A 144179-nucleotide genomic window follows, 5' to 3' on the forward strand; every position below is an offset into this window, starting at 1 on the left:
CATCTCTTTCTTCACAGTTCAGTCACTCATCAAGAAATGCATCTTTATGGATTTGGAAAGAACTGAGACACATTATTACCAATGGTCCTATTATTATGTGAAGGATTCTTCCCTGAGATTCTTCCCCTATTTCAACTGACACTGAAACACTGTGAACTCTTTGGAAGACAAATGTCCAGGAAATAAATGTTATATGCATTGCTAATTTTAAATGCACTTGCAATATGGTGTCTATTATAATAGAAGTATTTTTATCTGATTTTTGCTATTTATCATCCTTTCCTGCTTTCAGATTGAGGAGGCGTTATACGTGCTCATAAGTGTTTTTCTTTCCTTCTGATATAAAATTCTTACTTTGTTCCCATCGAAGGAACTCTTTAAGAATAAGGCAAAAATTGGGATCCCTGGGTGGCGCCACGGTTTGGCGCCTGCCTTTGGCCCAGGGCGTGATCCTGGAGACCCGGGATCGAATCCCACGTTGGGCTCCCGGTGCATGGAGCCTGCTTCTCCCTCTGCCTGTGTCTCTGCGCCTCTCTCTCTCTCTCTGTGACTATCATAAATAAATAAAAATTAAAAAAAATATTTTAAAAAAAAGAATAAGGCAAAAATTAATTAATCTATTCTTAAAATGTCTCCACACTTGGAGCCTGATTCATTTATGTCAATTTTCAAAATAAATCTTATTGATTAGAAAAAAAAAACAAAGATTTATAGGGAAATTGAGAAGATAGTACAGAGAATTCTCATGCACTCGCAGTCAATTTCTCCAATTATCGATATCTTATGTTAGTACGGTACAAATATTAGCTAATGAATCAATATTAAAATATTCGCATTAACCAAAGACCATACTTTATTCAGATTTCCTTAGTTTTTGCTAAGTTACCATCCCTCATATCACATTACACTTGACATCATGTTTTCTTAGGCTCCTCTGGATTTTGACAGTTTTTCAGCCTTCTCTTTTAGTTGTTGAACTGGAACACTTTGAGAAGCAGAGTAGTTTATAAAATTTCTCTCAGGTGGGACATGTCTGTTGTTTATATCATGATTGATCTGTGATTGTGGATCATATACAGAGATATACTGCCATTTTTATTATATCATATAAAGGATAGATACTATCAACATGATTTATCAGTCTCGGGAGGCAGATGTCTGCTACCCACTCGTACATAGGAGTTAGAACCCAGTGACACTGATTGAAGAAGGCCGTTGGAAATTGCTGTATTCAACTCTGATAACGTGAGTGCAGGCCCGACGCATCCGCATGCTTTTCTCACAACTTCTCCCAGAACCTACAAAAGGATGTTAGCAGCTACGTCTACAGGCAGTCAGGATGCTGGCGGGTCCTGACTTGAGCTCACTCTCAAAAGGAAGCATGCCTCGAAGGCACCTTTCCACTAGGAGCATTCTTATGGCCATGAGAACTTTGCTACATTGTAAGTCAGGAGGTTCTATGTACACTGCTCTACTGCACCTGGAGACACAAGCATTGAAGCCTGCAGCTAGGCCCTTGTGTCCAAAGAGCATCTGACAAACATGTCTAGTGAAGATGTTCGAAATTCCATCTGAAGGCCGTGTGGAACTGTGAGGCACTGGGGGTGAGCTCAAGTCTCAGAAGCAAGTACCCTTTGGACACTGCGTTCAACTAGCTTTTCATGTATGGAACTTAGTATGTAGCACCAAACTGAGAAAGCAGTTCCTCACATATCTCTGGATTGGGATTTGAGACACGAGTTGTGTTGGCCAGCACCTTCCACTAACCTCTCACAACCTTTCTGTCACGCATCGAGCCTAGGCCTGATAGGAGTGAAGTGTACCTTCAGTCAGCATGTGGGAAGTACAGGGGATAAGTTCAACTCTAGAAGTGTGTATGCATTGCAGGCAGATGTCTGCTAGACACTTATTGATGGGAGCTAGAACTGAGCTACACTCTAATTGAACAAGGATGTTGGCAATCACTGTATTAAACTCAGATGCCCGTGAGTACAAGCCTGTCACTTCAACATGCCTCTATCAGCACCTAACATTAGGATGCAAGGACCTATGTCTACAGGCAGTCAGATGCGGGAGGGTCCTTCCCTGACCTCAGCTCTCACAGGGAAGCAGGCCTAGAAGCCAGCTTTCAACTCCCTTATTTCTTACGGCAGTGAGAATGTAGCAGTATTCTAAGTCAGGAGGTTCCAAGATTACCACTCTACTGCACATTGAGACACCTCCCAGGTCTGCATTATTCCACTTGAGTCTCAGAAGCCTCTGAAAAACGTCCACGGTGAAGATGTTCGAAACTCATTCTGATGGCATTGTGGAACTATGAGGTACTGGGTGTTAGCTCAAATCTCAGAAGTACGTTGCCTTGGAACAAGGCGTTCAGCTAGCTTCTCTCCTATGGAACTTAGTATGTAGCACCAGTCTAACACAGGAATTACTAGGAAACCGCTGGATTGATCTTGGAGGCACTAGTCTTGTGTGCCGGGACATTCTACTTACCTCTCACAACACTTCCGTCACGCATCGAGCCTAGGACTGTTAAAAGCGAAGGGTACCTGCAGGCAGGATGTGGGAAGTACAGGCCATAAGCTCAACTCTCAGAAGTGTGTATGCCTGGGAGGCAGATGTCTGCTACCCACTCGAATATGGCAGTTAGAACCTAGCTACACTCTGATTGAAGAAGACCTTTGGAAATCGCTGTATTCAACTCGGATACACGTGAGTTCAGGCCCGACGCTTCCACATGCTTTTCTCACCACCTCTCTCAGCACCTAACATAAGGATGTTAGCAGTTACGTCTACAGTCAGGCAGGATGCGGGAGGGTCCTGCCCTGAGCTCAGCTCTCAAAAGGAAGCATGCCTCGAAGCCAGCTTTCTACTAGCTGCGTTGTTATGGCCCTGAGAATGTAGCAGCATTCTTAGGACGTTCCATCAATTCTGCTCTACCGCACCTGGAGACACAACCATTGAAGCTGCAGCTTGCCTCTTGGGTCCCATGAGCTTCTGACAAACATATCTAGGGAGGATGTTCATAACTCCATGTACAGGCAGTGTGGAGCTGGGAAGGACCACGTGTCAGCTCACCTCACAGTGGGAAGTTCCCCGGAGAGACAGCTTTCAACTAGGTACTCAGGTTTGGAAGTAAATATGTATCTCCCTCTGAGGGAGGAATTCCTCAGAAGTCGCTGGATGGAGCTAAGAGCCACTTGCCTCTCGCAAAACTTTTGTCCCATTTTGAACGAAATCCTTTGGAATTGAAGCGTACAGGCCATCAGCATGTGGGAGGTACAAGCCATAAGCTCAATCCAAAGGAGTGTGCATGCCTTGCAGGCAGCTGTCCACTAGGCACGAAAGTGACAAGACAGACACTTGGTTCTCACTCCGCTACTGTCCTGCATAGAACGAAATGCTGTGGAAGCGAACCGCACAGACAGTCAGGATGAGGGAGGTACAGGCCATAAGCTCAACTCTCAGAAGTGTGTATGTCTGGGAAGCAGATGTCTGCTACCCACTCATACATGGGAGTTAGAACCTAGCTACACTGTGATTGCAGAAGGCCGTTGAAAATCGCTGTATTCAACTCAGATAACGTGAGTGCAATCCCGTCACTTCCACATGCTTTTCTCTCAACGTCTCCCAGCACCTAATATAAGGATGTTAGCAGCTACGTCTACGGGCAGGCAGGATGCGGGAGGGTCCTGCCCTGAGCTCAGCTCTCAAAAGGAATCACGCCTCGAATGCAGCTTTCTACAAGCTGCGTTCTTAAGGCCGTGAGAACGTAGCAGCATTTTAAGTCAGGACGTTCCCTGAATACTGCTCTATTGCAGCTGGAGACACAACCATTGAAGCCTGCAGTTTGCCCGTTGTGTCCCATGAGCTTTTAAGAAACATGTCTAGTGAGGATGTTCGTAACTGCATCTGCAGACAGTGTGGAGCTGGGAAGGACCCCGTGTCAGCTCGTCTCACAAAAGGAACTTCCCCAGTGAGAGAGATTTCAACTAGTTACTCAGGTTTGGAAGTTAGTATGTAGCTCCCATCTGAGGGAGAAATACCTCAGAAGTAGCGTGATTGAACTAAGAGACACCTGCCTCTCACAAAACTTGTGTCCCATCTCGAACGAAATCCTTTGTAATTGAAGCGTACAGGCCGTCAGCATGTGGGAGGTACGAGTCATAAGTTCAATTCAAAGAGGTGTGCATGCCTTGGAGGCAGCCGTCTGCTAGGCGGGAAACTGACAGGGCAGACACTTGGTTCTCACTCCGCTACAGTCCCGCATAGAAGGAAGTGCTGTGGAAGTGAACCGCACAGGCAGTCAGGATGGGGGAAGTAGAGGCCATAAGCTCACCTCTCAGAAGTGTGTATGCTTTGCAGGCAGATGTCTGCTAGACACTTATTGAAGGAAGCTAGAATCGAGCTACACTCTAATTGAACAAGGACGTTGGCAATCGCTGTATTGAACTCAGATACACGAGAGTGCAGGCCTGTCACTTCCACATGCTTGTCACACAACCTCTTCCAGCACCTAACATAAAGGTGCTAGGACCTATGTCTACAGGCAGTCAGGATGCGGGAGGGTCCTGCCCTGACCTCAGCTCTCACAAGGAAGCATGCCTAGAAACCAGCTTTCAACTGCTGCGTTCTTATGGCAGTGAGAACGCAGCAGTATTCTGAGTCAGGAGGTTCCAAGATTACCACTCTCCTGCACCTGGAGATACCGTCCAGGTCTGCATTGTTCCACTTGAGTCTCAGAAGCCTCTGACAAACGTCTCTGGTGAAGACGTGTGAAACTCACTCTGCAGGCAGTGTGGAACTGTGAGGGACTGAGGGTCAGCTCAACTCTCAGAACTAAGATGCTTTTGGACAAGGTGTTCTGCTACCTTCTCACGTATGGAACTTAGTATTTACCACCAGTCTTACACAGGAATTACTTGGAAATCGCTGGATTGAGCTTGGAGGCACTAGTCTTGTGTGCCAGGAGTTTCCACATACCAGAAACAACACTTCAGTCACGCATCGAGCCTAGGCCTGTTAGGAGCGACGTGTACCTGCAGGCAGGATGTGGGAGATATGACCATAAGCTCAACTCTCAGAAGTGTGTTTGCCTGGGAGGCAGATGTCTGCTACCCACTCGTACATGTTAGAATCTAGCCACCCTCTAATTGAAGAAGCAGTTGGATATCGCTATATTCAACTCAGATACACGTTAGTTCAGGCCCGACGCTTCCACCTGCTTCTCACAACCTCTCCCAGCACCTAACATAAGGATGTTAGCAGCTACGTCTACAGGCAGTCAGGATGCCGGAGGGTCCTGTCTTGAGCTCATCTCTCAAATGGAAGCATGCCTCGAAGGCACCTTTCCACTAGCTATGTTCTTATGGCCGTGAGAACGTAGCTACATTGTAAGTCAGGAGGTTCCATGAATACCGCTCTACTGCACCTGGAAACACAAGCATTGAAGCCTGCAGCTAGCCCCTTGCGTCCCATGAGCTTCTGGCCAACATCTCTAGTGATGATGTTCGAAACTCCATCTGCAGCAGTGTGGAACTGTGAAGGAATGGGTGTGAGTTCACTCTCAGAAGCAAGTTCCCTTTGGACACTGCGTTCAAATAGCTTCTCACGTATGGAACTTAATATGTAGCACCAATCTATGACAGAAATTCCTCGGAAATTGGTGGATTGAGCTTGGAGAGACTAGTCTTTTGGGCCTGCACCTTCCACTTACCTCTCACAACACTTCTGTCACTCATCGAACCTAGGCCTGTTAGGAGGGAAGTGTACCTGCAGGCAGTATGTGGGAGGTACAGGCCATAAGCTCAACTCTCAGAAATGTGTATGCCTTGCAGGCAGATGTCTGCTTGCCACTCGTTCATGAGAGTTAAAACGTAGCATGACTCTAATTGAACAAGGCTGTTGGAAATCCCTGTATTGAACTCAGATACACATGAGTACAGGCCTGACACTTCCACATGCTTTTCATGCAACCTCTTCCAGCACCTCACTTAAGGATGATAGGAGCTATGTCTACAGGCAGTCAGGATGCGGGAGGGTCCTGCCCTGAGCTCAGCTCTCACTAGAAAGCATCCCTAGAAGCCAGGTTTCAACTAGCTGCGTTTTTATGACTGTGGTGTCCTTCTAACCTAACCTATACTTGGTCACTCCAGTCCCCAACTGGGCCTCAGCTGGACCTGGTGCCTCTGGTACTTAGTTTGGCCTCACCTGGACCTGGTGACTGTGTTCCCACCTGGGCCTCAACTGGTCTTATGACATATGTCCCCACCTGGGCCTCACCCAGACCAGGTGACTGAGTTCCACCTGGGCCTTACCTGGACCTGGTGAATCTGGTCCCCTCCTGGGTATCACCAGGACCTGGTGACTCTGGTCCTCACGTGCGTCTCACCTGCACCTGGTGACTCTTGTACCCACCTGGGCATCATCGGGATATGTTTAGTCTGTTTTCCAAGTGAGACTCTGGAACATTTAACTTTGGTCCTCACCTGGGCCTCACCTGGACCTGGTGACTCTGTTTCCCACATGAACCTCACCTGGACCTGGTGTCTCTGCTGTTCTTCTAGCCTCACCTGTACCTGGTGACTCCAGTCCCGCTCCCCCCAGGCCTCACCTGGATTTGGTGATTCTGGTCCTCAGCTTGGTTTCATCTGGACCTGGTGACTGTGGTCCCCACCTTGGCCTCACCCGGACCTGCTGACTCTGGTTCCCACCTGGGCCTCACCTGTACCTGGTGATCTGGTTCTCACATGGATCACACCTAGACCTGGTACCCGTGCTGTCCTTCTAGACTGACCTTTAACTGGTAACTCTGGTCTCCACCTGGGCCTCACCTGGACCTGGTGAATCTGGTCCCCACTTGGTCCTCAAGTGGACCTGGTGACCCTGGTCCTGAGGTGGATATCTTTGGGACATTGTTATTGTGTTCCCCACCTGGGACTCACCTCAACCTGGTAACTCTGGTCCTTACCTGGGCCTCACCTGGACCTGGTGATTCTGGTCTGCACCTGAGACTACCCTGGATCTGGTGACTGTGGTCCCCACCTGCGCCTCACTTGGACCTGGTGACTCTGATCCCCATCTGGGCCTCACCTGGCCCTGTTGACCATGGTCATCTACTGGGCATAATTGGGACCCGGTGACTGTGTTCCACAACTGGACCTCACCTGGACCAGGTGACTCTGGTCCCCCTCTGGGTCTCACCTGGTGACTATGAACCCCACTTTGGCCTGACTTGGACCTGCTGACTCTGGTTGCCACCTGTGCCTCACCTCGAACTGTTGACTCTGGTTCTTTCAAGGGCCTCCCCTGTACCTGGTGATTCTGGTCCCCACCTGGGCCTCACCGGGACCTGGTGAGTGTGGTTGCCACCTGCACCTCACCTGGACCTGATGATTCTGGTCCCCACCGGAGCCTCACCCATACCTGGCGACATAAGTCCCCACGTGGACCTCACTTGGACCTGGTGAATCTGGTCCTTGTCTGGCCCTCACCCGGACCTGGCCACTCTGTCCGGGTGTTGGGCTCCGTTTCAGTGAGACGTTTCTGAAGCTCACAGGCCTCAGCTGGAGCCTGGAAGGAGGCAGGTGTGGCCCCAGGGACGGGGACGCCGCCTCCTGCATGGCCTCCTGCAGTGCGTAAGTGTCACGCAGATGGCGCCCGAATCCAGGCCCCGCCCAAGGAGCGTGCATGCGCAGTAAGCCTCCTCCGCCTGCACTAACAGGAGCCCGCCTGTGCTTGTGAGGCCTGAGGAGGACGTGGGGTCGCGTCCACGCTGATGAGCCCCAGCCTCCTCAGGACCCGCGGTGAGGCTTCAGGAAGCTGTGGGCCCGCATCCACGCTGACAGGAGCCCCTGGGTCTCCTCAGGATCTGCGGTAAGGCTTCAGGAAGATGTGGGCCCGCATCCACGCTGACAGGAGCCCCTGGGCCTCCTCAGAACCCACGGGGAGGCTTCAGGAAGATGTGGCGCCACGTCCACTCTAGCAGGAGCTCCCGGGCTCATCAGGACCCAAGTTGAGGCTTCTGGAAGATGGGGGCCACATCCATGTTGACAGGAGCCCCGGCCTCCTCAGAACCCACGGTGAGGCTTCGGGAGGATGTGGGGCCACGTCCACACTGACAGGACGCTGACCTCCTCAGGACCCCCGGTGTAGACTTTGGGAAATATGGGGATGTGTCCATGTGGACAGAAGACCCCAGCCTTGTCAGGGCCCGTGGTGAGGCCTAAGAAAGATGTGGGGACCTCATCCAACTCAGGACCCACTCTGAAGTTTTGGGAAGATTTGGGGCCACATCCATGCTGACAGGAGCCCCCAACCTCCTCAGGTCTTATGGTGAGGCTTGAGGAAAATGTGGGGCCACGTCAACACTGACAGGACCCCCGTCCTCCTCAGGACATGCAATTGGCTTCGGGACATATGGGGCTGCGTCTATGCTGACAGGAGCCCACAGCCTCCTCACGACCCGCAGTGAGTTTTCGGGGGGATGTGGGGCCATTTCCAGGCTGACAGGAGCCCCCGGCCTCCTGAGGACCTGCTGTGAGGCTTCCAGAGGATGTGAGGCATAGTCCACAGTGACAGGAGCCCCGTCGTCCTCAGGACCCGCTGACTATGACTCAGGAACACATGGGGCCACGTCGCACTCACAGGAGCCTGGCTTCCTCAGGACCCCCTGGAGGACTCTGGAGGCGCCGTTGGGGGCCACGTCCACATCAGAAGGGACTCCTCAGAACCACAGGGTAAGTGAATGGGTAGGATGAATGGTAGGGTCAGGGGAGGGGAGGCAGTTAGTGGTTAGGGTTAAGTTAGATGTTAGGGGTTAGTGATTAGGCTTATGGTTACAGATTAGAGGTTAGGGTGAAGGATAAGGGTAAGGGTCAGTGGTTAGGAGTTAGGATGGGGATTAGGGATTAGGGAAAGGGGTTAGGGTTAGGGACAGGATTTAGAGTTAAGGTTAGGGTTTAGGCTTTAAGGATTAGGGCAGGAGGTTAGGAGTTGGGGTTAGGGTTATGGTTACAGTTAGGGTTGGGCTTAAGTTTGCAGTTAGGGTTAGGGAAGGGCAGGCTCCACAAAGGGAGGGCGATGTGGGACTCGATCCTGGGATCCCAGAATCACACCCTGAGCTGAAGGCAGATGCTCAACCACTGAGCCAACAGGTGTCCCCCAGGGTTTGGTTTCAAATCTAGTTTGTCTGATATAAGTACGGGTCCTCCAGCTTTCTTTTGCTGTCTATTAGCGTGATAGATGATTTTCCATCCCCTGGCTTTCAATCTGCTGGTGTCTATAGGTCTAAGGTGAGCATCTTGTAGCAGCATACAGATGGATCTTGTTGTTTTGATAAAGATTTTATTTAAGAGAGAGAGAGAGAGGCAGAAAATTAGGCAGAGAGAGAAGCAGACTCCCCACCAGGAGCCCAATATGGGACTCAATCCCAGACTCCAGGATCACACCCTGAGTCAAAGGCAGAGGCTCAACCCCTGAGCCACCCAGGCATCCCGGATCATGTTTTTTAAGCCACTCTGATACTCTTTATCTTTTGATTGGAGCATTTAGTCTATCAGCATTCAGAGTGATTATTGAAAGATATGAACTTAGTGCCTTTGTGTTACCTGTAGAGTTGGTGTTGCTGGTGATGTTCTCTGGTCCTTTCTAGTTTTTTGCTTTTGGTCTCTTTTTTTCCCCCACTAGAAGAGTCCCTCTTAAAATTCCTTACTGGACTGGTTTAGTGGTCATGAACTCCTTTATTTTTTGCCTGTCTGAGAAACTCTTTATCTCTCCTTCTATGCTGAATGACAGCCTTGCTGAAGAAAGAATTCTTACAAATTGAACTCCAATAAAAAAAATTAAAAACATAAAAAAAAATTTTGCTATTATGATTGAGGAAAATGGCATTTTATGTTCAGAAAATTTTAATTTCTTCCTAGGGAGATTAAATAAATTTTGATGATTATTCTTAAAAAAAACAAAAGAAAGAATTCTTGGCTGCATACTTTTCCCATTCAGCATATTGAATATTTCCTTCCACTTCCTTCTGGCTTGCCAAGTTTGTGGACAGATCTGCTGCAAACTGATTCATCTTCACTTGTAGGTTAAGGACTACCTCCCCCATGCCCCACCTCCACTGCTTTCAGGATTCTTTTCTTGTCTGTGTATTTTGTGACTTTGACTCTGAGGTGCCTGGGTGATGGTCAGCTTCTGTTGAATTTATTGGGAGTTCTCTGTCTCTCGATTTCAGTGTCTGTGTCCTTCCTCAGGTTATAGAAGTTTACATAATAATTCATATAAAACTTCTACCCCCTTTTCTCTCTCTTCATCTTCTGAGTCTCCTATGATATGAATGTTATTGTTTTAATAAGTGGCTGAGTTCCCTCAGTCTGCCTCTGTGGTCCATAACCTTTCTTGTTTTTAAGGCTTCCACTTGGGACTGCATCTCAGTTATAGCACTTTTAACGTTGGCCTGACTAGATTTTAGTTCTTTTAGTTCTACAGTAAGGGATTCTCTAGTTTTCTTCTGTGCTCTTTTTCCAGCCCAGCTGCTATCTTTCTAATCATTGTTTTAAACTGTAGTTAGACATCATATATGTGTATTGATGAACTTCCTGGCTGTGAGTACTACCTCATGTTATTTTTTGGAGGTGAATTTCTCCATCTCATTATTTTTTCCAGAAAAGAAAGAAGGAAGAAAAAGAAAAACCAAGAAAAACAATAACAACTGCCCTCCCCCAAAAAACACCAGATTATATTGGCCTGGTTGTTAAAAGATTCTAAATCCCAAAATAAGAAACACAATTAAAGTACCATGTAAGTAAAAATAAGAAATATATAAGGTACATACATAAAAATTAAAATAAAGCAATTAATAAAAAAGAATCAAAGTAAATAAATGAAAAAGCACAAAGTACAAAGGAAGCTAGACCCTACTTTCCAGGCAGAGCTGAAGCTCTGCAGCCTCTGTGATCCGACAACTTGGTGGCAGCGAGTGGTCTGTGCGGGGTCTGGGGATGGGCCTTGGCGCTGATTCTCAGGTGCACATCTGCGGGGTCAGAGGCGGGGTGGGCATCAGCGCCTCTGGCCTCCAGCGGGCGGCGCTGTGCTGCTCCCTGAGACTCGGCGCTGATGGGCGGGATGCGGGTGGGGACGCTGGGTCCTCTGGCTCTGGGGCTGAGCATCCCGCCCCCCCAGTCTGCAGGGGCCTCCACAGAAGAGCCCCCAAGCCCCCGGGTCTCCGCCGCTTCTCTCAGAACCCTGCGTTCACTCTGCCTGCGTCCGAGCTTCTTTTGGTTTTGTTTTTTTTTATCTCAGACTGTTGTGCCCAAGATTGCAAATCCGAGAAACCACCGAGAAGCTGACACCAATGCAAACGCACCAGGGTTTGTTTACAAGCTCGAGCTTGCGTCCAAGTACACCTGACACAGCGGAGCAGGGACTTGGACCCCGAGGTGGGTTTTAGCTGAGTTTTAAGGGCTGGTCTCAGGGACCTCCAGAAGGGCTGGAGCAATTCCTCAAGTTCTGTTTACATTTTGATATGGGGCCTTCAAGGGCATTGAGCTCTGTTCTCATTATAATAGGGGCTTCATGCCCTAGGCCTGGGCTCAGTTCCTATGCTAATGTGGGGCTTTCAAAGACATTAAGCTGTAAACTTTTGGTTTTTTGCTGTAACTGAAGTAATGGAAATTTCAGCTCTTCTTTGCAGGGGCGTGGAATGGCTGGACGTGTGCTAACACTGGACTTAAAGTGGAATGACCTTAATTTTCTGGGCCTCCACACATCCCGTCTTCCTATCTAGCTCCTTCCCCCTTCCCTGGAGCTCCTAAGAGAGCAATTGCAAATGACCTCTGGTGGCAGCCTGTTTTGGGGGACAGGGCCAGGGATTTGGGATCAGGAAGACCTGGAGCGCAGGCGTCCTGGCTGTGCAGCCAGATTCCATGCTGCAGACTCTTACTCCCTAAGGCTATCTTGACAACTGACTTTGTACATAGAAAAGCTCTCCTTTGTTTTTAAAAGATGAAGAGCAAGTCAAAGCGGTTTTTCTCTGCCCATCTGATTGCTCAGATTCCAAACTGAGACATATTTCCTGTTAATAAGGATAATTTACTATCCGTAGTATATGGTTAAAATATTCTGACACACGTAATTCAGAGGGATGAGGGTTTCTCATCTCTTCACAGCTCAGTCACTCCTCAGGAAATGCATCTTTATGGATTTGGAAAGAACCGAGAGACATTAGTACCAATGGTCATATTATTAATTTAAGGATTCTTCCCTGAGGTCCCAAGAAGGCAGTTTTTCCTCGGGCTTGAGGAGGCCTCTTGGAGTGAGGTTAAAATCAGAAATTGTGAGTTTGGGTTTCAGATAATGAACTGGTTAGCTACATAAACACGGACAGGCACTTAGGTTCTTTTTGAATTTCAATTCCCTTAAAAGCTATAGAATAATTTCTAAACACCTCATTGGACTGTTGTAGGATTTCTTTATTGTTAATATAAGTTAACATTCATATGGCACATATTATGTGCCAAGAATTGTGTCATGCTTCACATAAAAGAACTCATGGGATCCTCCAACAACCCTATGGGCAGATACTGTTATCTTGATGGGCCAACTAAAGGATTCGAACTCAGGAAGCCTGGCTCCAGGCCGTTATGGCCACCAGAAAATATTTATTAAGTACTTACTAACGTCCTAGATATTGTACAAATAAAGTCCAACTCTTTACTCATTAGAGCTCTGTGGCACAGGCATTATTACTGTCACAGTTTTGCAGAGAAAGAAGTAGGTTCAGAGCCTAAGCTCAAGGGATTTGTCCAGAGCCCTACAATTCAGAGGCAGAAACCTTCCTTTTCCTCATAATATTCTCCTTCCACCACTTACCTTCTCCTTTCTCTAAGTCTTAAGATAAATGTTGCTTCTTCTGGTCATCTTCTCTGAGGCCCCAGTTAGACTAAGCCTTCTTATATATGTACTTGTAGTAAGCTGTATATTTACCTTTATATTGGCTACTATATTCTTGTTTAGTTATCTTTCTGTCACTTTTTGGTTAGTATCCGTCTCTCCCACCAGCATGGCCTGGAGGGAGGTAGGGACTGCATCTATGTCTGGTTAACTTGGTATTCCTAGCACCTTGCACATAGTAGCTATGCACCAAATACTTAATTAATTAATGGATCCCTAAACTTCTTGAGTTGATGTTGATAAACATTAGAACATGAAATGGACAAAGATAAGAATGAAATTGCTGAATGAAATGATAAAAAGCAATTTTATCCATTCACTCATTCAGTATTTTATCAGGGGCCTACTGTGTGCCATATCTGAGCGAAGGAAAATGATACGTGATTCCATTAGGGTATTATAATAGCAACTTAAAAATTGGCCTTCTAAGGCATTTGCTATAGTTGAAAGCTCTAACTAAAAGGCTCAGTGACTAGGAAGGAACTCAATAAAATCAAAATAAAGTATTATCTGGGCAGTAATTTCCCAGTAAATTTGGTTTAATAAAAATTTCACATGAATCATTTCTTAACTGACACTGAAGCACTGTGAACTCTTTGGAAGACAAATGTCAAGGAAATAAATGTTATATGCATTGCTAATTTTAAATGCATTGCAATATGGTGTCTAATATAAAAGAAGTATTTTTATCTGATTTTTGCTATTTATCATCCTTTCCTGCTTTTCAGGTTGAGGAGGCATTATACGTGTTCCTAAGTGTTTTTCTTTTCTTCTGATATAAAATTCTTACTTTGTTCTCATCGAAGGAACTCTTTAAGAATGAGGCAAAAATTAATTAAACTATCCTCAAAATGTTTTCACACTTGGAGCCTGATTCATTTAAGTCAATTTTCAAAATAAATCTTGTTTATTAGAAAAAAAAACCAAAGATTTATAGGGAAATTGAGAAGATAGTACAGAGAATTCTCATGGACTCGCACTCAATTTCTCCAATTATCAATATCTGATATTAGTACGGTACAAATATTAGCTAATGAATCAATATCAAAATATTCGCATTAACCAAAGACCATACTTTATTCAGATTTCCTTAGTTTTTGCTAAGTTACCATCCCTCACATCACATTACACTTATCCTCATGTTTTCTTAGGCTCCTCTGGATTGTGACAGTTTTTCAGCCTTTTCTTTTTGTTGTTGAACTGGAACACTTTGAGAAGTAGAGTATTTTGTAAAATTTCCCTCAGTTGGGACATGTCTGTTTATCTCATGATTGAACTGTGATTGTGGATCATATACAGAGATATACTGCCATTTTTTTTTTATTTATTATTTATGATAGTCACAGAGAGAGAGAGAGAGAGGCAGAGACATAGGCAGAGGGAGAAGCAGGCTCCATGCACCGGGAGCCCGACGTGGGATTCGATCCTGGGTCTCCAGGATCGCGCCCTGGGCCAAAGGCAGGCGCCAAACCGCTGCGCCACCCAGGGATCCCTATACTGCCATTTTTATTTATTTTTAAATTTAATTTTATTTTTTTAAATTTTTATTTATTCATGATAGGCACACAGTGAGAGAGAGAGAGGCAGAGACACAGGCAGAGGGAGAAGCAGGCTCCATGCACCGGGAGCCTGACGTGGGATTCGATCCCGGATCTCCAGGATCATGCCCCGGGCCAAAGGCAGGCGCCAAACCGCTGCGCCATCCAGGGATCCCCCATTTTTATTATATCATATAAAGGATAGATACTATCAACATGATTTATCAGTCTTGGTATGGATCTGATCATCTTGCTGAGGTAGTGTTTGTCAGCTTTCTCCCTAGTAAAGTGATTCTTTATTATTATTATTATTGTTGTTGTTATTGTTATTGTTATTATTATTATTTTAAACTTTTCATAATATATTTTGTAGAAGGAAGTTACTATGTGTATCCCACACATCAGAGTGGGAAGCTATGCTCATCAACTTGAGGGTGGAATGTCTGCACAAATTGTTTGAAATTCTTCTACATGGGAGATTTCTCTTTCTTCTGTGTTTGTTTGTTTGTTTTTCAAAGATGTTATTTATTTATTTGAGAGAGAGAGGAGAGAAAAAGCATGAGCGAGAGGGGCAGAGGGAGAGGGAGAAGCAGGTTCCCTGCTGAACAGGGAGCCTGTCTTGGGACCTGGATCACGATCTAAGGCAGAAGCTTAACTGACTGAGCCACCCAGGTGCCCCTCTTTCTTTCTTTTACAATTTTTAATATTAGTATAGATTCATGGATATTTATTTTACACTTTGGGTTATAATCCAACACTACTTATTTTGTTGCTTATATTGTCTCCGCTCTGGCCACGGGAGCTCTTTCAATTGACACCTGTGTCCCTTTAACATATTTCCATCAGTATGGAGTCTTTTGTGCGTTCATAAATTTTTGAAAGACAAAGTTTATGTAAATCTCATTTTTGATTGGCACTTTGTTTCTGTTTGCCTCCTTCCCTCTCCCTTCGCTGTTTCATTTCTTTATTTATTATGAACCGAAAATAGGAAGGGACATAGGATTTCAAATTTTGCTATTTTAAGGTAAATCAATTCTTCTTGGTGCCTAGCCAGTGGTTCTTAAATGTTAGTGTGCAAAAGAATAACCTGGAGAGCTTGTTAATATGGCCAGCCAACATTTTAATTTTTTTTAGGTTAAAGGAAGGGGCAGGTTAGGATTCTACATGTTAACCGGTACCCTCAGAAAATAATAATGGAGTTCTTTGAGGGCTTTGCTTTGAAAAGCAGCGAGCATGAGGGTAGATGGCTGTTCTGACACATATTTATTATTTCTAGTGGCTTGGACCCATATACCCACCGCCTGTGATAAAAAGGGATATAGATTTGGGGATTTTCTATCGCCATAGGAGAGAACCCTTAAATACTCAGGATCTATGCTCAGAGTTAGTTTTATATTTTAGCATTTGAGTATATAAGATCCCCCGTCTTTTTGTGTTCAGTATAGAGTGTTTAGGACCCCACAGCAGCATTTTAGGTCTGAGAGGGAATTGAGGGATCATCAGCTCTGGTCCTCTCTTCTGAGGCACAGGAAAGAAACTGAGAGTTCCGGAGGATTGGATTGTCCAAGTTCACATGCTTATTGGTCGTGGAGCTAGGTCTGAAAAAGGTCTTCCTAGAGATTGTTGCTTCAAGACAGACACCATTGAAATAACTAGTTTAGATAGGCTTTTGTGAAATAGACAATTTTGGGTTACTCTTTCTGCTTTTATACTTTCCCTCTCCCTCGTTTTTTGCATTTTTCCATTCTGGAACTTTGATTTGCTTTTCAGAATACTTATTTATTTGAACTGGGAAAGAATTTCAGGTCATTTTCCATTCACATTCGTAACTTTTTTATGATCTACTGAAGGCCATTTCATAAATGAATTGCTGAGGACGGCTGAGCCTTCCAGTACATTTTTTTAAATTTTAATTTAAATTTAAAAAATTTTTTATTTAAATTCAATTTGTCAACAAGTAGTATAATATCACATCACATGCCCTCCTTAATGGCCGTCCCCCAGTTACACTATTCTCCCACCCACCTCCCCTTCCGCAATCCTTTGTTTCCCTGAGTTAGGAGTCTCTCATAGTTTATCTTCTGTGAGACCCAGGAAATTTAACAAAAATCCCCTACCCCTGGACAAGCAGAGCAGGACTGATTCCATTTTTTGTTACACCTGCCACCTCCTGTATGACCCCCACATAACCTGCTTATTGCTTAAGGCGCTCCCCCACCCTAGTGAAGCTGCTGGGCACACCTTAATCGGAAACACTTGCCACCTCCTGTATGACCCCCACATAACCTGCTTATTGATTAAGGCACTGCCCCACCCTAGTCAAGTCGCTGGGCACACCCTTATCGGACAGCACTTAGCCCTTCACCCTGAAGGCCAAGGGTCCCGGGGGATGGTCCTGTCCCCACGCCAGGTGGAAAGGAGATGCAGGCACCCTCCCACATCCTCAGTTCCCATCCTTGGGCCCTGCAGGCCTCTCACCATTCTAGGCAGACTGGGGGTCACAGATGTCCCCCCGACCCCCAGAGTTCACAGCATGGGGTTGCACTTAACATTTGAGGGGCTCCTGGGTGGTTCAGTCCATTCCACGTCGACTCTTTAGTTTGGCTCAGGTCAGGATCTCGAGGTTGTGGCATGGAGCCTCGCGTTGGGCTCGGGCTCCGTTGGGTGAGGAGTCCGCTCCAGGTTCCCCCTCTCCCTCTGCCCCTCCCTACCGCACCCTCTCTCAAGTAAATCTTCTAAAAATTAACATGAAGACATGTGAGCATCTTTATCCCCTCTGCAGAGGTGCCTTCGTGTGTGTAACGACCGTGTAAATGCCTTTCACGGACCCACCGGGAGTCCTACCAGAAACCCCTTTTCCTTGATATTTACTGAAGTACAGTCAACACACAATGTGACAGTAGTTTCAGGGCTACAACTAGTGACTTGACAATTCTGTGCCTTACTTAGCTCCCCCCACGAGAAGCGGCGTCACCGTCTGTCCCCGTACAAAGTTGTCACAACAGTACTGACTCTATTCCCTAGGCTGTATTTTCTAAATTCCTGTGACTTATTTTATTTACGAACCAGATGCTTATACCTGTTACTATTGTTCATCTATGTCGCCCGTGTCCTACCCACGGCCCCTCTGTCCATCAGTCAGCAGGATCCATCACATTAACCAGAGAAAGGACATGGGGCAGCCCCGGGTGGTTCAGCGGTTTAGAGCCTGCCTTCAGCCCAGGGCATGATCCTGGAGTCCCGGGATCAAGTCCCACGTCGGGTTCCCACAATGGAGCCGCCTTTTCCCTCTGCCTGTGTCTCTGCCTTTCTCTCTCTGCCTCTCTCTCTGTGTCTCTCAAGGATATATAAATAAAATCTTAAAAAAAAGAAAAACGAGAGAAAGGACAAAAAGCATACGATCCTCTCAAGAGTTGCAGAAAAAGCATTTGACAAAATACAACATCAAAAGCATAGTGGGTTTTGAGGAAATGTCTATCAACAGAATAAAGGCCTCTAGGAAGGTCCGCAGCTGACATCATCTTCAAGGGTGAAAACCTGAAATCGTCTCCCCTAAGAGCAGGAAGAAGCCAAGGAGGTCCCCTCTCAGCACTGGAAGTCCTAATGTAGTCAACAGACAGGAAACAGCAAAGGTTCCACACCTGGAAGGGGAACGTCACACTGTCCCTATTTGCTGGAGACGCGGTACTAGAAACAGGGAACCCGAGAGCCCACACCAAAACCTGTTAGAACTAATGATTGAATTCAGTAAATTCACGGGACACCAACTGAACCTACAGAGCTCAGTAGCCTTGCTGTGTCCCGACAATGAGCACTCAGGAAGGAAATGAAGGACGTGACTCCCTTCTCAGGAGCATCACAGAGAATAAATAATGAGACTGAACCAAAGGAGCACAAGACTTGTGCACTGAGCCATACCAGGCTCTGGGAGGTCGTCCTTGGGTCGTGGGGTGGAAGCCTCATCTTGTGAAAGTGTCTGCAGTTCCTGAAGCCACCCTCGGTTTCAATGTCATTCCTATCAAAATCATGGTGGTAGATCCTAGAAATAGGAAAAAAAAAAAAACCCTAACATCCGTCAGCCCCCACCAATGACCCCGGACAGCAAATCAGTATTGGAAAAGCAGGACAGAGCGGGACGCAGCACTTTCCTATTTCAAACGACGTCACAGAGACACAGGATAAAGCAGTGTGGTTCTCGGACCCCCGGCTGGCTCTGTCGGTTAAGCATCCGACTCCTGACCTCACCTCTGGTCCTGATCTCGGGGTCGTGAGTTCTAGCCCTGGGCTGGGCCATGGACGAGGTGTGGCGCCTACTTAGACCCACAGGGGGTGGTTCCAAGCTGAAGGAGCAGAACAGAGAGTCCAGAAGGAAATGTGCTCTGATACAACTGATTTTTTTTAACTTAATTTAATTTAAACCCAATTAATTAACGTATAGCGTATTATACTTTCAGAGGTAGAATTCAGGGATTCACCTGTTGGAGAGAAAAGCAGTGCTCGTGACATCACCTGCCCTCCTTCGTGCCCGTCCCCCCTTTACCCCTCCCCCCCTCCCCTCCAGCGATCTTCAGTTTGTTTCCTATGATTAAGAGTCTGGGGCAGCCCCGGTGGCGCGGCGGTTTAGCGCCGCCTGCAGCCCAGGGCGTGATCCTGAAGACCCTGGATCGAGTCCCACGTCAGGCTCTCTGTATGATGCCTGCTCCTCCCTCTGCCTGTGTCTCTGACTCTCTCTCTCTGTCTCTATGAATACATAAATAAAATCTTTAAAAAAAAAAGAGTCTGTATTTCCTGCATCTGTTTTCATCTTATTTGTTTTTCCTTCCCTTCACAGTAGTTCATCTGCTTTGCTTCTTTAATTCCACCTATGAATGACACCACACGGTCATTCTCTTTCCCGACTGACTTATTTCACTTAACATGATCCCTCTAGTTCTATCCGCGTCATTGCAAATGGCAAGATTTCCTTCTCTTTGATAGCTGAGTTCCATTCCTCTCTCTATGACCATCATCTATCTCCCATCCTCTTTATCCATCATCTGTCTGAAGGCACCGAGGCTCCTCCCACAGTGTGGCTACTGTGGACCCGGCTGCTGTGGACATTGGGGCGCAGGTGTCCTGGCGTTTCATTGCATCTGTATCTTCGGAGTGAGCTCCAGGCCGTGCACCTGCCGGTCGCAGGGCAGGTCTATCGGTAACTTCCTGAGGAGCCTCCACACTGTTTCCAGGGCGGCTGCACCAGCCCACGGTCCCGCCCACAGTGGAAGAGGGTTGAGTGAGTCTTGGCGGACGTGGTAAAAGTTTGGTCCACATTTCATTCGCATCCTGTGGGTTCCAATTCATCGTCCTTAAGTATTTCTGGGGAAGCCCGGTGTTGGGCTCCATTTCAGCGCGACGTTTCTGAAGCTCCTAGGTCTCAGCTGGAGCCTGGAAGGAGGCAGGTCCGGCCCTGGGCGCGGGGACGCCGCCTCCTGCAGGGCCTCCTTCAGCTCCTGAGCATCCCGCAGGGGGCGCCCGAACCCAGGCCCCGGTCAAGGGCGCACATGCGCAGTAGGCCTCGTCCGCCAACAGTAACAGGAGCCCCTCTGCGCTCTGGAGGCCTGAGGAGGACGTGGGGCCGCGTCCACGCTGACAGGAGCCCCGGCCTCCTCAGTACCCGCGGGTAGGCTTCAGGACCATGTGGGGCTGCCTCCACGGTGACAGGAGCCTGGTCTCCTCAGGACCCGCGGTGAGACTTCAGGAAGATGTGGGGCCGCGTCCTCGCTGACAGGAGCCCCGGCCTCCTTAGGACCCACGGTGAGTTTTCGGGATGACGTGGGGCTGTGTCCGCGGGGACAGGAGCCCCAGCCTCCTCAAGACCCGTGGTGAGTCTTCGGGATGACGTGGGGCCGCGTCTACGCTGACAGGAGCCCCGGCCTTCTCAGGACCCGCGGGTAGGCTTCAGTCCCATGTGGGGCCCCATGCATGGTGACAGGAGCCTGGCCTCCTCAGAACCCGCGGGGAGGCTTCTGGAGGATGTGAGGCATAATCCACAGTGACAGGACCCCTCTCGTCCTCAGGACCCGCTGTCTATGACTCAGGAAGACATGGGGCCACGTCCGCCAAGACAGGAGTCCGGCTTCCTCAGGACCCGCTGGAGGACCCTGGAGGCGCTGTTCAGAGTCACATCCACCTCAGCAGGGCTACTCAGAACGACAAGGTAAGTGAATGGGGAGAATTGAGATAGGTTAGGGTTTAGGGTGAGCAATAGGTGGTTAAGGTTAGCTTAGATGATATGGATTAGTGATCATGGTTATGCGTACGAGTTACTTGTGAGGGTGAGGGATGGGGTAAGGGTCAAGAGGTAGGAGTTAAAGTAAGGTATTAGGGATTAGGAAATTGAGTTAGGGTCTGGATTAGGGTAATGTTACAGGTAGGTTATAGGGTTTAGGGTTAGGGAATAGGGGGAGGGAATACGGTTAGAGATAGAGTGGGGGATGGGGTTAGAGTTTAGGGTAAGGGGTGAAGGCAGGGTTAGGGTTGTGGGTTAGGGTTTGGGCTAGGGGTTTGGGTTAGGGTACGGGTTAGGTGTTAGGGTACGGGTTAGGTGTTAGGGTACGGGTTAGGGATTAGGGTACGGTTAGGTGTTAGGGTATGGGTTAGGGATTAGGGTACAGGGTAGGGTTAGGGTACGGGTTATGGTACGGATTAGGGTACGGGTTAGGGTATGGGTTAGGGTTAGGGTTAGGGTATGTGTTAGGGTACCGGTTAGGGTACAGGTTAGGGTACGGGTTAGGATTAGGGTACGGGTTAGGGTACGGGTTAGGGGTTAGAGTTAGGGGTTAGGGTTAGGGTACGGGTTAGGGTTAGGGTATGGGTTAGGGTATGGATTAGGGTTAGGGTTAGGGTACGGGTTAGGGTTAGGGGTTACGGTTAGGGTACGGGTTAGGGTTAGGGTACGGGTTAGGGTATGGGTTAGGGTTAGGGTTAGGGTACGGGTTAGGGTTAGGGTACGGGTTAGGGTTAGGATACGGGTTAGGGGTTAGGGTTAGGGTACGGGTTCGGGTTAGGGGTTAGGGATTAGGGTTAGGGGTTAGGGTTAGGGTGCGGGTTAGGGTACGGGTTAGGGTTAGGGTACAGGTTAGGATTAGGGTTAGGGTTAGGGTACGGGTTAGGGTTAGGGTTAGGGTTAGGGTATGGGTTAGGTTTAGGGTACGGGTTAGGGTTAGGGTTAGGGTACGGGTTAAGGTTAGGGTTAGGGTTAGGGTACTAGTTAGGGTTAGAGTACGGGTTAGGGTTAGGTTTAGGGTACGGGTTTGGGTTAGGGTTAGTTTATGGGTTAGGGGTAGGGTTAGGGTTAGTTTACGTGTGAGGGATACGTTTAGGGTGAGTTTTAGGGTTAGGTTAGGGTGAGGGTTTGGGTTAGGTTTAGAGACAGCGTTAGGTTTATGATTAGAGTTAGGGTTAGGTTTAGGGGTTGTTTTAGTGTTAGGGGACAGGTTAGGGTTAGGGTAGGGTACGGTATAGGGTGAGGGTTAGGGTTAGGGTTAGTTTTGGGTTAGGATTAGGGTTCGGGTTAGGGTTAGTGTTAGGGTACCACTTATCTTTAGTGTTCGGGTTAGCGTTCGGGTTGGGGTTAGCGTATGGGTTAGGGCACGGGTTAGGATTTGGGTACGGGTTACGGTTAGGGTTTGGTTAGGGTTAGGGTACGGGTTAGGGTAAGGGTTAGGGTTAGGTTTAGGGTTAAGTGTTGAGGTTAAGGGTTATGGATAGCATTAGGGTTTCAGGGTTAGGGGTTAAGGGTAGTGTTAGGGTTAGGGTTAGGGTTAGGGTTAGGGGTTTGGGTTAGGGTTAGGGGTTAGGTTTTGGGTTAGGTATAGGGTTAGTGTTAAGGGTTCGGGTTAAGGGTCAGGGTTAGGGTCAGGTTTAGGGGTTATGGTTTAGGGGTTAGGTTTAGGGTTAGGGGTTAGGGGTTAGGGTTAGGGTTGCGGTTAGGGTTAGGAATTATGTTTAGGGTTTGGGTTACGGTTAGGGTTAGTGTTAAGGGTTAGGGTTAAGGTTTAGGGTTAGGGTAGGGGTTTGGATTAGGGTTAGGGGTTAGGTTTTGGGTTAGGGTTAGGGTTAGGGTTAGGGTTAGGGTTAAGGGTTTGGGTTAAGGGTCAGGGTTAGGGTCAGGTTTAGGGTTTATGGGTTAGGGGTTAGGTTTAGGGTTAGGGGTTAGGGTTACGGTTAGGGTTAGGAATTAGGTTTAGGGTTAGGGTTAGGGTTAGTGTTAAGGGTTAGGGTTAAGGTTTAGGGTTAGGGTTAGGGGTTTGGGTTAGGGATAGGGTTAAGGTTAGGGGTTAGGGGTAAGGGTTAGGTTTAGGGTTGGGGTTGGGTTTGGTGTTGTGTTGGTTTTAGGATTAGGGTTAGGTTTAGAGTTAGGGGTTAGGGTTAGGTTTAGGGATAGGGGTTTGGGTTAGGGTTAGGGTTAGGGGTTAAGGGTTAGGGTTATGGTTAGGGTACTGTTTAGGGTTAGGGTAGGATACGGGTTATTGTACAGTTAGGATACGGTTTAGGGTTAGGGTATGATACGGGATAGTGTACGGTTAGGATACGGTTTAGGGTTAGGGTACGGTTTCAGGTTAGGTTAAGGGTTAGGGTTAGGGTACGGGTTACAGTACAGGTTAGGGTTAGTGTTAGGTTTAGGGTATGGGTTAGGGTTAGGGTTAGGGTACAGGATAGGGTTAGGGTTAGGGTACGGGTTATGGTTAGGGTTAGGGTTAGGGTATGGGTTAGGGTTAGGTTATGGGTTAGGGTTAGGGATAGGGTTAGGTTACGGGTTAGTGTATGGGTTAGGGTTCGGGTTAGGTTTAGGGTTAGGTTTAGGGTTAAGGTTAGGGTTAGTGTTAGGGTTAGGGTTAGGGTTAGGGTTAGGGTTAGGGTCCGGGTTAGTGTAAGTGTTAGGATTAGGTTTACTGTACGGGATAGGGTTAGGGTTAGGGTATGGGTTAGGGTTAGGTTTAGGGTACGGGTTAGAGTTAGGGTACAGGTTAGTGTTCGGTTTAGGTTATGGGTGAGTGTTAGGGTTAGGGTAGGGTTAGTGTATGGGTTAGGTTTCAGGTTAGGTTTAGGGTTAGGGGTTAGGGTTAGTGTTAGGGTTAGGGTTAGGGTGAGGGGTAGGGTTAGGGTTAGGGTTAGGGGTTAGGGTTAGGTTTAGGGTAGGTTTAGGGTTAAGTGTTAGGTTTAAGGGTTAGGGGGATCCCTGGGTGGCGCAGCAGTTTGGCGCCTGCCTTTGGCCCAGGGCGCGATCCTGGAGACCCGGGATCGAATCCCACGTCGGGCTCCCGGTGCATGGAGCCTGCTTCTCCCTCTGCCTGTGTCTCAGCCTCTCTCTCTCTCTGTGACTATGATAAATAAATAAAAATAAAAAATTTATTAAAAAAAAGAGAAAAAAAAAGAAGGGTTAGGGATAGGATGTGGGTTAGGGGTTGGGGTAGGGTTTGGGTTAAGGGTTAGTGTTAAGGGTTAGGGTTAGGGGTTAGGGCTAGGGTTAGGGCTTAGGTTTAGGGTTAGTGTTAATGTTAGGGTTAAGGTTAGGGGTTAAGGTTAGGGTTAGGGGATAGGTTTAGGGTTTGGGTTAGTGTTAGGATTAGGGTTAGGGTACGGGTTAGGGTATGGGTTAGGGTACCGGTTAAGGTTGGGGTACAGGTTAGTGTTAGGGTACCTGTTAGGGTTAGGGTACGGGTTAGGGTTAGGGTACGGATTAAGTTTAGGGTTAGTGTTTGGGTTAGGGTTAGGGATTAGGGTTTGGGTTAGGGTTAGGCTTAGGGTTAGGGTTAAGGGTTAGGGTTAAGGGTTAGGGTTAGGATAGGTTTAGTGTTAGGGGTTAAGCGTTAGGGTTTAGGGTTAGGGATTTGATTCGAATCGATTCTTTTCGATTCGATTTGTTTCGATTCAATTCTTTTCAATTCGAATCAATTCGATTCAATTGTTTCAATTCGATTCTTATCGATTCGATTGTTTTCGATTCAATAGATTCTTTTCTATTCGATTCAATTTGATTCGATTCAATTTGATTCGATTCGATTCTTTTCGATTCGATTCAAGTCTTTTTGATTCGATTTGTTTCAATCAATTCTTTTCAGTTTGATTCGATTCAAATCTTTTCAATGCGATTCAATTCGATTCTTTACGATTCGATTCTATTCTTTTCAATTCGACTCGATTTTTTCGATTCGATTCGATTCTTTTCCATTCGATTTCATTCGATTCTGTTCGATATGATTCGATTCTATTCTTTTCTATTCGATTCTCTTTGATTCGATTCGATTCTATTCTTTTCGATTCGATTCGATTTTTTCGATTCGATTCAATTCCTTTTGATTCGATTGAATTCAATTCAAATCTTTTGTTTCGATTCTATTTTCGATTCGATTCGAGTTTTTCGATTCGATTCGATTCTTTTCGATTTGATTCAATTCGATTCGAATCTTTTCAAATCGATTCTATTCTTTTCGATTCGATTTGATTCTTTCCAATTCGATTCAATTCTTTTTGATTCGATTCTTTTCGATTCGATTCGGTTCAATTCTGTTCGATTCGATTCGATTCAATTCGATACTTTTTGATTCGATTCTATTCGATTCGATTCTTTTCGATTTGATCGATTCTTTTCGATTCGATTCAATTTGATCTTTTCTTTTTTTTTTCAATTTTTTTTCAATTTGATCTTTTCGATTCGATTCGATTATTTTTGATTCGACTCAATTCGATGGTTTGATTCGTTTATTTTCAATTCGATTTGATTCTATTCTTTTCGATTAGATTATTTTCGATTCAATTTGATACGATTCGATTCTTTTCGATTCGATTCAAGTCTTTTTGATTCGATTCGTTTCAATCCATTCTTTTCAGTTCGATTTGATTCAAATCTTTTCAATGCGATTCAATTCGATTCTTTACGATTCGATTCGATTCTTTTCAATTCGACTCGATTTTTTCGATTCGATTCGATTCGATTCTTTTCCATTCGTTTTGATTCGATTCTGTTCGATATGATTCGATTCTATTCTTTTTGATTCGATTCGATTTTTTTCGATTAGATTCGATTCTTTTCGATTTGATTCAATTCGATTCGAATCTTTTCGAATCGATTCTATTCTTTTCGATTCGATTCGATTCTTTTCAATTCAATTCGATTCTTTTTGATTCGATTATTTTCGATTCGATTCAGTTCAATTCTGTTCGATTCGATTCAATTCAATTCGATTTGATTCGATTCTTTTCGATTCGGTTAGATTCTTTTCGATTTGATCGATTCTTTTCAATTCGATTCGATTCAATTCGATTCAATTTGATCTTTTCGATTCGATTCGATTATTTTTGATTCGACTCAATTCGATGGTTTGATTCAATTATTTTCGATTCGATTTGATTCGATTCTTTTCGATTCGATTCTTTTCGATTCAATTTGATTCTATTCGAATATTTTCGATTCGATTCGATTGCATTAGGTTCGATTATTTTTGATTCAATTCAATTCGATTTTTTTATTTGATTCGATTCATTTCAGTTTGATCCGATTATTTTTTATTTGAATCGATTCGATTATTTTCAATTCGATTCTTTTTGATTCAATTCGATTATTTTCGATTCAATTCGACTGTTTTCGATTCATTTCAATTCTATTATTTTCGATTCGATTCGATTCGATGCGAATCGATTATTTTCGATCGATACGATTCGATTATTTTCGATTCTATTTGATTTGATTCGATTCTTTTCGATTTGATTTGATTATTTTCAATTGGATTATTTTCGATTCGATTCGATTATTTTGATTCAATTCGATTCGATGCAATTATTTTCGTTTCAATTCAAATCAATTTGCTTATCTTTGATTCAATTTGATTGGATTCGATTCCATTATTTTCGATTCGATTCAATTATTTTTTATTCGATTCGATTCTTTTCGATTCGATTATTTTTGATTCAATTCGGTTCGATTTGAATCGATTATTTTCGATTCAATTTGATTTGATTCGGTTCGATTATTTTCGATTCGATTAAAATATTTTTGATTCGATTTGATTTGATTATTTTCGAATCAATTCGGTTCAATTTGATTCGATTATTTTAGATTCAATTCGGTTCGATTCGATTCGATTATTTTAGATTCAATTCGGTTCGATTCGTTTCGATTATTTTCGATTTGATTTGATTCGATTCGATTATTTTAGATTTGATTCAATTGGATTAGTTTAGATTATTTTCGATTCGTTTCGATTCTTTTCAATTCAATTCAATTATTTCCGATTCGATTCGATGCGAATTGATTATTTTCGATTCGATTACAATCGATTCAATTCGATTATTTTTGATTCGATTCGATTCGATTCTTTTCAATTCGATTCAATTCTTTTCAATTCGATTCGTTTCTTTTCAATTCGATTCAATATTTATGATTCGAATCGACTCAATTCTTTTCGATTCGATTATTTTAGATTCGATTCGATTATTTTAGATTCGATTCGATTATTTTCGATTCGATTCAATTCGATTATTTTCGATTCGATTCAATGTGAATCGATTATTTTCGAATCGATTCATTTTAATTCGATTCGATTCGATTCAATTCGATTTTATTATTTTCAATTCGATTCGATTATTTTTTATTTGATTCGATTCGATTATTTTCGATTCGATTCGGTTTGATTATTTTTGATTCAATTCGATTTATTCGATTATTTTCTATTCGATTCGATTCTTTTCGATTTGATTCGATTGTTTTCGTTTCCATTCTATTTAATTGTTTTCGATTTGATTGATTCGAATCAATTATTTTCGATTCGATTCGATTCTCATCAATTCCATTCTTTTTTTAAATTCCATTCTTTTCCATTCGATTCGATTCGATTCTTTTCGATTCGATTTGATTATTCGATTATTATCGATTCAATTTGATTCGATTCTTTTTGATTCAATTCGATGATTCGATTCGATTATTATCGATTCGATATGATTCGATTCTTTTCGATTCGATTTGATTATTTTCGATTCGATTCGATTATTTTCGATTCAATTTGATTCAATTATTTTCTATTTGATTCGATTCGATGCATATCGATTATTTTCGATTCGATTCGATTATTTTCGATTCAATTAAATACGATTCTATTCTTTTCGATTCGATTCTTTTTGATTTGATATGATTCGATTTGATTCTTTTCTATTTGATTCGATTCAATTAGATTCTTTTCAATTCGATCGATTCGATTCGATATTTTCGAATCGATTCGATTCTTTTTGATTCGATCTATTCGATTCTTTTCGATTCAGTTCGATTCGATTCGATTCTTTTCGATTTGATTCGATTCTTTTCCACTCGATCTGATTTGATTCGTTTGATTTTTTCCGATTCATTTCTATTCGAATCTATTCGATTCCTTTCGATTCAATTCGATTCGATTTGATTCTTTTTGATTCAAATAGATTCGATTCAATTCCATTCAATTCGATTCTTTTCAATTCGATTCGGTTCGATTCTTTTCGATTAGATACGATTCGATTCTTTTCAATTCGATTCAACTCAACTCGATTCTTTTCGATTTGATTTTTTCGATTCGATTCTTTTCGTTTCGATTCGATTCTTTTCGTTTCGATTAGATTCTTTTCGATTTTATTTGATTCGATTCTTTTCAATTCGATTCGGTACTTTTCGATTCGATTCTTTTCGATTCAATTCATTTGGAATCTATTCTATTCAGTTCAATTTGATTCGATTCGATACGATTCTTTTCGATTGTATTCGATTCGATTCTTTTCGGTTCTATTCGATTCGATTCTTTTTGATTCAATTCGATATGATTCGATTCTTTTCGATTCCATTAGATACGATTCGATTCTTTTCGATGCTATTCAATTCGATTCTTTTCGATTTGATTCGATTCTTTTCGATTTGATTCGATACTTTTCATTTCGATTCGATTCTTTTCGATTCGTTTTGATTCTTTTCGATGTATTCAATTCTATTATTTTCGATATGATTCGATTCTTTTCGTTTCGATTCGATTCTTTTCTATTCGATTCTTTTCGATTTGATTCGATTCGATCATTTGGATTCGATTTGTTACATTTCAATTTGATTCTTTTCGATTCAGTTCAATTCGATTCTTTTCGATTTGATTGGATTCTTTTCTATTCGATATGATTCGATTCGTTTCGATTTTTTTCGATTCGTTTCGATTCGAATCTATTCGAATCTTTTCGATTCAATTCGATTCGATTGATTCTTTTCGATTCAATTCGATTATTTTTGATTTGATACGATTCGATTTGATTCTTTTTGATTCGATTCAACTCAACTCGATTCTTTTCTATTCGATTTTTTCGATTCGATTCTTTTCAATTTGATTCTTTTTGTTTCAATTCGATTCGATTCTTTTCAATTCGATTCGATTCGATTCGATTCTTTTCGTTTCAATTATATTCTTTTCGATTTTATTTGGTTCGATTCTTTTCAATTCGATTCGGTACTGTTTGATTTGATTCTTTTCGATTCAATTTGATTGGAATCGATTCTTTTCGATTCAATTCGATTAGATTCGATACGATTCTTTTCGATTGGATTCGATTTGATTCTTTTCGGTTCTATTCGAGTCGATTCTTTTCAATTCAATTCGATATGATTCGATTCTTTTCGATTCAATTCGATTCAATTCTTTTCATTTTGATTCGATTCATTTAGATGTTATTGAATTCGATTCTTTTTGATTCAATTTGATTCGTTTCGATGCTATTCAATTTGATTCTTTTCGATTTGATTCGATTCTTTTCTATTCGATTCGATTCAATTCTTTTCGATTCGATTCGATTCGATTCTTTTCGATTCATTTCCATTCTTTTCGATGTATTCGATTCTATTCTTTTCGATTCGATACGATTCGATTCTTTTCGATTCGATTCGATTCAATTCGATTCTTTTCAATTTGATCTTTTCGATTCGGTTTGATTCTTTCCGTTTCGATTTGATTCTTTTCGATTCGTTGCTTTTCGATTCGATTCAATTCGATTCTTTTCAATTCAATTCGATTCGATCCTTTTCATTTCGATTTGATTCTTTTCTATTTTATTTGATTCAATTCATTTCAATTAGATTCGATACTGTTCGATTCGATTCTTTTCGATTCATGTCGATTGGAATCTATTCGATTCTTTTCAATTTGATTCGATTCGACTCATTTTGATTCCTTTTGATTCTCTTTGACTTTTTTGATTCGATCTTTTCAATCGATTTGATTCGATTAGATTCTTTTCGATTCAATTCTTTCCAATCGATTTGATTCTTTTCGATTCGATTCGATTTGATTCTTTTCGTTTAGATTCGATTCTTTTAGATTCGATTCGATTCGATTCGAATCTTTTCATTTCAATTAGATTCTCTACAATTCGATTCTTTGGATTCGATTATTTTTGATTCGATTCGATTTGATTCTTTTCGATTCGATTCGATTCTTTTCATTTCGAATCAATTCAATACGATTCGATTTGATTACTTTTGATTCGATGCAATTTGATTCGATTTTTTTGAATTGATTTGTTTCGATTGGATTATTTTCGATTTGACTCGATTTGATTCGATTCGATTATCGATTCAATTCAATTCCAATTATTCTCGATTCGATTCGATTCGATGATTTTTTATTCAATTCGATTCAATTCTTTTCGATTCGATGCGATTCGATTTGATTCGATTCTTTTCGATTCTATCAATTCGACTTGATTCTTTTCAGTTCGATTAGATTCTTTTCGATTTGATTGCATTCGATTCAATTCTTTTCGATTCGATTTGATTCAATTCTTTTCATTACGATTCAATTTGATTCGATTCTTTTCAATTCGATTTTATTCTTTTTGGTTCAATTCAATTCTTTTCGATTTGATTTGAATCTTTTCTATTCTTTTCAATTCGATTCGATTCGATTCTTTTCGATTCGATTCTATTCAATTCGATTCGTTTTTTTCGAATCGATTCGATTCTTTTCGATTCCACTCCTTTCGACTCAATTTATTTGGATTCGATTCTTTTCGATTCGATTCTATTCAATTCGATTCGTTTTTTTCGAATCGATCCGATTCTTTTCGATCCCACTCCTTTCGACTCAATTTATTTGGATTCGATTCTTTTCGATTCGATTCGATTCTATTCTTTTTGATTCGATTCAATTCGATTCTTTTTGATTCGTTTCTTTTCAATTCTATTCGAAACTTTTCTATTCAATTAGATTGTTTTGACCCAATTCGATTCGATTCGAAACTCTTCGATTCAATTCTTTTTGATTCGATTCGATTCGATTGTTTTCGATTCGATTCAATTCTTTTCGATTTGATTCGATTCTTTTCAATTCTTTTCGATTTTTTCCATTCAATTATTTTTATTTGATTTGTTTCGATTATTTTCAATTCGATTTGATTCGATTCTTTTCGATTCGATTCGATTCTTTTCTATTTGACTTGATTCTTTTCTATTCGATACGATTCGATTCGATATTTTTTTATTCGATTTGATTCTTTTCGATTCAATTCGATTCGATTTTTTTCATTTCGATTCGATAGCTTTTGATTCGTTTCTTTTTGATTCGATTCGATTCGAATCTTACGATTCGAGTCTTTTTGATTCAAATTCCTTTCTTTACCAAACGAGTCAATTCGATTCGATTCTTTTCCATTCGATTTGATTCTTTTCCATTCGATTCGATATTTTCGATTCAATTAGATTCTTTTTTGTTAGATTTTTTCGATTCTTTTCGATTCGATTCGATTCTTTTCGATTTGATTTGATTCTTTTCTATTCGATACAATTTGATTTGATCCTTTTCGATTCGATTCGATTCTTTTCAATTTGATTGGATTCGATTCTTATATTCAATTCGATTTGATCTTTTTCGATTCGATTCGATTCTCTTAGATTCGTTTCGATTCGATTTTTTTCGTTTCCATTCTATAGTTTTCTAATCGTTTCTTTTCTATTCGATTCAATTCGATTCTTTTCTATTCGATTTGATTGAATCTTTCTATTCGAGTGTTTTTTATTTGAATTCCTTTATTTTAGAATCGATTCGATTCGATTCTTTTAGATTTGATTCGATTCAATTCTTTTCGATTTGATTCTATTCTTTTTGATTCGATTTGATTCAATTCGATTATTTTCACTTCCATTCGATTCGATTCTTTTGATTCGGTGCGATTCGATTCAATTTTTTTTGTTTCCATTCTATTCGATTTTTTTGATTCGAATCTATTTGATTCTTTTGATTCGATTAGATTCTTTTCCATTCGATTCTTTTCGATTCGATTCGATTCTTTTCCATTCAATCTGATTTGATTCTATTCGATTCGATTCGAATCTTTTGGATTCAATTCGATTCTATTCGATTTGATTCTTTTTGATTCGATTCAGTTAGATTATTTCATTTCGATTTGATTCTTTTCGATTCAATTCTTTTCCATTGAATCTGATTCGATTCGTTTCGATTCTTTTCTATTCGATTCTTTTCGATTCAATTCTATTCGATTCTATTTGATTCTTTTCGATTCGATTCGATTCTTTTCGATTCGATTCTTTTCCATTCGATTCGATTCTTTTCAATTCGATCTGAATCGATTCATTTCGATTCTTTTTGATTCGTTTCTTTTCGATTCAATTCGCTTCGATTCTTTTCTATTCGATTCGATTCGATTCTTTTCAATTTGATTCAATTCGATTCTTTTCGATCGATTCATTTTGATTCTTTTCGATTCTATTTGATTTGATTCTTTTTGATTCGATTTGACCGATTCGATTCTTTTCGATTCGATTCAATTCGATTCTTTTCATTTAGATTCGATTAGATTCAATTCAATTCTTTTCGATTCGATTTTTTTCGTTTCGAATCGATTCATTTCGATTCGATTTGATTCTTTTTGGTGCGATCAATTCGAATCTTCAATTCTATTCTATTCGATTCTTTTCTACTCGATTCGATTCTTTTTGATTCGATTCAATTCGATTCTTTTCGATTCGATTCATTTTGATTCTTTTCGATTCTATTTGATTTGATTCTTTTTGATTCGATTTGATTAGATTCTTTTCGTTTAGATTCGATTCTTTTCGATTCGATTCGTTTTGATTTTTTTCATTTCGATTCGATTCTTTTCGATTTGATTTGATTCTTTTCGATTCGATTGATTTGATTCTTTTCAATTCTATTCTATTCGATTCGATTCTTTTCAATTCGATTCGATTCTTTTTGATTCGATTCGTTACGATTCTTTTCGATTCTATTCGATTCTTTTTGATTCGAATATTTTCGATTCTTTGATTTGTATCTATTCGATTCTTTTGATTTGAATCGATTCTTTTCTATTCGATTCCATTTGATTCTTTTTGATTCGATTCGATTCAATTCTTTTAGATTTGATCTGATTCGATTCTTTTTGAATCGATTAGATTTTTTCGATTTGATTCTTTTAGATTCGATTCGATTCTTTTCATTTCGATTCGATTTATTTATATTCAATTCTTTTCGATTCGATTCGATTCTTTTCATTTTGATTCGATTCTTTTCGATTCGATTCTTTTCTATTCTATTCATTTCAATTCTTTTTGATTCGATTCGATACGATTGGATTCTTTTCGATTCTATTCGATACGATTCGATTCTTTTCGATTCGATTCGATTCGATTCTTTTTGATTTGATTCGATACAATTCTTTTCATTTCAATTCTAATCGATTCTTTTCGATTCGATTCAATTCGATTCTTTTCAATTCTATTTGATTTTTTCGATTTGATTCTTTTTGTTTCAATTCTATTCTTTTCGATTCGATTCTTTTTTATTCAATTCAATACGATTCTTTTAATTTGATTCCATTCGATTCTCTTTTACTCAATTCGATTCTATTCGACAATTTTAGATTCGATTCTTTTTGATTTGATTTGATTCGATTCTTTTCACTTAGATTCGATTCTTTCAATTCGATTCTTTTCAATTCTATTAATCGATTCGATTCTTTAGGATTAGATTTGTTTTCTATTCAATTCGATTTGATTCTTTTCGATTCGATTCGAAATGATTCTTTTCAATTTGATTCGATTCGATTCTTTTTTCATTTCTATTCGATTCAGTTTGATTCTTTTCGATTCAATTATTTTCTATTCGATTCGGTTCGATTTATTTCGATTCGATTCGATACGATTCTTTTTGTTTCGATTCGATTCTTTTCGATTCGATTCTTTTCGATTCGATTTTTTATTCGATTCTATTCGATTTTTTCGATTCGATTCTTTTCGATTCGATTAGATTCGAATTGATTCTTTTCGATTCGATTTGATTCTTTCGTTTCAATTCGATTCTTTTCGATTCAATTCGATTCTATTCTTTTCAATTCTATTTGATTTGATTCTTTTCTTTTTTTTTTGGGGGGGGAGATTTGATTCTTTTCGATTCGATTCTTTTAGTTTAGATTTGATTCTTTGCGATTCGTTTCTTTTTGATTGGATTCTATTCTTTTCGTTTCGATTCTTTTCAATTCGATTCAATTCGATTATTTTCGATTCGGTTAGAAACTTTTCAATTCTATTCGATTCTTTTCGATTCGATTCGATTCTTTTCGATTCGATTTGATAATTTTCGATTCCATTCGATTCTTTTCCATTCGATCTGATTCGATTCGATTCGATTCTTTTTGTTTCAATTCGATTCTATTCTATTCGATTCGATTCTTTTCGATTCGATTTTTTTCCATTCGATTCTTTTCCATTCGATCTTATTCGATTCGTTTTGATTCTTTTCTATTCGATTCTTTTTGATTCAATTCTATTCGATTCTTTTGATTCGATTCGATTCTTTTCGATTCGATTCAATTCTTTTCCATTCGATCTGATTCGATTCATTTCGATTCTTTTCTATTCGATTCGATTCGATTCTTTTCTATTCGATTCGATTCGATTCTTTTCGATACGATTCAATTCGATTCATTTCGATTCGATTCGATTTGATTATTTTTGATTCGATTTGACCGATTCGATTCTTTTTGATTCGATTCGATTCGATTTTTCTGTTTAGATTCGATTCTTTTCGATTCGATTCTTTTCGATTCATTTCGATTCAATTCGATTCTTTTCAATTCGATTCATTTTGATTTTTTTCATTTCGATTCGATTCTTTTCGATTTGATAGATTTGATTCTTTTCAATTCTATTCTATTCGATTCGATTCTTTTCTATTCGATTCGATTCTTTTTTATTCGATTCGTTATGATTATTTTTAATTCGATTCGATTCGATTATTTTTGATTCAAATCTATTCAATTCTTTTTGATTTGTATATATTCGATTCTTTTGATTTGAATCGATTCTTTTCAATTCGATTCGATTCGATTCTTTTGGATTCGATCGATTCAATTATTTTCAATTTTATTCTATTCAATTCGATTCTTTTCTATTCGATTCGATTCTTTTTGATTCGAATCAATTCGATTCTTTTCAATTCGATTCATTTCGATTCTTTTCGATTTGATTTGATTTGATTCTTTTTGATTCGATTTCACCAATTCGATTCTTTTCGTTTAGATTCGATTCTTTTCGATTCGATTCAATTCGATTCTTTTCGATTCGATTCGTTTCGATTTTTTTCGTTTCGATTCGATTCGATTCTTTTCGATTCGATAGATTCGATTCTTTTGAATTCTATTCTATTCGATTCGATTCGATTTGATTCTTTTTGATTCGATTCGTTACGATTCTTTTCAATTCGATTCGATTCGATTCTTTTTGATTCGAATCTATTCAATTCTTTTTGATTCGTATCTATTCGATTCTTTTGATTTGAATCGATTCTTTTCAATTCGATTCGATTCAATTCTTTTCGATTCAATTCGATTCGATTCTTTTCGATTCGATGCTTTTCGATTCAATTCGATTCTTTTCGATTCGATTAGATTCTTTTCGTTTAAATTCGATTCGATTCATTTTGATTCGATTTGATTCGATTCTTTTCATTTCGATTTGATTCGATTCTTCTCAATTTGATTCGATTCTTTTCGATTCCATTCTTTTCAATTCGATTGGATTCAATTCCCTTCGGTTCGATTCATTTCAATACGATTCGATTCGAATCGATTTTGTTCGATTCGATTCGATTCTTTTCGATTCGGTTCTTTTCGATTCTATTTGAATCTTTTCGATTTGATTCGATTTGATTCCTTTGGATTCGATTCGATTCGATTTGATTCTATTCAATTCAATTGTTTTCGATTCGATTCGATTCTCTTCGATTCGATTTGATTCTATTCGATTCTTTTCTATGCAATTTGATTTGATTCAAAACTATTTGATTCAATTCTTTTCGATTCGATTCTTTTCGATTCGATTGTTTTCGATTCGATTTGATTCTTTTCAATTTGATCGATTCTATTGTTTTTTATTCGATTTGATTGGATTCGATTCTTTTCGATTCAATTCAATTAGATTCAAAACTATTCGATTCAATTCTTTCGATTCGAATATTTTCAATTCGATTCAATTAGATTCGATTTGATTCTTTTCGTTTCCATTCGATTCGGTTCTTTTCTATTCGATTCGATTCTTTTCTATTCGATCCGATTATATACGAATCTATTCGTTTCGATTCTTTTCGATTCAATTCTTTTGATTCGATTTGATTTGTTTCGATTCAATTATTTTTTATTCGATTAGATTCGATTCGAATTCCGATTCAATTCGATTCCTTTTTATTCAATTTGTTTCGATTCTTTCCGATTCGATTCGATTCTTTTCGATTCATTTCGATTCGATTATTTTTGATTCGATTCGTTTTGATTTGATTCGATTGGATTATTTTCGATTCGATTCTATTCGATTCGATTCCTTTCGTTTCGATTCTTTTCGATTCGTTGATTCGATTCTTTTGTATTCGATTCTTTTCGATTCGATTCTTTTCATTTGATTCGATTCAATTTGAATCGATTCTATTCAATTCTTTTGGATTCGATTATTTCTATTCAATTAGATTCGATTCGATTCTTTTTGATTCGATTCTTTTCGATTCAATTCGATTCAATTTGATTTTTTTCGATTCGATTCTTTATTTGATTCATTTCGATTCTATTCGATTCAATTTGATTCGATTCGATTTGATTCTTTTCTATTCGATTCGTTTCGATTCAATTCTTTTCTTTTCTATTCAATTTGATTCTTTTTGATTCTTTTCTATTCTATTCGATTCGATTTGATTCGATTCAAATCTTTTCAATATGATTTTATTCTTTTCGATTCCATTCAATTCAATTCGTTTCGATTCTTTTCTATTGGATAATATTCGATTCGATTTGATTGTTTTCTATTGTATTCGATTCAATTAGATTCTTTGCTATTCTATTCAAATCGATTCAATTTGATCCGATTCGATTTGATTCTTTTCTATTCGATTTGATTCGATTCAAATCAATTCAATTTGATTCTATTCTTTTCGATTCGATTGTTTTCTATTCGTTTCGATTCTATTCTTTTCTATTCTATTCTTTTCTATTCTATTCGATTTGATTCTACGATTCCATTCCATTCTATTCTATTCTATTCTATTCTATTCTATTCTATTCTATTCTATTCTATTCTATTCTATTCTTTTCTCTTCGATTCGATTGGATTCTATTCCATTCGATTCTTTTCTATTCTATTCGATTCGACTCAACTCGATTCGATTATTTTCTATTCTATTTGATTCGATTCCACTCTTTGCTATTCTATTTGATTTGATTCAATTTGATTCGTTTCGATTCAATTCTTTTCAATTCAATTCCTTTCTATTCGATTTGATTTGATTCAATTCAATTCGATTTGATTCTATTCTTTTCGATTCAATTTGTTTCGATTCGATTCGATTCTTTTCTATTCTATACGATTTGATTCTTTTCCATTCTATTCTATTCGATTCGATTATTTTATATTCTGTTTGATTCGATTCATTTCGATTCCTTCGATTCGATACTTTTCTATTCGATTCAATTCGATTCTTTTCGATTTGATTCGATTCGATTCTTTTCTATTCGATTAATTTGATTCTTTTCTATTCAATTTGATTTGATTCTTTTCTATTCTATTCGATTTGATACTATTCGATTCGATTCAATTTGATTCTTTTCTATTCGATTCGATTCTTTTGTATACGATTCGATTCAATTCAATTCTATTTTTTCTATTCGATTCATTCGATTCTATTTGATTCTTTACGATTTGATTCGATTCGATTCGATTCGATTTTTTTCTATTCTGTTCGATTGGATTCGATTCTTTTCTATTTGATTCGATTATATTCAATTCAATTCAATTCAATTCTATTCTATTCGACTCGATTTGATTCTTTTCTATTCTATTTTTGATTCGATTCGTTTTGATTCTTCTCTATTCTATTCTATTCTTTTCTATTCTATTCCATTCGATTCATTTCGATTCGATTCGATTCTTTTCTTTTTGATTTGATTCGGTTCCATTCGATTATTTTCCATTCGATTTGATTCTTTTCGATTCTTTTGTATTTGATTCGATTCGATTCTTTTTTATTAGATTAGATTCGATTCGAATCGATTCTTTTCTATTCGATTGTATTCGATTCGATTCAATTCTTTTTTATTCTACTCTATTCTATTCGTTTCTATTCAATTCGTTTCGAGTCGATTCGATTCGATTCTTTTCTATTCGATTTGATTCTATTCTCTTCTTTTCGATTCTTTTCTATTCTAGTCACTTCGATTCGATTCATTTCGTTTCGATTCCTTTCTATTCGATTCGATTCGATTCGATTCTTTTCAATTCTACTGTATTCCATTCTATTCTATTCTATTCTTTTCGATTCGATTCGATATATTTCTATGCGATTCTCTTCGATTCTATTCGATTCGATTTTTCTCATATCGGTTCGATTCTATTCGATTCGATTTTGTTCTATTCGATTCAATTCGATTCTTTTCTATTCTACTCGATTCGATTCGATTCTTTTCTATTCGATTTGATTCCATTCAATTCTTTTCTATTCTATTCGATTCTTTTTTATTCTATTCGATTCGATTCGTTTCAATTCGATTTGTTTCTTTTCTATTCGATTCGATTTGATTCGATTCTTTTCTATTCTATTCTATTCTATTCTATTTAGTTCGACTCAATTCTTTTCTTTTTGATTTGATTCGATTCAATTCCATTCTTTTCTATTCATTTCATTCGATTTGATTCTTTTCTATTCGATTCGATTCGATTTTTAATTCGAATTGATTTGATTCGAATCGATTCTTTTCTATTCGATTGTATTCGATTCGATTTGATTTGATTCTTTTTTATTCTACTCTATTCTATTCTATTCGTTTCTACTCAATTCGATTCGATTCGATTCTTTTCTATTCGATTCAATTTGATTCTTTTCTATTCTATTTGATTTGATTCAATTCTTTTCGACACTTTTCTATTTGATTCAATTCGATTCTTTTCAATTCTACTCTATTCTATTCTTTTCTATTCGATTCGATTCTCTATTTTTCTATGCGATTCTCTTCGATTCTATTCGATTGGATTCTTCTCATATCGATACGATTCGATTCGATTTTTTTCTTTTCTATTCGATTCAATTCTATTCTTTTCTATTCTATTCAATTTGATTCCACTCGATTCGGTTCTTTTCTATTGTATTCGATTTGATTCTTTTTTACTCTATTCTATTCGATTCTATTCGATTAGTTTCTTTACTATTTGATTCGATTTGATTCTTTTCAATTCTATTCTTTTCTATTCGATTTGATTCTTTTCTATTCTATTCTATATGATTCGATTCGATTCTTTTCAATTCTACTCTATTCTTTTCTACTCTATTTGATTCGGTTCTTTTCTATTCGATTCGATTCGATATTTTTCTATGCAATTCTATTCGATTCTAATCTATTCGATTCTTCTCGTATCGATTTGATTCGATTCGATTCGATTTTTTTCTATTCTATTCGATTCAATTCGATTCTTTTCTATTCTTTTCAATTCGATTCAATTCTTTTCTATTCAATTCAATTCGATTCGACTCGATCGATTCTTTTCTATTCTATTCGATTCGATTCGATTTTTTCTATTTAATTCGATTCGATTCAATTCTATTCTATTCTATTCTATTCGATTCGATTCGATTCTTTTCTATTCAATTTGATTTGATTCTTTTCTATTCTTTTCTATTCGATTTGATTCAATTCTTTTCTATTCGATTCGATTCGAATCTTTTCTTTGATTCAATTCGATTCTTTTAATTTTATTCGATTCGATTAGATTCGATTCTTTACTATTCTATTCGGTTCTATTCGATTCTTTTTATCCTACTCTATTCTATTCGTTTCTATTCTATTCTATTCGTTTCTATTCATTTCGATTTGATTTGATTCTTTGTATTCGATTTGATTCGATTCAATTCGATTCGATTCTTTTCTATTCGATTTGATTCAATTCGACTTGATTCGATTCTTCTCTATTTGATTCTATACTATTCTATTCATTTCGATTCTTTTCGATTTGATTCGATTCGATTTTTTTCTATTCTATTTTATTCGATTCGATTCTTTTCTATTTGATTCGATTTGATTCATTTCAATTCTTTTCTGTTGAATTCGATTTGATTATTTTGTATTCTATTCGATTCGATTAGATAGGATTCGATTCTTTTCTATTCTATTCAATTCGATTCTATTTCTTTCTATTCTATTCTAATTGATTCGATTCTTTTCTATTCTATTCTATTCAATTCGATTCTTTTCTTCTTGATTCGATTCTTTTCTATTCGATTCGGTACGATTCGATTGTATTCTATTCGATTCTATTCAATTCATTTCGATTCAATTTGATTCTTTTCTATTCGATTCGATTCAATTCTTTTCTATTCAATTCGATTTGATTCAATTCTATTCTATTCGATTCGATTCTTTTCTATTTGATTCGATTCTATTCGAATCGATTCTTTTCTGTTTGATTCTATTCTTTTCGATTCGATTCGATTCTTTCATATTCTATTCGATTCGATTTGATAGATTCGATTCTTTTCTATTCTATTCTATTCTATTCGATTCGATTCGATTCCTTTCTATTCTATTCTAATTGATTCTTTTCTATTCGATTCGATTCGATTGTTTTCTATTTGATTCGATACGATTCGATTCAATTCGATTCAATTCGTTTCGATTCAATTCGATTCGATTCGATTCAATTCTTTTCTTTTTTTAATTTTTATTTATTTATGATAGTCACACACACAGAGAGAGAGAGAGAGAGGCAGAGACACAGGCAGAGGGAGAAGCAGGCTCCATGCACCAGGAGCCTGACGTGGGATTCCATCCCGGGTCTCCAGGATCGGGCCCTGGGCCAAAGGCAGGCGCTAAACCGCTGCGCCACCCAGGGATCCAGATTCAATTCTTTTCTATTTGATTCGATTCTATTCTTTTCTATTCTGTTTGATTCGATTTGATTCGATTCTTTTTTATTCCATTCGATTAGATTTGATTTGATTCTTTTCAATTCAATTCCATTCCATTCTTTTCTATTCGATTTGATTCTATTCGATTCGATTCTTTTCTATGCGAATCAATTCAGTTCGATTCTGTTTTTTTCTATTCTATTTTATTCTATTCGATTCGATTCTTTTCAATTCGATTAGATTCTATTCGATTTTATTCGATTTTTTTCAATTCTATTTGATTGGATTCGATTCTTTTCTATTTGATTTGATTCTATTCAATTCGATTCTATTCTATTGAATTCTATTCTACTCGATTCAATTCTTTTCTATTCTATTTTCGATTCAATTCGATTCAATTCAATTTGATTCTTTTCTATTCTACTCAATTCGATTAGACTCGATTCTATAATTTTCTATTCTATTCGATTGTTCTCTATTCTATTCGATTCTTTTCTATTCTATTCTATTCGATTCAATTCTTTTCAATTCGATCCTTTTCTATTCGCTTCAAATCGATTCGATTCGATCCTCTTCCATTCGATTCGATTCGATTCGATTCGATTCCTTTCTATTCGATTCTTTTCTTTTTTTAATAAAATAATTTTTTATTGGTGTTCAATTTACCATCATACAGAATAACACGCAGTGCTCATCCCGTTACGCGTCCTCTTCAGTGCCCGTCACTCTCTCACCCCCACCCGCCGCCCTCCTCCCCTTCCACTACCCCTATTTCGTTTCTCAGAGTTAGGAGTGTTTATGTTCTTCCTCCCTTTCTGATATTTCCCACACATTTCTTCTCCCTTCCCTAATATTCCCTTTCACTATTATTTATATACCCCAAATAAATGAGAACAGACACTGTTTGTCCTTCTCTCATTGACTTACTTCACTCAGCATAATACCCTCCAGTTCCATCCACGTTGAAGCAAATGGTGGGTGTTTGTCGTTTCTGATGGCCGAGTAATATTCCATTGTATACATACACCACATTTTCTTTATCCATTCATCTTTCAATGGACACCGAGGCTCCTTCCACAGTTTGGCTATTGTGGACATTGCGGCTAGAAACATCGGGGTGCAGGTGTCCAGGTGTTTCATTGCATCTGAATCTTTGGGGTAAATCCCCAACAGTGCAATTGCTGGGTCGTAGGGCAGGTCTATTTTTAACTCTTTGAGCAACCTCCACACAGTTTTCCAGAGTGGCTGCACCAGTTCACATTCCCACCAACAGTGTAAGAGGGTTCCCTTTTCTCCGCATCCTCTCCAACATTTGTTGTTTCCTGCCTTGTTAATTTTCCCCATTCTCACTGGTGTGAGGTGGTATCTCATTGTAGTTTTGATTTGTATTTCCCTGATGGCAAGTGATGCAGAGCATTTTCTCATGTGCGTGTTGGCCATGTCTACGTCTTCCTCTGTGAGATTTCTCTTCATGTCTTTTGCCCATTTCATGATTGGATTGTTTGTTTCTTTGGTGTTGAGTTTAATAAGTTCTTTATAGATCTTGGAAACTAGCCCTTTATCTGATAGGTCATTTGCAAATATCTTCTCCCATTCTGTAGGTTGTCTTTGAGTTTTGTTGACTGTATCCTTTTCTGTGCAAAAGCTTCTTATCTTGATGAAGTCCCAATAGTTTATTTTTGCTTTTGTTTCTTTTCCCTTCGTGGCTGTATCTTGCAAGAAGTTACTGTGACCGAGTCAAAAAGGGTGTTGTCTGTGTTCTCCTCTAGGATTTTGATGGAATCTTGTCTCACATTTAGATCTTTCATCCATTTTGAGTTTATCTTTATGTATGGTGCAAGCTAGTGGTCTAGTTTCATTCTTCTGCATGTGGATGTCCAATTTTCCCAGCACCATTTATTGAAGAGACTGTCTTTCTTCCAATGGATAGTCTTTCCTCCTTTATCAAATATGAGTTGACCATAAAGTTCAGGGTCCACTTCTGGGTTCTCTATTCTGTTCCATTGATCTATGTGTCTGTTTTTGTGCCAGTACCACACTGTCTTGATGACCACAGCTTTGTAGTACAACCTGAAATCCGGCATTGTGATGCCCCCAGATATGGTTTTCTTTTTTAAAATTCCCCTGGCTATTCGGGGTCTTTTCTGATTCCACACAAATCTTAAAATAATTTGTTCTAACTCTCTGAAGAAAGTCCATGGTATTTTGATAAGGATTGCATTAAACGTGTATATTGCCCTGGGTAACATTGACATTTTCACAATATTAATTCTGCCAATCCATGAGCATGGAATATTTTTCCATCTCTTTGTGTCTTCCTCAATTTCTTTCAGAAGTGTACTATAGTTTTTAGAGTATAGATCCTTTACCTGTTTGGTTAGGTTTATTCCTAGGGATCTGATGCTTTTGGGTGCAAATGTCAATGGGATTGACTCCTTAATTTCTCTTTCGTCAGTCTCATTGTTAGTGTATAGAAATGCCATTGATTTCTGGGCATTGATTTTGTATCCTGCCACGCTACCAAATTGCTGTATGAGTTCCAGCAATCTTGGTGTGGAGGCTATTGGGTTTTCTATGTAGAGTATCATGTCATCGATGAAGAGGGAGAGTTTGACTTCTTTGCCAATTTGAATGCCTTTTATTTCTTTAGGTTGTCTGATTGCTGAGGCTAGGACTTCCAGTACTATGTTGAATAGCAGTGGTGAGAGTGGACATCCCTGTCTTGTTCCTGATCTTAGGGGAAAGGCTCCCAGTGCTTCCCCATTGAGAATGATATTTGCTGTGGGCTTTTCGTAGATGGCTTTTAAGATGTCGAGGAATGTTCCCTCTATCCCTACGCTCTGAAGAGTTTTGATCAGGAATGGATGCTGTATTTTGTCAAATGCTTTCTCTGCATATAATGAGAGGATCATATGGTTCTTGGTTTTTCTCTTGCTGATATGTTGAATCACATTGATTGTTTTATGAGTGTTGAACCAGCCTTGTGTCCCAGGGATAAATCCTACTTGGTCATGGTGAATAGTTTTCTTAATGTACTGTTGGATCCTATTGGCTAGCATCTTGTTGAATTTTTGCATCCATGTTCATCAGGGATATTGGTCTGTAATTCTCCTTTTTGGTGGGGTCTTTGTCTGGTTTTGGAATTAAGGTGATGCTGGCCTCATAGAATGAATTTGGAAGTACTCCATCTCTTTCTATCTTTCCAAACAGCTTTAGTAGAATAGGTATGGTTTCTTCTTTAAACGTTTGATAGAATTCCCCTGGGAAGCCATCTCACCCTGGACTTTTGTGTCTTGGGAGGTTTTTGTCCATCTCAAATTTAAATTTTAGTTTTCTGAGGCAGAAACTCTATCTACAGCTCAGTATTTAGTCAACACTGTGCTTTTCTGAAAATGTAGCTTCCTCTGACATTTTTTTAAAATATGAGATTGATTCCTTTATTTCCAGGTCCACTTCAGTATCATAACTTTTCATACTGTCTTGTAAGTTATATTAGCTGAACTAATTAATTAATTCTTTTTTATTTTTTTATTTTTATTTTTAAAAATTATTTATTTATTTATTTATCTATTTATTTATTTATTTATGATAGTCACAGAGACAGAGAGAGAGAGAGAGAGGCAGAGACACAGGCAGAGGGAGAAGCAGGCTCCATGCACGGGGAGCCCGATGTGGGATTCGATCCCGGGTCTCCAGGATCGCGCCCTGGGCCAAAGGCAGGCGCCAAACCGTTGCGCCACCCAAGGATCCCAATTAACTCTATTTAACTTGTGGGTTTTTTTTTAAGTAACATAAAATTTACCATCTTCGTTGTTTTAAAGTGTGCAGTTTGCAGTATTAAGTATATTTACAGTGTTGTACAACAGATCTCCACAGCCTTTTCATCTTGCAAAACTGAAATTCTGTAACCCATTAAATAGCAGCTCCCCATCTCTTTCTCCCTAAGGTCCTGGCAGCCACCTTCCTACTTTCTATTCCTATGAATTTGACTACTTTAGATAGCTCGTATAAGTGGCATTTTAAACACAATCTGATCTATATTTTTATTGCATATACAGTCACAAAAGCCATGGCAATATGATTTTATATGTTAGTATATTAGCACGTTAATTGTTTCAAAGAGCTTGCATGATATTAAGTCCCCCTTTATTCAGTACTTTCTCTCCTGTCACCCTCTTTCTCAGACTTCCCACTCTTCACACCCTTTTCATCATGGCCTTCAAAACTCAATCCCACTGTAAGCAAGCATTCTGTACCCTTATTCTTAACTGAAACCCCACTTTCCCTGGAGAATCTTTTCTCTCTCCAAACCTTTAAGGAAGGCTCTTTGTTCTCTTATAACTCACACAGTCCAAGGCCATGGTGATAAGGTATAGGAAGGAGTATATTAGTTAATAGTTAATAGTCTTTTTGTTAGTAGTAATAGAGACTCAGACTAATGTCTAGCATAATCTTAAAAAATTATGGACCTATATAACTGAAGAGAGGTATTCTCAAAGATGCAAACAAATATCAGAAATATTATTCCAACTTTCAGCCATTATTTCTACTTGTCTCTGCTCAAAATAATTTTCTCAGGATTCTATGGCCATCTTCTAGGCAGTGGGCAAGATGGCTGCTGATAACAAGGTCACATCATCTTTACCCTCATCTTGAAGAGTACATCTACAATTCAGAAGTACTGTAGTTGAATAGCTTGGGTAATAAAGTTATTCTTTGATCCAGTTACTTTCTATGCAAACACTTTCCATAACTTTCTATTGGTCCAGCCTGGAACATAAGTCCACTAATTTGTGAGGCTGAACACCAAAATAGATAGCTCCTCCAAAATCACATGAAGTTCATATCTTCAAAGAAAAACATAACAGGCTATCTACTAGAGAAGAAGTGGCATTCTTTAGCACCTCATGTTAGTTTTAAATCATGTCTTCTTTATCTTCCTCTAATAAAAGCTAACAAATCTCTCCTCCTTTGAGACATGTTACCCAGCTCCTATTCTCAGCCATCTACTGCCATTGGTCAATACTTAACTTAGATGGGTTTGGCACAAGTTTTTCAAAATATTTATCATCATAGTGTACTACTTCCTTGTCCATTTGGATGACTTCCCCAATAGCCTAAAGTCTTAAGTTCATAGTTCTTTGGTCCCCTAAACTATAGTCATCTTAATTTTCTTTTTTCTAAATCTTATCAACCATGGAAATCTTCTTTTTAAAAAAACCTTAAGATTCTAGTGTTAATCTCTCTGACCACAAATTCTGACTTTCTCCCAACATGTCCACACAGACATCCAACAGAAACATAAAGCCTGATATGTCTAATTGATAAATCATGGTAGACTGTATTAAAATTGTGCCCCAGGCACTGCTACAGTTCACACACCTTGTCTCTGACCTGCTTGCCCACCTGACAAAGAGCCGCTGCCCATCAACAGCAATTCCAGCTCTGACCGGATCTCCTCCTTTGGGTTTTCTGAGTACCAATCTAGGTGTACATGCAATAACATGTAAAAGGCACCAGCTTTAATCTCAGGTCATCCAGATGTTGTGAGCATCAAACAAGTTCCCTCTGGCCACATGAGTTCCAGTTTGTTTCCTCAGGTTCCACTCTGTCCCTGTGGACCTCAGCTTGCATTTTCCTTTCCTATGTGTCCTGCTGACCTACACTAACTGCAAGCCCACCATCATATGCAGAGGGGACTTAAAGATATTATTTCTCCAGTTTCCCTTCATGATGATTAGCAACTTTTCTCTGATCTTCCAACATCACTGTTAAGATTTCTGTGCCTCCAGGTTCTTGTACACTTTGTACGATCTAATCCCTACAATACCTCTATTTCCTATCACTCATAGGGGTACTCCTTCCCTAATCAAGCTGTAACTGAGACACCTGATTGGAGGTTATTGCACAAAACTTTGAGAAGTATCTATAGAAAAATAAAAGTCCCTAAGAAGCAAAAGAATTCACATCAAAGGAGAATTTATATTCTTAGATGTGTTTGAAAAGTTCTGTATGATTGGAAATGAGAGGAATAGCAGGACTGAAAAACACTCATAAATTTTATGTCTCAAATCACTTAGGATGCTATTTCTATGTAACCTCATCCCTTTTTCCATTCCACATAAAATCAAGAATCATTAACAATTTTTTACTAACTGGTCCTATGCTTTTCCCCACCAACCTCAACCAAACATTTTATGTTACATTTCAGTACAAAATGGTAGATTCAGCCTATTTTCCACTTTTCTTCTTCTGTATACCCTGTAAGATTATAATAAGGGTTATCTAAAATTATAAAAACAGAATAACTAAAAGAAAATAGTGGGAACATACAAAAACAAGTACTTTAACATATTTCTTGAATATGGAAATTGAGAAAGAATACCTCTTGTGCTAAAGCTCTAGCCCAAAATAAGAGAGAAGGAGGCTTCAGCAGATATGGGAAACACCTTGTCCAGCAGAAATCAAGATGCTTCAGAATAGAGACTATAGGTAGAAGAAAGGTCAGGAGAAAGTGGACATGAAAACGAGATTAAATGAAGACCTGTATAAGACATAGACACCTGTCTTCTCACACAGAATGACTTGTAGTTAGACATTTCACTGGTGCCAGAAAGCAAAACCCCTCTCCTTCTAGTATTAGCTAAAAGCAAAGGCATTTGGCTCACTTCCCTCTAACTATAATGTAAAGCTTCTAGCCACCAAACCTCTTCACATACAGAATACACCATAACCTTTTAATCCCCTCAGTTTTAAATACAAATGGGCAACACATGACTACCAGAAAACTGAGGGAAGGTTGCAGTGTAACAGAAAGACCAAGATAAATAGCAAAATTTTCCCCTAAACAAAAAGAATATCCAGGAAACAGCAGAAGAGAGCTTTAAGTAAAACTTTAGTGTCCTTATACAGAAAATACTAACGATCAACAAAATTGAGAATCAATATAAAGTCTAATTATTAAGAATTCTAAAGAGATGAGAACAATTTATCAAAGAATTAAAATAAGATAATTCTCCAGAGATGAAAGGAAGACCTGTCTCCAATCTGGTAGGGTCCTCTTGCAACCAATGGTATGAATTTAAAAAGAACCACACTTGGGCACATTATTATAAAACTTCATAACTCCAAAAGTTAAAAGTTATTAAAAAGTTTCCACAGAGGACTGGGAAAGACAATTGTGTACACAGAAATTAGATCAGAAGCATTGATTCCTGGGATGCCTGGCTCAGTGGTTGAGTGTCTGCCTTTGGCTCATTCTGAGGTCCTGGGATAGAGTCCTGCATCAGGTTCCCAGCAGGGAGGCTGTTTCTCCCTCTGCCTGTGTCTCTGCCTCTCTCTGTGGGCTCTCATGAATAAATTAATAAAATCTTTAAAAAAAGCATTGATTCCTTTTTGTTTTATTAGCGACACCACATAGTACAGCAATATTTTTAAGGTTCTGTGGGAAGCTTTTTTCCAACTTAGCATTCTCTACCCAGCCAAACCATTAATCAAGTGGGAGAGAATGAAAAAGAACTTTTTGGTCTGAAAGCACTGATAGATTTATCTCCATACCCCCTTCCTTGGGAAGTTCCATGAGGAGTGGTGACAGATGTGAGAGTTGTGTGAGGTAAACCCTCATGACCATTAGCAGGATGACACTAGGAAGTGTCAAAGTTGATAAGTCAAGAAATCGCATTATACATGATTTATTGGAGACATGGATTAACCACCAGAATAACAAAAAAAAAAAAAATGAAGTTGTAAAAGTAGCGACTTCTAAAGATGGACTTAGATGGTAGGGTCAACCCTTCAGTAAAACTTTAACCACGTACATATATTAACCTGAAGTAATTTTTAAATGTACTACCAGAGCTCCAATTAAAATTCTTTGTCTAATGTTTTATAATATTAACTACATGGACTGTGGTGAGCAGAATGATACCCACAACGAGGACCACATCTTGTGAATATGTTATCTTATGTGGCAGGAAGGGACTTTGCAGATATGATTAAGGTTCAGGATCCTGAGATGGGGCGATTAGCATAACTTATCTAGGTGGGCCTGACATAATCACAAGGTCCTTAAAAGTAGAAGAGGAGGGCAGCCCCGGTGGCTCAGCTGTTTAATACTGCCTTCAGCCTGGGGTGTGATCCTGGAGACCCGGGATTGAGTCCCACGTTGGGCTCCCTGCACAGAGCCTGCTTCTCCCTCTGCTTGTCTCTCTCTGTCATGAATAAATAAGTAAAAATTTTTTTAAAAAAAGTAGACGAGGAAAGCAGAAGGGAGTCAGAGGAGATGTGACTAAGAAGAGTAGGTGGAGAGGTGTACCTTTGCTGGCTTTAGAGATGGAAGAAGATGCCAAAAATGTAGGCAGTCTCTGGAAACTGGAAAGGCAAAGACATTGATTCACCCCCGGAGACTCCAGAAGGGAATACAGTCCTGTTGACCCCTCAATTTTATTTCAGCAAGATCCATGGCATGCTTCTAACCTGCCAAAGTATAAGAAAGATTTTTGTTTTATTTTACCATGTTTGTGGTCGTTTGTTACAGCAACAATAGAAGACTAATACATGGACTTACATCTGACCGGAATTAACTCCTTTTGATGTTTTCCCATCTTAGACTATTATTTTCCTTTCAGCTATTATGATAAGGTTTTCCATTTTAAAGGGTAGCAAAACAGACTCTTTGCTTTTCCTATTTTATAGGTACTGGCTTTTCTGTTTAGTATTTCAGGCAGTTTACCACCATAGTATCAAATCTTCCTTGGTATCAATTTTGGATTAATTATAATGTGTCTATTTTCAGTGAAGCCATGATGGAACATTTTGTGATGATCTTCTTTCCTAGAAACCTGAATAATTTCATCTGATTGCCCGTGTCTTTTTTCAAGAGCTTCAACATCCAGAAACCACATTTTCAGACACAAAAAAGAAAGTGATTAAGTGAAAGAAAAAGTGATTCTGTTTTTTCTGACACAATTAGTTTTATTTCTCTGTATCGAGTCTTCTAGACATAACTTCAGGTTGTGTCAGCAAGGTCAGAAGCTTTTGCTAAACACTCCACTTAACAATCATGTATTTTCATTTAATTATACCTTAACGTAATTTTATGGTTGTCATTATATATGTACTAATCTTCACTTTCTCTAAACTGAAATTCTCTTTGCCTCTTTATGGGGAAAACATGGACTTTGAGCGAAATATATCTAGATTCCGGACCTGGCTCTCTCATTTACAGTCTACATAACCTTGGGCAAGTTATTTAACCTCTCTGAGCTTTCTCCAACTATAAATACAGAGGTTGTAATACTTTATACTGCCTACCTCACCTCTGCACTACTGACATTTTGTTTTTAATAATAAATTTATTTTTTATTGGTGTTCAATTTGCCAACATACAGAATAACACCCAGTGCTCAACCCGTCAAGTGCCCCCCTCAGTGCCCGTCACCCATTCACCCCCACCTCCCGCCTTCCTCCCCTTCCACCACCCCTAGTTCATTTCCCAGAGTTAGGAGTCTTTATGTTCTGTCTCCCTTTCGGATATTTCCCACACACTTCTTCTCCCTTCCCTTTTATTCCCTTTCAGTATTATTTATATTCCCCAAACGAATGAGAACATATAATGTTTGTCCTTCTCCAGTTGACTTACTTCACTCAGCATAATACCCTCCAGTTCCATCCACGTTGAAGCAAATGGTGGGTATTTGTCATTTCTAATGGTGAGTAATGTTCCATTGTATACATAAACCACATCTTCTTTATCCATTCATCTTTCGATGGACACCGAGGCTCCTTCCACAGTTTGGCTATTGTGGACATTGCTGCTAGAAACATCAGGGTGCAGGTGTCCCAGCGTTTCATTGCATCTGTATCTTTGGGGTAAATCCCCAACAGTGCAATTGCTGGGTCACAGGGCAGGTCTATTTTTAACTCTTTGAGCAACCTCCACACAGTTTTCCAGAGTGGCTGCACCATTTCACATTCCCACCAACAGTGTAAGAGGGTTCCCTTTTCTCCGCATCCTCTCCAACGTTTGTGGTTTGCAGCCTTGTTAATTTTCCCCATTCTCACTGGTGTGAGGTGGTATCTCATTGTGGTTTTGATTTGTATTTCCCTGATGGCAAGTGAGGCAGAGCATTTTCTCATGTGCATGTTGGCCATGTCTATGTCTTCCTCTGTGAGATTTCTCTTCATGTCTTTTGCCCATTTCATGATTGGATTGTTTGTTTCTTTGGTGTTGAGTTTAATAAGTTCTTTATAGATCTTGGAAACTAGCCCTTTATCTGATACGTCATTTGCAAATATCTTCTCCCATTCTGTAGCTTGTCTTTTAGTTTTGTTGAGTGTATCCTTTGCTGTGCAAAAGCTTCTTATCTTGATGAAGTCCCAATAAATAGTTCATTTTTGCTTTTGTTTCTTTTGCCTTCATGGATGTATCTTGTAAGAAGTTACTGTGTGTGCTAAGATATTTGATCTTCATCCTGGAGATGATTGTTTTTCCAATGTGGATTAGCCTTCAATGCCAAGTGTGTTAACATTGATCAGATGCTGTTTTATCTATAGCTGTAAATTTTTGTTGTAAAATGTTTACCTTATATGCCCAAAAGCCAAGCAAAATTTTATCACCCCACAATAGTATTCTAACCCTAAGGACTCTTTCTACACGGAGCTTCAAGAACAGAAACAGTTCCTTGGAATAAAATGAACCTGAATGCTCATTATACTCGCATTAGACCTAATTGCTTACCGTGAATACAGATAGGTGTTTTCAGAGTATTTCTTCCACGGCTCACTTGTAATCGTCTTTCTTTTTCCTTCTGGACCCACAGAGTTCTTGGGCCAAACCTGATGTACTAATGTGCAGTATAAATCAATGATAGGGGATCCCAGGGTGGCGCAGCGGTTTGGCGCCTGTCTTTGGCCCGGGGCGCGATCCTGGGGACCCGGGATCGAATCCCACATCGGGCTCCTGGTGCATGGAGCCTGCTTCTCCCTCGGCCTGTGTCTCTGCCTCTCTCTCTCTCTCTCTCTGTGACTATCATAAATAAATAAAAATTGAAAAAAAAATATAAAAAAAAATAAATCAATGATAGCTTTTTGGTGACTCATTATTGTCTGGAAGCTCCAAAGTCAAATGAGATGATAAAAACCGCTTTAAGAAATCATGTCTAATCAATAATAATGTCTTTTAAGGTTGTTTGTTGTTTTATTATATTTAGAAAAGATGTAGAATTGAGTATAGCTCAGCCAAGGATGACTAACACTTTCTCAGTTTTCATTATGAAAATTATGAGGAAAACTTACAGTTTGTACAAATGAATAGTTTCCGCTTCAAATTATTAGCTTGTCTATGCTATGAAAGGGGACTTCTTTCTGGTTTCAAAAAATATTTGCTATGGCAGTAAAAACAAATATGTATTTAGATGATTGTTGGGAATAATTTTGAGAATGTTGTTTTAATCCACTATCTGAGGTTGTGAGCTAAATTATAAATAATGCAATATAATCAACCCCACCTGTGGAATGGGTCATGTCAAACTGATTACTTTAGCTAGTCAAAACTGAGTAGCAAACCAAATGTTTGCAGAAAGTTAAAGTGTCACTTTATGAAACTTGGTCATAGGTAAAGGATTTCTGAAAACATTGGCCAGATAAAAGTATAAGTATAGACACTAAAGTTAGTCAGATGCTAAGCAAATATCTGTAATATGAATGTGACCCATTGCACAGGAATCTGAGTTAGGTGTGGCACCACACCACACATTCCTGTGAATGCTTAACCAAATCCTTGAATTCTAGGATACTTGCTAAATGTACATGTTTGCACTTACATCCTTCATATGATGCTCCTCATCCCTGCTTACCTGCTTACCAGCGTTCCTAGGTTCAGAAATCTGTCAGGAAGTAAGAAAGCCTGCTACTTTTTGTTTGTTTGTTTTTGCTTTTAATGTTAATCCTATTTTAAAGAAAAAACCAAGTTTTCCATCCATTCAGTTCATTCAAGAAATAATTACTGTGCACCCATTATTTGCAAGGCATTTGCCTAAATTCTGCAGATACAGCAATGACCCAACACAAACAAAATCTGTCCTTATGAAGCTCAGGTATTAGTGTTTTGGTTTATAGGAAGTTATACTTAACTCGGAAAGCTACTGTTTTAGTACTAGGCAGTGAGAGGCAGTTGCTAGGAGGGTCCTCATCAGGCTGGATATTCATTAGAATAAACGTCAATCCATCATCTCTAAAACAAAAGTCCATTAAAAGCCCCTCTTCTAGTTCTACAAAGACTTCATCTGTATGTATTCTGGAAGTGATTATCCTGTCTATGAACTCAGCACCTTGCTATAAGACTTCTTGTTATGTGTTTACTCAATTTCTTAATTGACATTTTGCTATAACTGAAACTTGAAAGAAAAAACATGGCAAGAATCATCAGATCAATCAATTTTGTTAACTCATTAGCAGTTCAGACATAGAAGTGACAAGCCAATATAATAGTTAATATTTAAGGAACACCACCTGACAAAAAAATGAGCCTCTATTACATACATAAAATCTGAAGTGAATATATGTATATATCCATGTATATATTTTAAATGAGTATCATTTATATATCTTAAGTAGATATATATAATCTTAATATATATCCAAATACAAAGTAATGCATATAAAATTTGACCTATATCTCTTAATTGTAGATATATATACATATGTATACAGATACATACAGATACAAACCCACAGATTTTACTTAAACCTCTAGCAACCCTCCTTTTACAACCAAGACAATGAAACTGAAGCCAGAAGAGGTTAAGTAACTGCCCAAGTCATACAGCTATTTAGACCTGAATCCAAGTACTCTGTACTCCAGGGTCTGTTCTTAACAGCAACACTGTCATGCCTCTGTCTACTGACTGCAATGATTTTGGATCTTCTACGGATTTTGCCTTACAGTTTGTATTTCTCTTCCCTTTCACTATCACAAATGCAAGTGTAGATGTCTAAAAACCAGGCACTACTAACAAAAACACTCTATTCCATGGGAAATAACAAGGATTTATTAATACCAGGACACATAACTGAAAATCAGCCTAGTACTAATTCCTCAGGTAATAGTCTTATATTTAAGCAGAGCTCTGAAGTGGAGTTCTTCATTTGAAGTCAGGCAATCTTGATCGAAGAATAATACACCAAGAGGCATGATACCTTATATCACAAGCTAGGAAAAATACATAATTATTGTTACTAGCATTTGGAAGGATCATCATTGTGAGAGCTAAATGCCCCAAAAGTTAAAATTAAATTTTTTGCACCAACATTTATTCTGAGTTGGATTAAATACCTTAAAGTCTAAGGAGTCCTGAACAAAAAACATGGAAGAAAAGTAACAAGTATGATTTTTGCTCTATGTTTAACTTCAACAACACTGCAATTTTCTTCTAAAGGTGATTTAAATTTTAAATCAATTCTATCTGGGCACTGTATCTACAGAGAAATATGATCTTTTAAGTTTCTCATGTTAACAATGACATTTTTAGGTTCTGCAAAGACTCCAAAAGGTTGATAATCCATATCAATATTTCAGACATTTCGGTGTACCTAACTTTGAATATTTTATCAATATTTGACATTTCATGTTTCGACTCAGCAAAACACAACTTAGAAAAGTATGACCTGTCCTTTGTTATTTAATAAATGTTTCTAACTGGTTAATCCTATCCTTTTGAAAAAATAGTTTTCCCATACTGTTTTGAAATAGACTCCATTGACATAATGGACCTGGTTCTATTTAAGAGGGCTGGTGAAGAATTTTGGTAGACTGTTTTGGTTCTTTTTCCACTTCCATAATACAGTTAAAAATCAATATACTTGGAAAGGAAGTTATAGTCATGCTACAGACTTGGAGTGATAAATAAATCATTGTATTGTAATATCTGAAAGCATTTTAATAAAATCAATTTTTGTTTATATTAAAAAGCATTAAAAACACTTTACATTTTAAATTAATTTTAAATATACTATCTCCAATATGTTTTCCAACATTGTTTAATGGAACTAAGCTCCTTTACTGAGGGGAAATAAAAGAAACACTCTTTCCCTCCCTCCATCAAACACATGCCTCAGTTTATGCTGAAGAGAAAGATGGCTGTAAAAGATGATGTTGTTGTGTTGCCAGGTTTTTTTTTTTCTTTCTATTCTTAGACTTGGTACCAGAGGAACCAACAAAAGCAGCAATTGTTTGTGTGGACTTCTATTCACTAGAATTTGCCTCATTCTGATTTTTAACATTGAGGTATGAAACCATCAGAGAGGCAGTGGCTTTTAGACACAAGCAACCCAATTGTAAATTAAACTGGGATGAGTGTACCGAATTTTTCCCTTGAGACTTTTTCTCTTAATATAAAGAGAACATAAATTTAGAGACCTTTCCCCTTAATTTTTAAATTCTTTTTGCACAAATGGTCTATTTTTAGGTAGCCCTTAGAGGGAAAGAGAAAGAAAGAAAGGGTGGGAGTGAGGGACTGGTCTTTGACATACAGAAAGACTTGATTTTCATCTTATAATGATTCCATTAGAATCCAAACATCACATGGACCAACTTTCCCATTTGGAAAAAATGAATTTTTACCATGGTTAAGGAGAGTCAAGGTTTGAAAGAAAGCTGGTTAAACTGGTTAACAACCAGTTCCATTCCAGGCAGGAATTATTGATATAACATCTCTGACAGATGGTTTCTCAACTCAGCTTGGACTATTCAAGGCAGTATTAATTATGTTTTTCATGCAAAGACTGAATGAAGGGAAAGCTGTCAACAGCTGAGCTGATAAAACCCACTCTCTGTCAGTGAAGGAAAAGACTTTTTTCAAGGCTTTCAGGAGCTAATATATCTTGTGTATTGCACATTGCTAATGTATTGCTTAATACATTGCTTGTGTATTGGAATGAAACGTTTTATAAGACACTTTTCTTGTCATTAAAAAATCAGTGTTTCATTCTTTTATCATGATACGTAGGGTCTTACATCTTTCCAAATGATGCCTTCATTCACTGAGTCTAAGCAGCAAGGCTTTGAGAACTTTGAGAGTAATTGACATTATTTCAGAGAAAGAGGAAAAAAGAAACATTGGCTGTAGATAGAGGAGTTGAAGGTTAAATGGTAGGGACCCTGCGTCGGTTGCTGGAGTCTCAATGTGGCTGGACCCAGGAAAAGCCTTTGGTTGCTTCTCAGGGCTACCTACAGAAAGTCAACTGGGGGACTTTCCTGATAGTTTCCTCTGGCAGGCCTAAACAGCTGCATTAAGAAAGGAATTGAGAGGCCACAGGTGTCACAGAAGCAAGTAGCTAGCCAGGAAGGATGAAAGATGCCAATCGGAAAAAGAGAATTATATATTAAAGGGAAAGCTAGCTCCACTTTTGATGGGATTCCAACAGACAGTTAGGTTATATCTGAGATACTTTATTAACGTATTATTAAGATCCATGATGAAAATAAGACTTGTTTCACAGGATCTCAGATTCAGAACTTTAAATATTTGAAAGGTAGTTGTTGTTGGAGAAAAATGGTATTGAGAAGAATATGCAGAAAGTTTACATCATCTCATTTTGATTACCCACTAACTTTTAGATACTAAAGCAAAATTAAATATGCTGTTGTACATTTCTGAGGGAGAACTATTTTAGTCTTAACCTTTTATTAGAAACAATGAATGGACAGGAAGATAAAATAAATAAGAAAATTCCCTGGAGTACATCAGAGCAAGTACTCAGATCCTAAGTACTCAAATGCAAATATTTAACAAAATTTATCATTGTTCTTACTTGTAATGAGGATATTTTCAACAAACAAAACAGAAACAAAAGAATAATAAAGGCATTAATAGGAGATATAATGAAAAGGATAGTATTCAGTAGCTTTAGAGAGCCCATGGATTATCTTTCTATGTAAAATAATTCAGATTATGAATGTTTTTCTAGGTCTTTATATCATGTAAGATTTGAATTAAAAGAAAATGTTGAGTTCATGAAATACTGTACACCTTTAGTTTGGTGAGGTATCAAAATGTGTACTTTAATATGTTAACATTTATTCAGCAAATTTTCTGAGTTTTTTTTTTTTTGCATGTGTAATGATGTGATTGGACATACTATAAAAGTTTTAATAATGTGCTTTTAAAGTCTCTACAAATGTACAAGTAAACAGTCCACAACTTACTAAAACCTAAAATTATGGTATTTCAGGGGCACCCGGCTGGCTTAGTTGGTAGAGCATGTGACTCTTGATCTGGGGTTGTAAGTTCGAGCCCCACATTGGGTGTAGAGATTAATTTTAAAAAATTAAATCTTAGGGAAATAAAAATAAATAAAACCATGGAGTTTCAGAATTTGAGGAGAGAACTAAAGGTCATCTAATTTAACTTCCAGACAGTAGAATAATTCTTTCTAGATCCTCTTTTACAGGTGTCGTCCACTCTCTTCTTGATCACATCCAATGAGATTATGATACTTACTCAGCTCTCGCAGGCCAAGAGAGCAGAGTCAGTATCATTTCTTTGTTCTATTGTTTTAGTTGCTAGAAAGTTCTTAACAGTAAGAGATATCTGTAATTTTCACACATTTCCCAAGTTTTCACCCATAGAAAGAGGACCAAAGGTTTGAAGAAAGTTTCCAAGTGTGTCTTAATTGTTTTACTCCAGGTGAAATATCCAAGATCTTTCAGCAATAGATAATAAAGTGTACAATTAGAAAATTATTATCTACTTCAATCAGGGCACTTTATTTCTGCAAATGGGAACAACATTAAGAACTATTAGCTTTTTTAGCAGCTCTGACCACTTAATTGTTTCTTTTCTTTTTTTAAGGAGATTTATTTATATGAGAGAGGGAGCAAGCTTGGGGGTAGGGGAGGGGCAAAGGGAGAGGAAGAGAGAGTCCTAAGCAGACTCTGCACTGAGAATGGAGCCAGGCTTGTGATCTCAAGATTCTGAGATCACCACCTGAACTGAAACCAAGAGTCTGACTGATGTTCAACTGACTGTGCATCCCAGGTTCCCCCCACTTCAATTGTTTCAATTGAACTTTTATTTCTCCAAACACCCCAAGTCTCTTGTAAACTGCTGTTAAGCCTGTGATCACTTTGTGTGTATGCACATTTGTATAAAAATAATTGGCATGGATCTGTGCTATTCCCATACTCCATGAATTGGCTTGAAGGTGAATGATAGAGAAATGAAGGCAAGTTGAGTGAAGAACAGAGAATCGACCACTGAATTCACTCTTCATTTCCTTCATTCCTCTGATTTTCCTACTCTCATTTTGAGAATGAGCATTTGTCATTCTTATGTTTTCTCCACAGTTAAGAAAGAACCTAGCACAGAGCCGTACTCAAATTTTGTTGTTGATGATGAACTTATCTGAGCTTTCATGTCAGACAATTCAATAGTGGAAGCAGGAATTAGGAATGTGCCACATGGCCACATGGCCACACAGGACATTAATTTATGGAACATACACGAGACTCACCACGTGCCTAGAATTAGGTGGAATTTGCTTAATCTCTCCTCTCCTTCCCTCATCTGTTCAGCAACTTCTTTTGTCAGGTGCAGAACTCTATAAGAGATTTTAGCTACATTATAGATTAAAATTTGTAAGCTATTTATAGACCCTAAGTACCCTTTGAAATGTTATTTTGGAAATATGAATTTTAAAAAACCGACGTGCACATAAACTAGTTGGTGGTATAAGTATTACTACATGACACTTCCCTAAAGACTGTCTTGCTCAGTTTGCAGCTTACTGATACCTGTCTTGATTATTGTTGCTTTTTTTGCTGATGACTTTCTGGATTTTGGCAATTTTTGAATAAAAAAGAAAAACAAAATTCAAATTTAGTTATATTTAGAAAATTGCTGCTAGTGACAGGAGGTAAACATTTATGTTTATTATCTATGTATCTGATCACTTCTTGGTATATTTCCAACTCCAAATATTATTGACAGATTGTATTAGTCAGGATTCTTCAGAGAAACAGAACCAATAGGAGATATATATGTATAGGTAGACAGATATTGTGATAGATAGATACAGAGATAGATAGAGATATACAAAGAGAGAGGCTTATTATAAGGAATTGGCTCACACAATTATGGAAGCTGACAAGTCCTGAGACCTGTGGGGTGAGTCTACAAGCTGGAGACCCAGCAGGGACAATGGTGCAAGTTCTAGTCTGAGCCCAAAGACCTAAGAACCATGAGAAACAATAGTGCACCTTCAATTCAAGACTGGCAGGCTCAAGATAGGAAGAGCTGATGCTTCAATTGGAGTCTGAAGGCAAGAAAATACCAATGTCCCAGCTAGAAGGCAATAAGGCAGGAAGAATTTCCTTTTATTCAGAGATGGTCAGTCTTTTTGTTCTATTCAGGACTTCAGCGATTGCATGAGGCCCACCCACATTAGGAAGGACAATCTGTTTTACCTCATCTATTGATTTAAATATTAAACTCGGGGCACTTGGGTGGCTCAGTCACTGAGCATCTGCTCAGATCATGATCCCGGGATCCTGGAATCGAGTTCTGCATCAGGCTCCCTGCAGGGGGGAGCTTCTCCCTCTGCCTATGTCTTTGTCTCTCTGTGAGTCTCTCAGGAATAAAATGAAATCTTTAAATATATATGTTTATATACTATATGTCAGCCAGAAATATCTTCACTGAAATATTCAGAACATTTGATGAAATATTCAGGCATCCTTGGCTCCGTCCAGTTAAGACATAAAATTTACCATCATACGGAGCAAAGCAATTGAACCAAAGGATTAAAAATGAGCATAAGGAAAATTGAGGAGGGTTTATTCACTCACCTGTTCAACAAATATTTAAATGTGTATTGTGTGTTGAAAGCCAAAAGAGACATAGATAATTCTTCTTCTCATGGAGCAAAGATACAGATTTTAAAACAAAATTTTATGTCAGAGAAAGATGCTATTGGAGGAGAAATAACAGACCACCACCTAGACTGAAGAACATGGTGGCAAAACTCTACAAAGAGGGTCCAGGATGCTAAAGGTCCTGGCAAGAGTGAGTATCAGACACTGAGTAACTCAAAGCCCATGGAGTGTAGATTAAGAGAGAGTAGTATAGCAGGGTGCGTGAGAGCTGAGCTAGAAAGGTAGGCAAAAGGCAGGTCCTGAAGCCTTCCTGGCACATTAGAGTAGGAGAACCATTTCCTAAGGGTGTTGACAAGTTACTTAGAGAGTTCAAACAGACAAAGGACTGATCCTCTTTGCATTTTTGAAAGGAAACCGAGAGAGGACAAGATGAGAAATAGAAAAAGCCAGCTATGGGGCTATTATACAAAAAAGTGAGAGGGGCACCTGGGTGGCTCAGTGGTTGAGCATCTGCCTTTGGCTCAGGTTGTGATCCCGGGGTCCCTGGATCAAGTCCCACATCGGGTTTGCTGCAGGGAGCCTCTTTCACCCTCTGCCTGTGTCTCTGCCTCTCTCTGTATGTCTCTCATGATGAATGAATGAATGAATGAATGAATAAACAAAAAATACTTTTAAAAAAGTGAGAGATGGATGCTGGGCTGGGCCAGGATTGATGGTGGAGATGGACTAGCATAATACATCTGAGAGACACGTAAGAGACCCAGCAGATGGTGTGTGGTGATTAGATGGTTGTGCAAGGAGAAGGAGAGAAGCAGATGCAGTTGGCTGAGAAGTGACTGTAGACTCAGAGCCTTGAGGACCTCCCAAAGCAAGTGAAAAGAGGAAGTCTGCAAGAGATGCAGGGATAAATGGTCAGATAAGCAGGTGGTCCAGAGAATGTGGTTTGGAAGACAACAGAAGAGAGAGAAGGAGGATGTGTTCAGTATCATTAAATTGAGCTTGAAATTAAAGCAAATTAAGAACAGAATCAATGACCATTGTATTCCAAGATATTCAGGAAGAGGAAGTGTAGGCAGGGATCTGAGATGTGAAACTGAAATATACTGAGGGTTGCAACCTGGGAAAATGATGATGGTGGTATATGTGACTGGTCTGAAAAGTGGCTGTGGGGGCACCTGGGTGGCTCTGTCCCCTAAGCTGCTGGCTCCTGGTTTTGGCTCAAGTCATGATCTCCTGGTAGGGGAGGGTGGGGAGATTGAGCCCCATGTGGAGCATCACAAAGGACTCTCGGCTGAGTGGAAGTCTGTCCCACTCCCCTGTCCTCTGTCCCTTCTTCCCTACCCCACCCCATCCACATGTCTTTCTCTCTCTCTCAAATAAATAAATCTTTAAAAAAATGTAAAAGCAGAGGGAAAGGACTGGCCTGTAGGCAAAGAGAGGTAAAGGGTCAAGGGAGAATTTTTTATCTTCTAAATCGGGAGATTTGTTCATATATAAATGTTGCTGGGAAGGAGCCAGTATAGAGGTTGAAGGTACAAAAGGAAGGAGATATTAGATCTCTGGTTAAAGTAGGTTTAAGAATAATTGATAACTATGAGTGATGAGAGCTCACTATTTGTTTTCTATGCATGACATGTATCAGTTTAATTCCCCCAGCAACCTCCTCATAGGTACTATAACTATCTCCATTTTTACACATGCTATTATTGGCACATGGGGTAGTTAACCACCTTGCCTAAGGCCACGAGAGGTAGAGCCAGGACTTGGGCCCAGGCAGTCTGGATCCCAAGCTGCATTCTCTGAACACCTACATAGTCAAATGGAGGAAAAACGTAAAGGGGCAGATAGAAAGGGAAGAAGAACCTGGGATTGGCTCTACACTGAATGTCCATGCTGCCCATATACAATCTAATAAATAAGCCAGAGAATGCATCTGAAACCAGTTCTACTCAAAGAGAATTCAGATGCTTATCTGTTGACTAACTTTTGTATTTTGGATTCAATTATAGATTTGTTTATTCAGTAAAGACTTTTTGAGCACCTACTATTTAATAGGCACTGAAAATGCTCTGGGATTAAAAAATGAGCAAATCTAGGAATGCCTGGGTGACTCGGTCAGTTAAATATCTCCCTCTGGTTCAGACACAATCTCTGGGTCCTGGGATCGAGCCCTGAGTCCATTGGACTCTCGGTGTCTCCCTCTCCCTCTGAACTTCCCCCCTTTCTTTGCTCTTCCTTGCTCTCTCTCAAATGAATGTATAGAAAAAATCTTTTAAAAAATATGAGCAAGTCTAACATGGACCCTACCCTTGATACCCTAACTTATTGTATTACTCAACTCAGGCTGCAGACTGGTACTGTGAGCAGCAGAAACTTATTTTCTCTGTTCTGGAGGCTGGAAGTCCAGGATCAAGGTCCAGCAGGATGGGTTTCGCATGAGAGTGCTCTTCCCGGCTTGCTGATGGCTGTCTTCTCACTTGTCCTCATATGGCAGAGAGAGAGCAAGGTCTCTGGTGTCTCTTCCTATAAGGACCAATCCTATCAAGATCAGAGTCTTTCCCTTATGATCACATTTAAACATTACCTCCATAAAGGCCCTGTCTCCAGATATAGTGACATTGGGGGTTAGGGCTTCAACATATTCATTAGGGTGGGGAGGAGGGGAGATAAAATTTGGTCCATAGTATATATTCTTTCTTAATTCCCCCAATGACCCTGTATGGTGGTGGTTGTTTTTATTTTTTTATTATCGTTATTAATTTACAGTTCACAGACAAAGTGATTGAAACCTATCTGCCACACAGCTAGTAAGGGACAGGAATGAGACTCCATTTCAGCATTCTTTATAGGCAACACATCAGTCTCTTAGAAAGTCCAGGGTGGTATTATTAGTCAAGAGGGAAAGACACTAAAAAAGAAGGAGCATCCTGTTAGTCTTAACCCTCTATAGTTATATAAACCAATCATCATTGGTTTTTATTCTCTCTAGAGATAAGTTCTATTTTGTCCGTGCCTAATTTTAACCTTTCTTAGTATTATACACAGATTTCTAAGTGAACCCCTCCCATTTTTATTTTATTTTTTCTCCAGAGTCTATTTGTTACCCAGAAAATTATCTCTCTGGAAGCATCTGACCACAGACACTATGTCTCCAGGACTTTCCGCAAGCTAACACAGAGGTTTTAAAGGGCAACTACACTCAGAGCCAATTCGTTTCATTTCATACAATATATCTTGAGATTAGTGTTTAATATAGTTGCCCAGTGGTATTCAAGAGTACAAAATCAATTTTCGATGTATTATAACTTTTATTGGGTAATCACATTTCCATTAAGTTTATAGGGTATTTATTTCCATTTCAGAAACATGAATTCCTAATATTATTTCTAGATGATCTATAAATAACTGTAGATATGCTTGCCAATGTGTTGCTTTGCCTTTGATGGCATAAAATGGAAAAACATAAATAACAACGTATTTCATTTTCTTAGCCAAAGGAAAGAATATCTTTTTTAAATCCAGAAAATTGTATATTACTTTGGAGGCTGTATGCAAATCAGACAATTTAGACGCAATATCAGAAGGAAAGGCGGTCTCCTAGGAAACTCTTGGCAGTTTAAATGTTTGGTAGGTTCCTTCTTCAATTAAAGCAGAGTACAGTAAAGGGACATATCCCTTGAGTCACCCCATGTAGTAGAAGTCATCAGCCTTCCCAAAACACTAGAGGTAGTCTGAGTGAAAACTTTTTGTTGGAGCAACTGGGTGAAATCCTGGAGCATAAATAAATCCCAGATTTTAAACTTCACCACACAAATCACATTTTGGGGGATAATATGTTTAATTTCATGGTAAGAAATTCTGTCGAGGGTCAACTTGCTGCCCCCAAGTTGTTGAAGTAGGTCAATGGAAACTTCTCAAAAATGGTAAAGGTCAGTGAATGGCCTTTCTACAAAAATACTTTCTTTTCCAATACTAGACTTTCTTGAATAGGCTCATTCACTAAACCAGATAAATGTTGATAAATAATTTGATAGTCAGCTTTACACCAGGATGAACCAATAGAACACTTGTTTTGTTTTGTGCTTTGGCCTTTTATAAAACACAGTTGGGAAAAGGTTGCCCTAAATGGATCAACTAACATTCAGCCTATGCCATGACTCACTCTGATCTTCTTACTGTTGGAAACTCTACAACAAAAGCACTCCTTTTGCCCAGGATTTAAATGTATTAAAAAAGTTTCTCAAAATTTAAGAGTAGTTGAGATTCCTCCTTTTTATATACCTTACATACAGCCAGGAACCCAGAATCTCCTCTGAAATTGTCATTTGCGTTAATTTCTTTCCATTCCCTCAGCCTCCAGAGCAAACAGAAATCAATTGTAAGGGTCTCATACATTACCTCCCTCACCCCAATTTCTGTACAGTTCAATGTCTAAACTAATTTTAGAGGACAGTGTCAGGAGCTACATCTTCTACTGTATACCTAGTACTTGTAGTTGACTTTTAGCAAAGCAACATCATCCATCATATTAAACCGTTTATTTTTTATGTTATTGCTTTATATTAATATATAGATGCATTTCAGTTTTATCTTCATGTAGAGCCATGAATACAAGGTTTCATCCCCATTTTTGTTTATTCATTATTTAATATCCCTGATAATTTTTTCTCCCTCAAGGACATTTCTGTAAGTTTCTTTCATGCAAGTGCCAGAAACATACTTTCTGCAATTTCCAGTTTTCATATACTGTTTTGTAGAAAAGCTTGGTACTTTAAATGGAGGCATTTTTTAAAAGGGTTTTATTTATTTATTCATAAGAAACATACAGAGAGAGAGGCAGAGACATAGGTAAAGGGAGAAATAGGCTCCCTGCAGGGAGCTTGATGTGGGACTCCATCCCTGGACCTGGGATCACGACCTGAGCCAAAGGCAGATATATGCTCAAACACTGAGCCACCCAGGTGCCCCGAAATAACAGAATTTAAAGACTGGTGCTGGCAAGTTCCAGGATTTGGGGTCAGCAAATAAGCAGACGCCACACTTCCAAGCAAGGTACACTGTCTGCTTCTCATCCTCTGTTATCACCCCTCAGGCTGCCACAGGCTACATTTTGGAGTGTGCATTTTTAGTAGAAGTAAGACAGCCCTCCTAATTGCAGCTTGCAAGAAAGCACTAGGACCAGAACTATGTTAAGGACACTTTCCCAGGAGGGCACAGATGTTCTGGGTGAATTCCAGGTCTAATAGTTATGAATCCTTCAGTGGATCCATATTTTTCTATTCCAGAAAGTGTGTGTATGATCTGATTCTGAGCCTATGTACAGACATACATGGGAGATCTAACAAGGGAAAGTCCTGTTACCTGACCTATTTCCACATTGTCTAAACCAAAAGTGAAAAATACATTTAGCCATAGGCTATAGAAATACAAATAAGAAAGATTTATAAGTAGAATATCTCTGACTAGATTTATGATTGTAAAAAAACACTATGTTTTTCTCCTTGTTTTTCTTGTTATCTGAGAGTTGAAAGATATCCACTTTAAAACAAATACAGCATCATAGAAACATAACTTATTATATTACCTAATAAATAATAAATGGAAACAATACTTATAAATATATATTAATAACTTTCTAGTATTAGTCTGGGGCTTCTTTTGATTACCTTGCATAGCATATTAAGTGATTTATACAGTTGAACTCTTTTACATGTTTTAGAAGACGAGCATATCCTAAAGTAATATGCTTAACGTTTTTTTTTTTTTTTTGCTTTTTTTTTGCTTGCTTAACGTTTTCAAACAGAAATTTGCAGTCTTTCATCTTTTAAAGTATCCTTGCTCTCTTTTTTGAATGTATTTATCATTCAGTGGCCCATAAGAAATGGTTACATTAGCACATTATAGTAGCATGTTTTAAAAATCTGTTGTTATAAATTTGTTGAGTATGGATATGGCTTAACTTAAGGAATATTAATTTGGAATAAAATTGATTTGTGTATTTTTATCATTCAAATATTAATGTAGTCTAAGAACAAGATACTTTAATACTCTCTAAAAGCAAGATACTTTAATACTCAGAGTTACTATTGAAAGATATATATTTACTGTCAGCATACCTATTCAGTCCCTGTTTTTGTGGATTGTTCCCTTGAACTTCCTCTATTACAGAATCCCCCTTAGTATTTCTTACACAGCTGGCTTTGTGGTCACATATTCTTTCAGTTTCTGCCTATCTTGGAAGCTCTTTATCTTTCTTATTCTAAATGAGAGCCTTGCTGGATACAGTATTCTTGGCTGCATATTCTTCTCATTTAGGACCCTGAATATATCCTGCCAGCCCTTTCTGGCCTTACAAGTCTCTGTGGAGGGTTCTCCTGTTATGCTAATACTTCTACCCATAAAATTTAGAGATTACTTGTCTCTTGCTGCTTTAAGAAAATTCTCTTTATCTTTCGAATTTGCAAGTTTCCCTATTAAATGCCCAGGTGGACAGCAGTTTTTATTGATATTGGGGTGGGAACTATCTCTTTACAGGATCTGAATGCCTGTTTCCCTCCCGAATTTAGGGAAGTTTTCAGCTATGATTTGTTCAAATACATATACTAGGCCTCTGTACGTTTTGGTACACTAGGTAACACCAGTTAAATGTAGATTTTTCTTTCTGAGGCTACTATTTTTTCCCTTAAACTATCCTGATGATCTTTTAGTTGTTTTCTCTTTTTCCCTCAGTTCCCCTCCATGCCATCAACTTGTCTTCTATGTCACTCACTCGTTTAATTGATTTTTAATTTCAGCCTGATTAGATCTAAATTCTGCAATCATGAAGTCTCTGGAATCATTCACGGTTTTTTCGAGAGCCACCAGTAGCTTTATAATTGTGCTTCAGAATTGGCTTTCTGACATTGAATTGTAATTCAAATTTTGTAACTCTGTGGGAGAGAGAGCTGTTTCTGATTCTTATTTGAGGTGATTTTTTCCTTCTAGTCATTGTACTCAGTGCAAATTGGCCAAAAACAAGTTGTATTGGGAAAATGAGAAAAAGAGTGAAGAGAAAGAAGAAAAGAAAAAGAAGAAAAAAGAGTAAAAAGAAAAAAGAAAAGAAGGAAAAAAGAGAATAGAATAAAATAAAAAGGGGGAGGTAAGCAAACAGAAATCAAAAGACAAAAAACAAGGGACAGCATACTCTCATTTTCTATGCTGTAAATCCCTTGGCTTCCCCTGGAACTTTCCAGTGCATCTTGGTCAATAATTAGTTTTTCCCCTGTCCGTCTAGCTGATCTTATGTGGGAGAGGCCTGCAGTGCTGATTTTCCGGTTTTAGCACTTCGGGGAGCAGCTCAGCCCCCTCCCTGGTGCAAGGCTCAGTGAAAGATTTTTAACCTCTTTATCCCTCGAGGTCACTGTGGGGCTGGTGGGGGGGGGTTGTTTATCCTGTGAGGCCCCAGAAGGAACAACAGTAGAGGCGGCCAGCTCTGGAGCCCTGGAGTGAGCTCCGGCAGTAGCTATGGAGTTTGCAGTCTGCAGAAGCCTGGATGCTCTGGGGGCAGGAGCCGCTGATCTGCCCAGCTCGGGGCCACCCGGCGGCAAGGGTGTCCTTGCTGTCCTGCGCCTTCCTGGCTTCTTCCTGTCCCGGGGGAGGCGCCGGATCTTGGGCTGTGTCCCCAGCGCACTGTGCTCCCAGGCCTGAGCTGTTGGAATCCTACTCCAGGCCGCCCAGCCCCCTCCATGTGGAGCCTCTGCCCGAGCGCATTCTGAGCAGTTCCCAGGGCCGCCCAGCCCCCTGGGCAGAGTCTCTGCCTGAGCCGCTTCCGAGCTGTGCCCAGGGCCTCAGCTCCCTCCCAGCGGAGCCACTGCCTGAGCCACCTCCAACCTTCTCCAGAGCCTTGCCATATGCACCCTGCAGCCCTTTAGGGAGCTTGGCGGTGGTGTGGGGCGCTGGTGCTCTGTTAGTGTCCCAGGGAGGCTGAGGGCATCCCCGCCCCTCCTGGGATCTTGCTCCAACTCTCGGGAAGATTGGTGAAACCCCTGCTTCTCTATGACGGGGCTTTCATGTCCTGGGGACACTGGCCGTGGCCTTAGCCCGGGTCCTCTCGGGGCCCCTCCCACTTGGATGCCTTTTGTTTCTTTATTTCTTCCCTTGCCCCCTCTTCCTACCGTGATAGAAGCGTGAACTCTTCTCACATTAGCATTACAGCTGTTCTCTCTTTAAATCTCAGGCAGAATTAGTAGGTTCTCAGGATGATTTGAAAGTTATTTATGTAATTTAGTGGGGACAGGTGACTTGGGGACCCTACTCTTCCACCATCTTGCCCCCTCCTACTCTGTTTTCCGTTTAAAATTGTTTCTAGGCAACAGTATCAGGAGGGTCAATGAGAAAGCCATCTGACATTGGCCACCTGAGCTGCTTGGTGATTGGCCACCTGAACCAGGCCACCAGGAGAGCATGCGTGATTGGCCGGGGCATGGCAGTGACATCACAGAGGGGCACTCTGATGCACCTGGGCTGATATAAAAGCATGACAACCGCTCACGAGCTGATCCAGGGGCCGTGCAGCCTCCTCCCCACAGAGCCTCTGCCAGAGCCGCTTCTGAGATGCTCCTGGGGCCGAGAAGACCCTCCTGGCAGCGCCGCTGCCTAAGATGCCTCCGAGGTGTTCCCGTGACCGAGCAGTCCCCTCCCCTCGGAGCCTCCGCCCGAACCGCCTCCGTGCTGCGCCCCGGCCGCTGGGCGGGCGCTCCAGCCATTTTCGGAGCTCCATCCTTTTGGTCTGTGGTGCGCTCTCCCCATTTCCTATGTTCGAGACCCCGGGAACCTGGGGGCGCCACTGCCCCTCCTGGCAGATGGAGAGCTCCGTAGTTACTGCGGGAGCTGAATCCAGGGCTCCAGAGCAGGCCGCCGCCACTGTTGTTCCTTGCGGGGCCTCGCAAGGTAAACAAACCCCACTGAGCCCTGCACCAGGCAGGGGACAGAGCAGCTCCCCCAAGTGCTCACACCTGAAAATCAGCACAACAGGCGCCTCCCCCAGAAGACCAGCTGGACGGACAAGTTCCAGGGGAAGTCAAGGGACTTAAAGTATACAGAATCAGAAGATATTCCCCCCTGGGTTTTTTTGTTTGTTTGTTTGTTTGCTTGCTTGCTTGTCCCACCCTTTTTTCTTTCTCTTCTTTTTCTTTTTTCTTCCTTTTTTCTTATTTCTTTTTCTCTTTTTTTCCTTCTTTCTCTTGTCTCTTTTTCTCCTTTTCCAATACATCTTGTTTTTGGCCACTCTGCACTGAGCAAAATGCCCAGAAGGAAAACCTCACCTCAAAAGAAAGAATCAGAAACAGTCCTCTCTCCCACAGAGTTACAAAATTTGGATTACAATTCAATGTCAGAGCCAATTCAGAAGCACTATTATACAGCTACTGGTGGCTCTAGAAAAAAGCATAGAGGACTCAACAGACTTCATGACTGCAGAATTTAGATATAATCAGGCAGAAATTAAAAATCTATTGAATGAGAAACAATCCAAACTAGAAGTCCTAACTACAAGGCTTAACGAGGTGGAAGAACGAGTGAGTGACATAGAAGACAAGTTGATGGCAAAGAGGGAAACTGAGGAAAAAAGAGACAAACAATTAAAAGACCATGAGGATAGATTAAGGGAAATAAATGACAGCCTGAGGAAGAAAAACCTATGTTCAATTGGGGTTCCCGAGGGTGCCGAAGGGGACAGAGTTCCAGAATATGTATTTGAACAAATCCTAGCTGAAAACTTTCCTAATCTGGGAAGGGAAACAGGCATTCTGATCCGGGAAATAGAGAGATCCCCCCTAAAATCAATAAAACCGTTCAACACCTTGACATTTAATAGTTAAGCTTGCAAATTCCAAAGATAAAGAGAAGATCCTTAAAGCAGCAAGAGACAAGAAATCAATTGACTCATTTCACTCAGCATAATACCCTCCAGTTCATTCCACGTTGAAGCAAATGGTGGGTATTTGTCATTTCTAATGGCTGAGTAATATTCCATTGTATACATAAACCACATCTTCTCTATCCATTCATCTTTCGATAGACACCGAGGCTCCTTCCACAGTTTGGCTATCATGGCCATTGCTGCTATAAACATCGGGGTGCAGGTGTCCTGGCGTTTCATTGCATTTGTATCTTTGGGGTAAATCCCCAGCAGTGCAATTGCTGGGTCATAGGGCAGGTCTATTTTTTTTTTTTTTTTTTTTAGGAGGGCAGGTCTATTTTTAACACTTTGAGGAACCTCCACACACTTTTCCAGAGTAGCTGCACCAGTTCATATTCCCACCAACAGTGTATCGCATCCTTTCCAACATATGTGGTTTCCTGTCTTCTTAATTTTTCCGACTCTCACTGGTGTGAGGGGGTATCTCATTGTGGTTTTGATTTGTATTTTTCATGGACAGTGATGCGGAGCATTTTCTCATGTGCTTGTTGGCCATGTCTATGTCTTCTTCTGTGAGATTTCTGTTCATGTCTTTTGCCCCTTTCATGATTGGATTGTTGTTTCTTTGCTGTTGAGTTTAATAAGGTCATTATAGATCTTGGAAACTAGCCCTTTATCTGATCGGTCATTTGCAAATATCTTCTCCCATTCTGTAGATTGTCTTTTAGTTTTGTTGACTGTATCTTTTGCTGTCCAAAAGTTCCTTATCTGGATGAAGTCCCAATAGTTCATTTTTGCTTTTGTTTCTTTTGCCTTCGTGGATGTATCTTGCAAGAAGTTACTATGGCCGAGTTCAAAAAGGGTGTTGCCCGGTTCTCCTCTAGGATTTTGATGGACTCTTGTCTCACATTTAGATCATTCATCCATTTTGAGTTTATTTTTGTGTATGGTGCAAGAGAGTGGACTAGTTTCATTCTTCTGCATGCGGATGTCCAATATTTCCGGCACCATTTATTGAAGAGGCTGCCTTTCTTCTAGTGGATAGTCTTTCCTCCCCTATCGAATATTAGTTGACCATAAAGTTCAGGGTCCATTTCTGGATTCTCTATTCTGTTCCATTGATCTATGTGTCTGTTTTTGTGCCAGTACCACACTGTCTTGGTGACCACAGCTTTGGAGTACAACCTGAAATCTGGCATTGTGATGCCCCCAGATATGGTTTTCTTTTTTAAAATTCCCCTGGCTATTCGGGGTCTTTTCTGATTCCCCACACAAATCTTAAAATAATTTGTTCTAACTCTCTCAAGAAAGTCCATGGTATTTTGATAGGGATTGCATTAAACGTGTAAATTGCCCTGGGTAACATTGACATTTTCACAATATTAATTCTGCCAATCCATTTGCATGGAATATTTTTCCATCTCTTTGAGTCTTCCTCAATTTCCTTCAGAAGAGTTCTATAGTTTTTAGGGTATAGATCCTTTACCTCTTTGGTTCGGTTTATTCCTAGGCATCTTATGCTTTTGGGTGCAATTGTAAATGGGATTGACTCCTTAATTTCTCTTTCTTCAGTCTCATTGTTAGTGTATAGAAATGCCACTGACTTCTGGGCATGATTTTGTATCCTGACACACTACCAAATTGCTGTATAAGTTCTAGCAATCTTGGGGGGGAGTCTTTTGTGTTTTCTATGTATAGTATCATGTCATCAGCGAAGAGGGAGTTTGACTTCTTCTTTGCCAATTCGAATGCCTTTAATGTCTTTTTGTTGTCTGATTGCTGAGGCTAGGACTTCCAGTACTATGTTGAATAGCAGTGGTGAGAGTGGACATCCCTGTCTTGTTCCTGATCTTAGGGGAAAGGCTCCCAGTGCTTCCCCATTGAGAATGATATTTGCTGTGGGTTTTTCGTAGATGGCTTTTAAAATGTTGAGGAATGTTCCCCTTATCCCTACACTCTGAAGAGTTTTGATCAGGAATGGATGCTGTATTTTGTCAAATGCTTTCTCTGCATCTAATGAGGGGGTAATATGGTTCTTGGTTTTTCCCTTGCTGATATGATGAATCACATTGATTGTTTTACGAGTGTTGAACCAGCCTTGTGTCCTGGGAATAAATCCTACTTGGGCATGGTGAATAGTTTTCTTAATGGATTGTTGGATCCTATTGGCTAGTATCTTGTTGAGAATTTTTGCATCCATGTTCATCAGGGATATTGGTCTATAATTCTCCTTTTTGGTGGGGTCGTTGTCTGGTTTTGGAATTAAGGTGATGCTGGCCTCATAGAACGAATTTGGAAGTACTCCATCTCTTTCTATCTTTCCAAACAGCTTTAGTAGGATAGGTATGGTTTCTTCTTGAAACGGTTGATAGAATTCCCCTGGGAAGCCATCTGGCCTTTTGTGTCTTGGGAGGTTTTTGATGACTGCTTCAATTTCCTCCCTGGTTATTGGCCTGTTCAGGTTTACTATTTCTTCCTGTTCCAGTTTTGGTAGTTTGTGGCTTTCCAGAAATGTGTCATTTTCTTCTAGATTGCCTAATTTATTGGTGTATAGCTGTTCGTAATATGTTTTTAAAATTGTTTGTATTTCCTTGGTGTTGGTAGTGATCTCTCCTTTCTCATTCATGATTTTATTAATTTGAGTCTTCTCTCTCTTCTTTTTAAGAAGGCTGGCTAATGGTTTATCTATATTATTAATTCTTTCAAAGAACCAACTCCTGGCTTTGTTCATCTGTTCCACTTTTCCTCTGGTTTGTAATTCATTGAGCTTTGCCCGAATCTTTATTAGCTCTCTTCCTCAGCTGTGTTTAGGATCTACTTGTTGTTTTTTCCTCCAGCTCCTTTATGTGTAAGGTTACCTTTTGTATTTGAGTTCTTTCCAGTTTTTGGATGGATGCTCTTATTGTGATGTATTTCCCCTCAGGACTGCTTTTGCTGTTTCCCAAAGATTTCCAATGGTTGTATCTGCATTCTCATTAGTTTCCATGAATCTTCTTAATTCTTCTCTAATTTCCTTGATCCTTTCATCTTTTAGCGGAATGGTCCTTAAGCTCCACGTGTTTGAAAACCTGTTGATTGCAGGAAGCTCTACATTCAAGTCACCACGTAGAAGTGTATTATTTTCTAAGTATGTTTTAACTTTGGTTATTAATTGATAGATATACTTGGCAGCTCCCACTTTCGGGACATAAATATTGATGATTGTTAGGTCCTCTGGTTCGATAGGTCCTTTAAGAATGATATAGTGTGGGATCCCTGGATGGCGCAGCAGTTTGGCGCCTGCCTTTGGCCCAGGGCGCGATCCTGGAGACCCAGGATCGAATCCCATATGGAGCTCCCAGTGCATGGAGCCTGCTTCTCCCTCTGCCTGTGTCTCTGCCTCTCTCTCTCTCTCTGTGTGACTATCATAAAAAAAATAAAAAAAGATGATATAGTGTCCTTATTCATCACTTACTACAGTCTTTGTGAAGAAATGTAGTTTATCTGATCTAAGAAAGGCTACCCCTACTTTCTTTTGAGGAACATTGGAAGGGCTTGTTATTCTTCAACCTTTTATTTTCAGGCTGTAGGGGTCCTTATGTCTAAAATGAGTCTCTTGTAGACAGCAAATAGATGGGTTTTGCATTTTTATCCAGTCTGAAACCGCAGCTGTGCCTTTAATGGGGTCATTAAGCCCATTCACGTCCAGAGGTACCATTGAAAGATCTGTATTTCGTGTCATCATGATACCTCTTCAGTCCCTGTTTTTGTGGATTGTTCCCTTGAATTTACTCTATTACAGAATCCCCATTAGTATATCTTGCAAAGCTGGCTTCGTGGTCACATATATTTTCAGTTTCTGCCTATCTTGGAAGCTCTTTATCTCTTCTTCTATTCTGAATGAGAGCCTTGCTGGATACAGTATTCTTGGCTGCATATTCCTCTCATTTAGGACCCTGAATATATCCTGCCATCCTTTTCTGGCCTTCCTGGGCACTGTGGAGGGCTCTCCTGTTATGCTAATACTTCTACCCGTAAAATTTAGAGATTACTTGTCTCTTGCTACTTTAAGGAAATTCCCTTTATCTTTCAAATTTTCAAGTTTCGCTTTTAAATGTCCAGGTGTAGAGGAGTTTTTTTTTTTTTTTTAGAGGAGTTTTTATTGATATTTGGGTGGGAACTATCTATTTCCTGGATCTGAATGCCTGTTTCACTCCCCAGTTTAGGGTAGTTTTCAGCTATGATTTGTTCAAATACCTATTCTAGACCTCTGTCCCTTTTGGTACCCTCGGTAACACCAGATAAACGTAGATTTATTTTCTGAGGCTGTTATTTTTTCCCTTAATCTATCCTCATTATCTTTTAGTCATTTTCTCTTTTTTCCTCAGTTTCCCTCCTTGCCATCAACTTGTCTTCTATGTCACTCACTCGTTTAATTGATTTTTAATTTCGGCCTAATTAGATCTAAATTTTGTAATCATGAAGTCTCTGGAATCCTTCTCGCTTTTTCAAGAGCCACCAGTAGTTTCATAATTGTGCTTTTGAATTGGCTTTATGACATTGAATTGTAATTCAAATTTTGTAACTCTGGGAGAGAGAGCTGTTTCTGATTCTTATTTGAGGTGAGTTTTTCCTTCTAGTCATTGTACTCAGTGCAAATTGGCCAGAAACAAGTTGTATTGGGAAAATGAGAAAAAGAGAGGAGAAAGAAGAAAAAAAGAAAGAAAAATAAAGAATATAAAGAAAAACAGAAAAGAATGAAAACAGAGAATAGAATAAAAGAAAAAAAGGGGGGGTTTAAGCAAATCAAAATCAAAAGACAAAAAACAAGGGAGAGCATACTCTCATTTTCTATGCTGTAAATCCCTGGGCTTCCCCTGGAACTTTCTAGTGTTTCTTGGTCAATAATTTGTTTTTCCCCTGTCCGTCTAACTGGTCTTCTGTGGGAGAGGCCTGTTGTGCTGATTTTCCTGTTTTAGCACTTGGGGGAGCTGCTCAGCCCCCTCCCTGGTGCAGGGCTCAGTGAAAGATGTTTAACCTCTTTATCCGTCCAGGCCACTGTGAGGCTCAATGGGGGTTGTTTATCCTTTGAGGTCCCAGGAGGAACAATAACTGTAGAGGCGGCCAGCTCTAGATCCCTGGAGTAAGCCCCCACATAGTAAGCTATGGAGCTCTCAGTCTGCAGAAGCCTGGATGCTCTGGGGGCAGGAGCCGCTGATCTGCACAGCTCGGGGCCACCCAGCTGCAAGAGTGTCCATGCTGTCCTGCGCCTTCCTGGCTTCTGCCTGTCCTGGGGGAGGCGCCGGATCTTGGGCTGTGTCCCCAGTACACTGTGCTCCCAGGCCTGAGCTGTTGGAATCGTGCTCCAGGCTTCCCAGCCCCCTCCATGTGGAGACTCTCCCCAGTGCATTCTGAGCAGTTCCCATGGCCATGCAGCCCCCTGAGCGGGGCCTCTGCCAGAGCCATTTCCAAGCTGCTCGGGGCCCCAGCCGGATGCACGCCGCAGTCCTTTCGGGAGCTCTGCCACGGTGTGTGGCCCGCTCTACCTGGGGCTCTGGGGCTCTGTTAGTGTCCCAGGGAGGCTGAGGGCATCCTCACCCCTCCTGGGATCCTGCTCCAACTCTCGGGAAGATTGGTGAAACCCCTGCTTCTCCAGGATGGGGCTTTACTGTCCTGGGGACACTGGCCATGGCCTTAGCCCGGGTCCTCTCGGGGCTCCTCCCACTTGGATGCCTTTTGTTTCTTTATTTCTTCCCTTGCCCTCTCTTCCTACCGTGATCAAAGCGTGAACTCTTCTCACATTAACATTCCAGCTGTTCTCTCTTTAAATCTCAGGCGGAATTAGTAGGTTTTCAGGATGATTTGAAAGTTATTTAGATAATTTGGTGGGGACAGGTGACTTGGGACCCTACTCTTCTGCCATCTTGCAGCCTCCTACTCTGTTTTCCGTTTAAAATTGTTTCTAGGCAACGGCATCTGGAGGGTCAATTGTTTCTAGGCAACGGCATCTGGAGGGTCAATGAGAAAGTCATCTGACATTGGCCTCCTGAGCTGCATGGTGATTGGCCACCTGAATCAGGCCCCTCTGAGAGCATGCGTGATTGGCCGGGGGCGTGGCGGTGACATCACAGAAAGGCATTCTGATGCACCTGGGCTGATATAAAAGCATGACAACCGCGCAGGTCCCCGTTATGACAGAGATGGCACTTCAGCCACAGATCTCCTTCCTCTCCCTCAGGTTGTCTGCCCTGTTTTCTGCCCATGCCCATGGCAAGCCCCCGGACCACCCTCCTGCCCCTGACCTCTCGCCAAGACTTTGGGCTCCACCTGCATGTTTGCACATCCATTCATCCCCCTCTGTGTTCCTGAGAGTCCACGAACCACAGCAGGAGACTCCTGCTCCCTTTTCCCACTGAGAGGTTGGCCTGGCTGCTCACGGACATATTCTCATGTGGACTGTGGGATCAGCACACCGGGAATCGGTACCATGGATACTCAGGCAGAGGGGAACTGCCTCTCCGACACCTCTGGGGTCAACCTGGGGCTCAACACAGGAAAGCTGTGAGTTCCCATCCTGAGGGAACCAGGCACTCACTGCTTCTCTGGAGCTCTCCAACTCAGCTCAGCACAGGGCACATGAATGCCCTAAACTTCCACTCCACCCCCATGTGTACAGTGTCTGCAGTGCCTCCAGGCACCCGGCAGAGAAGGCATTGTATGAAACAAGTAAGTCCTTGGAGAAGGAGTCACCACATCACTGGACACGGTGGGGTTTATGGAACATGGGACCTCAGACCACGAGCTGCCTGCCCCAGGTCAGTAGTGGACAAATGGATGCTCAAGATCCCTGGCTGACCAGGCGCCCATACACCAGAAACCCTCGAACACAGCAGAACATGGAGAAATTCAGTACCCAGAACAGAGCACCTACCAGGATCCCTCAGACTGGTAACCCTCTTAACTCTAGTGCCCCCGGGCATGTGAGTCACCCAGACACTGGATCCCTATCAAAATACCATGGACTTGCTTCAGAGACTTGCAACTAATTATTTTAATATTTGTGTGGAAACAGCAAAGACCCCAAATAGCCAGGTTAATATTGAAAAACAAAACCAGAGCTGGGGGCATCACAATTCCAGATTTCAGGCTGTACTAGAAAGCTGTAGTTATCAAGAGAGTGTGGTACTGGCACAAAAACAGACACATAGATCAATGGAACAGAATAGAGAATCCAGAAGTGGACCCTCAACTATACGGTCAACTAATTTTCGAAAAAGGAGGAAAAACTATCCACTGGAAAAAACAGTCTCTTCAATAAATGGTGCAGGGAAAATTGGACATCCACATGCAGAAGAATGAAACTAGACCACTCTCTTTCACCATACACCAAGATAAACTCAAAATGGATGAAAGATCTAAATGTGAGACAAGAGTCCATCAATATTCTAGAGGAGAATTCAGGCAACTCCCTTTTTGAACTTGGCCACAGTAACTTCTTGCAAGATACATCCATGAAGCCAAGAGAAACAAGAGCAAAAATGATCTATTGGGACTTTGTCAATATAAGAAGCTTTATGCAACAAAAGATACAGTCAACAGGATGGGAGAAGACATTTGCAAATGACGTATCAGATAAAGGGCTAGTTTCCAAGATTTATAAAGAACTTATTAAACTCAACAGCAAAGAAACAAACAAGCCAAACAGGAAATGGGCAAAGGACATGAACAGAAATCTCACAGAGGAAGACATAGACATGGCCAACAAGCACATGAGAAAATGCTCCGCATCACTGTCCATGAGGGAAATACAAATCAAAATCACAATGAGGTACCACCTCCCACAAGTGAGAATGGGGAAAATTAACAAGGCAGGAAGCCACAAATGTTGGAGATTTTGTGGAGAAGGGGAAACCCTCCTGCACTGTTCATGGGAATGTGAACTGGTGCAGCCACTCTGGAAAACTATGTGGAGGTTCCTCAAAGAATTAAAAAGAGATCTGCCCTACGACCCAGCAATTGCACTGCTGGTGATTTACTCCAAAGATACAGATGCAATGAAATGCCAGGACACCTGCACCCCGATGTTTATGGTAGCAATGTCCACAATAGCTAAGCTGTGGAAGGAGTCTCGGTGTCCATCGAGAGATGAATGGATAAAGATGATGTGGTTTATGTATCCAATGGAATACTACTCAGCCATTAGAAATGACAAATGCCCACCATTTCCTTCGATGTGGATGGAACTGGAGGGTTTTATGCCGAGTGAATAAGGCAATCAGAGAAGGACAGACATTATATGGTCTCCTTCATTTGGGAAATAGAGAAAATAGTGAAAGGGAATAAAGGGGAAAACAGAAGAAATGAGTGGGAAATATCAGAAAGGGATACAGAATGTTAGTGACTCTTAACTCTGGGAAACGACTGGGGGTGGGGGATGGTGAGGTGGGCTGGGGAGGAGTGGTGGTGACAGGGTGAGGGGCACTGAGGGGGGCACTTGATGGGATGAACACTGGGTGTTATTTTATATGTTGGCAAATTGAACACCAATAGAAAATTTAAAAATCCCCAGCAGTGCAATTGGTGGATCACGGGGCAGTTTCATTTTTAACATTCTTTGACAAACCTCCACACAGTTTTCCAGAGTGGCTGCACCAGTTCACATTCCGTCCAACAGTGCAAAAGGGTTCCCCTTTCTCCACATCCTCTGCAACATTTGCTTCCTGTCTTGTTAATTTTCACCATTCTCACTGGGGTGAAGAGGTATCTCATTGTGGTTTTGATGTGTAAATCCCTACACATAGCAAACATATAGCATATCACCCAGAGCTCATCCCATCAAGTGCCCCCCTCAGCGCCCGTCATCCAGTCACTGCAACCCCCAAAGTACCTCCCATTCCACTACACCTTGATCCTTTCCCAGAGTTAGGCATCTCTCATATTCTGTCATCTTCAATTGATATTTCCACTCATTTTCTTTTTTCTCCTTTATTCCTTTATTCCTTTTTCCTTTATTCCTTTTCTCTATTTTTTATATTCTCCAAAAGAATGAGACCATATAATGATTGCCTTTCTCCGTTTGACTTTTTTCCCTCAGCATAATACCCTCCAGTTCCATCCACATTGAAGGAAATGGAGGGTTTTTGCGGTTTCATTTCATTTCTTTTTTTTTTTTTTGAACTTAACAAATATATTCAAAACATTTCTTCCTAAAAGAGCAGGATACACAGTCTTTCTGAGAGCATATCAAACATGCTCCAGAATAGACCACATACCCCGTCACAAATCAGCCCTTAACAAGTACAGAAAGATGAAGATTATACCATGCATATTTTCCAACCACAATAATATGAATTTTAAGGTCAACCACAAGAAAAAATTTGGAAATACCACAAATGCAGGAGGGTTAAAGAATATCCTCCTGCTATTAATGCCTGGGTTAAAGAGGAAATTAAAGTATAAACTTAAAAATACATGGAAGAAAATGAGAATGAAAACATGAAGGTAATATTAAAAGATGTCTTAAGTGATCCCTGATTTTTTTAATAAATTAATTTTTTATTAGTGTTCAATTTACCAACATACAGAATAACACCCAGTGCTCATCCCGTCAAGTGCCCCCCTAAGTGCCCATCACCCATTCACCCCCACCCCTTGCCCTCATCCCCTTCTACCACCCCTAGTTCATTTCCCAGAGTTAGGAGTCTTTATGTTCTGTCTCCCTTTCTGATATTTCCCACACATTTCTTATCCCTTCCCTTATATTCCCTTTCACTATCATTTATATTCCCCAAATGAATGAGAACATACACTGTTTGTCCTTCTCCGATTGACTTACTTCACTCAGCGTAATACCCTCCATCCAGTTCCATCCATGTTGAAGCAAATGGTGGGTATTTGTCGTTTCTAATGGCTGAGGAATATTCCATTGTATACATAAACCACATCATCTTTATCCATTCATCTTTCTTTTTTTTTTTTTTTTTTAATTTACTTATGATAGTCACAGAGAGAGAGAGAGAGAGAGAGAGAGAGAGAGCAGAGACACAGGCAGAGGGAGAAGCAGGCTCCATGCACCGGGAGCCCGACGTGGGATTTGATCCCGGGTCTCCAGGATCGCGCCCTGGGCCAAAGGCAGGCGCCAAACCGCTGCGCCACCCAGGGATCCCTCCATTCATCTTTCGATGGACACCGAGGCTCCTTCCACAGTTTGGCTATTGTGGACATTGCTGCTAGAAACATCGGAGTGCAGGTGTCCCGGCGTTTCACTGCATCTGAATCTTTGGGGTAAATCCTCAACAGTGCAATTGCTGGGTCGTAGGGCAGGTCTATTTCTAACTCTTTGAGGAACCTCCACACAGTTTTCCGAGTGGCTGCACCAGTTCACATTCCCACCAACAGTGTAAGAGGGTTCCCTTTTCTCTGCATCCTCTCCAACATTTGTTGTTACCTGCCTTGTTAATTTTCCCCATTCTCACTGGTGTGAGGTGGTATCTCATTGTGGTTTTGATTTGTATTTCCCTGATGGCAAGTGATGCAGAGCATTTTCTCATGTGCGTGTTGGCCATGTCCATGTCTTCCTCTGTGAGATTTCTCTTCATGTCTTTTGCCCATTTCATGATTGGATTGTTTGTTTCTTTGGTGTTGAGTTTAATCAGTTCTTTATACATCTTGGAAACTAGCCCTTTATCTGATCGGTCATTTGCAAATATCTTCTCCCATTCTGTAGGTTGTCTTTGAGTTTTGTTGACTGTATCCTTTGCTGTGCAAAAGCTTCTTATCTGGATGAAGTCCAATAGTTCATTTTTGCTTTTGTTTCTTTTACCTTCGTGGATGTATCTTGCAAGAAGTTACTATGGCCGAGTTCAAAAAGGGTGTTTCCTGTGTTCTCCTCTAGGATTTTGATGGAATCTTGTCTCACATTTAGATCTTCCATTCATTTTGAGTTTATCTTGGTGTATGGTGAAAGAGAGTGGTTTCATTCTTCTGCATGTGGATGTCCAATTTTCCCAGCACTATTTATTGAAGAGACTGTCTTTTTTTCCAGTGGATAGTCTTTCCTCCTTTATCGAATATTAGTTGACCATAAAGTTCAGGGTCCACTTCTGGGTTCTCTATTTTGTTCCATTGATCTATGTGTCTGTTTTTGTGCCAGTACCACACTGTCTTGATGACCACAGCTTTGGAGTACAACCTGAAATCTGGCATTGGGATGCCTCCAGACATGGTTTTCTTTTTTAAAATTCCCCTGGCTATTCGGGGTCTTTTCTGATTCCACACAAACCTTAAAATAATTTGTTCTAACTCTCTGAAGAAAGTCCATGGTATTTTGATAGGGATTGCATTAAACGTGTAAATTGCCCTGGGTAACATTGACATTTTCACAATATTAATTCTGCCAATCCATGAGCATGGAATATTTTTCCATCTCTTTGTGTCTTCCTCAATTTCTTTCAGAAGTGTTCTATAGCTTTTAGGGTATAGATCCTTTACCTCTTTGGTTAGGTTTATTCCTAGGTATCTTAGCAATCAGACAACAAAAAGACATTCAAATTGGCAAAGAAGAAGTCAAAACTCCCTCTTTGCCGATGACATGATACTCTACATAGAAAACCCAAAAGCCTCACCCCAAGATTGCTAGAACTCATACAGCAATTTGGTAGCGTGGCAGGATACAAAATCAATGCCCAGAAATCAATGGCATTTCTAACAACGAGACTGAAGAAAGAGAAATTAAGGAGTCAATCCCATTTACAATTGCACCGAAAAGCATAAGATACCTAGGAATAAACCTGACAGTGTTAAACTTGATGTAAGTACACAAGGCCCTTGAAAGGGGAATGCTGTCTGCCTGTTGTCTCACAAGTCATGCCAACATGACTTTAAAGAAACTAATATATTGAAAAAGTATATTTGAACCCTTGATTACTTTAATTGCACCATTAAAACATTTGACTTAAATTATTTGATCATTCCAGTTGGTGGACTGTTTTCTAATTTCTCAATGTGTATGCCAATTTGCCTGTCAGTCCACACATCTTGTTCACTGGTCTATAATTCTTGTGCAATTACTAAAGGCAAAGGACTAGATGCACTACTGTGTAAAGAGATTACACATGACTACCCTATTGCACTTAAATAGTATGTGGGGATTTACAATCGCATTGTTTCACAAAATAAATATCTCAATGTCAAATACTAAAAAAAAATGCCATCAAGCAGGTCACCATGAAGAAGGATTACCAGCAGCGCAAGATGGAGAAGGAACTGAGCCCTCAGAAACCTGTCATTACCCAGAGTGCAATCTTTTTGTGTGCATACGAAACATTCTCCAGAATAGATCACATACCAGGTCACAAATCAGATCTTAACAAGTACAAAAAGATGAAGACTATACCATGCATAGTTTCTAACCACAATGCCATGAAACTTAAGTTCAACCACAAGAAAAAATTTGGAAAACTCAGAATTACATGGGCGATAAAGAATATCCTCCTGCTCATAATGAATGGGTGAACAGGGAAATTAAAGTGTAAATTAAAAATACATGGAAGGAAATGAAAATATGAAATTAATAATAAAAGATGTCTTAAGTGATCCTATGATTTTCACACATGCTCTTCCTAACCTCCATTGTGGATTACAACTGATTTCTCCGAGGTATTTGAGATTAATCACCCAGCCAGGTGGTAACTTCCTTCCTTGCCTATTGACTCAGAAGCATAAAGAGCTCAAAGTGTCCAGGCACCAGTTTCAATTTCCAGCTCAGAACGATTGTTTTTGTGCCTCTCTTTGAAAATGAGACCTCTCAGCCAGCGGAATTTAAAATCGTGGGAACACAAATTAAACACTTTGCAAGTAGACCTTGAAGGGATATAGTGAGCAGTACCCCTCTGTGTTCCAATCCTTGATTCCTGCACCTGTGAATGTGAGCTATGGGAGAAACAGCATCATATATTAGAAGCTGATTTGGAACATATAGAGCCGTCTTCTTTTTTTTGTTTGTTTTTTTTAGAGCCGTCTTCTGAACCTTGTCCTAGCCTGCAAGGAATTGCCACCGAGCTGGCACTACAGCTGCAGCTTCATTTCTTGAATTTATTTTTTATTGGTGTTCAATTTGCCAACATATCGAGTAACCCCCAGTGCTCATCCCAGCAAGTGCTGCCGTCAGAGCCCGTCTCCCATTCCCCCCACTTCCCGCCCACCTCCGTTTCTACCACCCCTAATTCATTTCCCAAAGTAAGTAGTCTCTCATGTTCTGTCTCCCTTTCTGATATTGCCCGCTCATTTTTCTCCTTTCCCCTTTCTTTCCTTTCACTATCTTTTATATTCCCCAAATGAATGAGACCATATAAGTTTTGTCCTTCTCCGATTGACTTATTTCACTCAGCATAATACCCTCCGGTTCTATTCACGTCGAAGCAAATGATGGGTATTCGTCGTTTCTAAAGGCTGAGTAATATTCCTTGTGTACATAGACCACAACCTCTTTATCCATTCATCCTTCGATGGACACTGAGGCTCCTTCCACAGTTTGGCAACTGTGGACATTGCTGCTATAAACATTGGGTTGCAGGTGTTCCGGTGTTTCAGTCCATCTGTATCTTTGGGGTAAATCCCCAGCAGTACAATTGATGCGTCATAGAGCAGTTCTATTTTTACCTTCCTTTGACAAACCTCCACACAGTTTTTCAGAGTGGCTGCACCAGTTCACATTCCCACCAACAGTGCAAGGGTTACCCTTTTCTCCACATCGTGTCCAACATTTGTTGTTTCCTTCCTTCTTAATCTTCACCATTCTCACTGGGCTGAGGTGGCATCTCATTGTGCTTTTGATGTGTATATCCTTGATGGACAGTGATGCAGAGCATTTTCTCATGTGCTTGTGGCTGTGTCTATGTATTCCTCTGTGAATTTTCTGTTCATGGCTTTTGCTCATTTCATGATTGGACTGTTCGTTTCTTCGCTGTGGAGTATACTAGGTTCTGTAGAGATCTTGGATACTAAAACTTTATCTCATAGGTCACTTGCAAATATCTTCTCCCGTTCTGTAGGTTGTATTTTAGTTTTGTTGACAGTTTCTTTTGGTGTCCAGGAGCTTTTTATCTTGATGAAGTCCCAATAGTTCATTTTTGCTTTTGTTACCCTTGCCTTTCTAGATGTATCTTGCAAGAAGTTGCTGTGGCAAAGTTCAAAAAGGGTGTTGCCTGTGTTCTACTCTAGGATTGTGATGGATTCTCATCTCACATTTAGATCTTTCATCCATTTTGAGTTTATCTTTGGGCATGGTGTAAGACAATGGTCTAGTTTCCTTCTTCTGCATGTGGATGTCCAGTTTTCCCAGCAATATTTTTGAAGACATGGTCTTTTTCCAGTGGATAGTCTTTACTGCTTAGTCAAATATTAGTTGACCATAGACTTGAGGGTCTATTTCTGCATTCTCTATTCCGCTCCATTGATCTATGTGTCTCCTTTTGTGCCAGTACCACACTGTCTTGATGACAACAGCTGTGTAGTACAACGTGACATCTGGTATTGTGATGCCCCAGGCTCTGGTTTTCTTTTTTAATATTCCCCTGGCTATTCGGGGTCCTTTCTGATTCCACAAAAATCGTAAGATGATTTGTGCCAACTCTCCGAAGAAAGTCCATGGTATTTTGATAGGGATTGCATTAAATGTGTTAATTGCCCTGGATAGCATTGACATTTTCACAATATTAATTCTTCCAATCCATGAGCATGGAATGTTTTTCCATCTCTTGGTGTTTTCCTCAAATTCTTTCAGAAGTGTCCTGTAGTTTTAAGAGTATAGATCCTTTACCTCTTTGGTTAGGTTTATTCCTATCTATCTGATGCTTTTGGGTGCAACTGTAAATGGGATTGACTCCTTAATTTCTCTTTCTTCAGTCTCACTGTTAGTGTATAGAAATGCCACTGACTTCTGGGCTTTGAGTTTGTATCCTGCCACACTGCCAAATGGCTGTATGAGTTCTTCCAATCTTGGGGTGGAGTGTCTTGGGTTTTCTAGGTACAGTATGATGTCATCTGCCAAGAGGGAGAGTTTGACTTCTTCTTTGCCTATTTAAATGCCCTTTATTTCTTTTTGTTGCCTGATTGCTGAGGCTAGGACTTCCAGTACTCTGTTGCATAGCAGTGGTGAGAGTGGTCATCCCTGTCTTGTTCCTGATATTAGGGGAAAGGCTCCCAGTGTTTCCCCATTGAGAATGATATTTAATGCAGGCTTTTCATAGATGGCTTTTGAGATGTTGAGGAATGTTCCCTCTATACCTACACTCTCAAGAGTTTTGATCAGGAATGGATGTTGTATTTTGTCAAATGCTTTCTCTGCATCTATTGAGAGGATCCTATGGTTCTCATTTTTTCTCTTAATGATATGATGAATCACATTGACTGTTTTACAAGTATTGAACCAGCCTTGCTTCCCGGGGATAAATCCCAATTTGTCATGGTGAATAATCTTCTTAATGCACCGTTGGATCCTCCTGGCTAGTATCTTGTTGAGAATTTTTGCATCCGTGTTCATCAGGGATATTGGTCTGTAATTCTCCTTTTTGGTGGGTTCTCTGTCTGGTTTTGGAATTAAAGTGATGTTGGCCTCATTGAAAGTATTTGGAAGTGCTCCATCTCTTTATCTTTTGGAACAGCTTTAGGAGAATAGGTATGGTTTCTTCTTGAAACGTTTGATAGAATTCCCCTGGGAAGCCATCTGGCCCTGGACTTTTGTGCCTTCGGAGGTTTTGAGAACTGCTTGAATTTCCTCCCCGGTTATCAGCCTGTTCAGGTGTTCTATTTCTTCTTGTCCCAGTTTTGGTAATTTGTGGTTTTCCAGAAATGTGTCCATTTCTTCTAGATTGCCTAATTTATTGGCATATAGCTGCTCCTAATAAGTTTTTAACCGTCTGTATTTTTTCATGTTGCTGTTGATCTGTCCTTTCTCATTAATGATTTTATTAAATTGAGTCCTTTCTCTCTTATTTTTAATAAGGCTGGCGAATGATTTATCAATCTTATTAATTCTTTCTCTTTTTTTACCTTTGAAGTTTTCTTTTTTTAAAATGAATTTTTTTATTGGTGTTCAATTTGCCAACATATAGAATAACACCCAGTGCTCATCCCATCAAGTACCCCCCTCAGTACCATCACCCAGTCACTGTCACACGCCGGCAACCTCCCCTTCCATCACCCCTAGTTTGTTTCCCAGAGTTCGGACTCATGTTCTGTCTCCCTTTCGGATATTTCATGCTCATTTTTTCTCCTTTCTCCTTTATTCCCTTTCACTATTTTTTATATTTCCCAAATGAATGAGACCATAGAATGTTTGTACTTCTCTGATTGACTTATTTCACTCTGTGTATTACCCTCCAGTTCCATCCACATCGGAGCAAATGGTGCATATTTGTCATCAGATAATAGGCTAGTTTCCAAGTTTTATAAAGACTTATTAAACTCAACACTAAAGAAATAAACAATACAATCATGAAATGGGAAAAACACATGAACAGAAATCTCACAGAGGAAAACATAGACATGGCCAACAAGCACATGAGGAAATGCTCTGCATCACTTGCCATCAGGGAAATATAAATCAAAACCACAATGAGAAACCGTCTCACACCAGTGAGAATGGAGAAAATTAACAAAGCAGGAAACCACAAATTTTGGAGTGGATGTGGAGAAAGGGGAACCCTCCGGCACTGTTGTTGGGAATTGAATTGGTGCAGCCACTCTGGAGAACTGTGTGGAGGATCCTCAAATAGTGATAAATAGATCTGCGCTCTGACCCAGGAACTGCACTGCTGGGGATTGACCCCAAAGATAGATGCAATGTAATGCTGGGAGACCTCCACACTGATGTTTATAGATGCAATGTCCACAAAAGCCAAACTGTGGAAGGAGCCTTGGTGTCTTTATTAATTCTTTCAAAGAACCAACTCCTGGCGTTATTCATCTCTTCCACATTTCCTCTGGTCTCTATTTCATTGACTTCTGCCGGAATCTTTATTAACTTTCTTCTTCTGCTGGGAGTAAGATCTATTTGCTATTTTTTTTCCTCCAGCTCCATAAGATGCAAGCTTTTCTTTTGTATGAGAGTTCTTTCCAGTTTACGCATGAATGCAAGCTCGTATTGCGATGTATTTCCCCCTGACGACTGCTTTTGCTTTATCATAAAGATTTTAAATGGTAGTATCTTCATTCTCATTAGTTTCCATGAATTTTTAAATTCTTCCTTAATTTCCTGGTTGGCCCTTCAACTTTTAGCAGGATGGTCCTTATCCTCCACGTATTTGAAATCCTTCCAAACTTCTTCTTGTGATGTAGTTCTAATTTCAAACCATTATGCCGGGGATGATCCCAATCATTGGGTGTCGGATTATACCTGATTTGTGACCCAGTATGTTCTCTAATCTGGAGAAAGTTCCATGTGCACTTGAAAAGAATGTGGATTCAATGGTGTTTGGATGGAAAGTTCGGTAAATATCTGTGAAATCCATTTGGTCCAGTGTAACATTTAAAGCTCTTGTTTCTTTGGAGATGTTTTCCTTAGAAACACCTATTCAGTCCATTTTTGTGGATTATTCCCTTCGACTTCCTCTATTATAGAATCCCCGTAGTATTTCTTGCAGAGCTGGCTCCGTGGTCACATATTTCAGTTTCTGCCTATCTTGGAAGCCCTTTATCTCTCCTTCTATTCTGAATGAAAGCCTTGCTGGATACAGTATTCTAGGCTACATGTACTTCTCATTTAGGACCCTGAATATATCCTGCCAGCCCTTTTTGCCCTGCCAGTTCTCTTTGGAGGAGTCTGCTGTCATGCTAATCTTCTCCCTACAAAATTTAGAGATTTCTTTTCTCTTGCTGTTTAATGGTCTTCTCTTTATCTGTGGAATTTACAACTTTCACTATTAAATGTCGAGGTGTTGAGCCGTTTTTATTGATTTTTTTGGGGGGATATCTCTATTTCCTGGATCTGAAAGCCTGTTTTGCTCCCCAAATTAGGAAAGTTTTCAGCTATGATTTGTTCAAATACATATTCTGGACCTCTGTCCTTTTTAACACCCTTGGGAACTCTAGGTAAACAGATTTTGCCTTCTGAGGTTGTCATTTATTTCCATTAAGCTATCCTCACAATCTTTTAGTCGTTTTTCTCTTTTTTTCTCAGTTTCCATCCTTGCCATCAACAGGTCTTATATGTCACTCACTTGTTCTTCTACCTCGTTAACCCTCATCGTTAGGACCTCTAGTTTGGAGTGCATCTCACTTAATTGATTTTTAATATCACCCTGATTAGATCTAAATTCTCTAGTCATGAAGTCTCTTGAATCCTTCATGCTTTTTTCGAGAGCCACCAGTAGCTTTATAACTGTGCATCTGAATTGGCTTTCTGACATTGATTTGTAATCCTAATTTTGTAACTGTGGGAGAGAGGACTGTTTCTGATTCTTTCTTTTGAGGAGATGTTTTCCTTCTAGTCATTTTGCTCAGTGCAGAGTGGCCAAAAACAAGTTGTACTTGATTGAAGTGTGGACTCTTCTCTAAATGTAGCATTCCAGCTGTTCTCTCTATAAATCTCAGGCCAAATTCCTAGGTGATTTGAAAGTTATCTAGGTAACTGGGTGGGGACAGGTGACTTGGGGATATTAGTGACCCACCATCTTGCCCCCTCTTCTTCTTTTTTCTGTTTAAGCATGGCTTCTAGGCAATGATATCAGGAGGGTCAATGAGAAAGTCATCTGACATTGGCCACCTCAGCTGGATGGTGATTGTCCCCCTGAAACAGGCCAACCAGGGAGCCTGTATGATTGGCAGGGGCATGGCGGTGACATCACAAAAAAGCAATCTGATGCACCTGGGCTGATATAAGAGCATGGAAACCTCACTGGCCCCCGTGACAACAGAGATGGCATTTTAAGTTTTTAACTGTCTGTATTTTTGATGTTGCTGTTGATCTGTCCTTTCTCATTAATGATTTTATTAAATTGAGTCCTTTCTCTCTTCTTTTTAATAAGGCTGGCGAATGATTTATCAATCTTATTAATTCTTTCTCTTTTTTCTACCTTTGAAGTTTTCTTTTTCTTTAATAAAGTTTTTTATTGGTGTTCAATTTGCAACATATAAAATAACACCCAGTGCTCATCCCATCAAGTGCCCCCCTCAGTGCCCATCACCCACTCACCCGCACACCCTGGCAACCTCCCCTTCCATCACCCCTAGTTTGTTTCCCAGAGTTCGGTTTCTCTTATGTTCTGTCTCCCTTTCTGATATTTCCCACTCATTTTTCTCCTGCTCTGCTTGTCCAGGGGTAGGGGATTTTTGTTAAATTTCCTGGGTCCCACACAGTTGTACCTTTATATGAAAGTATTAAAGCAGAAAGAGTAACCCAAAATTGTCTATTTCACAAAAGCCTATCTAAACTAGTTATGTTCAATGGTGTCTGTCTTGATGGAACAATCTCTAGGAAGACCTTTTTCAGACCTAGCTCCACCACCAATAAGCATGTGAACTTGGACAATCCAATCCTCCAGAACTCTCAGTTTCTTTCCTGTGCCTCAGAAGAGAGGACCAGAGCTGATGATCCCTTAGTTCCCTCAGTTCCCTCTCAGACCTAAAATGCTGCTGTGGCGTCCTAAACACTCTATACTGAGCACAAAAAGAAGTGGGATCTTATATATACTCAAATGCTAAAATATAAAACTAACTCTGAGCATAGATCCTGAGTATTTTAGGGTTCTTTCCTATGGCGATAGAAAATCCCCAATTCTATATCACTTTTTATCACAAGCGGTGGGTATATGGGTCCAAGGCACTAGAAATACTAAATATGTGTATCAGAACAGCCATCTGCCCTCATGCTCGCTGCTTTTCGAAGCAAAGCCCTCAAAGAACTCCATTATTATTTTCTGAGTGTACCGGTTAACATGCAGAATCCTAACCTGCCCCATCCTTTAACTTAAAAAAAATTGAAATGTTGGCTGGCCATATTAACAAGCTCTCCAGGTTATTCTTTTGCACACTAACATTTGAGAACCACTGGCTAGGCACCAAGGAGAATTGATTTACCTTAAAATAGCAAAATTTGAAATCCTATGTCCTTTCCTATTTTCAGATCATAATAAATAAAGGAATGAAACAGTGAAGAGAGAGGGAAGGAGGCAAAGATAGGGACAGGGACAGAAACAATGTGCCAATCAAAAATGAGATTTACATAAAGTTTGTCTTTTAAAAATTTATGAACAGACAAAAGACTCCATACTGATGGAAATATGTTAAAGGGACACAGGTGTCAACTGAAAGAGCTCCCGTGGCCAGAGCGGAGACAATATAAGCAACAAAATAAGTAGTGCTGGATTATAACCCAAAGTGTAAAATAAATATCCATGAATCTATACTAATATTAAAAATTGTAAAAGAAAGAAAGAGGGGCACCTGGGTGGCTCAGTCACTTAAGCTTCTGCCTTAGGCTCAGATCATGATCCAGGTCCCAAGGCAGGCTCCCTGTTCAGCAGGGAACCTGCTTCTCCCTCTCCCTCTGCCCCTCTCGCTCATGCTTTTTCTCTCCTCTCTCTCTCAAATAAATAAATAACATCTTTGAAAGAGAAACAAACAAACAAACCCAGAAGGAAGAGAAATCTCCCATGTAGAAGAATTTCAAACAATTTGTGCAGACATTCCACCCTCAAGTTGATGAGCATAGCTTCCCACTCTTATGTGTGGAATACACATAGTAACTTCCTTCTACAAAATATATTATGGAAAAGTTAAAATAATAATAAAATAATAAAGAATCACTTTGCTATGGAGAAAGCTGACAAACACTACCTCAGCAAGATGATCAGATTGATACCAAGACTGATAAATCATGTTGATAGTATCTATCCTTTATATGATATAATAAAAATGGCAGTATATCTCTGTATATAATCCACAAAAACAGTTCAATCATGAGATAAACAACAGACATGTCCCAACTGAGGGAAATTTTACAAAATACTCTACTTCTCAAAGTGTTCCAGTTCAACAACAACAAGGAAAGGCTGAAAGACTGTCACAATCCAGAGGAACCTAAGAAAACATGAGGACAAATGGAATGTGATATGAGGGATGGTACTTAGCAAAAACTAAGGAAATCTGAATAAAGTATGGTCTTTGGTTAATGCAAATATTTTAATATTGATTCATTAGCTAATATTTGTACCGTAATAATATATCAATAATTGGAGAAATTGAGTGCGAGTGCATGAGAATTCTCTGTACTTTCTTCTCAATTTCCCTATAAATCTTTGTTTTTTTTCTAATAAATAAGATTTATTTTGAAAATTGACTTAAATGAATCAGGCTCCAAGTGTGAAGACATTTTAAGAATAGTATAATTAATTTTTGCCTTATTCTTAAAGAGTTCCTTCGATAAGAACAAAGTAAGAATTTTATATCAGAAGGAAAGAAAAACACTTATGAGCACGTATAATGCCTCCTCAACCTGAAAAGCAGGAAAGGATAATAAATAGCAAAAATCAGATAAAAATACTTCTTTTATATTAGACACCATATTGCAAGTGCATTTAAAATTAGCAATGCATATAACATTTATTTCCTGGACATTTATCTTCCAAAGAGTTCACAGTGCTTCAGTGTCAGTTGAAACAGGGGAAGAATCTCAGGGAAGAATCCTTCACATAATAATAGGACCATTGGTAATAATGTGTCTCAGTTCTTTCCAAATCCAAAAAGATGCATTTACTGATGAGTGACTGAGCTGTGAAGAAAGAGATGAGAAGCCCTCATCCCTCTGAATTACTTGTGTCAGAATATTTTAAGCATAGTACTACGGATAGTAAATTATCCTTATTAACAGGAAATATGTCTCACATTGGAATCTGAGCAGATGGGCAGAGAAAAACCGCTTTGACTTGCTCTTCATCTTTTAAAGACAAAGGAGAGCTTTTCTATGTACATGGTCAGTTGTCAACAAAGCCTTAGGAAGAGTCTGCAGCATCGAATCCCACTGCACAGCCCGGACGCCCGTGCTCCAGGTCTTCCTGATCCCAAATCCCTGGGCCTGTCCCCCAAAACAGGCTCCCACCAGAGGTCATTTGCAATTGCTCTCTTAGGAGCTCCGGGGAAGAGGGAAGGACCTAGATAGGATGGGACAGGATGCGTGGAGGCCGGGAAAATTGAGGCCATTCCACTTTAAATTCAGCGTTAGCACATGTCCAGCCATCCCAGGCCCCTGCGAAGAAGAGCTGAAATTTCCATTACTTCAGTTACAGGAAAAAAACAAAAGTTTACAGCTTAATGTCCTAGAAAGCCCCACATTAGAATAAAAACAGAGCCCAGGCCAAGGGCAGGAAGCCCCTATTAGAATGAGAACAGGGCTTAATGCCCTTGAAGGCCCCATATCAAAATGTAAACAGAACTTGAGGAATTGCTCCAGCCCTTCTAAAGGTCCCTGAGACCAGCCCTTAAAACTAAGCTAAAACCCACCTCGGGGTCCAAGTCCCTGCTCCGCTGTGTCGGGTGTACTTGGATGCAAGCTCGAGTTTGTAAATCAACCCTCCTGTGTTTGAATCGGTGTCGGCTCCTCGGTGGTTTCTTGGATTCGCAATCTTGGGCACAACACCCGCATGACCCCTCCCCACCTGGGCTGACCCCCTGTCCCCTCCCACCCAGGCTGACCCTCAGTCACCTCCCCGCCCACAACAGCTGGGCACAGGCCCTCACACAGGTCCCATGGGCACCGTGGGCACTGCCGCCATCCCCGGCCTCCCAGGGGAAGGAAGGAGGTTTTGGCAGGACACACTCCCATGGTGGCCCCAGGGCTCCCTGCCCAGGATGGCAGCTGGTGACAGGTCAGGGTCTGTGTCCCTGATGCCGGCTCCTCCTCCCCGGTTTTCCCGCAGGAAATGAAGGAGGAGGCCCTGGTCTCCTCCAGGGACATCAGCAGGTGGACCTGGACGTCAACAGGACGTTCCGCAGCCACATCAGGTTTTGGGACTGCTACGGGGTCGGATGAGGCTGCTGGGCCAGGGGGCTTCGGGGCCCCGGGGGAAGCCTGGAGGCTTCTGGGTAGGGAACACAGGGCTTCTGAGGCCCGGGGTAGCAACAGCAGCTAACAACACACCACTGCATGGTAGGGTGCTGGGGATGACCCCCGTGACCCCACCCCCGGGGTTCGGGGATGAAGAGGCCACTAGGATGGGGCCTCCAGGGGTTGCCATGGGAGCTGAACCCCAAAGGGGAGAGTGACGGCCCCCTGAAAAGCAGGGGGCTGGGGTGGGGGCCATGGGGGGCAGTAAGGGGACCTGGGGGCCAGGCGGCTTTGCCGTGGCTGGAGCAGACACACATGGATCCGATGAGGGTCGGACGGGTCAGGGTGACACCCACCCTTGGTACTTTATATATTTCTATATTCTATGCATTTAATTTGAGACAATTTGCAATTTGTAAACATACATAGTATGATGACCCCCAGATAATGCCCCCGGTCCGGCCAGGGCCCTGCACTGACCACACGGGGCCCCAGGGGCAGGTGTCACAGCAAACCCCAGACTGGGGTCGCCTTTATCTGTAGACGTCTTCGTGTGCATCTTAGAGAAAGGGGATGCCCTGTGTCCGCAGGCCCCCCCCCACCATCCCCCTCATTCCCCACGCCCACACCATCCCCCTACATCATCATCCCCCATGGCATCCCCCCTACACCATCCCCCTCACACCCACACACCCCCACACAATCCCCACCCACACTATACCCCAACACCATCCCCCCACACCATCCCCCACACTCCACCACCATCATACCCCTGCCCCCACACCATCCACCCCCACACCATCGGCCCCCAGCAAGGACCCAGTGCAGCTGCCCCCTGTGGGACATGCTCAGCCTCCCCACGGTTCTCTGGACAGCCTGCTCCCATCAGAAGCCCAGGTGTCCCATAGAGTACCCAGGGGTTGCAGGGAGGAGGGGAGGCAGGGAGCCCCCGACAGGGTGGGTGCAGGTGGGTGGAGAAGAGGACGCACTGTGCCCTGCCTCCTCCCACTGTCCCTCCTGGAGGGCAGCACACCCTGCACAGGACACCAGCCCCTAACCCAGAGGGACCTGGGCTGGCCTGGCCTGGGCTCTGTGGGGGCTGGGGTGATTTGAGCCCCCCCCCCAGGCCCAACACAAAGACTAATGGGATCCAGCCCCCCATAGCCCTGGCCAGGCCCCTGGCTGAGCGAGCCCTCTCACAGCTGGATGTGGCCTCCTAGGCCCTGGGCGTGCCCCACAGATCCATGTCGCTGACCTAGGGCAGCCCTGGGGATCCCGGGACACCCCAGGGTGGGGAGAGCAGGGGTAGGCCGGTGGGTCCCACCTGCACCCACACCAGGAGGCAGACTCCTCCAGGTGCTGGGGCCCCAGGGGGCCTGAGGCCAGGGTCCAGCTGCCCTGCGGGGACCCAGAGCAGGAGCCCATGAGCTGCAGGTCCAGGTCAGCTCTGCTGTCCTCAGAACCGTCTCTCAGGCTGAAACCTCAGGACACACGCCCCCACCCGGAGTCCACACATGCTCCCAGGTGGGGGACTCCAGCACCAGCCCCCCACCCCATGTGATTCTTGCCCTCCCCTAAAGGACAGAAAGGTCTCCCTCCCCAGGGGAGGCGCACACCCCCGGGTCTACAGGGTGCGCGCAGTTTGGGCAGCCAGTTTGCTGTAGAAAGTCAATAACGTGTTGTGGTGTGAAAATGCACAGCCAGCCCATTTCTGTATCTCCTAGAACTCTGTGCACGGGGCGTGGAGAGACCCCCAGAGAGGAGGAGGGGTCACCACCCAAGCCCCAACCAGCCCCTGCAGGGGCTCCGCCAGGCACACACAGCTGACATCCCCACGTGCCTTCCAGGGATGGCCAGAAGCCAGGGTCAGGACCCCACAATCTTTACTGGGACTCAGCCTGTGCCCCTCGGGCCAGGAGGGGCTGGGACAGAGTGACAGCCAGGGAGCCTCAGGTCACCAGAGTCTGCAAAGTGGCTTGGGAGGTCTGTGCTCCCTCTGTCCTGGGGGCGGGGGCTGGCTGGGTTCCGGGGCACTTCCTCCCCTCCCCACATCCCCATGCCTGTGTGCCTGGGGCACAGAGGGCGTGCGGGGCGGTCAGCGTGGCCCTGGAAGGGATGTCAGGACAGCAGGCCCTTGTGTTGTGCCCAAGATTGCAAATCCGAGAAACCACCAAGGAGCCGACACCAATGCAAACACACGAGGGTTTATTTACAAGCTCGGGCTTGGGTCCAAGTGCACCCGACACAGCGGAGCAGGGACTTGGACCCCGAGACTAAGAGGCGTAGCAGCTTTAGAGGGGCCAGTGGCCCATGGGATACACAGAAAGTTGCACAGTCATGTCGGTCCACACGCAGGTGGCCGATTGAATTACACCTTACCCTATAGTATCCATTTGAGCTTGTTTCCTTGCCAAGTACCTATTACTTTGGTCAGAATCGGCGCGCAGTTTTGTCGGGCACAAAGCGGGGTTACATTGTTATGAGCCGATTTCCAATTAGGGGGTGCCCAGCGGCTTGACTGGGGTGGGGCAGCACCTTAAGCAATAAGCAGGTCATGTGGGGGTCATAGGGGAGGTGGAAGGTGTAGCACAAAATGGAGTCAGTCCTGCTCTGCTTGTCCAGGTGTAAGGGATTTTTGTTAAATTTCCTGGGTCCCACACTTGCAGCTCACGCCCCTGGGCCACCCTCACCAGGCGGACTCAGTGCACACCTTGTGGTGCTGGATCTCACACCAGCGTGTGGAGGGCACCCTTCTCACCCTAGTGAGTAGAGGCTAGGTGAGCATGGGGCTAGGTCTGAAGGCCAGGCAGCACAGGGGACCGAGGAAGCCCAGCCCATCCACACCCCACTCCCTCCCATGGGCAGCCAGATCCTCAGGAGCTCCCCCCAGGGCGGCCCCGAGGTCTGGCTCCCTGCTGGAGAGGCATCGGAGAGAAGAGAAGCAGCTGGCGCTCGGCGGGACCCACTGCCGGACATGGGAATGTGGCCTGTGGCCGAGCCAGGCCTTCCAGCTCAGCTGACCCTCCAGCAGAAAGTCACTGCACGAGCCAGCCCCGGGTCGGCCAGGAGAGCCCAGCTAGCCGCCCAGCTCCAACACCAGAAATGATGTTGTGCCAACCATTTCGGCGTTTGGGTGATGCACCCAGAGGATCAGACAGCTCACGTGATAGCTCCATGTGACAGACACACACACACCCCAAAACCAACAAAAGTCGGAATCCCCCCAATGTTGTCAAACAGCAGCTGGATGGTTACATACATGACGCTGTGGTCCCCAAAAGGATACATGGAAGACGCTATAAATCACGACTGCAGAGGTGCTGGAGGCACGGAGATGTGCCTGCTGAGTTCCAACAAGGAGCGCAGAGGGGCAGGAAGCATCCTACAGAGGGGAGGCCCCTCCTAGGAAAGGACACCAGGTCCCTGTGAAGGCTACGGATGGTGAAATCTGTCCTCCTCTCTTTCAGGTTCTGGTTTTCCTCCTCTTTTGTTCTTCCTAATTCTAGTTTAGCCTCCACCCTGCATCCAAACCAATGAGCAAAGAGGGTTCTTTATGACATCGGGTCCTAAAAGGAGGCTGAGCTCTGGCTACCGGGTTCGGGAATGATCATTGCCTAGGTTTATGCTGATCCCCCGAACTTGTGCCTTTACGGCTCTTCTCTCCCTGCAGACCGAGGGGAACCACAGGTCTTACAATGAAAGATGCCCACTTACACTCGGGCGGGACTGTCCCTTGTGGAGGACGTCATCTGGGCCAAGTAGTGCAAGCGGGGCGATAAAGAATAGGTCTCAGGTGAGACATAAGCAAGCACTTACCTTTGATGTCATGCTTTATTTGTTCATCCATTTATTATTTGTTAAATATTTTAGTCTTATGTCCTCTCTATACCCAACATGGAGTTCAAACTCACAACCCTGAGATCAAGATCCCTCAACCAGGCCAGCCAGACACCCCAGTGCCATGTTTCATAACTCTTTGCTTCCTTGCCTATCTTTGCATCGAACTGGAACACTGAGTCCTTGACGGGAAGCTTTAGTTACCTCCGAATCCTAGAACGTTCTCACTGTATCCCAATCCTAGATTGACATTTACCATTGAATAGCACTTTAAATAAAGAGTCAGTAAAATAACTACTACAGCAAAGGAAATTATCAACTTTTCACGTGTGTGGGCCCTGCTCCCTGGGCTCCCAGGGAAGCTATGGTTTCTTTAACATTGATCAAGGTCCAAATGACTCCACCACACCTCAAAGCGTGGGCTCAGTTACTGCCCTGACACATGCAACACCCCTGCTTCAATTAACATGTATCAATCAATCAAAGGGAGCCTGACCAGCTCGGTGTGGTTCGTAAGAACATGGGACTCTTGTTCTTGGGGTAGAAAGTTCAAGCCCCATGTTGGCTGTAGAGATTACAGAAAAATAAAATCTTAAAAAAAATCAATCAGTTGATCTTGGGGAGACACAGCCCTGGATCCCACAAGGGCAGGGAGCCAGCTGACGGGTCTACGCACAATATTATAAGCAGCAGAGCACAAAATCTGAACTTTCAGAGTCTGCTAGAGTGGGGGACACACCAGCCTTAAGGTGTTCAGGTGGAGAAGTGGGGGGCAGTCCCTGGAGCGACAGGGTGGGCTCAGGATCCCAGGGGTCCCAAGGATGGTGGCGCCAACTGTTCCCAGGCACAGAAGCGGGAACCCCGATGAGAGCAGCGGGACTCGGGCCAGCTGTCTGCCCTGTGTGGCCATAAGCAGCAAAACCCTGTGCAGTCACCGGGCCGCGTTCCTGGGACAGGCCAGCAAAGGCCAGGAGTGGGAGGACACCCTCCCGAGCAGGAAGAGCACAAGTCTCCACCAGGGCAGCCCCTAAAATTTGGAGTTTTAAAAATCAGTCACTTGTCTGTGTGGAGGCTGAGAAAATTAAGGCCGTTCCACTTTAAGTTCAATGTTAGCACAAGTACTGCCATCCCAGGCCCCTGTGAATAAGAGCTAAATTTTACATTACTTCAGTTACAGGAAAAAAAACAAAAACAAAAACAAAAACAGCTTACAGCTTAAGGTCCCAGAAAGCCCCATATTAGAATGAGAACAGAGCTCAATGCCCATGAAGGCCCCATATCAAAATGTAAACAGAACTTGAGGAATTGCTCCAGCCCTTCTGGAGGTCCCTGAGACCAGCCCTTAAAACTCAGCTAAAACCCACCTCGGGGTCCAAGTCCCTGCTCCGCTGTGTCGGGTGTACATGGACCCAAGCTCGAGCTTGTAAATAAACCCTCGTGTGTTTGCATCGGTGTCGGCTTCTCGGTGGTTTCTCGGATTCGCAATCTTGGGCACAACAGTCTGAGATAAGAAAACAAAACCAAAAGAAGCTCGGACTCAGGCAGAGTGAACGCAGGGTTCTGAGAGCAGCGGCGGAGACCCGGGGGCTTGGGGGCTCTTCTGTGGAGGCCCCTGCAGACTGGGGGGCGGGATGCTCAGCCCCAGAGCCAGAGGACCCAGCGTCCCCACCCGCATCCCGCCCATCAGGGCCAGGTCTGAGGGAGCAGCACAGCGCCGCCCACTGGAGGCCAGAGGCGCTGACGCCCACTCCGCCTCTGACCCCGCAGATGCCTCTCCCAGGCAGATGTGCACCTGACAATCAGCGCCAAGGCCCATCCCCAGACCCCGCACAGACCACTCGCTGCCACCAAGTTGTCGGACCACAGAGGCTGCAGAGCTTCAGCTTTGCCTGGAAAGTAGGGTTTAGCTTCCTTTGTCTAGCTTACTTTGTGCTTTATTTTCATTTATTTTCTTTGATTCTTTTTTATTAATTGCTTTCTTTTAATTTTTATGTATGAACCTTATATATTTCTTATTTTTGTTTACTTTCATGGTACTTTAATTGTGTCTTATTTTGGTATTTAGAATCTTTTAACAAGCAGGCCAAAATAAACACAGAATCTGGTGTTTTTTTGGGAGGGCAGTTGTTATTGTTTTTCTTGGTTTTTCTTTTTCTTCCTTCTGTTTTTTCTGGAAAAAATAATGAGATGGAGAAATTCAACTCCATAAAATAACATGAGGTAGTACTCAAAGCCAGGAAGTTCATCAATACACATATATGATGTCTAACTAGAGTTTAAAACAATGATTATAAAGATAGCAACTGGGCTGTAAAAAGAGCACAGAAGAAAACTAGAGAATCCCTTACTGTAGAAATAAAAGAACTAAAATCTAGTCAGGCCAACGTTAAAAATGCTATAACTGAGATGCAGTCCCAAGTGGAAGCCTTAAAGACAAGAAAGGTTACGGACCACAGAGGCAGACTGAGGGAACTCAGCCACTTATTAAAACAATAACATTCATATCATAGGAGACTCACAAGATGAAGAGAGAAAAGGGGGCAGAAGTTTTATTTGAACAAACTATGTTAACTTCTTCTTCCACAACCCAGCACAGGGCTAGAACTCATGACCCCGAGATCAAGACCAGGTGTGAGGTCAGGAGTCAGATGCTTAACCAACGGAGCCAGCCAGGGGCCCGAGAACCACACTGCTTTATCCTGTGTCTCTGTGACAGTGCTGCGTCCAGCTCTGTCCTGCTTCTCCTCTACTGATTTGCTGTCCAGGGTCATTTGTGGGGGCAGATGAATGTTCCGAGTGCTTTTCCTATTTCTAAAATCGGCCACCATGATTTTGATAGGAATGACATTGGAACTGCGGGTGGACATTTTAACAAGATGAAGGCTCCGACCCACTAGCCCAGGATGTCCTCCCAAAGTCTTGTAATTTTCAGTGTACAAGTCTTGCACTCCCTGGTTCAGTCTAATTATTTTGTTCTTTTGGATGCTCCTGATAAGGGAGTCATGTCCTTAATTTCCTTTCTGAGTGCTCATTGTCGGGACACAGCAAGGCTACTGATCTCTGTTCATTTTGTGTCCCACAACTTTACTGAATTCACTCATTAGTTCTAACAGTTTTTGGTGGAGTCTCTCGGGTTTCCTGTTTCTAATGCCACATCTTCAGCAAATAGGGACAGTTTGACATCCCCCTTACAGGTGTGGAACCTTTTCTGTTTCCTGTTTGTTGACTACGGTAGGACTTCCAGTGCTGAGAGGGGACCTCCTTGGCTTGTTCCTGCTCTTAGGGGAGACGATTTCAAGTTTTCACCCTTGAGGATGATGTCAGCTGCGGGCCTTCCTACACGGCCTTTATTCTGTTGATATATGTTTCCTCAATACCCACTATGCCAAAAAAAAAAAAAATTAAAAACCCGCTATGCTTTTTATGTTGTATTTTGTCAAATGCTTTTTCTGCAACTCTTGAGAGGATTGTATGCCTTTGTCCTTTCTCTTGTTTTTGTTTTTAAGATTTTATTTATTTACCCATGAGAGAGAGAGAGCGAGAGAGCAAGAGAGACAGAGAGAGGCAGAGACACAGTCAGAGACATAGACAGAGGGAGAAGCAGGCTCCATGTAGGGAACCCGACTTGGGACTCAATCCTAAGAATCCAGGATCACGCCCTGGGCCAAAGGCAGGCGCTAAACCGCTGAGCGCCCCCGCCCCCTGCGCTGCCCCATGTCCTTTCTCTTGTTAATGTGATGGATCATGGTGACTGATAGCCAGAGGGGCCGCCGGTGGGAGATGGGCAAAATAGATGAAGAATATTAAGAGCAGGATCCCTGGGTGGCGCAGCGGTTTGGCGCCTGCCTTTGGCCCAGGGCGCGATCCTGGAGACCTGGGATCAAATCCCACGTCGGGCTCCTGGTGCATGGAGCCTGCTTCTCCCTCTGCCTGTGTCTCTGCCTCTCTCTCTCTCTCTCTCATTCTCTCTCTCCCTGAGTGACTATCATAAATAAATGAATATTTAAAAAAAAAGAATATTAAGAGCTATAAGCATCTGGTTCTCAAATAAATAAGTCACAGATATTTAGAAAGTACAGCCTAGGCAATAGAGTCAGTACTATTGTGACAACTTTGTATGGGGACAGATAGTGATGACACTTCTCGTGGGGAGATCTGAGTATGCACAGAATTGTCAAATCACTAAGTCGTAGCCCTGAAACTACTGTAACATTGTGTGTTGACTGTACTTCAATAATATCAAAGAAAAGGGGTTTCTGATGGGACTCACGGTGGGTCCATGAAAGGCATTAAAATGGTCATTACACATATGAAGGCACCTCTGAAGAGGGGATAAAGATGCTCACATGTCTTGATGTGAATTTTCAGAAGATTTACTTGAGAGAGGGTGCAGTGGGGAGGGGTGGAGGGAGAGCAGGAGTCTGGAGCAGACTCCTCACATACCAGTCACCAGGTATGGGTGAGGACCACAAGAGGACCACAGTCACCAGGTACAGGTGAGCCCCATGTGGGACCCAGAGCCACCAGGACCAGATGAGGCTCAGGTGGGGACCAAAAAGACCAGGTCCAGGAAAAAAATAAACCTTTTATCTTTGGCCTTTTTAACCATCTCATACAAACCAACTACTTAGAGTACAGCTAAGCACATACACAAAAAAAGTTACCGGAATGCTCGGAATAAGATTGTTTTTTTGTTGTTTTTGCTTTTTTTTACAAGTTTTTTTTTCTCCTTTGAGATTATAATGAACATGGTCACACCACAAGTAAAGTCAGAAGTAGGACAGAGAATGCTCCGAAGGCTGGTTTGGTCATCCGAGATCATTAAAAATGGCTGACCCCTAACAATTCCATTCTTTGAAACGGTTTTTTCCTAAGTGTACAATTCAGTTTTCTGAGACTCATCCTATATATAACCTTGACTTAGATTTTTAATGTCTAGTTTCCTCTGCTGACAGAACTGGAATCCTCTTCTAGACAGAAGCATTGACCTGATGGTAGGTAATTCTACAAGCCTTAGTAGAACTTGACCAATAAAAAGCTGAGAAGGGGATCCCTGGGTGGCGCAGCGGTTTGGCGCCTGCCTTTGGCCCAGGGCGCGATCCTGGAGACCCGGGATCGAATCCCACGTCGGGCTCCCGGTGCATGGAGCCTGCTTCTCCCTCTGCCTGTGTCTCTGCCTCTCTTTCTCTCTCTGTGACTATCATGAATAAATTAAAAAAAAAAAAAAAAAAAAAAAAAAAGCTGAGAAGGCCACCTCTTCCTCCTCTAGAGAACCACATAGTCTTACTGAAATGGGGAGCCATACACGTCGGTACTGGCATATTCTACCTGTGTGACGTGGTTTATTACCTATGCAGGTCTGTTCAGATCACCCGATGTAATCGCCATCTATCACTCAATATATTCTTAAAAACTCAAAAAAAAAAAAAAAAAAAAAAAAAAAAAGAGATCACCAACGCCTGCTTCGAGCCCGCCAACCAGATGGTGAAGTGCGATCCCCGCCACGGCAAGTACATGGCCTGCTGCCTGCTGTACCGGGGCACGCGGTGCCCAAGGACGTCAACGCCGCCATCGCCGCCATCAAGACCAAGCGCAGTATTCAGTTTGTGGACTGGTGCCCCACGGGCTTCGAGGTGGGGATCAACTACCAGCCACCCACCGTGGTGCCCGGGGGCGACCTGGCCGAGGTGCAGCGCGCCGTGCGCATGCTGAGCAACACGACCGCCATCGCCCAGGCCTGGGCCCGCCTGGACCACAAGTTCGACCTGGTGTACGCCACGAGGGCCTTTGTGCACTGGTACGTGGGCGAGGGCATGGAGGAGGGGGAGTTCTCTGAGGCCCGGGAGGATATGGCTGCCCTGGAGAAGGATTACGAGGAGGTGGGCATCGACTCCTATGAGGAGGAGGATGAGGGAGAAGAATAGAACAGCTGCCTGGAGCCCACGCACTATGTTTATTGCAAAATCCTTTCGAAATAAACAGTCTCCTTGCAAAAAAAAAAAAAAAAAAAAATGCTTTATAATGCTTTTGCCTTAATATCGTCAGTTCTTAAGTGTTACAACCCTTTCGGAATATAGCTTCAGGGTAGTTTATGCTTAATGTATGTTTTTTCTTCATATTGGTGGCTTCTGTATGCTGATAGAAAACAGGTGTGAGAAGTGGTCTTTGAAGTAATTCAGCATAGTTTTGTTTATTGTAAATGAGTTTTCTCCTTTATTCATCGCATATTAAAGTATTGAAGTATTATAACCAATTTGCTAAAATGTGGTGTTAACACATGAGATCTTCCATTAGAAGGGGAAGCATACAAAATCAATGACTTGACGAGATCCAAGCAATGACAGTGATAGTTGTCACCATTTTGATAGTTAACAGTCTGTGTAAATAGTGCAGTCATAGTAAAGTAGGCCTGATTTAAGCTGGAGGTATAAAATAAGTCCTTTTTATTTTTTAGGGTCAACTATATAAGATGAACATTTATTTAGAATACTAATGTATGATTTTGGGTAGATTTCTGATACTTTTTTTGACTTCCTATAACAATCCATTTGCTATGTGGGCAAACAAAAACATTCTGAATTCCAGTTTTTGAAATCCCTTTTATAAATGTGCAGATACTATGGAGTTCTCATCACCAGTATAAGCATGTAAAGAGAACACCAGTTAAAACCCAGTAATTATAGAAGCAAAAAGTCGGTATTTCATAATGAGGCAAGTAAGCTTTAATATCCTTGTTAGTGTTTCCCGAAAGAAAAATGAATTCTCATAAAAATATGGCTATAAGAGTGATTAGTCAAGAGGCACCATAGCATATCGTTAAAAGCCAGACAGATCCTGCTGGAGCCTAGGCTCCACCACTGGAAAAAAAAAAAAAAGAAGAAGAATTTTTTTCTTTTAAAAAAGAAGAATCCAAGAAGAGATTCTGAGAGAATCATACAAACCCAGGCCTCCCTACAATTATTTCTTGTCTCTTGTATACCTAGTGGATCTGAGATAAAACCTTTGCAAAGTGTCAGTACTCTGTGTATGCTGCTAAAATGAAGTTAAGTTGGAATGAAGTGTTAAAAAAAAAAAAAGGAAGGTGCAGCAGATGAAACAGAGGCTAAATGAGACTGAACGAAAAAGGAAAAGGCCAAGATTGACAGACACCTAAATATTCATGACTTGAGAATATTCTGCAGCTATAAATTTTGAACCATTGATGCGCAGAGCAAGACCTGAAGCCCACTCCGGAAACTAAAGTGAGGCTTGATAAACCTGTAGATTGCCTCACATTTGTCTGTTTACAAAGTAAACTTTACATCCAGGGAATGAAGAGCATCACCAGCAGAAGACTGCAGAACCCTCTAATTTGATGTATTGTTAAGTTTTTTAATACATGTATGAAATGTAGAAAGATGTAAAAGAAATAAATTAGGAGAGGCTACTTTGTATTGTACTGCCATTCCTACTGTATTTTTATACTTTTTGGCAGCATTAAATATTTTTATCAAATAGAAAAAAATTAAAGTAAGTGCATCATTGGATTGATTGTATTGTTTCATGGAAATTTTACTTGAGACCCATCCCTTCCCCCAACATACACAAAAGTAGTTGTGTTAAGTAAATGCATATATGTTTACTTTATCTTAAGGCCTGTCTTAAGGATGCACATAGGATCTGAAGGGCTCACTTGAAACCCATACTGCATTCATTATAAGTATTTTATCTTAACATTAGAAAGTACAAGGGCCAACCCAGCTTTCAAATTATGTCTAAACAGAAATGGTACAAAGAGAAATCAAAATATAAAAGATTTATACCCCTGCATGTGTGGAGTCCCATGGCAAGTCATGTGTACCTCATTATTATTCCTTTTGACCTCCAAAGAGAATGAGCATCACCAATAAAGACAAACCTATATATATAAAAAAAAAAATCAGTACTTCTATTTAAGTTCTGACAAATTAAGACACCCCTATCTCAAACTAAGTAACTTCCTAGACATGGGGAGTTAAAATAACATTTATGGAATGGCAGTAGAGCTATTATAAAAAACCCAGATTGTTTTTCTGAATTGCCACTAGCAGTTATAAAGTAATAATAGTAACTATTTGTAAATGGGAGAGAATTCTAAGTTTAAAAGTATTTCATAAAACTTAAATATTTCCTAACTGCTTGTATACTTTAATAGCAAAAGATTGTAAATTTCTAAATTTACAATAAGTATGATAGAATTTCTAAATGGTACACATGTGAGGGGCCTTTTTATGCACTCTTGTGGCCCAGTGGGTGTTCACCGTCCATAGTGGCATGCTGACCATAGTGGCATGCTGACCAGAACATCAGCCAGTGAACTGCAGAGAAAGGATTCCTTTTTCTAAATAGTTATTTACAAAAACAATATTTATTAATAAACTGAATTATAAGTAATATTTCACATAAAAAATAAATTTAAAAAATAGGCGAATTTTGCTCTCTAAACCCAGTTTGGCTGCCTTGTGAAATGATTCTCTGCAGTAAACGGACTTTTCATGTATTTAGTCATTCAAACTCCCGTTCACGCCTGCATGATTACAGAAAACATGGGGTATGTAGGCTAGTAACACATAAGAAAATTGCAGTAAGATGGTAATGAGACCCCGTATTCATCTTAACATGTTTCCAATGGAAAATATTTTGTTTTGAGTGTTTATTTGTTCGGTTTATTATTTTTCACTTGATTAAATGTTTTTTGTTGTTGTTGTATTAAACCATGTATGTTGCAGCTTAACAATAAAGAAACATCTATGAATCCTTTTGTGAGCAGTTAGGCTCCCAAATCTAAGCAAGTAAATATACATATTTTGCCTTTCAAAAAAAAAAAAATCGCACTGCGGTGCACTGAAAGCACAGGACTAGGGAGCATTTGCTCCAAAATGAAGATTTTTTAAATTTTTTTTTAATTATTTTTTCAGGCAAGAGCACAACTTTATTTTCACCTATAATAAATCACAATTGACAACAACAAAGGAGACTGTGCAGTTCAACTTTTTATTTTAATAAAATCAGAATATGCACAGCACATGCAGTGCTAGCATCTAAACTAATACAATAAGCAATTACTAAAGCTACAGTGACTTGAAGTTCAATCTTTACATTCAGCAAGTTTAAATCCATTCTTATGTGATTTTTTGAAATGCTTATTTAACTGAAAATATTGCTTACTGATAAAACTTGCTTAAATGCTGCCGCTGAATGTACAAGTCACTGAATATGCCAATACAACAAAGATAACCACATGTTTGAGGATTGCAATGCGCCAGACATTCACTGAAAAAAAAAATACACACAACTAAACAAAACTCACGCAACAAACATCTGAGAATCTGGACACTTCTTATTAGAGTTTTTGAAGTGTATCATTAATATCTTAAGACAAGTGTATCAAAACCTTGGCATGATTTAATTTCAAGTCGCCAATTTTGTTTTTACTAACATCAGAAAGTTATGGCTACACTGCCAATGCCGGGTCTGCTTAATTTGACTTAAGAGTTTAATATGACTTAACATTAAAAGTTCACACTACCCCGAAATACATAATTTCACGCCAACGGTGAAAGAAAAAGCCATAAAGGAGCTAGAAGAATGGTATGCGAGGCAGGACGAGCAGCTACAGAAAACAAAAGCAAACAACAGGGCAGCAGAAGAAGCCTTTGTAAACGACATAGTTGAGTCGTCCCCAGGCACTGAGTGGGAACGGGTGGCCCGGCTGTGTGACTTTAACCCCAAATCCAGCAAGCAGGCCAAAAATGTCTCCCGCATGCGCTCTGTCCTCATCTCCCTCAAGCAGGCCCCCTTGGTGCACTGAAGAGCCACCCTGTGGAAACACTACATCTGCAATATCTTAATCCTACTCAGTGAAGCTCTTCACAGTAATTGATTTTTTTTTTTTAATTTTTATTTATTTATGATAGTCACAGAGAGAGAGAGAGGCAGAGACACAGGCAGAGGGAGAAGCAGGCTCCATGCACCGGGAGCCTGATGTGGGACTCGATCCGGGGTCTCCAGGATCGCGCCCTGGGCCAAAGGCAGGCGCCAAACCGCTGCGCCACCCAGGGATCCCGTCTTCACAGTAATTGGATTAATTATGTTGAGTTCTTTTGGACCAAACCTTTTGTCTTCAGAGTTGATCATTGTTGTGATTGCATGTTTCCTTCAGCTGTGTTCTCCCTGGCAGGCAGAGAGGAGGGGGAGGAAAAGAGGGGGGAAGCCTCCCAAAGGTAGCCTCAACCTCTACTTTTGTGCATTATTCTCAGAATAAATTTGTTTCAAACAAAAAGAAAGAAAGAAAGAAAGAAAGAAAGAAAGAAAGAAAGAAAGAACGAAAGAAAGAAAGAAAGAAAAAAAGAAAGAAAAAAAGAAAAAGAATTTTTTTCAAGGATTATAAATCTATAGTTTTATTAAGACAAAACTGACAAATGTGGTATGAAGTTTATATTTAAACAAAGTTTTCACAGAAACCTAACACATGCCTAAAAAGATTTTACAATGGAGTTCTAGAATGCAAGTCTAGATGATGTCAAGAACTGATGGATCTCATGATTCAAGACAGCATTTTGGGTATTAGTTCTTAGGATTAAAAAATTTTTTTGTTTTGTTTTGTGTTGTAAAGTGAACCACTGCCCCAGTATGAAAGTTTAATCTTCTCCTGAGACCAGGGCTTTTGAAGTCATTCAACTTTTGAAGTGATTCAATGAACTTGTGCTGTCAGTGATTGAATCCTGCCACCAATGAACAACATCTTTGATCGCTGGTCTTTTTGTTGGATTTTTGGCTGGCAATGGAGCTTACCGTGTCTCCAATGACAAGCGAGATGTCAAACTGTCACTGTTTACAGCTTTCTTCCTGGCCACCATAATGGGTGTGAGGTATAAGAGATCTAAGAAAATCATGCCAGCTGGGCTGGTTGCAGGTTTAAGCCTCATGATGATTCATTCTGAGACTTGTCTTACTGCTGCTTTGAAAATCCGAAGGAACTGAAGACTAAATTCATATGATTCTACTGTAATGGGCAGAGCATACAGTTTGTATTTAAAAGATAATCTTCAACTTGGAATGTGAAGTGTCTTATTTTACATTAGAAACAACAGAAACAAAAGAAGAAAAAGAAAGAAAGAAAGAAGAAAGAAAGAAAGAAAGAAAGAAAGAAAGAAAGAAAAGAAAAGAAAGAAAGAAAGAAAGAACAGAAACACTCCAAAATGAATGCTAGTTTGAGGAATTTTTTTTTAAACCAAAAACTCGACCGTTTTCTACTTGTCAGATAATGGTTTCATTAAAGATATTTAATAAATCATTTATACACTCTTTAAAAAAAAAGAAAGTGATTGAACCCTGCCACCACAAAAAACATAGAAGGAATGAGGAGGGGCTGCTGACGCACAGTGAGGAAGAGCTGGAGCACAGCCAGGACACAGACGCGGAGGATGGGGCCTTGCAGTAAGCAGCCTGACAGGAGCGATGGCCACCGGCAGGAGAAGGGCGTGCACTGTACCAGGCCTAAAGCTGGGCACCCACCCCTGGAGACCACCCCCGGCAGGTCCCAGGAGAGCTGGCAGCAGGCACCTCCTCCCCCACACATCCCAGCCAGTGCCACATCCTCTGCAGGTGGAGTTATCAGCCTCCCGTCCCCACACGCCCTCCCTGTTGGCACTGCCCAGGCCAGAGGGCAGAACACAGAGGTTTCCCCACACTCTACCTCCCCTCACAGAACACTCCCAGGCTTGGAGTTTTTCTATAGGTTTGGAGTTTGGAGGGTTCCAGGGAGGGTACCCGGACAATAAAGAGATTGGATCCCCCCCCCCAAAAAAAGTGCAGGCTTTTTTTTTTTTTTAAACTTCTAAACATAAAACTTTATTACACTTCTAGATATGTCCTTTTGTGTGATATACTTAGGACCAAGTAGTTAAGAGAAGTCCTAATTACACCCTCGGGCTGATTTGGTTTCCACCCCCACAACAGTGACGCTTGTTCCCCTTCCCCTTCCCCCCTTGAGGCACTTGGTGTCACAAAGAAAGAGGCAGGTTTAAGGCTCAAGTCTAAAATCCTCCAGCACAAACTTTGAAGGGAAATCTTTCACTCAAGGTCCTCCCCAGGTTAATGTAAAGAAAGAACATAGAAGTTTCCATGGACATCACAGGAGGCTTTCATTTCCCTCAGACCAGGTGGAGGACCCCCAGGGCATTTTCCCTGCCCCCACCCTGGCCTCTCTTCACCCTGGTTACTCCCTGGCCAGGATCCTACAAACCACCCCACCGCCTGACCTTCGCTCCTCACCTTCTGCTGAGCAACCTGGGCAACAAGAAGCAAGAGGTCTCTGATCAGAGATCTCAGAAGCACCCAGGGAGGCCCCAGGCAGCTTTGGAGAATGGGGACCAGACAGCTGCCAACACGGCCTGTCCTCTCTACCACCAGAAGCCATGAGAAGCCCAGGGTAGATGCTGCTTTTTATTGCCCCCTGTGCTTGACTTTGCTGACTCTCCTTTTCCTCCCCCACTCCAAACAAACAGCACATACATGCCATCAAAAGAAGAGGGATTGAAGCAGGGGAGACCCATGGGCACAGATCTCGTCTATCTTTGTAAGCTGGAAGGCGCCAAGGGTTGTCAAAGGAGTATAGGACAGTGGCCTAGGAGCGCAGGAGGCTAGGGACAGAGCTCTCTGGCTTTGTTGGGGGTTGAGGGCAGAAATAGCTCTGGCTATTATGTAGAGCCCAGAAGCCTAAGGCAGAGGTGGGAGGGGATACCTCATCACCTCAAAGTCACTTCTACCTCTCATATTCCTTTTTGGCTATAGAATAGGCTCTCCTTGTCCCTCCCTGCAACCACAGCTGCTAAGAAGAGTTTGGTGCCAGGTAGCAGGTAGAAGAAGGCAGGCTTTTTTTTTTTTTTTTCAGGTTCATCTCTGTTTATTGTTTTCAAAACAAAACTAAAAATCACCACTCAAAATGTTTGAGTGCTCTGCTCCATCACAGTTAAAAGCTTTATGTAATTTGCAGCCAGAGCATCGAGGACTGGTGGTCACCAACAGGAGCTTCCGGCGTGGCCCAGACAGGGCCTGGGGCCTGGGACGGCAGCTCCCGCCCGGGGAGCCCCAGCTCGGTCCTCTGCACGCACCATCCAGGGGCACCCATAGAGGACAAGGACAGCTCAGCCCCCACCGGGCTTGCCAGTTGCCCATCCGGCACCTCCCTCCCCCACCAGAGGTCCCAAAACGTCCACAAACAAAGGCGGCAGGCAGGTGGAAGCCCAGGTGCTAGTGTTGTCAGGCTGAAGGCCAAACCGCAGCTGGGCCGCCTGCGTGTTCTGGAAGGGGGAGCTCCTGGCTCCGGGCTCAGAGGCGGAGGAAGAGATCTGGTGCCATCATCGCTCGTGCTTAATGTTGGCTTCGCTTCGCTCCAGGCTCCCCAGCAGTCTGGCCTACAGCCTCAAGAAGTACTGAGGCCCCTGGCCCTCTTGTCAGTCTCAGCCCCTATGCGTGTCTGCCCGCCCCTCTGTTGGTCTGGCGCCATCCTGCCTGGTATTCTGCCTCTGGGGTTTTGTCCACGTGTATAGAAATGTTCTCCGTGTGCTGCAGGTAGAACGTGGCCCAGACCTGTTTGGAGGCTGCATTTGGTGGGTGGTTGGGAGAGAACCATCCCAGCCCCACCTGACCTGCAGACAGCACTCTGTAAATAGATTGTTATAATGCAGCTGAATTTTAGCTTCTAGTGTTCAAGAGCTAGATTAATAAAGTCTGTTCCTTTTAAAAAAGGAACTTTTTTTTTTAAAGGCAAAATAAAAGTTTAAAAACACAGAGAAAAGCCCCTGGGGCAGTGATGGCAGCTGTGCGTGTTTCCTGCCGCGACGGCATCAGTGGCGGTGGGCAGCACTGCTCACTCGCCGATGCTGGCGGAGTAGGAGAACTGGGGGAAGTGGGTCCGCTGGTCCAGTTCGAGGGAGCCCAGGCTGTCATAGCGGTCCGGGGGCGTGATTGTGTTGGACTGGGCAGTGAACTCGTCGTCAAAGTTCCTGGTGTCAACCTCAGAGGTGACCTGAGGCTTGAAGGGTGGCAGAAGCTTCTTCTGTACCACGTCCTGCCAGCTGACGCTGAGGAAGAACCTGTGCTCCATGACCTCCCTGGCGTCGCTGGGCCCCCCGCGGAGCCTCTGCTTGGGGTCCTTCTTAAGCAGCCCAGCAAGCAGGGACTTGGCCTGGGGCTGAGTGTGCGCGGGAAATGGATCTCCTCTATGAGGATGAGCACGAAGAGGCGCTCGTGGTCCTGGTTGTAGAAGGGCAGGCGGCCGCACATCATCTCGTACATGACCACGCCCAGCCCCCACCGGTCCACCGCGCAGCCCTAGTCGTTGTCTTCCAGCACCTCGGGTGCCAGGTACTCGGCCATCCCACAGAAGGTTTTCATGGTGGCCCCGTCACTGATGCCCTCTTTGCACAGGCCGAAGTCTGTGTGCATGGAGTGCCAGGGCCATGGGGAACGGATCAGTCCTAAAGATAGATGTAAAAGCTGCAACGGAAGGAAGATAGTTCAAGAGAAGAAGATTCTGGAAGTGCATATTGACAAAGGCATGAAAGATGGCCAGAAGATAACATTCCATGGTGAGGGAGACCAAGAACCAGGACTGGAACCAGGAGATATTGTCATTGTTTTAGATCAGAAGGACCATGCTGTTTTTACTCGAGGAGGAGAAGATCTTTTCATGTGTATGGATATACAGCTGGTTGAAGCCCTGTGTGGCTTTCAAAAGCCAATATCTACTCTTGACAACCGAACCATCATCATCACCTCTCATCCAGGTCAGATTGTCAAGCATGGGGGTATCAAGTGTGTGCTAAATGAAGGCATGCCAATTTATCGTAGACCATATGAGAAGGGTCACCTAATCATCGAATTTAAGGTAAACTTCCCCGAGAACTGCTTTCTCTCTCCTGATAAACTTTCTTTGCTGGAAAAACTCCTACCTGAAGGAAGTAGAAGAGACTGATGAAATGGACCAGGTAGAACTTGTGGACTTTGATCCCAATCAGGAGAGATGGCGCCATTACAATGGGGAAGCATATGAGGATGATGAACATCATCCTAGGGGTGGTGTTCAGTGTCAGACTTCTTAATGGGGCCGGTGAATAACACTGCTGCTGGCATTTTATATGCAGTAGGGGATGAGTGAAGGACTATAATCATAGCTCACTACTTGCTATTGTTTTTAATATTCAACTATAGTAGTGTTTTAAAAGTTAAATGAAGAATAAACTCAAATATAAAAGGTCAAAAAAAAAAAAAAAAAAAAAAAGGCCCAGGTGGAGCCCAGAGGCACCAGGTCCAGGTGAGGCCCAGGTGGGGACCAGATTCACCAACTCCAGGTAAGGCCCAGGTGGGGACCAAAGTCACAAGGTCTGGTCTGGACTCTGGTCCTCAACTAGGCCTCAACTGGACCTGGTGAATCTACTCCCCACTTGGGCCTCATCTGGACCTTGTGACTCTCGTCCCAGCTGGGCATCATTGGGACATGGTTACTCTGTTCCCCACCTGGACCTGATAACTTTGATCCACACTTTGGCTTCACCTGGCCCTGATGACTCTGGGCCTCACCTGGGCCTCAATCTGGACCTGGTGACTGTGGTCCCCACCTGGGTCTCACCTGGACCTGGTGACTCTCGTTCCCACAGGAACGACACCTGGACCTGGTGACTGTGGTGTCCTTCATATTTACCTGGTGGCTCCGGTCCCCACCAGGGCCTCACCTGGATCTGGTGACTCTGGTCTGCAGGTTGGCCTCACCTGGACCTGGTGAGTGTGGTCACCACCTGGGCCTCACTCCTACCTCGTGACTCAGGTCCCCACGTGGGCCTCACCCGGACCTGGTGAATCTGGTCCCCATCTGGGCCTCACCCAGTCCTGGTGACTTTGGTCCCCACCTGGGCCTCACCTGGACCTAATAGCTGTGGACTCCTTCTTGGCCTCACCTGGAACTGGTGACTCTGATCCTATCTGGGCCTCACCCAGACCTGGTGACTCTGGTCCTCACCTGGGCATCATTGGGACCTGGTTACTCTGTTCCACACCTGAGCCTCACCTGGACATGATGACTCTGGAACCCCTCTGGGCCTCACCCTGACCTGGTGACTCGGGTCCCCATCTGGATGTCACCTGGACCAGGTGATTCTGGTACCCCTCTGGGCCTCAACTGGACCTGGTGACTCTGGTCCTCAACTGGGCCTCACCTGGACCTAGTGAATATGCTCCCCACCTGGGCCTCATCTGGACCTGGTGACTCTGGTCCCTTCCTGGGCATCATTGAGACATGGTTACTCTATTCCCCACTGGGACTCACCTGGACCTGGTAACTCTGGTCCTCACTTTGGCCTCTTCTGTACCTGGTGACTCTGGCCCCACCTGGGCCTCACCTGGAACTGGTGACTCTGATCTTCAGCATGGCCTCACCTGACCTGGTGACTGTGGTTCCCACCGGGACCTCACCTGGACCTCATGTCTCTGGTCCCCACCTGGGCCTCACCTGGACCAGGTCCAACTCCCATAAATGAGTGGCTATCAGACATCTGCCTCCACGGCATACACACTTTCGAGAGTTGAGCTTATGGTCTGTACCTCCCACATCCTGACTGCCTGTACACTTCGCTTCTAACAGGCCAAGGTTCGATGCATTACAGAAGTGGTGTGAGTGGTAAGTGGAAAGAGCACGGCAGAAGACTAGTGTCTCCATGCTAAATCCAGTGATTTCCAAGGAATTCCTCTCATACGTTGGCACTACATACTAACTTCCATACAAGAGAAGCTAGTTGAACGCAGTGTCCAGGGGAACTTGCTTCTGAGAGGTGAGCCCACACGCAGTCCCTCAGAGTTCCACACTGCCTGCAGATGGAGTTTCGAACATCCTCACTAGAGATGTTTGTCAGAAGATGCATGTGGAAAACTGCAGACTTGGAAGGTGTGTCTCCAGGTGCAGTAGAGCGGTATTCATGGAACCTCCTCACTTAAATGCTGCTACATTCTCACTGCAATAAGAATGCAGCGAGTTGAAAGCTGGCTTCTAGGCATGCTTCCTCGTGAGATCTGAGCCCAGAGCAGGACCCTCCGGCATCCCGAATGCCTATACACATAGCTCCTAACATGCTTATGTTACACGCTGGAAGAGGTTGTGTGAAAAGCATGTGTAACTGTCAGGCCGGTACTCACATTTACCTGAGTTCAGTACAGTGATTTTCAATGACCTTCTTTAATTGGAGTGTAGCTAGGTTCTAACTACCATAAATGAGTGGCTAGCAGACATCTGTCTCCAAGGCATACACACTTCTGAGAGTTGAGCTAATGGCCTGTGGAAGTGTCAGGCCTGTACTCACGTGTATCTGAGTTCAATACAGCGATTTCCAACATCCTTGTTCAATTAGAGTGTAGCTCGGTTCTACCTCCCGTCAATAAGTGTCTAGCAGACATCTGCCTGCAAAGCATACACACTTCTGAGAGTTGAGCTTATGGCCTGTACCTCCCACATGCTGACTGCAGGACACTTCGCTCCTAACAGGCCTAGGTTCGATGGGTGACAGAAGTGTGAGAGGTAAGTGGAAGGTGCAGGCCCACAAGACCTGTGTCTCCAAGCTCAATCCAGCGATTTCTGAGGAATTCCTGTCTTAGATTGGTGCTACATACTAAGTTCCATACATGAGAAGCTAGCTGAACGCAGTGACCAGCAGACCTGAAACCTGGTCAAGATCCTGCTGGCCACAACCATGGACAAGAAAGCGAGAAAGACGGGGTGGCAAAAGGGGTCCTTGTCCGGTACTTAGGTCCCTGGAAGAGACCTATAGCCTATCTCTCCAAAAAGCTGGACACGGTGGCTGCTGGATGGCCCCCATGCTTAAAAATTATTGCTGCAGTAGCCACTATGGTCAAGGATGCAGACAAACTGGCCATGGGGCAAGAAATGCATGTCATCACCCCACATGCTATTGAAGGGGTACTCAAACAGCCCCCAGATCTGTGGATCAGCAATGCCCATCTGACCCATTATCAGAGCCTACTGCTAAACCCCACCAGAATTTCATTTAAGCCACCGACAACCCTGAATCCGGCAACACTACTCCCTAACCCAGACTGGGACCCCCCTCTGCATGACTGTCAAGAAATTTTGGCACAGGTGTACGGAATCAGCGCTGATCTCCAGGACCAGCCACTGCCGGATGCCGATGCCACCTGGTACACGGACGGCAGAAGTTTTTTTTTTTTTTTTTTTTTTTTTATTTATTTATGATAGAGAGAAAGAGAGAGAGAGAGGCGCAGAGATACAGGCAGAGGGAGAAGCAGGCTCCACGCACCGGGAGCCCGACATGGGATTCGATCCCGGGTCTCCAGGATCGCGCCCTGGGCCAAAGGCAGGCGCCAAACCCCTGTGCCACCCAGGGATCCCGGACGGCAGAAGTTTTGTCCGAGAAGGAGTCAGATATGCGGGGGCAGCCGTAACCACAGAAATGGAGACCGTCTGGGCGGGGCCACTGGCAGCCGGAACGTCAGCTCAAGGGGCAGAACTGATCCCACTGGCCAAGGCGCTGACCATGGGGGAAGGTAAACGAATAAACATCTACACCGACAGCAGGTACGCCTTTGCCACCGCTCGCGTCCACGGAGCCCTTTACAGAGAGAGAGAGAGCTTCTGACAGCAGAGGCAAAGACTGTTAAAAACAAAACGGAGATTCTTGAACTCCTGAGGGCCCTCTGGCTGCCCAAGGCCCTAGCCATCATCCACTGTCCGGGGCACCAAAAGGCAGACACGCCAGTAGCCAGGGGAAACCGGCTAGCCGATTTAAAAGCAAAGGAGGCGTCCCTTTTGGTGACCCAGGTGTTAGCAACCACGCTACCTGATCCGGGGGAACGGACCCTGCCGGACACCCCCAACTATAGTGATGCTGACTTACACTGGATCAAACACTTGCCTATGACCCAGTGATTGTGTGGCTGGTGGAGGGCCACAGACTCCAGCATCATCTTGCCAGAGGAACTGGGACGGCGAGTCCTATCCAAAACGCATCGGAGTACTCACACGGGAACAAGGAAGATGGAAGACCTCATACGACATGCAAAGATCACTATTAAAGACTCTCGAGCAAAGATCGAGCAGATCGTGGCAAGCTGCCACTCATGCCAGTTAACTAATGCCACCGCCCATGGATCTAACCCAGGCACCTGGCTCCGGGGGGACCGCCCAGGAGCCTACTGGGAAGTGGACTTCACTGAGGTAAAACCTGGAAAATACGGATACAGGTATTTACTAATGTTTGTAGATACTTTTTCAGGGTGGACAAGAGGCATTTCCCACCAAACATGAAACAGCACAGACCGTGACCAAGAAACTGCTGGAAGACATCTTACCGAGGTATGGTTTTCCTATTAAGATTGGGTCAGACAATGGCCCAGGATTCGTCTCTAAGGTAACAAGGGGAGTGGTCCTAGTACTTGGGGCAGATTGGAAATGACATTGTGCATAGAGGCCCCAGAGCTCAGGACAGGTAGAGAGGATGAACAGAACATTAAAGGAGACCTTAACTAAATTAGCCCTGGAGACTGGCGGGGACTGGGTGACTCTCCTCCCCTTTGCCCTGTATGGGTGAGGAACTCCCCATATAAGATGGGACTGACTCCCTACGAGCTCATGTTCGGTCTTCCTCCACCTGTTATGCCCAATTTAAAACCTGAGGTGCTTGCTGAATTTGATGATCACCAACTTCTTTTCTCCCTCCAAATGTTACAACAAACCCATGAGCAGGTGTGGCCTAAGCTGAGGGCCCCTCTATGAGACTGGGCCACCCCCGGATCCCCATCGATATCGGCCAGGTGACTGGGTGTACGTGTGTACGTGTGGAGATACCAACACCGGACACTTCAACCTCGCTGGAAGGGACCTTAACCGTGATCCTGACCACTCCCACCGCTCTCAAGGTCGACGGGATTACTCCCTGGGTCCACTACACCCACGTCCAGCCAGCTGACCCACACACCGTTCTCAAGAACTTTGTTCCAGAATGGAAAAGCCACCCGGACAAGGACAATCCCCTAAAGCTAAGACTGCGCCGTTCTCACTTATTTCCCACCTCCAAGACTCCCTAGTCTGAGGTTGTCTTTCAAACTAGAAGGGGATTAGATTTAGTCTTCTTACAACAAAGGGTGGTGGTGGGGTTATGTGCTGCCTTAAACGTAGGATGTTGTTTCTTTGCTGGAATATAAATGGGAGCGAGAACAGCAACAAGGTTGGTTCGAATCCTGGTTTAATCATTCCCCCCGGCTCACTCTGAGAGCAACCTGGACCCATGATTGGGTCCTGCGTAGGATCCTCTGAAAAAGGGGGGAATGTGGGGCCCAGGAAATTTAACAAAAATCCCCTACCCCTGGACAAGCAGAGCAGGACTGATTCCATTTTGTGCTACACCCGCCACCTCCCCTATGACCCCCACATGACCAGTTTATGGCTTAAGGTGCTGCCCCACCCTAGTCGAGCAGCTGGGCACACCCTAATCGGAAATCGGCTCATAACAATGTAACCCTGCTTTGTGCCCAACAAAACTGTCCACCGATTCTGACCAAAGTAATAGGCCAGCTCAAGTGGATACTATAGGGTAAGGTGTAATTCAATCGGCCACCTGCGTGTGGACCGACATGACTGTGCAACTTTCTGCGTATCCCATGGGCCACTGGCCCCTCTAAAGCTGCTACGCCTCTTAGTCTCGGGGTCCAAGTCTCTGCTCCGCTGTGTTGGGTACACTTGGACCCAGGCTCCAGCTTGTAAATAAATCCTCGTGTTTTGGGATCCCTGGGTGGCGCAGCAGTTTAGCGCCTGCCTTTGGCCCAGGGCGCGATCCTGGAGACCCGGGATCGAATCCCACGTCGGGCTCTCGGTGCATGGAGCCTGCTTCTCCCTCTGCCTATGTCTCTGCCTCTCTCTCTCTCTGTGTGTGTGACTATCATAAATAAATAAAAATTAAAAAATTTAAATCCTCGTGTGTTTACATCCGTGTCGGCTCCTCGGTGGTTTCTCAGATTCGCGATCTTGGGCACAACAGTCTGCTCTAGCTCATCATTACATGTGGGATCAAGGCCATAAGAGCTATTTTGAGTTGGTAAATTTTCTTTAGTGGCGACAGGGAACCTCGAGAAGCGGATACAAACTGAGGTGCAGGGATCCCTGGGTGGCGCAGCGGTTTGGCGCCTGCCTTTGGTCCAGGGCGCGATCCTGGAGACCCGGGATCGAATCCCACGTCGGGCTCCCGGTGCATGGAGCCTGCTTCTCCCTCTGCCCGTGTCTCTGCCTCTCTCTCTCTCTCTCTGTATGACTATCATAAAAAAAAAAAAAAAAAAAAAAAAAAAACTGTCTGAGGCGCAGGGTCGGCGTTGCAGGCCCCAGTTCCCACCTGGAGGTGCGGGGTGGACAGGCCCGCTCGGGCGCACCGGCCTTCTTCTCAACATTTTCCAGTGGTATTTGATCTCTGTCTGTGTTCCTATGTATTGCTCGTGAATGCACGCTACAAGGGGAGTGTGGGGCCAGGCACGTCCCCCCCCCCTCCCTCTGCATGGCCCAGGGCAATGGGGGCACCTCCTCTGCCACTGGAGCTGCCCACTGTCTCCACCGTCTCCCTACTCCTTCTTCAAGAAATCTTTTTTGGGTTTTCAATCCAAATAGAAGTTCTCCCTTCCTTGAAACCTTGTACCTACCCTCTAATGACTATACACTTTTCTCTCTAGTCTCCCAATTTCTGTTATCTTCTTATGCTCTGCACTGAAGAATAGACTTCTGAAGGGCAAGGATATTGCTCCACTCCTCCTCTATCCTCTACAATTCTTACACAGTGCCTTGTACAATGTTACTGTTAGTGCATTAATTTGAGTTAAAACAGTACTAATTTTGGGGGCAGCCCCGGTGGCGCAACGGTTTAGCGCTGCCTGCAGCCCAGGGCATGATCCTGGAGTCTCGGGATCGAGTCCAACGTCAGGCTCTCTGCATGGAGCCTGCTTCTCCCTCTGCCTGTGTCTCTGCCTCTCTCTCTCTCTCTCTCTCTCTCTCTCTCTGCATCTCTATGAATAAATAAATAAAATCTTAAAAAATTATTTAAAAAAACAAAAAAACTACTAATTTTGTATTAATTTGGGCTCATACATTTTGAATTGTGAATTTGAGTTATATGGCTCTCCATGTTAATTGAAAGTAACAGTTTTACCTTTTAAAAATATAATTGTTTCTGATCTGGCCTCATTGCTTATGTTGTCTTTGCCCAGACATGCTCCACTTAGACATTACAAGCTAGCAGCTCACAACAGTCTAAACTATATGTGTATTTTATTTGGCTCCCACAATGTTTTTAAGTTGTTACTATTTAAAAACAAGATCTCATCAAATTTTTTAGACTTGTTTCTCTCGTGAAAAAAATAGGACAATCTGGCAGCTCTGTGTTCCTATACCATCATGACAACAAATGCTGGAAACACATGTGCTCTGGTTTGCCATAGTCCCCTCTGGTCTTGCCTCATTTGTTTGTAGTTCATACTTAGACTCTTGACACCTTGGAGTCTGAGACTCCACCTTTACCTGATTTCTACACTGTAATTTCAGCTAGTGATGATCTAATCATAACTACTTAAAGCCACCTACAATCCAACCCAGCCTTATTTGACTTTAAAGTCTGATGTGTGGGGGATCCCTGGGTAGCTCGGTGGTTTAGACCCTGCCTTTGGCCCATGGCGTGATCCTGGAGTCCCGGGGTCGAGTCCCATATCAGGCTCCCTGCATGGAGCCTGCTTCTCCCTCTGCCTATGTCTCTGCCTCTCTCTTTCTCTCTCTCTATCTATCTATCTCGGTCTCTCATGAATGAATAAATAAAACATTTTTAAAAAAGTCTGAAGTGTTTGCATTATCTACCATATTTATGTATAGCAGTATGTACGGCTTTGAAAGAAAGAGGATTGTATAATCTCACAGAAGCTTCAATTTCTTTTCTTTTTGTTGAAAGATTTTATTTATTTATTCATGAGAGACACAGAAAGAGAGAGAGAGGCAGAGACACAGGCAGAGGGAGAAGCAGGCCCCACGTAAGGAGCCCAACGTGGGGCTCAGTCTGGGATGCAGGATCAAGCCCTGAGCTGAAGGCAGATGCTCAACCGCTGAGCCCCCCAGGCGTCCCAGAAGCTTCAATTTCCTTAGGAGCAATACGAGGAGATGAAATTAATATAGAAGTTAGAATGCTTGGGTTCTCTTATTACCTTTTCACAGATTTATTTTGTGATCATTTTACCACTTTGGGCTGTAGTTTTCCTCTACAAAGTAGAAATGGTTAAGTGTTGATTCCTAGGATTCCATCTAGCTCTTACCATCTTAATGAAAAAAATGTTTTCTTGATATGTTGCTTTCAATTATTAACCTAGACATATATAGAGCTGATCAGTCTCTATTCACCTGACATTTGTTCATAGGGCAGTGTCTTCTCTGTGTTATGAACACCTGTTTGATGCTTTCTAGGCACCAAGTGGACATTCAGAAGTGTTAATTAAATTGAATACTACTATTCAAATAACTTCCCCAAAGACTACATTTGTGGAATTGAGCTTTGTCGTTATATTTCTCTTGACATATACTTAGATTTCTAAATGAAAGGGGAAGTACATGGCAACATGTATTTTGGCTTAAAAAAAAATAGTGGGGCCACCTGGGTGGCTCAGCGGTTGAACATCTGCCTTTGGCCCAGGGCGTGGTCCCGGAGGTCCAGGATCGAGGCCCACATCGGGCTCCCCACAGGGAGCCTGCTTCTCCCTCTGCCTGTGTCTCTGCCTCCTCTCTCTGTCTCTCTCTCTCTCTCTGTTTCTCTCTCTCTCTGTGGGTCTCTCATGAATAAATAAAATTTAAAAATCTTTTAAAAAGGAGATGGTGATGGATTATGCATAGTTTACAACATGCCTGTATAGTTGGCATATCTTTAGAAAATGGATCACCTGGCCCGTGCTCAAGGGAATTCGGGCCTTCCACTGAACTCGACCTGTCTGAACTCCTCCTTGAAGCACTTGGTGCAGCCTACCCCCTCCCAGTGTGAATCTGTGTTAGACATGAGTGAGTGGTGTGCTCCAGACCATGACTCTTTCTACAGAAGCAGAGAGAAGCTAAGTCCCAGCACATTAAGCATAAGACTTCCTTGCTCTTTAGGCAAGTGTTTTCTTAACAAGGAGTAAAAATGAGACACTCCAGTCTAAGCATGAAAGGAAATCTAAGACACCTTCACACTTGCTTTTTAATTAATGAGGTGGTCAGATGTTGCTTTCCAGCTAGTGTCAGTGTGAAGTGATGTGTACGTAAATATTAGACACCGAGAAATGTAGGTCTGAGCACATAGTATTATGAGTGAGGATGAAAGATTTCTTGATGACCTGCAAATGAATGCTAGAAGGAATATTTTTTTCCCCACTGATGTGAGGCATGGAAATTAGTGCTCACCTACTATTTACAGGAAACTCTTTTTGTTAAAAGCTTTGGGACTTGTTTTCTCTCGGAGATATTTGTAGCTATAATTAAGAAATCTGTTTAAATTGTGGTGATTATTATCGTAATTGGTATGAAAATCTGATTGAATACTTAAAGAAGTAAATTGCCCCAGCTGAATTTTATGAGCAACACACTTTTTAAAAAGAGAAGCTAAAGTAGGTAAATAGGTTTTCAAAAATAAAGACCCTGCTAATTTTAAGTAGGTCACATTTAGAAATCTAAATGTGTCTGTTTATCTTAATTTGGACAACTTGGTGGCCTTGCAATATTTATATCCAAGACTGAAATAAGGTCCCAAATTGCCGTTGAATTGCTTGAGATGCCCTAAGAGGAAAGGTTCTTACGGTCAAGGTGCAGATGCGAAAAGCTCACAGAGTCAGGGAGCTGAGACCAGGACTGAGTGAGGGATGAGATGTGGAGGCTCCAGGGTAGATCTGTCCCAATCTGCATGAAACAAGTGGTTTTCCAAATGTGTTAGAGGAGCAACTGTAGTATTCTTTAAAATGTATGTTTCCAGTGATTAGCCTATCTGGGAGAAGGACCTGAGAGTCTATTTTTAAAACCTATTTTTTGGTGACTCATTAATTCACTTCCAATTTGAGGTCCTTACTGTACAAATTTGACCAAACAGGGCCGATTTCAAGGAGCAGAAAAGAAGGCAAACTATGGGGAAAAGACATTTGAAGCAAGAGTAAAGTAGATTATCTCCCTGAAGAGGAACAGAGGAGTAAAAACGGATGACCTCAAATCATTTATGTTTGCCTTTGGAAGATGTCCTGACCATGTTTTGGCAGCAGATTTACCATCATAACTTAATTTTGCTTAGGATAATAAATAGGTTTTCATTTCCAAAATACACACCTGAGAATGTGTGTGGGTGGAGAGAAATAGCTCCCCACATTGTAAGAGAGTGACGAGGGAAAGCCATTTTGGGATTTAAAGTTTGCCAAGGAAAATCCACAAAGCGAAGAATCCAAATATAGAGAAGTAAGGGCTAACCGTTTACAGGTTAAACACCCTCTACAACACATACCGTTCCTAAAAAGAAGCATATTGCCTTATGTGTGGCTGATGGCAATGTAACTTTTGGTACTTTTCCAGTAAATGGAATACAATAAATCCCTAAGGAACAAGTATTTTTTCACGTGATGGCTACTTTGTAACAAACCCCGAAATAAATGCTTTGTGTGCTGCATTTGGGGAGAGAGGGTAGAACTGTGAACATTTTGGCCAGTTTGTACTTTTTTTCACAGATTACAATCACTTAAACTATGCCTATTTATCAAAGCAAAATAAAACATTTAGACACTTGAGAAACTGAGGTATTGGCTCCATTTTTCTATTAATTACTTTTTATTAGAGCATTATAAATGTATGTTCACTCATACTACCTCATGTTAATGACCTTATCCGAACTCTGAGTGGACGAGGATGATCCCATCACCTGAAGACATTCTTAATGGATGAAGAGCCTAAGCCTCTCAATTTAAGTAATTCCCAAAGGTCAAAAGCAGTCCTAGAATCCTATGTCTTTGAACTCAAAAACTGGTGCTCTCTACAGTGATTTCCCTCTGTTGCATCTCCGGGTGGTCTAGGTTGGGAATATGATTTGTAGCCACGTAACCCTATAATGACATTTCATTGAATAAACTGGTATCTATGAGAATTGTGATTTGGGGTCAATTATAAATACATACACAAAAATATTAAAGATACACCTGGAGCCTCAATTGAGCAAGCGTAGGTTAGGCTCTGATAGGGATACGGTAACAACATGATTGTAGCCTTGGGGTTTTCATGTCCAAGAGATAATCAGGATTTCTAGATGGACTTACTGCAGGACTGCTTAATAGATCTCTTTTCTGTCTTATTCCTTTTACCTTTCATGGGATTTTTGATAATTCATATTTATCACAAATGGGGAGAATTGATTCTAAAGATGAGAAAACAAATTCAAGAAGGAGATGTCCACATGGATAATAAAATAGTCAAACTAAGGTTTGACAAGGCTTTCATAGGCTCCAAGCATTTGCTGGACACAGCAGAAGCAAATCACTATAAAATCTGGTCTTGTTCTAAAGGAATGCACACGCTGTTTTGGGAAACAGAGCAGACCATTTCAGAAAGATAGTTCTTTTCATTCTTTTAACATTTAGGGAACCAGACTTTTCTATTCACTCTTGCAAAGAGGTCTTCCAGTGTTTCATGATGAATAGAAAACAACCTAAGGTCTCCTGCTGCAACTGAGGTGGAAGTTGTACCGTACTTGTGTTATGACCTGTCTATGCAGTCCCGCAGGAGGGTCTGCAAATCTCCACTTTTCCAGTTCTATTCCCCTTCTGTGGACCCTTCTGTTCACTGTCCTCTCAGGACAATAATCTGACATTTTCAGTAAGCCTGAATCAATCGTAATTCTTTTAAAGTGTTAAAAATAAAGGCTCAGTGATGATGTGAGTTTACAGAAAGCAGGATGATATGGGCTGTATTGGGTTTGAAAATTAAACAGTTTTATTTATAGACTTGAGTTCTGCATGAAATATTAAACTATAAAAGTACAAGGTAAACTTTATTTTTAATTTGTATATATGACATCCTAGACATCTTATCAAGCTTTAGAATGGTCTGAGCAATTCTGTGGTTTGGGGTCAAATGTACATCTGTTTTCTCTCTATCTTGAGAAGATAACTCATAAAAATTCATTTTCAACAGATGGTTGTAAATGAAGACAGAGCTACCTTATTCAGATTAATACACATTCATGAAGAAAATGTTGCTTTCTGATGAAACTAAGTCATCTCATAAATCCTATCAATAAACTGATCTGGAATTTCTTCAAAATGTATCAAAACATGAACAACAAGTAGTTGGAATTCAGCCTTCCACCATCTATTCCTACCCCTTGGCCCCCTCCCCATTTCCCACATTTGATCATTGATAGCTTTATAGTAGAGACAAAACTTTGTTCTAAAAGACTTAAGTATAGGTCTGTCTTACTGAGGTTGGAAAAACTGAATCATATTTCAAACATTTTCAGGTACCTAATAAACACCGCCAAATGTAAGTTTTAAATCTTTGGTAAGAGAATGAGACTCTTTTTGGAAAAGCTCTTCTCATACTAGGGTTTTAGGAGTAAAAGAACTGTTTTTTCCTTATTCTTTCTAATGGTTTTTAAGCATCTCCTCTTGCCCCAGATTTGATAAAAGAAGGGCCACCTGACTTGCATGAGAACTTCTTGTTTCTCGCTCTGGTTCTGTCTCTTACCAGATCTGACTCCAGGCAAGAGAATTTATGTCTGGGATCCCTAGTTTCACTGCTTTCAGACGGGGGCCCCAAGTGGTCACTGCCATTGCAGTCTTGATGTTCTAGATTACTTATGGGATTGTAGTCAGGGAGGTGGGGCAAGATGCCTTGCTGTCATCAGTAATATGGCTTTCTTTCTAGCTTTGGGCAGTATTTAGGGAGAAGAGGTGAAACTATTACACACACTGAATCTTGTCTAGACTCAGTCGGAATCTTAGAAGAAATCACATTTTATTCTACTTAACAAGATGCGTTCATGGAGTATAAGAGAAGACAGTCTATTAAATCACTCATGAACACAAGTGACTTCGAGATTGAAATGACTCCACAGAAGTTTCTGTTTGTTTGTTTTTTGGTTGTTATTTTTAATAAAAGAACTACCATAACAGACCAGTCCTTGTCAACCTTCACCTCATCTTCATCTATTCTTCCCCACTCTGTAGTCACTGACAGCAAAGAGAAGTAGATAAATATGAAATTGCTGTAAATGGCACAAATTATTTAGTTGCCACAATTCAATAGAGGTTTCTAAAGTTGTATTTGTCACTGTTACAAGTATGTATATTACATTGCTGAGGATTTTTAAAAAATTCTTTATAAGAGCGTGATCCTATTTCTTATTGAATTAATTAAAGGATGTTAATAAGAATTTAGTAATCCATTTCAGAATCTTTTGACAACCAAAAACAAATCTGAAATACTGGAATGACAATCAAAATCAAAATTTGTTTTAATTTTTATTAAAAATAGCACCTTTCATAATGCTGAGAACCCTCTTGGCTGGAGCTTCCATATGATCTTATTCTGAATGAAGTCTTATAGTTCAGTTTTGTCACTATATTTACAGGTGAGAAGGGGGATGTGACTAATTTAAGTCTGAATGTTTTAAAAATAGAGAAATTTACCCAGTGTGAGAGTGATTTGGAGAGCTAACAGGATGGGGAAATGTGATTTTAAAGCAACATCACTAGATATGGGAATAGTTTCCTACCCAGATTGCCAACTTGAATAATTCAACTTGATTTGGATGTAGTTTAGGTACACTTTCTCACAATTCATATGAGTAGCAGAGGAAAAAGGAAACAATTTTAGTAGGCTTTCCTAAGAACTTCTTTATCATAATAGGTCACACTAATACTATACTTTTCTCTGAAATTTGACCTGCCTTTCCTTCTTTTCCTCCTGACTGTGAGGGTCTTTTGCTAAAATAGTTGGAAAGTTCTAATCAAACATAAATGCCTCTGTGTTATCGGTCTCTGGGAGTTGACTGTTACATTGTGAGGCATCTAATCCTTATGATCTTGGCTGTAATTTACAGAGAATATTTTTCTAATATCTGTTTAAAGGATTATATTGAGCAATGGGGATATGAATTTGCTACCTATCCACCCCCAAACCAAGTGCCTACCTGGCTAACAGTATTATTAAGAAGTGACACATTTCCCCCATTTCCTGAAGTGTCCCTCCATCTAGAGGAAGGCTAGGCATTAACATTCCTAGCCTCTTGTTGCTAACCCATTCCCCAGGCAACCGAATGCTATGTGATGGATGGCAACAAATATTAAAAAATAAATTTGCCATGCTCGGATCTATTTTTTTCTTTATGCCCCCTGGGAGCCAGCTCCTACGGAAAATATGTGCTCTACTACTCACCATGAAGTTTCTACCCTTCACTGGCTGAGTGTGGAAGGAGAGCCATGTCTGCCAGGCAGTGCCTGTGACTGGGTAGATTAGTCTAATTCTGAATTCTGAATTCTGAATTCAATATTAGAAAACACCTTCTTCCACTGATCTAACCCACATTCATCTATTCAGCTATGTTAGTGATAACATTTTTTGTTCTGGATCTCTTCTATTTTTTAATTCCATATTCAAATGGGAAAGGATATCTTAATTAGCCCCTATCAAATACCAAGGATATGTACACTTTCTGACTACTACTATTCTGTCCCCAGGCTAATATTTTGTTAGAGAATAAATAAGCACCAACATTCAGAGAATGAAAGAGGGTATTGAACTAGGCTTATCTTTACGTTCTTAATTATAAAACTACATTTTGATACCCTCATTTGAGATTTTTAACTTCCCTTCTTAAAAACAAACATCCACTACCTGTTCAATAAAGTTGTAAGCAGAATGAGAATTTGTAAATGTGCTATTCACTGTTAGGTGTTTGTGGCTGTGGTTTAGCTTTAAGCTATGTTAGAAAGTATGAGGGGAATATAGATACAGAGAACAACTGGTCAAATCTAGCTCTTAGCTTGGTCTCTCATGTATGTTCCAATAAGATAAGCTGCAGTTAGAAAGAAGGGACAGGAGATAGTTCACTAAAATACAGGTTTCCAGATCAAAAATCCATTTAAGGATTGCCAGAGTGGAAAGGAAGAGAGCTGTTTGAGAATCATGTTGGTGTGTATATCCTCACTTTGATTCAGTCCAATTATGGATTTCTAAAAAATGTTCATTAATGTATTTATGTATTTTTTTTGTATTTATGTATTTTAAGAAACTATTTGTTGAGGACTTTAGTGTGCCTTTCTGTTCTGGCAAGAATCATGGATGTTTGGTTCATGTGATGGTGATTTTAACTCCCCACCTTTTCCTAAGAGGGTACTGGACAGAGATTGAGACTATCTTCTGTGCATCTGGGCAGGAAGACAAATCCTAATTCTCTGTACTTTGGAGGTGCTGACTTTGATGTTTCATGGATTCCACATTGCAAGCATCAATAGTATTGCAAAACCTTCACAAAAGGGTCTAAATGTTTTTTTGTTTTTCCTGTAAGCAGTGAGTTGTTAAAATTTTACGACTCAAATACATCAAGTAATATCATTCCTTAATCTTGTACTGAAGGTTTATGACAATTTTTAGGGAAGCAGATGTGAAATATTGATGTTTTCATAAGCAAAACTGAGCCCTGTGAACTCAGAGCACCCACAATACTCTGTGGACACTGATGGAGTTTTGGGGATAGTCTTGTGCTGTCTATAGGTTGGCTAATGTTTAGCATTGCCCCTTGGTACTCACCCTTCTTCTAACAGATACATACATTGATCAAAGCCAAATATGTTGTAATCATATCCAGCCTCATATACCATTCAAAGCAATATGTCCCCCTCACCCCCAGATATTGAAAGGATCTACATCATTGTTAGACATCACATTTTATGTTAGGAAGAAACTGAGAAATAGACGATGTGACTTGCCTAAATTTGTTAGTAGCCAGTTCAGAATCAGAACCTTATAATTTTTATTGAATCTTGTGTACTTTTCATTATCATGTTAAATAGAAAAGGCATAGTTTTGAGAGGGTTTTGGCCCAGGATGAGAAGTTCTTTCCAAATTTTACATTTACTATCTTTTATATTTATCTCAAGTTGAGGCAGCAGTGAGATAGCCTGACCTAAATAGTGAAATAGTGTTTGTCTATTGACAAAAATTGAAATAGACTGGGCAGCCCGGGTGGCTCAGCAGTTTAGTGCCGCCTTTGGCCCAGGGCGTGATCCTGGAGACCGGGGATCAAGTCCCACGTCAGGCTCCCTGCATGGAGCCTGCTTCTCTGTGTCTGTGCCTCTCCCTCGGTGTCTCTATGAATAAATAAATAAAAATCTTTAAAAAATGAAATAGACTACTTTTATCTTGCCACTTTTCTTAACTTTGTGTCTATTTCTAACACCTAGCCCCACTGAGTCATTTTGTGGACATGGCTACAGTGCTTAAGCATGAAAAATAATGGGGTAGACATTCTGGATTATTATCCTGGTTCTGCCACTGATGAGCTGTGTGAGCAACAATCAAGGATAATTTGCTTAAGATCCTTAAGCCTGTGTTCTCCTCTAATAAATGAGGATATCAATTGCAACATTGTCAAGATGAAATGAGCCAACTCACAGAGCTATCTCAAGGGAGTACGAGACTAGATCAGATTTATGTCTGATAGTGCTGGAATTCCAGGTTCATTGATTCCTCATTATATGAGACTGTTTAGATTCCTGACCCATATTTGCTAAATGCAGTAGTGACCTCAGTCATTATTTCAACTCAAAATGCTCTCATAACTTCATAATGGACCTGTTTGAGAATCATCAAACTGTATGTATAATTTTAGCACATAGCTTAAATACTTATATATACATATTTTTAAAATATTTTATTTATTTACTCATGACACACACACACACAGCAGGGGGAGGGGGCAGAGATACAGGCAGAGGGAGAAGCAGGCTCCATGCAGGGAGCCCGATGTGGGACTTGATCCCAGGTCTCCAGGATCAGGCCCTGGGCTGAAGGCGGTGCTAAACCGCTGAGCCACTGGGGCTGCCCAAATACTTACTTATAAATATCATCTCCATCATCATCCCAGAATCTTCCATAAGAAACTGTTTGGAATCCTTGACATCTTCTCCAAGATGAGAATTGTACTATGGACTTGAGCAGGCTTCTCTTGTGCAATGAGCTGTTTCAAAGGGGTAGGATTGACATAGATCAGATCTGGGGACCCATTTAGGCCTGCTGTCCAAAAATTTGCTTTGTTTAATGATTAGATCTTATTATCTATTTACCTGATTCAAGGTCCATCCATTGGCCAGAATGAATAACAAAGATTCTATGATTGCTGGGGAGAGCTTCTTGGGCAAGTCTGGACCACATGCTTGTATTTTTTATTATTATTATTATTATTATTATTATTATTATTATTATTATTATTTAACCTCATCACTGCCATTTGAGACAGCCCAGAGCTTTATCTCAGCCATTTAGTTTGAGCCTTTCTTACCAGGCTCTCCTCAGAGCTACATTACTTGTGTCTCCCTTACCCTGCATCAAATTGCCCACATGGGCTAATCCTGTGGGGATGCCCTGACAGTTACATTGCCCCAACCTGAACTTTTAGAGACGATGCTTGTCCTGCCTCACCCAAAATCCCAAGATTTGCCAAAATTGGATTATAGTTCCACATTTTTGTTTGACCTTATGTTTTATTGGTCAGCTCCTCCATGGGGCTGTGATTTTATTGTTGTTGTTGTTGTTGTTTTTCTCTCCCTGTGGAGGTTCTTTTCCTATCCTGCTGAGGAGCCAGCCCCATGGTTTTACTCCTCCTGGTCCTGGCTGTTGCACTGGGACCCTCTGCCCTGGCTAGAGAAGTATTCGATTCTTCTACTCATCATCAGTCTGAGAAGAATGAAGAGTTTGGAGTAGAAACTATTGACTAAAATAATTATCCTCTCATCCTCAATCAATTTGAAGTTGACTTAAAGAGATAGTAATAGCTTAGGATCTCAGTGTGCAGAAAAAGGTGAATACATCTGATAACTGCCACCAGTGAGGGTTTGATCTTAAGATTGCTTTTGACAACTCAATATGGGAAAGAGATAACAATCGAAATGATAGGCTAATGGGAACCTACAACCTATCTGGAGGTGTAAAGCTGTATTTCTTCTTAGTTTTTTTTCTAAGATGTAGGTCAGACATGGGAAGCTATTTCTATACTCTCTTTTTGCTATAATTGGTTTGGCAATGAGTTTAACTGGAATGGTAAAACCTGGTTTTACCAATACATTTCAATAATGATCACTAGTAAACATTCTTCTCTCTTCTTCCTCCTTCTTATTGTTATGAAACAGTATAGCATAGTAGTTAAGACCTGGGTTTTCGAGTCATACAGACCTGAGTTTGAAAATATTTTCAGCCAAGTACTAACTGAGTGAATTTGGGCTTACTACTTTTTTGAACCTTAGTTTCTTCATCTGTGAAATAGGAAGAATAGTACCTAACTCATGGGGTGGCTGTGACAGTTAAATGAGGTACCCTGTGTAAACTGCTAAGCAGAATACTTCACAGCGAGTGCTTGGGAATAAGAAAACTATTACTGTCAGCATTTGAACAGCTATTTGGAAATAGCAATCTTAAATCTCCATAAAAAATGAAGTGGTGGTTCTAATGCTTTGGACTGTACCTCTGTTATCTCTCTATGCCCTTTACTTCTGTCTGTTACACATTCTAGAAGAATGTGAAAATTTTCCATAGGCAAGCTATCTTCTTTGACCTACTCCTCCTTTCCTGGGTAACGGTGAAATACAAGATCAAAACATCTGTTTATTATCCTGCAGTGCAATAAAACGATGCCACTCAAAAGAAATGTGCTGGTGAGGCACATCAGCATATATTGTCATCAAGTTAACTCATGCTTTTATTAACTTAAGACCATTTAAGATTTTCTCCTATTCTGACTATTTTGGTGATCATACTTGAAGTTTTCATCAAAGTGATATATAAGTGACATCTGATCATTATTAGTATCCCTTTTAATAAGCAAAAGGGGGATTAAAAAACTATGTAGAATCAGCATTTTGTTCATGATGTGTTCTAAGACCATAAACTCTGAAAGGATAAGAATCATGCTTGTATCTGTCTTGTTTTCCACTGTGTCTTTACTACGTAGCATCATGCTTAATTCATGGTAGGTACTAAAAAACTATCTGCTTTGTGTATAATAATATAAATCACTGGTCTATAATTATACATTTATAAAAGTAGTTGGTGAAGAATAGTAGTTGGTAAGATGACATTCAACCAAAGGTTTCTCTCACATTTAGCTAGTAAGACTCCTTTTTATGTGAACCAATTATACTTAGGTTATTTCTCTGCCTTAAGGGAACAGCATTCCTTCATGATCAATCTGTGTTGATTGATCCAAAGGGTTTTTTATTTAATGAAAAATTGGCTAGTGGTATATTTTAGACTTGTTCATTAACATTTTAGCTGTGTTATCTGAAATGTTGATGTATGGTTAAATTAAGGTTGTGGTTTTAGGGGATAAACTAAAAAATACTAGGATATTACATTATATATAAAGGACAAGGAAACTTAAATTAGTAATAAACCAATTTAAATTGGGTTGTCTTGAAATTCTTAATGATGACTGTGCAAATGACTCAAGGTAAATATATTTTTAAAAAGCTTCAGCATCTATTAAACTTTGTCTAAAATTAATTTTTTGAGAGGTCTCATTGAAATTTTCCATTAAAAAATCTAAAAGAGTAGTGAAATACTAAGATTTTATAACAAAGTAATGAGATTTTTTCCCCTTTTTAATGAACAGACTAGAACATAAAATTTGATATACATTTTCCTCAAAGTGGTCATTGATTCCAAGAATATATTCAGATTTAGATTTTGTGTTTTGAATAAACCTATGGCAGTGAGAAAATAGTAGAAAACTATTATTTTATGACTATGTTTCACTTTCAAACTTGTTTACTTAATCACTTAGCTGCAAATGATATTTAGTTGATCATAAAGATCAAATCCAACTTTAAAGAATGAGAATTTTCTGTCATTAAAAGTACACCAAATAAGAGTGGCAGACTTTATCTTCAAAAAATTCTAATATCTTGAGAGATGGTACCATCATTGGGGGAAAAAAATGTCTAGCCTCTTAAATGTCCACTACACTAAAGGTAAGAACACTTAGAGTTATATGTCTAGTTTTTTCTTTGGAGAACCAGCCTTATTATTTTAGAGATCTAGCAGAGGAGCACAGCTTAAGGCCTTAAATATAAGCCTCCTTTGTTTAGGAAAGTCTTTGTCAATGGTACAACCTTGGGATAAATACATATATGGTAACAAGGGAGAAAGAGCCAACCACTCTGTGAAATCAATCTTGGACATCAAATGATTACTGGTAGATTAACCTCGGAACAACCTCAGAACAACCTCAGAACAACAACAACCTCAGAACAACAATGGTACAACCTTGGGATAAATACATATATGGTAGGGATCCCTGGGTGGCGCAGCGGTTTGGCACTTGCCTTTGGCCCAGGGCATGATCCTGGAGACCCGGGATCGAATCCCATGTCGGGCTCCCGGTGCATGGAGCCTGCTTCTCCCTCTGCCTGTGTCTCTGCCTCTCTCTCTCTCTCTGTGACTATCATAAATTAATTAATTAATTAATTTAAAAAATACATATATGGTAACAAGAGAGAAAGAGCCAACTACTCTGTGAAATCAATCTTGGACATCAAATGATTACTGGTAGATTAACCTCAGAACAACTGAATAATAATTATGGCTCATATATTGTTGAATCAAAATTGGACTTACTCTGTCAGTTTTAGAGTCATATGTTGGAGTAGCATCATGAAATGGAATGGCCACCTAACTTCATTGTAAACATGAAAGAGAAAATGTTATACAGTGATTTCCATTTAAGATTTACCCATTGAAAATCTGGGAATGGAGATGTTATTTAGTTTAATAGATATACCATTTTATAGGTTACTTTGGTGTAGTCAACACATCAAAGTATACTATAATTTTCTTCCAAGAAGTGTATTACCTCTGGGTGAGATAATCTACATACTCATATACTGATGTCTTTCAAATCCAAAGATAACCAAATAGAAACCTTTGTCTGAATTTCCTATAGGCTCCTCAGATCTACCCTGCCATTATCTAATCTTGTGATGGGCTCCTCCCCCATTCCCCCACTAATTTGATTGTCTTCTGTAATCCTTATGCCTGTTCATGCTGTGGCCAGCTAAGTTCCAAGAGGGAGAAATCATAGTATCTTTCTCAAACCCATCCTCTTTTCTGCTCAGACCTATCCAATTTGCCACCAACTCTTAAAGTTTCCTTCAACATGCCTTTTGCTTTTTATCCCCACTGCCCTAGTCTTAGTTACCTCTGACTTGGACTGTAGCCACAGCAGACTTTTTGCTTCCTTGATTCCAATCAGTTCTTCACATTGATGACAATTCTTTTTTTCTGAGACGTCACTTCTGCAGCAAAAAGACAACATCTCTGGCTTCTTTCATTATAGAAGAAAAATCATTCTCTATTTGGTGAGCAGAGACGATTATACTCTAGTACCAACTTAATACTTCTTTGTGCACAACACTCTAAATTTCAACCACACTAATTTGTTACCATTCCTCTAGTACGCTATGCCAGGTCATAGGTCCTCTTCTTTGTACAGGCTTCCCAGAGCCTCCATCACCTCTGCTGGGCCCTGACTACCTGCTTCCCTTCTAACACAGACTCCAAGGGTGAACTTGTCCCAGCTTCACCCAAGTAGTTGATTGTTCCTTGTTCTGTGTTCTTTGGTCCTTACTCCCTTATGATACAGTTATCTGTTTAACTACAATTTGCCTATTTTAGTCTCTGTTTACTAAACTGTTGAGTTCATAGAGGACTGCCATATATCTTATTGATGCATAATTATAGGGTCAAGAACAGCCCACAGCACAAAGAATAGGCCCAATAAATGATCCTTGTTATTTCCTCAACAGACATTTATATAGGGCTCAGTATGAGCCAGGTATTATTCTAGATTATTTATATAGACTCCTGAAAATTTCACTATAGCACTTATCCAGTAGGTAAAATTGTGACCCTCATGTTATAGGTGAGGGCATTGAAGCACTGAGAAGTTAAATAACTTGCTCAAGGTGCACAGCTGTTACATATCTGAGCACAGTATGGAATCCATGCATCAATCAGACATGAGTTCTTAACTATACTATCTTTCAGTGTAGCCCAAAACCAGAACCCCAAATTAATTCATTTTGTGAAATCCTTGCTTTTAGAGAAAAAGGAAAATAACAAAGAAATCTTCTTAATGAATGCATTATACATTAAAAATGAGGATAATGTATTTTCAGTTTCTTCGAGGAAGTAAGCTTCAGTTGCCTACTGTGGTAGATGTCTTAACAATGGTTTATTTTTTGGATTCCTCCCCCATCTCATTTTTTCTTTATTTTGAAATATCACCCTTTTATTCCTTATATATTTCCTATATATCACAAACTGTTTTCCTTGGAATATACTTTTCAGAGTCTACTCCTGAAGAAACTCTGCTAAGACAATGATGTTTATAATAATTACCTTGGTTGCAAAATACTGTATATAAAAAAAAGCTTCAATCTGTTAACATATTAAGAAGAAAGTGTTGCAGCACATTGGGGAATATCTTTTACAATCCTTGATTATAAAGTCACCTCGGCGCCCTGCTCTGGGCCTCTGGCACTCTGCCCAAGTTTACTGTTTTAATTCCACTTTAACCAATAAGACAAAACAACAACTTTAATACAAATAAGTACCTACCCAGACCTACTCTTCATGTAATAGATTCTTTCCAGTAAAAAGGAACATGAATCTTTCTCTCAGACACCAAATGAATGAGCAATGAGAAAATGGCCTTTTATTATACACCAAGGGTTGAAGTGACTACCACTAGAAAACAATTTATTGGGGTCTCTTGAACTCCTCATGCATGGATCATGAGGCCTTGAGTGAGATTTGTCTTCAGGCAAAATTTTTCCTATTTGGGATACTTCGGCCTCTGAGGACAAAGTAACGGGAACACAACAGTTGTTTTTAATTTTGTAAAAATCCTAATGGAATTCATACTTTTGCCTCCCAAAATCATTGTCCAGGATAACCCAAGGGTTAAACATACAGTTGGAATCTTACTATCTCATACTTGTCTAAAGCTCTGACCAGAAGTTAGTTTTTATCTTTAATAAAAAGAGATTAGTTACTTAATAAAAGCAGTTTTATAAGTTAACATCTTAAAAACTTGGAGTTAGGGATGGAGGAGGAGTAGGAGTGAATGGGTCCTTGGTGAAAAGTTTGTATCACTAAATACACAGCACAGGGCACACAGAAAGCCACCTGTTCATGTGAGTGAAGCCAAAAGTAATATACCAAGGAAAAATAATTCAAACTCTAGTTATTGTGTGATGTGCTCCAAAATGCCAGTTGTGATCAGGAAAAGGAATCTTGGAGTCACCTAAAACATATGGATTCAGTCCTACAGACTTAAGCTGAATGCTTGTTAGATTAGGTACTGCTTTAGTTAGACCAGAAAACTACTGGGCCCCTGCAGGAATAAAGAAGCATGAGGGCATGTTGGATACAAGCCCAGTGCATCTGGTTTTGGAAGAGATTCATTTGGGCTGCATGCCTCAAGAAAAACCTTGCAAACCTGAAGGACGCTGGATCTACCTGACACTTGTAGTTTTACTGCCATGCACTGTAACCTGATAGTATGCAATGAATTTAAAAATGTTTTCTTTTTTTCTGATTTCAAAAGCAATTCTTCTGTTAGAAAGATTAAATAATAGTGAAAGGGAATATAAGGGAAGGGAGAAGAAATGTGTTGGAAATATCAGAAAGGGAGACAGAACGTAAAGACTGCTAACTCTGGGAAACGAACTAGGGGTGGTAGAAGGGGAGGAGGGCGGGGGGTGGGAGTGAATGGGTGACGGGCACTGGGGGTTATTCTGTATGTTGGTAAATTGAACACCAATAAAAAATAAATTTAAAAAAATAAAATTAAATTTAAAAAAAAGATTAAAATAAAAACCAAACTCCTATAAAGAAGAAACTAGGGGGATCCCTGGATGACTTGGTGGTTTAGTGCCTGCCTTCAGCCCAGGGAGTGATCCTGGAGTCCCGGATGCAATCCCACATCAGGCTCCCTGCATGGAGCCTGCTTCTCTCTCTGCCTATGTCTTTGCCTCTCTCTCTGTGTCTCTCATGAATAAATTAAATAAAATCTTAAAAAAAAAAAAAGAAGAAACTAGTGCTTCCATCAGTGTGTCTTAGAAAAAAAGTCATTTATAATGTTACCACTGTTTCATTTCAGTTGATCTCAGTCCATTGTTCTCCCCATAATATATTATTATTATTAAAAAATACTTAAATTCAATTTACCAACAATCTATTATTTTTGTTTTTATGTATTTGTAATCACGGTGTACATGTAGCTTTGTATTTTAATTTTTATTTCACATTAAATGCATTTTTCCACGTTATGGCATAGTCTTCATGCCTGCAGGGTGTTTCATGCAGTAGATAATTTTTTTCTATTGTTAGATGTTTATTTTCTGTTAATGTTGTAATGAAGAGTTTTATGATTTATTTGAATATTTTAGATCATTTCCTTAAGTTATAGTTCCTCCAGAATATGGAGTATAGGCTATATTTATTGTTCACTGTTGCATTCTGAGTGCCAATCTCAATGTCTGGCATTGGTATGTACTTCATAAATTTTTGTTAGATAAATGGTGAATGAAGAGGAAATATTGGATTAAATGGCATGAAGAAATTTTTATTGTCACTCTTTGAACTGGATAGATACTTTTGCAAGTGTTACTTCATTTAATTCGAAGAAAGGCTCAGTGATGTAGCTGAAGAATCAGAGGTTGAGGGACTGAGTTACAGTCCATATCGGTAGTGTGGAGCAAGTATTCAGACTTTGGTCCTTTAATGTTAACCTCAGTGTCTCTTCATTTTGCCACATTGTCCCTCTTCTAAATGTTCTCATTAAGAAAATCAAGAACACTAAGCCTGGAGGCTTCACCTGTTGCTAGTCAACAGTTAGCAGAAGGTCTAGCTGGTTGGCTTGAGTACAGTTTGCCAAAATGTGGACGGTGTACCACTCCCATAGAACATACCTGCAGGGCTTATTAAACTAGCAGATATTTATACCTTTCCCAACACCTAAAGAATCAGAATTTCCAAGGGATAGGGAGGTTCCTGTGCAGTTGGAATCTGCATCTTTATCAAGCAGCCTGTTGTGTGTCATGGTCCCCCAAATGGTTGAAATCTTAATTCCTGGTACCTGTGAATGTGACCTTACTTGAAAATAAGACTTCTGCAGATGTAATCCAGTGAAGGTAGATGAGGTCTTATTAGTTTATGGTAGAACTTAATCCAATTATAGGCATCCTTGTATGATAAGGGAACTTTGGATACAGAGGAGACACAGGGGAAAATACTATGTTGAGACACAGAAGACAGAGGGACAAGCACCTCTGAACACAGAGGTAGAGATTGGAGTGATGCATCTATAAGCCAAAGAATTAAAAGCCAAGCATTACTGGCACCTCCAGAACCTGGGAAGAGGCAAGGAAAGATTTTCCTCTAGAACAGAGAAAACACGGCCCTTTCAACACCTTGATTGCAAACTTCTAACCTGCAGGACTGTAAAAGGATACATTTCTGCTTGAAGCAGCCTGGTTTGTGTTATTTTATTGCCAGCAGCCCCAGGAATCTAATACACATCCCTAGAAATATTTTGTGCCTGCTTAAGTTTGAGAGCCACTAGTTAGACTTGGTTTTAAGTCCTAAATTGATTATTAACGAAAAATAGCATTTTAAAAACTGAAGTGATCAAATGAAGGGCAAGACTGTGTTACCATCAATGAAAGTCAGGGTTAATAAACATGGTACATTTGGATTAATGAACAAAATTCTATTTTGGCACATCTGGAATTGTGGCTACATTTTGAAAAAGGGATAGACCAAATCTCAATGTGCATGTTTCACACCAGAAAAGAAGCATTCATATTTGAGATACTTAGATCTAAAGCTTTATGTCTTTAATATTGCTCACCAATATTGGGGCACCTAGGTGGCACATTGGTTAAGCATCTGACTCTGATTTCAGTTCAGCTCATGATCTCAGGGTCCTGAGATTGAGCTCCCTATCAGGCTCTGCTATCAGCGTAGAATCTGCTTGAGATTCTTTCCCTCATTCTCTGCCCTTCCCCCTGCTCACATTCTCTCTCTCTCCTCTCTCAAATAAATTAAAATAAATAAATAAATAAATAAATAAATCTTAAAAAAAAATTACTAGTCTTTTAAGGGCCCAAATACAGAGCTTCTATTTTTTTAAGTTTTTTTTAAAATTTATTCATGAATGAGAGACACACACACAGAGAGACAGGCAGAGAGACACAGGCAGAGGGAGAAGCAGGCTCCATGCAGGGAGCTGGATGTGGGACTCGATCCCAGGTCTCCAGGATCACACCCCAGGCTGAAGGCGGCGCTAAACCGCTGAGCCACCAGGGCTGCCCCAGAGCTTCTATTTTAATAAATTATTGATAGATCGATAAATGATAGATGATAGATAGATAGATTAGATAGATAGATAGATAGATAGATAGATAGATAGAGGCAGTTTTAAAGTTTTAAGTTCCAGTTAGTAAACATAGTGTAATATTGGTTTCAAGTGTAGAATTAATGATTCATCAGTTACATAGAATGCCCATCACCCATTTAGCCAACCCCCTGCCCACTTCCCCTCCATCAACCCTCTTTGTTATCTATACTTAAGAGTCTTTTATGATTTGCCTCCCTGTCTTTTTTTCCCCCTTGCCCTGTGTTTATCTGTTATAAATTAAACTTACCTAAGAATAGCTTTTCAGTAACTTTTCCAGAAAAACATTTTTAAGGTGTGGTAGGTGGTATCTAAAATGATTTCCAATGACTCCCAACTTCTGGCACTCAGATTTTGTATGATGCTCTCCCTTTGATGTGGTCTACACCTGCTGACTTGCTTTTAGCAAATACTATATGGTAAATGTGGCATACTACTTTAGGGATTAGGTTTGAAAAGACTGTGTCTCGGGACACCTGGGTGGCTCAGTGATTGAGCATCTGCCTTTGGCTTAGGTCGTGATCCTGGGGTCCTGGGATCAAGTCCTGCATCAGGCTCCCTATAGGGAGCCCGCTTCTTCCTCTATGTCTCTGCCTCTGTCTCTGTGTCTCTCATGAATAAAATCTTAAAAAAAAGAAAAAAGACCATTACACTCTCTGGCTCTTCTTGCTTGGTGTTTTGATGGAATAAGTTGCTATGTTGTAAGTATAGGCCATAAATATATATGGCTTCCTTCTTTCTATAGATCTCAAGTATAAATGCTTATGATGTTCCCTTAAGGGGATACCTGCTGCAAAGAAATGAGGGCAGCCAACAGCCAGCAAGGAACTGAGGCCGTCAGTCCAACAGCTTGCAAAATATTGAATCCTGTCAGCAGCCACATGAATGAATTTGGAAGAGTGTCCTTTTATGTTTGACCTTTGAGATGGCCATAGCCTAGCTAAAACCTTCGTTGTAGTCCTGTGAGATCCTAAGCCAGAGGATCCAGTTAAGCTTTCATGGATATCTGACCCAAGGAAACTGAGATAAGTATTTTATGCCACTAAATCTTTGTATAATTTCCTTTTTTAAAAAACAATTTTTATTTAAGAGAGCACTCACAAGGAGAAGGAGGGGCAGAGGAAGAAGCAGGCTCCCCAGTGAGCAGGAAGCCTGTCACAGTCACCCCATTTCCCCTCCCACCTCCTTCCACTACCCCTTGTTTGTTTCCCAGAGTTAGGAGCATCTCATGTTTTGTCACCCTCTCTGATTTTTCCCACTCATCTTCCCTCCTTTCCCCTATAATCCCTTCACTATTTCTTATATTCTCTGTATGAGTGAAACCATATGATGATTGTCCTTCTCCAGATGACTTACTTCACTCAGCATAATACCCTCTAGTTCCATCCACGTCGAAGCAAATGGTGGGTATTTGTCATTTCTGGTGGTTGAGTAATATTCCATTGTATATATAGACCACATCTTCTTTATCCATTCATTTGTTGACGGACACCGAGGCTCCTTCCACAGTTGGGCTATTGTGGACATTGCTGCTGTGAAAACTGGGGTGCAGGTGTTCTGGCGTTTCACTGCATCTGTGTCTTTGGGGTAAATCCCCAGTACTGCAATTGCAATTTTTAACTCTTTGAGGAACCTCCACACAGTTTTCCAGAGTGGCTGCACCAGTTCACATTCCCACCAACAGTGCAAGAGGGTCCTCCTTTCTCCACATCCTCTCCAACATTTTTTGTTTCCTGTCTTGTTAATTTTCCCCATTCTCACTGGTGTGAGTTGGTATCTCATTGTGGTTTTGATTTCTATTTCCCTGATGGCAAGTGATGTGGAGCATTTTCTCATATGCTTGTTGGCCATGTCTATGTCTTCCTCTCTGAAATTTCGGTTCATGTCTTTTGCCCATTTCATGATTGGCTTGTTTGTTTCTTGGGTGTTGAGTTTAATATGTTCTTTACAGATCTTGGATACCAGACCTTTATCTGATACGTCATTTGCAAATATATTCTCCCATTCTGCAGGCTGTCTTTTAGTTTTGCCAAAAGACGAAAAACTGGGCCCGGTCCCCAGTCTTCCAAAAATCTCACAGCACTGGATGGTACCCAGTAGACAGGCATTTCATAAACGTAATTTTAAAGCTCTTACTGTTGTGGTTGCCTCATTTTCCAAAGCTATCTTGATTCTGCTGGAGTCTGCTTAAAAAGAGAAGGTAGGAAGAAGAAGGATGCAAAGGCTCACATTATTACGTTCCTCATGTGATCTGCATAAAGCTTGAAAGACAAGTAAGGTTTTTAAAGTCAGAGAGCCAAAGCATTAGCCTGAATAGTGATAGCAAGCTTTAATCATCTGGTAATTTAAACAGAGGTTATTTCTGCTGTGTTATTCCTAATGTTAACATCTGAAAAGGTAAGACACTGCGATTCACTCTTCCTGACAGCTGTCACAGCCCGTGGGACAGGGGTCCCTCACAAGAAAGGAGCTGCTTATTCCCTCACTAGGCGCCAGCAGCGGCAGTCAGGGAGAACTCAGGCACCAGGTCCCTCTTCTAAGGGTGGCTGATTTTCCCTGGCAGAGCCCAGCCATCCATGTTCATTCATTCAACACTTTAAAAACTTGTTACTGAACGTCTATGATGAAGATACAACAGTGAGTAAATTAGATGTAGCCCCTGCCCTCACACAGCGTTCACTGTTCCGGTGGCACTGTCTCCTGACCAGGTGGAGATGCTACCTGACTCATGGTCTGACATGGTGGCACTTCTCCACTGGTTTATTCCTCTTTTTAGAAATGGTAAAACTATACTCAGCTACACCATTTTGAAACTTTTCTCAGACTTTTTGTTGTTGTTGTTATTGCCAAGCATTTTAAAACTAATTTCGCAGTACCCTGGCATATAGACAAAAGCTACAAAATGGTACCTAAGGTAAAATTAACACGAAAGCAAACTGTTGAAACAAAGGTAATGGCTACCCTCTGAGGAATGGAGAAAAGGCTGAATTATAAGACCGAAGGGTTTGCGTTACTAAGAAGGATATACATTCCTACAAAAACAACATTTAAAATTTAACTTCCAGAAAACGGTACAGTTTTTGAGTATCTCTTGTGGAGTATGTGACACTAAGATAATGGGCACCAAACAACAGAGGTTTGCAACATGTCCCTGCAGTGAGTGGATGATCTATTTCTATTTGTCTTCTCTCTTATTCTGCTTGTATCTACCATCTTCAGTGGATCTCTTCAGATGGAAAGTCTGAGTCACTGATGACAAAGGAAAAGGAACAAACTTATGGGCGCCTGGCTGGCTCAGTCGGTAGAGTATACAACAAAAATCTTGCTCTGAGGGTCGTAAGTTCGTGCCCCATGTTGGGCATCGAGTTTACTTAAAAAAAAAAAAAAAAAAAAAGGAACAAAAATAGCTTTGAAAAAATTAAAAGATGACAACTTCCAAAGAGACAATAAATTACATTTGAAATTTGTTCAGGATTGACTAAATATATAAGGAAGTTTTGTGTAGCTATTACGTGGACAGTTTCAACTCTTGAAAAGGCTCTACTTTTTAAACTTTTGTTTACCAGATGGTTCTATGGGCACATGGGGATAATTCCTTAGAAGATTAACATTGCATTTTTGTGGTTAGATTCCTAGGCCAGGACACAGAAGCTTTCTACCTGACCAAAGGGAACATGGTACCAATAATGAAACAGAGGACAATCATTAAAATCTCCAAAGTAGGCTTTTTGATCTGTGGAAAACAAAATGTATAAGAATCAGTGCAGAATTACATCTGAAATATGCAATAAGAAAATTTTAATCTCAAGAGATCTCTGAAATTCTAGTAACTTGAAAATTATAGTTTTCTTTTTGGCTAAACTACATTTTAAAAGAAAATTTAACAAAAAGTAAGCTTTCTAAAATTCTTATCTTTTTTTCTTGGTGTATTATGCTTAGAATTTTTGGTTTCTTCTAATACCTGCTCGCTATATTCTGTGATGATCTGAAAATTTAAAGTAGAGAATTTAAAGATGCTGAGTACAAGTTTCTTTAGACACTGCCATAATGTCATTTAGTCAACATTCTTCCCCACAATCCTATTTATAGTTGAAAAATAGAAGTGCCATTTAGAAAATACCTACAATTTAGACACATAAATAGACGTTACTACATGTCTAGAAAAAGATCAGAAAGGTTATGCCAACTCTCCCTGTCAGTATTCTTGGAGAACAGCATTGTGTAAGGGAGAGGAGGAGGAAAAATAAGGTTTTCTTTTTGTGTGTACTTTTCTGCAATATTTGAATTTTTACAAGCATGTACTTCATGTTGTGTTTAAAAGATAACAAACCATTTGACCATACTTGAAAACTGCTCACAGTTGATCTATCACATCTCTGGGGGTAAGCACTTGCGGATAAGCCAAGCCAAAGAGCCTCTAGAGAGAAGTGTCATAGCAGAAGGGCGATGTGAGGGATTTCCTTTAAACATCTGCTTGATTAGATGCTGGAGTTCACAGGAGTACTGAGATGGCAATGGGCTCATGGACCCCTGACATATTTTGAGAATAAGACTTTTCCAGCTATTTGCCTGAACTAAAAAGTAAAGCTGAATTGTAAGAGCAGAGACAAGGCAAGAGTTGAAGAAATGACCAGCTCAACTGAATTCTTATGAATTAATTTAATTTTCTAAGAATATCTGCTACCTGGTCATTTTTCTTCCCAGAGAAGTCCTTCAGGTACTATTTGAAATCTTAACAGTAGGTTCAGAAGGAAGGTAAATGTAAATAATGCAAAACTTCCCCATCTAGATAAAGTCTTAGCACCTGTAATCAATGTGTTTGCAGATACAAATTTTTCACATATTTTAAAAATCAAAGTAAAATACACATGTAGCTTTTTAAGAAGTCAATTGAACTAACAGGCTTTTCAACCATTTGCTTCATTCCTCCCCAGAAGCCCCTAGGCCTGCTCCCCCTGTGATATGCACTCCAGAATGTTCCAGCTTTAAACTTCTACTGCCAAATCCTTTTTACCTTTCTCGTCATCAAAGGAGCTATTAAAATTTGACAAGCAATAGAATGGGATACAAAATGACATGCCAGGATAACATTTAAAAAAATCTTCACTGAAAAAAAAAACTTCACTGTATAGTAAACATTGAAATTAACATTAGATGTTAGTTAGCCTTGGTAATACTTATGTAAGAACATGTTGGCATTCTGCCTTGGAAGTACACTACCCTACTAACAAAATACGCAAGTGAAGATATGAAAAAGGAAAAAAATCAACATATAACAAAGGAAAAATTCAGGTGAAAAATAAGATTGAATCTTGTCTCAGGTGTTTCAAACATTATATTAGGTTTCTACATTTCCTAAAGGTTTGAGTACTGCTTTTGCCTCAAAGTAGATGAGAGAACAGATTGTTTGCCAAATATCAGCGCACTATATGCCTTAATTCTTATTCCTGTTAGAAAAAAATAAGAACATGTATATAAAAGTTCACAAAAAAGACAAAATCAGGGGAATAAAGAATATAATCATAAATAAGTTACTGAATTTTAAAAATAATCTTATCTGTATATGACAGTGGTTCTCCACTTGGACTGTACATTAGAATCAGCTGTTTTAAAGATTCAGTTATTTGAGAGACAGACCGAGAGCAGGCATGAGCAGGGAGAAAAGCAGACTCCAAGCTGAGCGCCGGGAGCCCTACACAAGGGCTTGATCTCATGATTCTTAGATCATGACCTAGTGCTAAAACCAAGAGTCAGGCGCTCAACCAACTGAGCCACCCAGGCACCCCTGGAATCGATTGTTTTAAAATACACTAGTGTCCAGGACACCCTCAGGGATTTCTTTTTTT

General features: G+C 41.3%; 2 protein-coding genes, 2 long non-coding RNA genes and 1 pseudogene across 5 annotated transcripts in view; 2 read left to right on the forward strand and 3 right to left on the reverse strand.

Annotated features, from left to right (window-relative positions):
* The first annotated feature begins 11123 nt into the window (after window positions 1–11123).
* LOC144295631 (uncharacterized) lies at window positions 11124–90149 on the forward strand. The gene is made up of 3 exons (XR_013362707.1): window positions 11124–11438; window positions 20546–20685; window positions 88367–90149. It is a non-coding gene; the product is annotated as an uncharacterized LOC144295631 (long non-coding RNA).
* LOC144295630 (uncharacterized) lies at window positions 53952–68176 on the reverse strand. Its single transcript, XR_013362706.1, has 4 exons — window positions 67940–68176; window positions 62126–62309; window positions 58427–58513; window positions 53952–54125 (listed from the first exon to the last, which is right to left on the reverse strand). It is a non-coding gene; the product is annotated as an uncharacterized LOC144295630 (long non-coding RNA).
* An 11103-nt stretch (window positions 90150–101252) lies between the features above and the next one.
* LOC144295632 (tubulin alpha chain-like) lies at window positions 101253–104459 on the forward strand. Its single transcript, XM_077867891.1, is given in 2 exon segments — window positions 101253–102080; window positions 102083–104459. Coding segments are annotated over 2 exon segments (780 nt in total). The 5' UTR covers window positions 101253–101683; the 3' UTR covers window positions 102466–104459.
* A 4993-nt stretch (window positions 104460–109452) lies between these two features.
* On the reverse strand, window positions 109453–126102 carry LOC144295633 (RAC-beta serine/threonine-protein kinase-like; annotated as a pseudogene). The gene is made up of 2 exons (XR_013362709.1): window positions 126036–126102; window positions 109453–111061 (listed from the first exon to the last, which is right to left on the reverse strand). The product of XR_013362709.1 is annotated as an RAC-beta serine/threonine-protein kinase-like (transcript).
* Window positions 126103–138101: 11999 nt separating this feature from the next.
* The window catches only part of NEK3 (NIMA related kinase 3), a 14710-nt gene continuing 8632 nt past the window's right edge, over window positions 138102–144179 (reverse strand). The window contains 3 exon segments of the mRNA XM_077869689.1: window positions 138102–142320; window positions 142710–142967; window positions 143348–143367. Of these exon segments, the coding sequence (XP_077725815.1) occupies window positions 142214–142320; window positions 142710–142967; window positions 143348–143367 (385 nt within the window). The 3' untranslated portion in view covers window positions 138102–142213.

Source organism: Canis aureus, chromosome 24 (genome assembly GCF_053574225.1).
Source record: "Canis aureus isolate CA01 chromosome 24, VMU_Caureus_v.1.0, whole genome shotgun sequence".
Classification (NCBI taxonomy): Eukaryota; Metazoa; Chordata; class Mammalia; order Carnivora; family Canidae; genus Canis; species Canis aureus.